We start from the raw sequence: 144,179 nt of genomic DNA, 5'->3' as shown, positions 1-144,179 counted from the left end.
CAAAGGTACAAGACAGCTTTTCCTTGCCAATATCTCTCTTTTGCAAAGAGCTACGCATTAGAAAATTCAGGGCTATGCCGTGTAGCTGAAGCACTAACAGGAGGCTTTAAAATTTTCATTCTAGTGTCCTTCGTTTGGGAGAAAAATGCAAAGGTACAAGACAGCTTTTCCTTGCCAATATCTCTCTTTTGCAAAGAGCTGCGCATTGGAAAATTCAGGGCTATACCGTGTAGATGAAGCACTAACAGGAGGCTTTAACATTTTCTTTCTAGTGTCCTTCGTTTGGGAGAAAAATGCAATGGTACAAGACAGCTTTTCCTTGCCAATATCTCTCTTTTGCAAAGAGCTACGCATTGGAAAATTCAGGGCTATGTCGTGTAGATGATGGCCTAACAGGAGGCTTTAACATTTTCTTTCTAGTGTCCTTCGTTTGGGAGAAAAATGCAAAGGTACAAGACAGCTTTTCCTTGCCAATATCTCTCTTTTGCAAAGAGCTGCGCATTGGAAAATTCAGGGCTATGTCGTGTAGATGATGGCCTAACAGGAGGCTTTAAAATTTTCTTTCTAGTGACCTTCGTTTGGGAGAAAAATGCAAAGGTACAAGACAGCTTTTCCTTGCCAATGTCTCTCTTTTGCAAAGAGCTGCGCATTGGAAAATTCAGGGCTATGTCGTGTAGATGATGGCCTAACAGGAGGCTTTAAAATTTTCTTTCTAGTGACCTTCGTTTGGGAGAAAAATGCAAAGGTACAAGACAGCTTTTCCTTGCCAATATCTCTCTTTTGCAAAGAGCTGCGCATTGGAAAATTCAGGGCTATGTCGTGCAGATGATGGCCTAACAGGAGGCTTTAAAATTTTCTTTCTAGTGTCCTTCGTTTGGGAGAAAAATGCAATGGTACAAGACAGCTTTTCCTTGCCAATATCTCTCTTTTGCAAAGAGCTGCGCATTGGAAAATTCAGGGCTATGTCGTGTAGATGATGGCCTAACAGGAGGCTTTAAAATTTTCTTTCTAGTGTCCTTCGTTTGGGAGAAAAATGCAAAGGTACAAGACAGCTTTTCCTTGCCAATATCTCTCTTTTGCAAAGAGCTGCGCATTGGAAAATTCAGGGCTATGTCGTGTAGATGATGGCCTAACAGGAGGCTTTAAAATTTTAATTCTAGTGTCCTTCGTTTGGGAGAAAAATGCAAAGGTACAAGACAGCTTTTCCTTGCCAATATCTCTCTATTGCAAAGAGCTACGCATTGGAAAATTCAGGGCTATGCCGTTTAGATGAAGCACTAATAGGAGGCTTTAAAATTTTAATTCTAGTGTCCTTCGTTTGGGAGAAAAATGCAAAGGTACAAGACAGCTTTTCCTTGCCAATATCTCTCTTTTGCAAAGAGCTGCGCATTGGAAAATTCAGGGCCATGTCGTGTAGATGATGGCCTAACAGGAGGCTTTAAAATTATCTTTCTAGTGTCCTTCGTTTGGGAGAAAAATGCAAAGGTACAAGACAGCTTTTCCTTGCCAATATCTCTCTTTTGCAAAGAGCTGCGCATTGGAAAATTCAGGGCTATGTCGTGTAGATGATGGCCTAACAGGAGGCTTTAAAATTTTAATTCTAGTGTCCTTCGTTTGGGAAAAAAATGCAAAGGTACAAGACAGCTTTACCTTGCCAATATCTCTATTTTGCAAAGAGCTGCGCATTGGAAAATTCAGGGCTATGTCGTGTAGATGATGGCCTAACAGGAGGCTTTAAAATTTTCTTTCTAGTGTCCTTCGTTTGGGAGAAAAATGCAAAGGTACAAGACAGCTTTTCCTTGCCAATATCTCTCTTTTGCAAAGAGCTACGCATTGGAAAATTCAGGGCTATGTCGTGTAGATGATGGCCTAACAGGAGGCTTTAAAAATTTCTTTCTAGTGACCTTCGTTTGGGAGAAAAATGCAAAGGTACAAGACAGCTTTTCCTTGCCAATATCTCTCTTTTGCAAAGAGCTGCGCATTGGAAAATTCAGGGCTATGTCGTGTAGATGATGGCCTAACAGGAGGCTTTAAAATTTTCTTTCTAGTGACCTTCGTTTGGGAGAAAAATGCAAAGGTACAAGACAGATTTTCCTTGCCAATATCTCTCTTTTGCAAAGAGCTGCGCATTGGAAAATTCAGGGCTATGTCGTGTAGATGATGGCCTAACAGGAGGCTTTAAAATTTTCTTTCTAGTGTCCTTCGTTTGGGAGAAAAATGCAATGGTACAAGACAGCTTTTCCTTGCCAATATCTCTCTTTTGCAAAGAGCTGCGCATTGGAAAATTCAGGGCTATGTCGTGTAGATGATGGCCTAACAGGAGGCTTTAAAATTTTCTTTCTAGTGTCCTTCGTTTGGGAGAAAAATGCAATGGTACAAGACAGCTTTTCCTTGCCAATATCTCTCTTTTGCAAAGAGCTGCGCATTGGAAAATTCAGGGCTATGTCGTGTAGATGATGGCCTAACAGGGGGCTTTAAAATTTTCTTTCTAGTGTCCTTCGTTTGGGAGAAAAATGCAAAGGTACAAGACAGCTTTTCCTTGCCAATATCTCTCTTTTGCAAAGAGCTGCGCATTGGAAAATTCAGGGCTATGTCGTGTAGATGATGGCCTAACAGGAGGCTTTAAAATTTTCTTTCTAGTGTCCTTCGTTTGGGAGAAAAATGCAAAGGTACAAGACAGCTTTTCCTTGCCAATATCTCTCTTTTGCAAAGAGCTACGCATTGGAAAATTCAGGGCTATGTCGTGTAGATGATGGCCTAACAGGAGGCTTTAAAATTTTCTTTCTAGTGACCTTCGTTTGGGAGAAAAATGCAAAGGTACAAGACAGCTTTTCCTTGCCAATATCTCTCTTTTGCAAAGAGCTGCGCATTGGAAAATTCAGGGCTATGTCGTGTAGATGATGGCCTAACAGGAGGCTTTAAAATTTTTATTCTAGTGTCCTTCGTTTGGGAGAAAAATGCAAAGGTACAAGACAGCTTTTCCTTGCCAATATCTCTCTTTTGCAAAGAGCTGCGCATTGGAAAATTCAGGGCTATGTCGTGTAGATGATGGCCTAACAGGAGGCTTTAAAATTTTCTTTCTAGTGTCCTTCGTTTGGGAGAAAAATGCAAAGGTACAAGACAGCTTTTCCTTGCCAATATCTCTCTTTTGCAAAGAGCTACGTATTGGAAAATTCAGGGCTATGTCGTGTAGATGATGGCCTAACAGGAGGCTTTAAAAATTTCTTTCTAGTGACCTTCGTTTGGGAGAAAAATGCAAAGGTACAAGACAGCTTTTCCTTGCCAATATCTCTCTTTTGCAAAGAGCTGCGCATTGGAAAATTCAGGGCTATGTCGTGTAGATGATGGCCTAACAGGAGGCTTTAAAATTTTCTTTCTAGTGACCTTCGTTTGGGAGAAAAATGCAAAGGTACAAGACAGCTTTTCCTTGCCAATATCTCTCTTTTGCAAAGAGCTGCGCATTGGAAAATTCAGGGCTATGTCGTGTAGATGATGGCGTAACAGGAGGCTTTAAAATTTTCTTTCTAGTGTCCTTCGTTTGGGAGAAAAATGCAATGGTACAAGACAGCTTTTCCTTGCCAATATCTCTCTTTTGCAAAGAGCTGCGCATTGGAAAATTCAGGGCTATGTCGTGTAGATGATGGCCTAACAGGAGGCTTTAAAATTTTCTTTCTAGTGTCCTTCGTTTGGGAGAAAAATGCAAAGGTACAAGACAGCTTTTCCTTGCCAATATCTCTCTTTTGCAAAGAGCTGCGCATTGGAAAATTCAGGGCTATGTCGTGTAGATGATGGCCTAACAGGAGGCTTTAAAATTTTAATTCTAGTGCTACTCCGATCAACAACTGTTCCTTGGACCTCGCCTTTATCTGGAGATCGTCCAAGTACGGGATAATTATAACTCCCTTTTTTCGCAGGAGTATCATCATCTCGGCCATTACCTTGGTAAACACCCTCGGTGCCGTGGACAGACCAAACGGCAGCGTCTGGAATTGGTAATGACAGTCCTGTACCACAAATCTGAGGTACTCCTGGTGAGGAGAGTAAATGGGGACATGCAGGTAAGCATCCTTGATGTCCAGTGATACCATGTAATCCCCTTCCTCCAGGCTTGAGATAACCGCCCTGAGCGATTCCATCTTGAACTTGAACCGTTTTATATACGTGTTCAAAGATTTAAAATTTAAAATGGGTCTCACCGAACCGTCCGGTTTCGGTACCACAAACCTTATTATTTCAAAACTTGTAACCATGCCAATCACAGACAGAAGGTTTCCATTAGACACAGATCTGAGAATATACTTAACTGAACATTATGTCCCACACACAAAACCATAACACACAAATTTAAATACAGTTTGCAAACTTCAATTTCTTGCAGATTTCAACAGTTTTGCCGATTTCAAAATACGCTTAGTATTGGTTGATCAGGCCAATATTATACAGCATGATTTAAATGCAAAACATATACTGTACCCTTTGTCACAGTACTATACAAAATTTGTGCTTCTATGGAATATTTCTTCCATACATGATATGCACACTTAGGGTTAATCCTCCCTGCCCTTCCCATACGCTGGAAAAATTCGCAATCCCTGCAATTTTTCACACACGCGACACGTCTGTCAACTGGGAAGCTGCAGTAGATCCTCTTATCACAACTACAATCACAAAGCAACATGCTTAGGTTATGCTTAAAACAACCAGCAGCTCTTAGCAGCTCAGTATTGCAATATATACTTACACTCAGTTACATATAATCCCTATAACCTCGGGTTGTTCACTCTATTTTTTTCTAATGTACCCTTCTTATACACGTGTAGCTGACTAACAAGTGGAGGTGATCTATGTGCTTTTTACTTTATTTGGCTCTTGGTCCAAAGCACTTATTCATGCAATCATTCATAGAGTGAAAAACACAGGTCACTGTTTCTTTGCTCAAATCTTTGAATTAATTTTGGTATTCTTATTTACATGCAACAGCATCTGTCAATCATCATTTCCGAGTTACTTGGTCCTTCAACCGATTTGGACATAATTTTGGTATTCATTTTACAAACAAGCAACAACAAACAGGTCCCTGAGTTATTTTACTAGTTTTTTTTCAATCTCTCCACTTCTCATTCTCATATTATAAAAAATACAATCACACAGACAGCTGGCAGGTATAGAAACAGCATGTACTGGAATACAGCACATACCATGGTATTCTATACTTACCAGTGCTGTTATGACTTGGGATGTTCCTTCCATCATCAGCTGCTGGCTGGCTGGCACACCCCTTTGAGAATTTGATGAAGAGATCGAGATCTATAGTTCCAAGGACATAGCCCCCATCTGTTGAATTCTCTTGGATTAACTAAATTAACCATCTTGTTGCTGTTTGGGTTGTTAGGTAAAAGAATGAATTGAAAATGGATTTATAAAAATCAATTATTATTTATTCAAAGGGCCACGCCCGTATACAGGGGAGAAGTAGCATTCTCTCGTCCTGTGTCAAATCATTTAACAACAACATACACGTATCAACAATGAGTTTTATATAATACACAGTTACACCCCTTTTGTATATTCCTCCCATATGATTTCATACCCCAGGAATACAATGTTAGGCAATAGAGTTATGCAATATTGGGACAATTGTCAAGAATACTAAAAAGATACTCGTGAGCTTCAACTGTGTCCATATTAGGAATTACATCTGGTCTCTATGAGCTTTTAGAAAGTGCGTATGTGGAAACAATACTTAGCCAACAAAGTTGTTTTTCTCTCAGGGTGTGTAAAAAGTTCAAGATGAATTTGCTATATCATCTAGCTAGAATCAAAATGGATTCTGTTATGCTTTCATATTATACTAGTGAATATGAGAACCCTTTGCTTATTGGATGTATACATAATATACGTACTATCCCGTAGTGCACACACATAACTGTTAGGCCTTCAGCAGGTTGCCTCTGTCACAGTATTCAACACATCTTATAAAACTCTCCAGATTATTGACTTTTTAAAGTTTTTCTAGGAAACGTTTTAGATGAATGCTTATTAGCCTTTGTCAGTATGCACTTTCGCAAAGTGTCTCTGTGGCGCAATCAGTTAGTGTGTACGGCTGTTAACTAAAAGGTTGGTGGTTCAATCCCACCCAGGGATGTAATTGATCTTGTTATCAGATTTTGGTGATCTTTAAGTAGACAAGTCAAAATTTCAAACCGCCTCTTATGGTGTAGGGTACCTGGCCTTCTCTGATGTAATCAGAGTTAGATTTGATTCATTGATTTTATAAAAACAGCTAGGAAGCACAATTTAGCAGTGGTTTGCAGAGAAAAAAAATATGCTGGCAGAAAAATCCAATTGAGTGATTAAACAGCTCTTCATTTTCTGGCTTTATTTTTATGCTAACAAATTTGTTCTCTGAAAAGTGTCCACAAAGCCAAGTCTCTGATTAACACCTTTGTAAGGATGGTTTTTCACCTATTACTAAATTATACTTGCTTCATTGGAAAGGCAGCAAGATGCATCCTCATTTCAATGTCTACTGAAATAATACAGGTTGACACCAGGAAACATTAACGCCACTGCATCCTTGCTGCTTTCTCATGTGGAAGTCTGTTTAATGTGAAAACAAGGTGATATCTAATTAGCACACAGGTAAGGAATTCTGAAAATCTTTATTTAAGGGTGAAGATGTTTCTCACAAAATTGTTGCCCCAATGCATCATTGAAATTCAAGCTGGAAAGATGATTTTAATATATCACTTGTACATTTTGTATTGCTCTTCTGGTGACAATGTAGTTTTTTTTTCAATTACCATTTTAATAACAGGGTAAAGAAAATTAAGTGGATTTTTGAAAGAAAACTATACTGTCAATATACTATTAAAACAAATTAAAATGGTAAAAGTTATTGTACTTTAAGTAAAAATAAAAGAGCAAAAATATCAATCCCAGTTTTGATTACTTAAATTAACAAAAAAAATGCATATAGCAAAGGATAGTTTCAATCTGCCTACCTCTGGGTTATGGGTCCAGCATGCTTCCATTGCAGTACTCTGCTGCACATGTAAGTGCAAGAGATCCTGAAGCACTCACTCATCATGGGAAAGTACCAATGTGTTTATTCGTTGGTTGATGGAAGAAACATCTTACAAAAACTCTCCAGATTATTGATTTTTTAATGTTTTTCTAGGAAACGTTCTAGATTTATGCTTATTAGCCTTTGTCAGTATGCACTTTTTGCAAAGTGTCTCTGTGGCGCAATCGGTTAGTGTGTTCGGCTATTAACCGAAAGGTTGGTGGTTCAATCCCACCCAGGGATGTAATTAAACTTGTGATCAGATTTTGGTGATATTTAAGTAGACAAGTCAAAATTTCAAACCCCCTCTTATGGTGTAGGGTACATGGCCTTCTCTGATGTAATCAGAGTTAGATTTGATTCAGTTATTTTATAAAAAAACAGCTAGGAAGCACAATTTAGCAGTGGGTTGCAGAGAAAAAAAAATATGCTGGCAGAAAAATCCAATCGAGTGATTAAACAGCTCTTCATTTTCTGGCTTTATTTTTATGCTAACAAATTTGTTCTCTGAAAAGTGTCCACAAAGCCAAGTCTCTGATTAACACCTTTGTAAGGATGGTTTTTCACCTATTACTAAATTAAACTTGCTTCATTGGAAAGGCAGCAAGATGCATCCTCATTTCAATGTCTACTGAAATAATACAAGTTGACACCAGGAAACATTAACGCCACTGCTTCCTTGCTGCTTTCTCATGTGGAAGTCTGTTTAATGTGAAAACAAGGTGATATCTAATTAGCACACAGGTAAGGAATTAAGAAAATCTTTATTTAAGGGTGAAGATGTTTCTCACAAATTTGTTGACCCAATGCATCATTGAAATTCAAGCTGGAAAGATGATTTTAATATATCACTTGTACATTTTATATTGCTCTTCTGATGACAATGTAGTTTGTTTTTGTCAATTACCATTTTAATAATAGGGTAAAGAAAATGAAGTGGATTTTTGAAAGAAAACAATACTGTCAATATACTATTAAAACAAATTAAAATGGTAAAAGTTATTGTACTTTAAGTAAAAATAAAAGAGCCAAAATATCAATCCCAGTTTTGGATTACTTAAATTAAAAAAAAAAAGCATACAGCAGAGGATAGTTTCAATCTGCCTACCTCTGGGTTATGAGCCCAGCATGCTTCCATTGCTGTACTCTGCTGCACATGTAAGTGCAAGAGATCCTGAAGCACTCACTCATCATGGGAAAGTACCAATGTGTTTCTTCGTTGGTTGATGGAAGAAACATCTTACAAAAACTCTCCAGATTATTGACTTTTTAAAGTTTTTCTAGGAAACGTTTTAGATGAATGCTTATTAGCCTTTGTCAGTATGTACTTTTGCAAAGTGTCTCTGTGGCGCAATCAGTTAGTATGTACGGCTATTAACCAAAAGGTTGGTGGTTCAATCCCACCCAGGGACCTAATTGACCTTGTTATCAGATTTTGGTGATCTTTAAGTAGACAAGTCAAAATTTCAAACCCCCTGTTATGGTGTAGGGTACCTGGCCTTCTCTGATGTAATCAGAGTTAGATTTGATTCAGTGATTTTATAAAAACATCTAGGAAGCACAATTTAGCAGTGGGTTGCAGAGAAAAAGAAATATGCTGGCAAAAAAATCAAATTGCGTGATTAAACAGCTCTTCATTTTCTGGCTTTATTTTTATGCTAACAAATTTGTTCTCTGAAAAGTGTCCACAAAGCCAAGTCTCTGATTAACACCTTTGTAGGGATGGTTTTTCACCTATTACTAAATTAAACTTGCTTCATTGGAAAGGCAGCAAGATGTATCCTCATTTCAATGTCTACTGAAATAATACAGGTTGACACCAGGAAACATTAACGCCACTGCATCCTTGCTGCTTTCTCATGTGGAAGTCTGTTTAATGTTAAAACAAGGTGATATCTAATTAGCACACAGGTAAGGAATTAAGAAAATCTTTATTTAAGGGTGAAGATGTTTCTCACAAAATTGTTGACCCAATGCATCATTGAAATTCAAGCTGGAAAGATGATTTTAATATATCACTTGTACATTTTGTATTGCTCTTCTGGTGACAATGTAGTTTGTTTTTGTCAATTACCATTTTAATAATAGGGTAAAGAAAATGAAGTGGATTTTTGAAAGAAAACAATACTGTCAATATACTATTAAAACAAATTAAAATGGTAAAAGTTATTGTACTTTAAGTAAAAATAAAAGAGACAAATTATCAATCCCAGTTTTGGATTACTTTAATTAACAAAAAAAAATGCATATAGCAGAGGATAGTTTCAATCTGCCTACCTCTGGGTTATGGGCCCAGCATGCTTCCATTGCAGTACTCTGCTGCACATGTAAGTGCAAGAGATCCTGAAGCACTCACTCATCATGGGAAAGTACCAATGTGTTTCTTCGTTGGTTGATGGAAGAAACATCTTACAAAAACTCTCCAGATTATTGACTTTTTAAAGTTTTTCTAGGAAACGTTTTAGATGAATGCTTATTAGCCTTTGTCAGTATGGACTTTTGCAAAGTGTCTCTGTGGCGCAATCAGTTAGTATGTACGGCTATTAACCATAAGGTTGGTGGTTCAATCCCACCCAGGGACCTAATTGACCTTGTTATCAGATTTTGGTGATCTTTAAGTAGACAAGTCAAAATTTCAAACCCCCTGTTATGGTGTAGGGTACCTGGCCTTCTCTGATGTAATCAGAGTTAGATTTGATTCAGTGATTTTATAAAAACAGCTAGAAAGCACAATTTAGCAGTGGGTTGCAGAGAAAAAAAATATGCTGGCAGAAAAATCCAATTGAGTGATTAAACAGCTCTTCATTTTCTGGCTTTATTTTTATGCTAACAAATTTGTTCTCTGAAAAGTGTCCACAAAGCCAAGTCTCTGATTAACACCTTTGTAAGGATGGTTTTTCACCTATTACTAAATTAAACTTGCTTCATTGGAAAGGCAGCAAGATGCATCCTCATTTCAATGGTAAGTCAACCTTCTTGCCCTATGTTCCCTGTCAACGGATGAAGACGCATCATTATCTACCGCAGTCATTTTGGCCCAATAGATATGCAAGAAGTTTAGATTCCCCTTTCTTTGCAGGTAAAGGAAGGAAAAGGAAGAGGTCTGTAGCCTCTTCAAGATCGCAGGACCAGAGATTGTCCTCTGCTTCTGCCAAATCCACTGCATGACACTGGGGCTTTCTTGCAGGAGCCCACACCAGTGGGGGCACGTCTAAAACTCTTCAGTCAGTTCTGGATTCATTCGGACCTGGACTCGTGGGTTTTACAAATAGTGTCCCAAGGGTACAAACTGGGGTTTCAAGACGTTCCCCCTCACCGATTGTTCAAATTGGCCTTAGTCAGCAGGGAGAAGGTTTTTATTCAAGCCTCTTCGTGGTCCCGAAGCCGGACGGCTCAGTCAGACCAATCTTAAATCTGAAATCCCTCAATTTCTTCCTAAAGAAATTCAATTTCAAGATGGAATTTCTCAGGGCAGTGATCTCCAGTCCGGAGGACGGAGATTTCATGGTTTTGGTAGACATAAAGGATGCCTACTTACATGTTCCCATTTAGCCACTGCCTCAAGCTACCTAAGGTTTGCAATTCAGGATTGTCATTACCAATTTCAGACATTGCCGTTTGGTCTGTCCACGGCTCCGAGGATTTTCACCAGGGTGATGGCGGAAATTATGGTTCTCCTTCGCAAGCAAGAAGTCACAATTATCCCGTACTTGGATGATCTCCTGATAAAGGCGAGATCCAGGGACCAGTTGGTGCAAAACATTGCACTCTCCCTGACAGTTCTTCAACAACATGGTTGGCTCCTAAACTTGCCAAAATCGCAGTTGGTCCCAATGACGCGGTTGTTGTTTTTGGGAGTCATACTGTTAGGCGCCGGGGTCCGCTTGATGGTCTGCGCGGCCCGGCGCCTAGCAACTAGAGACGCCGTGCACGTACAGCCGCCGGCTCCCTAGCAACGCTAGACGCCGGGCGCGCTGAGCCGCACGGACCCTAGCAACGGGGACGCCACTGGCGGACCGCGTTCCCCATTGCTAGGCTTTAGGAAATTAAGATATTCACCTGCTCTCTGGCCGTGCAGCAAGGCAGCTGCACGGCATTTATTCTAATCAGCCTTTAGCAGCTGATTGGAGGACTCCTTGTTAAATACACTCCCAGGGCTTCTCACAGACGCCGGTAATAGCTTCCTGCATGCTGCCTTTGTTTGCTGAGAGTCTGTTTCCAGTCCTGCTGTATCCGGTCATTCCAGTCCGCAGAAGTCCGGTATTCGGGAGTTATCATCTCATCCCAAGAGGTCGTTTGGTTCCCTGGAGTCCTGACTGATCACCGTTTTATATCCAGTGGTGTTCGTGAGTTGCGGCTCTGCCGTGTGTTGCGGCTCAGCTGCTTTACCTTTTATATTTTGTGTTTGGAGCACTTGCGGAGGGTTCCGCTTCCACAAGTCCTCTCTGGTACTTGGCGGTGCCGGGTAGGAGAATTGGACAAGTGGATATTTTGGTTGTCCTTTTTCCTGGCGGTTTCTCCGCACATATTATAGTTTTGAGTTTGCTTAGCCCCTGGCCTGGTTGTTTAGTTAGAGGGCCTCTTGTTATCACCCTGTCTCAGGTTTCCCTTTGTCTCTCATTAAGACCGGGGGGCATCGAAGTTGGGCAGACATAATCCGCCCTTCAAACGCGGCTGCCAAGGGCTCAAGAAACCATAGTCTCGCAGGGGATTTCTGACAACACGGGTGAGACAACAGAGTTAGGGCGCCAGGGGCTATTTTCCTGTCCTGCTCCCTTCCCCAGCATTCCGTTCCAGTGCTCCAGTCTTTGCCATAAGATCTTCTCTGACCAGAGTGCTGGAATCATAACATTATTACCGGCCATACCAAAACTTAAAATTAAACAGGGTTTAATTTTTTCTCATTCAGTTTTGTGAGAGTTTATCGGCCTCATGAATCCAACAGGTTTAGGGCCAAATCCTGGTCAGCTCTTAGTCAGCCAGATTCTAGAACTTACTCAGATGGTTCAGGATCTTTCTCTTCGGGTGAAGTCGCAGGAAGATCTTTTGCGAGCTTCCCCAAGGGTAGTCCCTGAACCAAAGATGCATTTGCCTGACCGTTTTTCTGGTGATAGAAAAGAGTTTTTTTAATTTTAAAGAATCCTGTAAACTTTATTTTCGTTTAAGACCGACTTCCTCGGGTACTGAATCTCAGCGGGTCGGGTTTATTATTTCTTTGCTCCAGGGGGATCCTCAGACCTGGGCATTTGGTTTAAGAGCAGAGGATCCGGCATTGTTGTCAATTGACGCTTTTTTTGAGTCTTTAGGGCTCTTGTATGATGACCCTGATAGAGAGGCGTCCGCTGAAAGTCAGTTGCGCGCTCTCAGACAGGGTAGAAATCCTGCAGAGGTTTATTGTACGGAGTTTCGCCGTTGGTCGAACGACTGTGGCTGGAATGACCCAGCCCTGCGCAGTCAGTTTCGCCTCGGCTTATCAGAGTCTATAAAAGACAGTCTCCTTCAGTACCCCGCTCCTGAGACTCTCGATAAACTCATGGAGCTTTCTATTAAGATTGATCGTCGTCTCAGAGAGCGGAGGGCTGAAAAGGGAGCACCTGTAAGGTCAAGTCCGTGTGTATATTCCATTCCTGAAGACGTAGAGGAGACCATGCAGATGGGTCTCTTCCGGCTGTCTCCTGAAGAAAGAGCCAGAAGGCAAAATTCTGGTCTTTGTCTGTACTGTGGGGGTAAGGGACATTTTGCTCGTAATTGTCCGAACAAGTCGGGAAACGCTTTGACCAGGTGAATTGTGAGGGGGTTCACCTAGGTCTGCAGCTTATCTCCTCGAATAACTCCCTTTTAGTCCCAGTTAAAGTTTCCTTTGGCAGCCTCAGTTCTTTGGTGTCGGCTTTTGTTGACAGTGGAGCTGCAGGAAACTTTATGGATTTAACTTGGGCTAAGGCCTTAGGCATTCCTCAGTTACCTTTGGGTAGGTGTGTCACCATGCATGGCTTAGATGGGAGTCCGCTGTCTAATGGGATTATTTCTCTCTGTACACCCCCTGTACTACTTACAGTAGGAGCTCTACATTCCGAGAAAATCGAGTTCTTTCTTACACATTGCCCAGCAGTTCCAGTTGTTCTGGGTCACCCTTGGCTGGCCTTTCATAATCCCACCATTGATTGGCGGTCGGGGGAGATTTCACATTGGGGTACTTTTTGTGATAAGGAATGTATCACGTTTCCAGTCAGAGTAGCAGCTATCATTCCAGAACTCATTCCGGTGGAATACCAGGAGTTTGCTGATGTTTTCTCCAAAGGCAATGCGGACATTCTGCCTCCCCATCGGCCTTATGATTGTGCTATTGAGTTAATTCCTGGTGCCGCATTGCCAAAGGGAAGATTATATGCATTATCCGGGCCAGAAACTGCGGCTATGAATGATTATGTAAAGGAGAGCCTTGAGAAAGGATTTATTAGACCATCAAAATATCCTTTAAGTGCAGGCTTCTTCTTTGTGGAGAAAAAGGATGGCTCGCTTAGACCTTGCATTGATTTTAGAGCCCTGAATAAGATCTCAGTTAAAAACACCTATCCTTTGCCGTTGATTTCTGTACTCTTTGATCAGTTACGTTCTGCTGTGATTTTTTCTAAAATTGACCTTAGAGGAGCGTACAACCTCATCCGAATTAAATCTGGAGATGAGTGGAAAACGGCCTTCAGTACTCAGTCGGGTCACTACGAATACCTAGTGATGCCGTTCGGCCTGTCCAATGCTCCGGCAGTTTTTCAAGACCTCATTAACGATGTGCTCCGTGACTTCCTAGGGAAATTCGTGGTCGTTTACTTAGACGACATCCTGATTTTTTCTAAATCAATGGAACAACATGTTACCCAGGTGCGTCTGGTTCTTCAAAAGTTATGTGAGAATCATTTATATGCCAAGCTGGAGAAGTGTGAGTTTCATGTCACGGAAGTATCTTTTTTAGGGTACATAATTTCCCCTCAGGGATTTTCCATGGAACCAAAGAAACTCCAGGCCATCCTTAGTTGGGCGCAACCCACCAATTTAAAAGCAATTAAGCGTTTTTTAGGGTTTGCGAATTATTATAGGAGGTTCATTCATTCTTTTTCTGACCTGGTTGCTCCCATTGTAGCTCTGACAAAGAAAGGAGCGGATCCTACCAACTGGTCGCGTGAAGCTGAGTTGTCCTTCCGGGCCTAGAAACAAGCCTTTGTCTCGGCTCCAGTCCTCAGACATCCTAATCCGGAATTGCCCTTTGTGGTGGAGGTTGATGCCTCGGAGGTTGGAGTGGGGGCTATCCTTTCTCAAAAGGATCCGGAGTCTCTGGAGTTATATCCTTGTGCCTTTATGTCCAGGAAATTCTCCTCCGCTGAATCCAACTATGACGTTGGTAATCGGGAGTTACTGGCGGTAAAATGGGCTTTCGAGGAGTGGAGGCATTGGCTGGAGGGAGCAAAACATACTATTTCGGTATTGACTGACCATAAGAACCTGCAATAGATTGAATCGGCTAAGCGGCTTAATGCCCGGCAGGCACGTTGGGCATTATTTTTTACGCGTTTCAAATTTATAATCACTTTCAGGCCTGGTTCCAAGAATACTAAGGCTGATGCCCTGTCACATAGCTTTCTTCTGGTTCACAATAACAATCCTGTTACCCCCATACTTCCATCTTCGGTCATCTGGGCGGGCCTCACACAAGATTTATTTACCCAGTTAAAACAGCTTCAACACCAAGCTCCTAGAATTACTCCTGCTGGTCGTCTTTACGTCCCTGAGTTTTTGAGAGTTACTGTTTTAACGGAATTCCATGATAACAAAGTTTCAGGGCATCCAGGAGTCTCTAAGACATTGGAGTTAGTCTCTCGCTCAGTATGGTGGCCTGGTCTTTCTAAAGACGTCAAGGAATTTGTTTATTCATGTCAGGTTTGTGCACAGCATAAGGTTCCCCGTTCCTTGCCCATCGGGCAACTTATGCCCTTAAATGTTCCTCTCAGGCCGTGGTCTCATATTTCCATGGATTTTGTGGTTGACCTTCCCCTTTCAGCCGGATTCCGAGTCATATGGGTGGTAGTGGACCGTTTTAGTAAAATGGCTCATTTTATTGCTCTTCCCCGATTGCCTTCTGCCCAAGGGTTGGCAGTTTTGTTTCTCCGCCATGTATTCAGGCTTCATGGGTTACCTACTGATATTGTTTCTGATCGGGGTCCACAATTCATCGCACAATTCTGGAAATGTTTTTGTGCCTCATTGAAGATGAAATTGTCGTTAACATCCGGTTACCACCCACAATCCAACGGGCAAACCGAACGAGTTAACCAATCATTGAAACAATATTTGCGCTTGTATTCAGCCAAACTCCAGAATGATTGGTCCGAGTTTCTTCCGTTGGCTGAATTTGCTTACAATAATTCTTGTCATTCCTCCACTAAAGAGTCTCCATTCTTTTCAGTTTTTGGTTTTCACCCCAGAGCTAATTCTTTTTTTCATCATTCCTCAGTCTCCTCGCTTACCTTAACCTCCCATCTCAGAGCCATTTGGAAAAAGGTGCACCTTGCTCTCAGAAAAGCGGCCTTTCGAGAGAAGAAATTTTCTGACAGGCTCCGACGTCCTTGCACTTTTAAGGTGGGAGATAGGGTGTGGTTGTCGACTCGCAACATCAGGCTTCGACAATCCTCAGCTAGACTGGGACCCAAATTTATTGGGCCATTTCTTATTATTAAAAGAGTCAACCCAGTTGCCTTTCGGTTACGTTTACCAAGATCTCTCAGGATTGGAAATACGTTTCATTGTTCCCTGTTGAAACAATACGTTTCTTCCAGTAGATTTCCTCGGAAGATCTCTCAGGGTAGATCTCCAGTGGATGTACAGGGACAACAGGAGTTCTTGGTAGAGAAGGTTCTCGATTCCAAATTGTCCCGGGATCGGCTGTATTTTCTGGTTCACTGGAAAGGCTATGGTCCGGAGGAAAGGTCTTGGGTCCTGGATAAGGATCTTCATGCCCCGAGGCTCAAGAGGGCATTTTTTCGGGAATTTCCTCAGAAACCTGGCTTTAGGGGTTCCTTGACCCCTCCTCAAGGGGGGGGTACTGTTAGGCGCCGGGGTCCGCTTGATGGTCTGCGCGGCCCGGCGCCTAGCAACTAGAGATGCCATGCACGTACAGCCGCCGGCTCCCAAGCAATGCTAGACGCCGGGCGCGCTGAGCCGCACGGACCCTAGCAACGGGGACGCCACTGGTGGACCGCGTTCCCCGTTGCTAGGCTTTAGGAAATTAAGATATTCACCTGCTCTCTGGCCGTGCAGCAAGGCAGCTGCACGGCATTTATTCTAATCAGCCTTTAGCAGCTGATTGGAGGACTCCTTGTTAAATACACTCCCAGGGCTTCTCACAGATGCCGGTAATAGCTTCCTGCATGCTGCCTTTGTTTGCTGAGAGTCTGTTTCCAGTCCTGCTGTATCCGGTCATTCCAGTCCACAGAAGTCCGGTATTCGGGAGTTGTCATCTCATCCCAAGAGGTCGTTTGGTTCCCTGGAGTCCTGACTGATCACCGTTTTATATCCAGTGGTGTTCGTGAGTTGCGGCTCTGCCATGTGTTGCGGCTCAGCCGCTTTACCTTTTATATTTTGTGTTTGGAGCATTTGCGGAGGGTTCCGCTTCCACAAGTCCTCTCTGGTACTCGGCGGTGCCGGGTAGGAGAATTGGACAAGTGGATATTTTGGTTGTCCTTTTTCCTGGCGGTTTCTCCGCACATATTATAGTTTTGAGTTTGCTTAGCCCCTGGCCTGGTTGTTTAGTTAGAGGGCCTCTTGTTATCACCCTGTCTCGGGTTTCCCTTTGTCTCTCATTAAGACCGGGGGGCATCGAAGTTGGGCAGACATAATCCGCCCTTCAAACGCGGCTGCCAAGGGCTCAAGAAACCATAGTCTCGCAGGGGATTTCTGACAACACGGGTGAGACAACAGAGTTAGGGCGCCAGGGGCTATTTTCCTGTCCTGCTCCCTTCCCCAGCATTCCGTTCCAGTGCTCCGGTCCTTGCCATAAGATCTTCTCTGACCAGAGTGCTGGAATCATAACACATACTGGACACAGAAGAGGTTTTCTTCCAGTGGAAAGGCTATGGAGATCCAGAGTCTGGTCAAACAAATTCTGAAACCAGCAAGAGTGTTAATCCATCAATGCATTCAGTTGCTGGGGAAGATGGTTGTGGCCTACGAGGCCATTCAGTTTGGCAGGTTCCATGCCAGAGTGTTCCAGTGGGACCTGTTGGACAATTGGTCCGGATCCCACCTACACATGCACCGGAGGATAATCCTGTCTTCCAAGACCAGAATCTCACTCCATTGGTGGCTGCACAGTTCTCACCTCCTAGAGGGGCGATGGTTCGGGATCCAGGACTGGATCCTAGGGACCACAGATGCAACCCTCCGAGGCTGGGGAAAACGTCCAAGGAAGATGGTCAAGTCAGGAAAGTTGTCTCCACATAAATGTTCTGGAGTTAAGGGCCATTTAATAACTGCAGACACAGTACACACTGGGACGGGTGCCCAGCATCCTCAACAGACTAAGAGAAAAGGATTTACCGGTAGGTATTAAAATCCTAGTTTCTCTAACGTCCTAGAGGATGCTGGGGACTCCGTAAGGACCATGGGGATAGACGGGCTCCACAGAGTTCATGATCTTCACTGAGGTAGCGCACAGCACTGCAGCTGTGCGCCATTGCTCCCATACACCTCACATACTCCGGTCACTGTAAGGGTGCAGGGCGCAGGGGGGGCGCCCTGGGCAGCAATATAAACCTCTTTTTGGCAAAAATATAACATATATACAGCTGGGCACTGTATATATGTATGAGCCCCCACCAATTTTACAGTTTAAGCGGGACAGAAGCCCGCCGCCGAGGGGGCGGGGCTTCTCCATCAGCACTCACCAGCGCCATTTTTTCTCCACAGCACCGCTGAGAGGAAGCTCCCCGGACTCTCCCCTGCTTATACCACGGTAGAGAAGAGGGTTGAAAAGAGAGGGGGGGCACATAATTCGGCCCAAATTACATACAGCAGCGCTACTGGACAAACATTAAGTTACTGTGTTATTCCTGGGTTATATAGCGCTGGGGAGTGCGCTGGCATACTCTCTCTCTGTCTCTCCAAAGGGCCTTGTGGGGAAACTGTCTTCAGAAAAAGTATTCCCTGTGTGTGTGGTGTGTCGGTACACGTGTGTCGACATGTCTGAGGAAGAAGGCTATATTAGAGAGGAGCGGGAGCAAATTAATGTGGTGTCTCCGCTGACACCTGATTGGATGGATATGTGGAATGTTTTAAATGCTAGTGTAAACTCATTGTACAAAAGATTAGACAAGGCTGAAGCTTTGGGACAGTCAGGGACTCAACCCATGCCTGATCCTATGTTGCAGGGACTGTCAGGGTCTCATAAGCGCCCACTATCCCAGATTGTTGACACAGATACCGACACGGATTCTGACTCCAGTGTCGATTACGATGATGCAAAGTTACAGCCAAAATTGGCAAAATCCATTCGATATATGATTATGGCAATAAAAGATGTTTTGCACATCACAGAGGAACCCCCTGTCCCTGACAAGAGGGTACATATGTACAAGGGAAAGAAGCCTGAGGTAACCTTTGAGGGGGTCACACGAGCTGAACGAGTTATGTGAAAAAGCTTTGGAATCTCCAGATAAAAGACTGCAGATTTCCAAAAGGATTCTTATGGCGTATCCTTTTCCATCAACGGATAGGTTACGATGGAAATCCTCCCGTAGGATGGACAAAGCATTAACACGCACAGCTACAGTTGGAAAATCAAATTTTTTACCTTATGTTCCCTCACAGCATAAGAAAGCTCCGCATTATCAAATGCAGTCCTTTCGGTCACAAAGAAACAAGAAAGTGCGAGGTGCGTCCTTTCTTGCCAGAGGTAGGTGCAGAGGAATAAAGCTGCACAACACAGCTAGTTCCCAGGAACAGAAGTCCTCCCCGGCCTCTACAAAATCTACCTCATGACGCTGGGGCTCCACTGGCAGAGTCCGGCCCATGTGATGTCATGCAGCTGCTCTGACCACGCCTCCTGTTTCTCCGTTGCTGACCCCATTTTGAAACCGTGCCCCGCACCGCTCCATCTCTGACTTGGAAATGGAGTGTTGTTGACCCCCCTCCCCCCCCCCCCTTCACCGATTCACAGGCAGAGGTGATCGCATTATCTGCGGGGTGCCGCAGAAAATGCAGGTGGATGCGTATGCTCTTAGCAGTTTTTGCAGTTGGATTGCGATCCAACCTGAATCAGGCCCCATTACCTATCACAATGCACTGCGGGTAGTACAAAATGGGGTTAATATAGGAGAAAAAACCCCAGAGCTGTGCTCCTTAACTGTCCCTGGTGGCTAGTGGAGCGGCTGCCCAGTAATCAGTGTCCACGCCAGTGCGCACACGGCCCGCCCCCATCAGCGGCCTCGTGATCCCGGAGGGCGGTGTGTGTGTGACTGACCTTAGGAAGAAACCGGAGCCTCCGCTGCAGTGACCCAGCAACCGGGGCACGGGAGTATACTGCGCCACTGGGAGTGATGGAGCTGCAGTAAAGAGGTCTATTAGACCTAGCCTGCTGCAGCCCTTGTAGATTCTTATAAAAAAAGTTCTTCTTTTCTTGCCAAAATTAATAGCTAAGAATAGGCTGCCTGAGGCAGCCCCCTGTTAAGTGGCCTGCTACTGAAGGCACCAACTACAAACTGAGCTCCCTGTTCATGGAAGCGAGGTTATAGAGGAGGGGGCGCTGAGCATCTTGGGAACAGTCAAAAGCTTTGAGCCTGTTGGTGCCTCAGATCAAGATCCTACTCTGGTGTACATATACAATGTGAATCCTTGTGGAGTCCAGTGTACCCCACAGAAGAAATGAATGCGTCACACCCATTGGCAGCAACATTAGAATAGCTGCCGATGGGCACAATTGAGAAAGGAAGGGGGGAAAACATTTGAATCCAGCACATATATGTAATTTGAATATGTAATTTGTACCTTCCTACTTTAAAATGTAATGGATGAACCTCACCCTGTGAGAACTATCTTCATGATCAAGAGATCTCATATGCAAGATAAGTATGTGTTGGGATAGGGCTGTGGAGGGCGGCTGCTCGGGCACACCCCTGTCAAGTTAAGGAGATTCAACTGAGGAAGCACAAGGGAACTCTCATCTGGGAACAACAACTGCAGGGAGAACACATTTTCAGACGAATGTGGGAGGGCAGAAGGCTGCCTAATACTGAAGCACCCCCAAACAACAAACCAAATGCAACAACTACTGCAAGCATTCCTGGGGGAAGGCCTGCAGCAGATGGATTTGCATATAGTGATGTCATCCAAGCAGTGGGCATAGTTGGCTGCAACCCTCGTCTGCATATGAAAAGAGAAAAGGGTCACGCAGGGCATGGCGGCCTTTGTGGGGTTGCGCTTTCGAGAGTTCCCTTGTGCTGCCTCAGTTGGATCTCCTTCACTTGACAGGGGGGTGCCCGAGCAGCGACCCTCCCCAGCTCTAGCCCAACTCCTACTTACCTGCCAGGTGAGATACTATGATCAGGAAGGTGCAAAACCAGTGCTGTTGGCTGGCAATCATAACATATGTGCACAAGCAGAAGCAAATCCTGTCCCCTACCAAAGGGCCAGTGCTAGGGTGTTTGGCGCCTCCCTGCAAACTATTAATTTGGGCCCTCTCTCCAATACTTAATAAAGGGACAGTGCGCTCCTTAAAAAAAGAAGGTGTGGTATCACAAGGAAGGGGCATGGCCACACAATAGCACCCCAAATCAAAATACGCCACACAGTAGCACTATCTTATTGTCATTACACCACATGTAATAATAATAATAATAATAATAATAATAATACCCACAGTCGCAGTGCCCTTTATACACATAACCACCATATCAGTGCAGCTTACACACATAATGCCAACAGTAGCAGTGCCCCTTCTACACATGCCCACGGTGGCAATCCTTTACATGGCAAATATCAACCTGGTTTTGCCATGTAAAGGATTGCCACTTTAAAAAACAAACAATAAAAAAAAAAAAAACAACAGGAAAAAACACAAAATCTCTCACTTTCTGATTCTCACACCCTATTACATTCCTCCCTATATATTTAAATGTTTCTATTACTGTATGTTCCCTCTTCCCTTCTCCAAACTATACACATAATCTTTTAGTATTTCCAGGTAAGTTTTGTGATGTAGGCCATGCACAATTTTAGTTGCCCTAATGTATTTACAGCCTTCTGGAGATATGGCTTCGGGAACTGAACACAGGATTCTAAATGTGGCTGTACCAAGGACCTATACAGTGGCATTACAGGTTGAGTATCCCTTATCCAAAATGCTTGGGACCAGAGGAATTTTGGATATCGGATTTTTCTGTATTTTGGAATAATTGCATACCATAACGAGATATCATGGTGATGGGACCTAAATCTAAGCACATAATGCATTTATGTTTCATATACACCTTATACACACAGCCTGAAGGTCATTTTAGCCAATATTTTTTATAACTTTGTGCATTAAACAAAGTGTGTGTACATTCACAGAATTCATTCATGTGTCATATACACCTTATACACACAGTCTGAAGTTCATTTAATACAATATTTTTAATAACTTTGAGTATTAAACAAAGTTTGTGTACACTGAGCCATCAAAAAACAAAGGTTTCACTAGATAGTGGTTGGTGGAGCAACAGAGTCAAGAGCAGAAGTAAGGGAAGCATTGTATGTGGAAGTGGCTTGTTCAGGGCATGAGAGAGAGAGAATAGGAGAGAGAAGTGAGTCAAACAGGGAGGAAAGGAATGTGGTGTCAATAGCTTCAATGTTACGCTTAGTGATGGTAGCCTTAGGAGGTAGAGATGGGGAAGTCGAGAGAGATAGGTTGAAGGAGAGCAGGTGGTGGTCAGAGAGGGGAAATGGGGAGTTGGAAAAATCAGAAATATCACAGCGGTGAGTGAAGACCAGATCCAGTGAGCTCCCATTCACATGGGAGGGTGAGGAGGTCCACTGGGAGAGACCAAGTGAAGAGGTGAGGTTAAGGAGTTTAGAGGCAGGGGATTGTGTGGGGATGTCAATAGGGATGTTGAAATCGCCTAGGATAATGGTGGGAATGTCAGAAGAGAGGAAGTGAGGAAGCCAGGAAGCAAAGTTGTCGATGAATTTGGAAGCAGTGCCAGGGGGGCGGTAAATGACAGCTACTCTAAGATGGACTGGTTGGAAGAGGCATATGGCGTGGTCCTCAAATGTAGAGAATATAAGGGATGGTTCTGGTGGTATGAGTTGGTAGGAGTAACTAGAAGGTAAAAGGATCCCAACACCACCCCCATGGCGACCCCCAGGTCGGGGTGTGTGTGTGAATGTAAGGCCCCCAGCAGAGAGAGCAGCAGCAGAAGTAGTGTCAGAGGGCGTAATCCAAGTTTCAGTAATGGCTAGTAGGTGTAGGGAGTTGGAAATGAAAAGGTCATGAGTGGGGACCAGTTTGTTACAAACAGATCTGGCATTCCAGAGGGCACAGGATAGGGGGTATGAGTTTGTGGGAGAGATGTGAATTAGATTTTCAGGGTAGCTGTAGCGATGAGGTGGGATTAACTTTGAGGGCAGGGATGATGAGAGAGTAGTGATGGTACGGGTGCCTGAGCTAGGAGTGGAAACTGCAGGAGGTGGGCAGGGAGGGAGGTCAGTGTGATGTGGATGGGGGTGTGGGGAGGTGACAGGGAAGGGAGAGAGGGAGCAGGGCTGAGTTGTGGGGTAGCAGGACCATGGGGCAGAGGTGAATGAAAGTGGGGTAACAGGAAAGGTGGGGGAAGGAAACAGAGGGATGGAGGGGAGACAGAGGAGGGGAGAGAGGAGGAGGTGGAGGAGACTAGTGGGGAAGGATAAAGATACATTATTAGGTAGACACTGAGTGATGTGGGGAGTATAAGAAAACCTTGACATAGTGTTAAGTAGGTAAATAGGTTGAAGTAGTGGAAGTAGGAGAGGAGACTGTAAGGCAATCCGAGCAGAAGAATTGCAGAAATGCAGGTGAGAAAAGCAGTGTAGGCTCAAGGGGTGTAGATTTAGTATGAAATGAGTCAAAAGCGTAGATAAAGTGGGTGCAGAAATGTATTTGGAGTGTAAGAAATGAAAGGATTGTGAGAGGTTTAAGAAGCAATGGTAATTATGTTAGATGTTTTAAGTGTTTGCAGGCAAAATTGCATTGGTGCAGCTGTGCTTAAAAAACAAAATTACAATAATACAGATACAGGCATTTGTAGGTGAAATGGATGGTTTATGAAATGTCCAAGTAAGGTAGTTCTGTGCTATGTAATCAGATGCAACAATCAGGAGGTGAGTGATCTGAGGAGTAAGTGACTCACATTTGTTATTAGTTCTTCAGTTTTCTTTGTTTTGTTAGATTGGTGTGCTTCTGTTTTCCTTCTTTTTCACTTCGATTGAACGCTGATTGAACACTGCTGTTATGTGTCAATTTTATCACGCTTTGATAAAAATGCACGCTTAGATCAATAAATGCACAGCCAAATGGCTTTGCACAGCCTACACCATTGGACTTAAGTAGAAGACTATTACAAGTGAAACCAATAATTGAAATCTGTAACCACACCCCACCCCCTCAAATGCCAGGCAATAAATTACCTTAAAAACAACAACCAGGCATTCCACAAAGATTAAACTGGGTCTATATCATTCAAAACTTTAAAAAAGTACTTCAAAATCACATACTATGCAATAATGTTTCAATTTGCATTACCCAGCAGAATTAGCTTTGCATATATAGATATAGTGCAGCAGAATATATTGGTGGTTGTAGTCAATTGTAATTACCTGGAGGTGACAAGAAGAGAAGAAACGTCAATTCACAATCGATATCAGCTGAAGATAAATTAATGCTGATTGAACACTGCTGTTATGTGTCAATTTTATCACGCTTTGATAAAAATGCATGCTTAGATCAATAAATGCACAGCCTACACCATTGGACTTAAGTAGAAGACTATTACAAGTGAAACCAATAATTGAAATCTGTAACCACACCCCACCCCCTCAAATGCCAGGCAATAAATTACCATAAAAACAACAACCAGGCATTCCACAAATATTAAACTGGGTCTATATCATTCAAAACTTTAAAAAAGTACTTCAAAATCACTTACTATGCAATAATGTTTCAATTTGCATTACCCAGCAGAATTAGCTTTGCATATATAGATATAGTGCAGCAGAATATATTGGTGGTTGTAGTCAATTGTAATTACCTGTAGGTGACAAGAAGAGAAGAAATGTCAATTCACAATCGATATCAGCTGAAGATAAATTAACGCTGATTGAACGCTGCTGTTATGTGTCAATTTTATCACGCTTTGATAAAAATGCACGCTTAGATCAATAAATGCACAGCCAAACGGCTTTGCACAGCCTACACCATTGGACTTAAGTAGAAGACTATTACAAGTGAAACCAATAATTGAAATCTGTAACCACACCCCACCCCCTCAAATGCCAGGCAATAAATTACCTTAAAAACAACAACCAGGCATTCCACAAAGATTAAACTGGGTCTATATCATTCAAAACTTTAAAAAAGTACTTCAAAATCACATACTATGCAATAATGTTTCAATTTGCATTACCCAGCAGAATTAGCTTTGCATATATAGATATAGTGCAGCAGAATATATTGGTGGTTGTAGTCAATTGTAATTAACTGTAGGTGACAAGAAGAGAAGAAACGTCAATTCACAATCGATATCAGCTGAAGATAAATTAACGCTGATTGAACGCTGCTGTTATGTGTCAATTTTATCACGCTTTGATAAAAATGCACGCTTGGATCAATAAATGCACAGCCAAACGGCTTTGCACAGCCTACACCATTGGACTTAAGTAGAAGACTATTACAAGTAAAATCAATAATTGAAATCTGTAACCAAACCCCCCCCCACCTCAAATGCCAGGCAATAAATTACCTTAAAAACAACAACCAGGCATTCCACAAAGATTAAACTGGGTCTTTATCATTCAAAACTTTAAAAAAGTACTTAAAAATCACATACTATGCAATAATGTTTCAATTTGCATTACCCAGCAGAATTAGCTTTGCATATATAGATATAGTGCAGCAGAATATATTGGTGGTTGTAGTCAATTGTAATTACTCAGCAGAATTAGCTTTGCATATATAGATAGAGTGCAGCAGAATATATTGGTGGTTGTAGTCAATTGTAATTACCCAGCAGAATTAGCTTTGCAAATATAGATATAGTGCAGCAGAATATATTGGTGGTTGTAGTCAATTGTAATTACCCAGCAGAATTAGATCTTCATATATATAGTGCAGCAGAATATATTGGTGGTTGAAGTAAATTGTAATTACCCAGCAGCAGCTCTACTGCACTCAACATCACCAGTGCTCACAATATATATAATGCTATATACTATGCCATAGTGGTGCTTACTATATAACACCTCCTACTGCGTTCCCCCTGGCAATGAGCATGACACCCAGAGAGTGAAACCCCTGGCAATGAGCATGACACCCAGCACGTGAAACTCTTGGCGTTGAGCAGTTTTTGTAAAAGTAATTAGAAGCTTTACTGTAGGGCATAGTGTATCACAGATATTGTGGTGTGTGACATAATATGTTCCAAAGGGCATTAATGTGTGGGGCTTAACATGGTGGAAATTACTGTACTTTTTTCCCTGTGGTGGCCGAGGTCTGTTGGTGCAGGGTCAAGAACTAGGGTGTAAGGTAGTCTTTGCCTGCAAGGCTACGCTCATTTTATGGAGACCATACCCATACATTTAAGTGTGGCATATACCTGCGCTTGCTCGCGGGGTGAGAACATCTCCCTAATTGAATTCAGCGATATGAATAGAGGTTGTGCAGCAGCCACAGAAAGGGTTAATCTCTGCAGCTTGTCACTAAATTACATTGTTGCAATTTTAGCTGGGAGCTGCAATAATTACTCTAATACATAACACAGCCAACACTTCTATATTCACACAATATACTGCATGGTGAATATAGAAGTGGTGCTTGCTAAACAGCACCTCCTACTGCATTCCACATCACCGCTGGTCACACTCATATCAGGCCCATAATGCTGTATACTATGCCATAGTGGTGCTTACTATATAACACCAGGTGCTGTGCAGTGGTCAAAACACACTAACTGGTCCCATGCTGTTGTTGAACTAAAGGCCTATACACACGATGAGATTCGGTCTATGCTAATAGGTTTAAAAAGGTTACATAAAAGCTACTTTATGTATTTATTCATTAAAGTTTTTAAGTTGTATTTTACAACCATACAATGATATGATATATAATGTATCGTATAATCATTACATAATGTTGATGGCATTGAATTGTCTCTGCCTTGACTAGTGGCAGCAGCTTCAGCACTAGGTGGAAGTGGATCTTGATCTTTCCCTATTTTACCCTCCACCTTTTTGTTCTCCATTTTTTAATGTGTGGAATTATATGCCAGTAATATATCTGGAATTAGACGGTGGTAATGTCTGGAATTAGATACCACTAGATAGATACCAGATATCACTGTGACTGGAATGATGACATATGCACAGTGACAGGACACTACCACAGCACCCTACAGCAGCCATATGCGGCACAAGACACTGGAGTATTAGTAATGTACTGTAGTATACTGAGCACCACAAGACAATGAGCAGTGATACGGAGCACTGATGAGATTACTAGAACTGACACTGAGCAGCCAGATGCAGCACTGGACTATTAGTAATGTTCTGTAGTATACTGAGCACCACAATGCAGCACAAGACAATGAGCAGTGATACTGAGCACTGATGAGGATACTAGAACTGACACTGAGCAGCAAGATGCAGCACTGGACTATTAGTAATGTACTCTAGTATACTGAGCACCACATTGCAGCACAAGACAATGAGCAGTGATACTGAGCACTGATGAGGATACTACTGAGAACTGACACTGAGCAGGAGAGACACACTGCAATTTCATCTTGCGCCTCTTTTTTTATTTATCTTTGCATCATGTGCTGTTTGGGGCTATTTTTTTAAGTGCCATCCTGTCTGACACTGCAGTGCCACTCCTAGATGGGCCAGGTGTTTGTGCTGCCCACTTGGGTCGCTTAGCTTAGTCATCCAGGGACCTTGGTGCAAATTTTAGGACTAAAAATAATATTGGGAGGTGTGAGGTGTTCAGAATAGACTGGAAAGGAGTAGAAATTATGGTTATTGAGCTTAATACTATAGGATCAAAATTACCCCCAAATTCTATGATTTTAGCTGTTTGAGGTTTTAAAAAAAAATCACCCGAATACAAAACCCGAAAGGGTGGTTTTGCCAAAACGCGTCCGTATCCAAAACACAACTGCGGATCCGAAACCAAAACCAAAACATGAAACACGAAAAATGCCCGCTGCACATCTCTAGTTAGGGGAGAAGCATGTAGCCTTGTAGACTATGCACAGCTATATCTAGAAAAATATACGATCTAATCTTTAACCAACCAATGCAAGAAAGTATTTAATGTGAAAATACGAAACACTAAACTAATTGGAGGTGCGCCCTAAAGCAAATTACAATGTTAGGATTAGGGGGTTCGGAAAGACCTCTAGTGTAAACACTACTATATACATTTTAAGATAGGAAGGTACAAATTACATATTCACATTGCATCTATGGGCTGGATTCAAATGTCCCTTTCCTCCCTCAATCGTGCCCGTCAGCAGCTATTCTAATGTTGCTGCCAACGGGTGCGACATGTTTATTTCAGCTAGCTACCCCCAGGGGAAACAAGCTGAAATGTGTGCAAAGAGACCCATTTGGGCAACCAAACGGTGTCTTTTCATGATCGCGCCCATTACTTTATTCAGGTTTAGGTGCTTTGTGCACCTAAACCAGAGTGTAATGGGCGCAATAATTGAGGGCATTTGAATTTCCCTTATATGTGTGTGTGTGTGATATACACACAGACACACATACTGTATTTCTTTATATAATGGACACCTCAGTTTCTATTCATTCATGTCCTGCCCCCTACTCTGTCAGACCCCTTCCCCTCTACTTTTCTGACCCCAAACGCCACTCATTCTTGTTGAGTGCTGGTGGGCCCATTCAGAATTTTGCTATGGGGCCCACAAAGGTCTAGTTACGCCACTGGGCAGGGTTGTAGAGGAGGCGGTGCAAGGCATCCTGGGAACAGTCAAAGCTTTAGCCTGTTGGTGCCTTGGATCAAGATCCAACTCTACACCCCGATGTTAGTGTAGTGCCTTTTGGGGTTAAGGTTTTACAGAAAGTTACAGGTTTTTTTAATTTAGTAAAATATGCCCCATTTTAAAGATAGGGCATTTACATTTGTTGCACCTGTGCAGTACATAGCAGCCTGCAGGGCATGTACAGTGGCTTCATTTGGGTGCACATACATTGCCGGCTCCTGGTCGCAAACTGAAATTATTGTGTGTAAGTGGAATTAGCGGTGTTTATGTCATACAGGGGGTGGGGGAGGTTTGTGATTGGTGGGGGGCACGCTGTGTGATTATTATCCTGCATCTATACATACATGCGCTAACACCTGGACATACACTGATGTACCCACACCTAATATCCATACATACACGCCCTGACACCTGGACATACACCAACATTCCCACACCTGCATCTATACATACACATGCTGACACCTGGACATACACCAACATACAAGCACCTGCATCTATATATACACGCGCTGACAAATGGACATACACCGACGTACCCACACTTGCATCTATACATACATGCACTGACATCTGGACATACAAGCACCTGCATCTATACATACACGCGCTGACACCTGAACCTACACTGACGTTCCCACACCTGCATCTATACATACACGCGTTGACACCTGGACGTACACTGACGTACACACACCTACATCTATATATGCATGGATGCAAATGTGGGTACGTCTGTATACGTCCAGGTGTTAGCATGTGTATGTATAGATGTTAGGTGTGGGTACATCAGTGTATGTCCAGGTGTCAGCACATGTATGTATAGATTCACATGTGGGTAAGCCGGTGTACGTCCACGTGTCAGCATGTGTAGGTATAGATGCAGGTGTGGGTACGTTGGTGTACGTTTAGGGGTCAGCGTGTTTATCTATAGATGTTGGTGTGTGTATGTCAGTGTACGTACAGATATAGGTGTGTGTATGTATGTATGTATGTATGTATGTATGTATGTATGTATATGTATAGAGGAAGGTGTGATACATACATATAACACATACATGATAGATACATACATATATCACACACACGATAGATAGATAGATAGAACACATACATACAAGATAGATACATACATACATACATGATAGATACATATATATACACACACATACGATAGATAGATAGATAGATAGATAGATAGATACATACATATATATTTATATATATATCACAAACATATATGATTCATACATATATCACACACACATACATGATACATACATGAGAAAGACCTGGGATGGTGATGAGGCCAGGGCCCCCTGCTGATGTTGCGTTGAGGAAGGCAGTGTTCCAGGGCGGATGCCAGTCGGGGAGAGCGCCGCGCAGCCCGGGAAAAATACTGCTGAGGAGCTACATCTGGAAGAGCCCCTGGGAGGGAGAGTGCCACATGCCCCATCCTGCGTGGCAGACTCTGCAGGCCTGCACATGGGAAAGGAGGTCTCTGGCCACACATACTCACCCTTCTGCTGAAGCCCCGCTGCTGTCCCCATCAGCGCTCTCCAGCGGGGAGCGGGGCCAGGATGAACCTCAACCTGTGAGAACTATCTTCATGATCAAGAGATCTCATATGCAAGATAAGTATGTGTTGGGATAGGGCTGGGGAGGGCGGCTGCTCGGGCACACCCCCGTCAAGTTAAGGAGATTTAACTGAGGAAGCACAAGGGAACTCTCGTCTGGGGACAACAACTGCAGGGAGACCACATCTTTTCAGATGAACATGGGAGGGCGGAAGGCTGCCTAATACTGAAGCACCCTCAGACATTAAACCATATGCAACAACTATTGCAAGCATTCCTGGGGGAAGGTCTGCAGCAGACGGATTTGCATACGGTGATGTCATCCAAGCAGTGGGCCAAAGTTGGCTGGAACCCTCATCTGTATATGAAAAGAGAAAAGGGGCATGCAGGGCATGGCGGCCTTTTGCGGCGCTTGTATAACCCCAAGTTTGCATTAAACACCCCCACCCTCCTTCGGTGTGGGGCTCATGTTGGCCATGCCCAAGCCCCTGAAGCATTCAAGCTGATTTCTTGCAGCAGCTGGGCACTGTAACAGCTTCAGAGCTGCTCTACAAGACAAGTAAAAGGGTGTGGGCCCTGCAGCACCACCTGTAGTTTGCATACACACATATATAGGACAGCATCTCTTATATGCCCCAGGGTCAATAAAATAGTATCCTTGTCTAGGCTATCCATCCCCTCAGATAAGGTATTTGTCCATGCCGCTACAGCACTACACACCCAGGCCGACGCAATTGCCGGTCTGAGTAAGGTACCTGAATGTGTATAAATGGACTTCAGGGTAATCTCCTGTTTGCGGTCAGCACACTCTTTGAAGGTAGCCGTATCCTGGGACGGGAGGGCTACCTTCTTGGATAAGCGTGTTAATGCTTTGTCCACCCTAGGGGAGCATTCCCATCGTAACCTATCCGTTGATGGGAAAGGATACGCCATAAGAATCCTTTTGGAAATCTGCAGTCTTTTATCTGGAGATTCCCAAGCTTTTTCACATAACTCGTTCAGCTCGTGTGAGGGGGGAAAGGTTACCTCAGGCTTCTTTCCCTTGTACATATGTACCCTCTTGTCAGCGACAGGGGGTTCCTCTGTGATGTGCAAAACATCTTTTATTGCCATAATCATAAATCGAATGGATTTTGCCAATTTTGGCTGTAACTTTGCATCATCGTAATCGACACTGGAGTCAGAATCCGTGTCGGTATCTGTGTCAACAATCTGGATAGTGGGCGCTTATGAGACCCTGACAGTCCCTGCAACATAGGATCAGGCATGGGTTGAAACCCTGACTGTCCCAAAGCTTCTGCCTTGTCTAATCTTTTGTGCAATGAGTTTACACTAGCATTTAAAACATTCCACATATCCATCCAATCAGCTGTCTGGCTATCAGAGGATGATCTCTGCTCCTGCGATCTTGAAGAGGATGCAGACCTCTTCTCTCTTCTCCTTCCTCTACCTGCAAAGAAAGGGGAATCTTAACTTCTTGCATATCTATTGGGCCGAAATGACTGCATCAGATAATGATGCGTCTTCATCCGTTGGGAGGGAACATAGGGCAAGAAGGTTGACTTACCTGCGGGAGCTGCCGAGATCAAATTAACTAGGCAGTCACCAAACAAGGCTTCACCTTCATAGGGAAGAGACTCCCTTTCTTCTTGGAGTCAGCATCAGAATTCTCTTGGTGAATCCACAATGCCCTCCTATCCGACACTGCCATGAAATTGGCCCGTGAACTCAAGAGTCCTATATCCCTTGCAGTCTCACGTAAGTATGCTGCAGTGTCCTTGATATGATACAACGTAAGGAGTATCCCATCTCTCCAGGGTATCTATATCGGATGACAAGGTATTCGACCAATTCTTGAATACTACTACTCACCCATGCACATGTAATGGCAGGTCTAAGTAATGTACCCGTGGTTACATAACTAGAAATAATGTAGCTTCCTGCATACGATCCGCTGGATTTGTGACAGGGCCCCGTGCAGAACAGGGGGTGACTCCCACTTTATTCTGTCCGCGGCGGGAAATGAATAAACAACCAGAATCCTTTTGGGGATTTGAAACCATCTTGTCGAGCTGGCCCAGACTTTCTCAAACAGAGATGGAGGAACGTTACATCAGCTTTCATTATATATCTATATATACATACATATAGACCCCTTTGTCAGGAACAGCAGGGTCTTCAGTGATTTTAATATGTCCTTAATATCCACAATCATGTACTGAATGCTCCTTGCCAATATTGGATCTAATCAGGAAACATTATGGTCGACATAAGTATCAGTATCCGTGTCAGTATCAGTGTGTAGTAACTGGGCAAAATAACATTTTTGCGACCCAGCGGGGCCTGAGGGAAAAGAAACATAGCCATGAATATCACATCTATTCTCTACGTCTGTGTCTGGGACACAGATTTATCCAACCTTACTCTGATATTACTGAAACATTTACCAAGTCAGTTATTGGTGGTGCCAACAGGGCCACCATCATATGTCTGCATTCCTAATATAGTTTCCTCTTGGGAAAAACATTCAGCCACCGACATGTTGACACACATATACCAAGTACCCACAGACACACCGGCTTATGGGGGACAGACCGTCAGTAAATCTGTCAGAGGGACACAGAGGATTTTTCAGCTCACAATCCAGCGCCAAAAGTACACAGTCTGGGAAATAATAAACTCTATAGTGATAGACTTGTAATGCTCTAAAGATGTTCTGGTGAGGTGAGGAAGAAGCCCCGCCGCTGTAATGGCGCGTATCTGTCCCGCTCAGAAATAATTAATTACGCTAGTGGGGTAAGGACAGTGCCCAGGCACTAATGTCCACTTTTTCCAGCCTTTTGTGAGGAATTTATGCTGCCCAGGGTGCCCCCCCCCCCCTGTGCCCTGCACCCTGCAGTGCCTGTGTTTGTGTGTGAGCATGGCGCGCAGCGTTCCGCTCGCTGCTCGGTACCTCAGAATGCCGTCACTGAAGAAGAAGTCTCTGTTCTTCTGCTACTCACCTGTCTTCTGGCTCTGTAAGGGGGTGACGGCAGGCTTCGGGAGTGTGCATCTAGGCGTACCCAGCGATCAGCACCCTCAGGAGCTAATGGTGTCCTGTCAGCCTGAAGCAGAGCCATTGAACTCACTAGAAGTTGGTCATACTTCTCTCCCCTAAGTCCCACGAAGCAGGGAGACTGTTGCCAGCAGCCTCCCTGAAAATAAAAAAAACTAACAAGTCTTTTCAGAGAAACTCAGTAGAGCTCCCCTGTAGTGCATCCAGTATCACTGCGCACAATACTAAAACTGGAGTCTGGAGGAGGGGCATAGAGGGAGGAGACAGTTCACACCCTTTGAAAGTCTTAAAGTGCCCATGTCTCCTGCGGATCCCGTCTATACCCCATGGTTCTTAATGTGACCCCAGCATCCTCTAGGACGTATGAGAAAACAAATAACGCACACACGAGGAGGAGAGAACTAAGGAAGCTATAAGGAGAAGAGGGGAGGGAGGGGGGGTTGAAAGGTAAGGTAGTAAAGGCATATTGGATAAACTACAACCTTATAGATATTCATTAATGTACCAGTAGTTAGAAGTAGAAGAGCTCTAACAGAAACCACAAAGCTTATCTAAAGCCACACCACACTGGATATGCCCAATCTCATTTGATTTTTGAAGCAAAGCAGTATTGGACTTTGTTAATACATGGATGGGAGACTGCTTGGTAGTATCAGATTCTTTAGGTGTTTTTAAACTACCAACACCATTTTCTTGGTACATTTAATTTTTACATGTATTCTTTTATGTACCAGAAGTTAGAAGTAGAAGAGCTGTAACAGAAACCACCAGCTCATCTACAGCCACAGCACACTGGATTTGCCCAATCTCTCCTGATCATGGAAGCTGAGCAGTGTTGGTCCTGGTTTTAGTACTTGGATGGGAGACCACAAGGAAATACCAGGAGCTGTGTGTATTTTTTCAATACTAACTAGAGATGAGCGCCTGAAATTTTTCGGGTTTTGTGTTTTGGTTTTGGGTTCGGTTCCGCGGCCGTGTTTTGGGTTCGAACGCGTTTTGGCAAAACCTCACCGAATTTTTTTTGTCGGATTCGGGTGTGTTTTGGATTCGGGTGTTTTTTTCAAAAAACACTAAAAAACAGCTTAAATCATAGAATTTGGGGGTCATTTTGATCCCAAAGTATTATTAACCTCAAAAACCATAATTTACACTCATTTTCAGTCTATTCTGAATACCTCACACCTCACAATATTATTTTTAGTCCTAAAATTTGCACCGAGGTCGCTGTGTGAGTAAGATAAGCGACCCTAGTGGCCGACACAAACACCGGGCCCATCTTGGAGTGGCACTGCAGTGTCACGCAGGATGTCCCTTCCAAAAAACCCTCCCCAAACAGCACATGACGCAAAGAAAAAAAGAGGCGCAATGAGGTAGCTGTGTGAGTAAGATTAGCGACCCTAGTGGCCGACACAAACACCGGGCCCATCTAGGAGTGGCACTGCAGTGTCACGCAGGATGGCCCTTCCAAAAAACCCTCCCCAAACAGCACATGACGCAAAGAAAAAAAGAGGCGCAATGAGGTAGCTGTGTGAGTAAGATTAGCGACCCTAGTGCAGAAGAAGACACAAACACCGGGCCCATCTAGGAGTGGCACTGCAGTGTCACGCAGGATGTCCCTTCCAAAAAACCCTCCCCAAACAGCACATGACGCAAAGAAAAAAAGAGGCGCAATGAGGTAGCTGTGTGAGTAAGATTAGCGACCCTAGTGGCCGACACAAACACCGGGCCCATCTAGGAGTGGCACTGCAGTGTCACGCAGGATGTCCCTTCCAAAAAACCCTCCCCAAACAGCACATGACGCAAAGAAAAAAAGAGGCGCAATGAGGTAGCTGACTGTGTGAGTAAGATTAGCGACCCTAGTGGCCGACACAAACACCGGGCCCATCTAGGAGTGGCACTGCAGTGTCACGCAGGATGGCCCTTCCAAAAAACCCTCCCCAATCAGCACATGATGCAAAGAAAAAGAAAAGAAAAAAGAGGTGCAAGATGGAATTGTCCTTGGGCCCTCCCACCCACCCTTATGTTGTATAAACAAAACAGGACATGCACACTTTAACCAACCCATCATTTCAGTGACAGGGTCTGCCACACGACTGTGACTGATATGACGGGTTGGTTTGGACCCCCCCCAAAAAAGAAGCAATTAATCTCTCATTGCACAAACTGGCTCTACAGAGGCAAGATGTCCACCTCATCTTCACCCTCCGATATATCACCGTGTACATCCCCCTCCTCACAGATTATCAATTCGTCCCCACTGGAATCCACCATCTCAGCTCCCTGTGTACTTTGTGGAGGCAATTGCTGCTGGTCAATGTCTCCGCGGAGGAATTGATTATAATTCATTTTAATGAACATCATCTTCTCCACATTTTCTGGATGTAACCTCGTACGCCGATTGCTGACAAGGTGAGCGGCGGCACTAAACACTCTTTCGGAGTACACACTTGTGGGAGGGCAACTTAGGTAGAATAAAGCCAGTTTGTGCAAGGGCCTCCAAATTGCCTCTTTTTCCTGCCAGTATAAGTACGGACTGTGTGACGTGCCTACTTGGATGCGGTCACTCATATAATCCTCCACCATTCTATCAATGTTGAGAGAATCATATGCAGTGACAGTAGACGACATGTCCGTAATCGTTGTCAGGTCCTTCAGTCCGGACCAGATGTCAGCATCAGCAGTCGCTCCAGACTGCCCTGCATCACCGCCAGCGGGTGGGCTCGGAATTCTGAGCCTTTTCCTCGCACCCCCAGTTGCGGGAGAATGTGAAGGAGGAGATGTTGACAGGTCGCGTTCCGCTTGACTTGACAATTTTGTCACCAGCAGGTCTTTCAACCCCAGCAGACTTGTGTCTGCCGGAAAGAGAGATCCAAGGTAGGCTTTAAATCTAGGATCGAGCACGGTGGCCAAAATGTAGTGCTCTGATTTCAACAGATTGACCACCCGTGAATCCTTGTTAAGCGAATTAAGGGCTCCATCCACAAGTCCCACATGCCTAGCGGAATCGCTCCGTGTTAGCTCCTCCTTCAATGTCTCCAGCTTCTTCTGCAAAAGCCTGATGAGGGGAATGACCTGACTCAGGCTGGCAGTGTCTGAACTGACTTCACGTGTGGCAAGTTCAAAGGGCATCAGAACCTTGCACAACGTTGAAATCATTCTCCACTGCGCTTGAGACAGGTGCATTCCACCTACTATATCGTGCTCAATTGTATAGGCTTGAATGGCCTTTTGCTGCTCCTCCAACCTCTGAAGCATATAGAGGGTTGAATTCCACCTCGTTACCACTTCTTGCTTCAGATGATGGCAGGGCAGGTTCAGTAGTTTTTGGTGGTGCTCCAGTCTTCTGTACGTGGTGCCTGTACGCCGAAAGTGTCCCGCAATTCTTCTGGCCACCGACAGCATCTCTTGCACGCCCCTGTCGTTTTTTAAAAAATTCTGCACCACCAAATTCAAGGTATGTGCAAAACATGGGACGTGCTGGAATTTGCCCATATTTAATGCACACACAATATTGCTGGCGTTGTCCGATGCCACAAATCCACAGGAGAGTCCAATTGGGGTAAGCCATTCCGCGATGATCTTCCTCAGTTGCCGTAAGAGGTTTTCAGCTGTGTGCGTATTCTGGAAAGCGGTGATACAAAGCGTAGCCTGCCTAGGAAAGAGTTGGCGTTTGCGAGATGCTGCTACTGGTGCCGCCGCTGCTGTTCTTGCGGCGGGAGTCCATACATCTACCCAGTGGGCTGTCACAGTCATATAGTCCTGACCCTGCCCTGCTCCACTTGTCCACATGTCCGTGGTTAAGTGGACATTGGGTACAACTGCATTTTTTAGGACACTGGTGAGTCTTTTTCTGACGTCCGTGTACATTCTCGGTATCGCCTGCCTAGAGAAGTGGAACCTAGATGGTATTTGGTAACGGGGGCACACTGCCTCAATAAATTGTCTAGTTCCCTGTGAACTAACGGCGGATACCGGACGCACGTCTAACACCAACATAGTTGTCAAGGCCTCAGTTATCCGCTTTGCAGTAGGATGACTGCTGTGATATTTCATCTTCCTCGCAAAGGACTGTTGAACAGTCAATTGCTTACTGGAAGTAGTACAAGTGGGCTTACGACTTCCCCTCTGGGATGACCATCGACTCCCAGCGGCAACAACAGCAGCGCCAGCAGCAGTAGGCGTTACACGCAAGGATGCATCGGAGGAATCCCAGGCAGGAGAGGACTCGTCAGAATTGCCAGTGACATGGCCTGCAGGACTATTGGCATTCCTGGGGAAGGAGGAAATTGACACTGAGGGAGTTGGTGGGGTGGTTTGCGTGAGCTTGGTTACAAGAGGAAGGGATTTACTGGTCAGTGGACTGCTTCCGCTGTCACCCAAAGTTTTTGAACTTGTCACTGACTTATTATGAATGCGCTGCAGGTGACGTATAAGGGAGGATGTTCCGAGGTGGTTAACGTCCTTACCCCTACTTATTACAGCTTGACAAAGGGAACACACGGCTTGACACCTGTTGTCCGCATTTCTGGTGAAATACCTCCACACCGAAGAGCTGATTTTTTTGGTATTTTCACCTGGCATGTCAACGGCCATATTCCTCCCACGGACAACAGGTGTCTCCCCGGGTGCCTGACTTAAACAAACCACCTCACCATCAGAATCCTCCTGGTCAATTTCCTCCCCAGCGCCAGCAACACCCATATCCTCCTCATCCTGGTGTACTTCAACACTGACATCTTCAATCTGACTATCAGGAACTGGACTGCGGGTGCTCCTTCCAGCACTTGCAGGGGGCGTGCAAATGGTGGAAGGCGCATGCTCTTCACGTCCAGTGTTGGGAAGGTCAGGCATCGCAACCGACACAATTGGACTCTCCTTGTGGATTTGGGATTTCGAAGAATGCACAGTTCTTTGCTGTGCTGCTTTTGCCAGCTTGAGTCTTTTCATTTTTCTAGCGAGAGGCTGAGTGCTTCCATCCTCATGTGAAGCTGAACCACTAGCCATGAACATAGGCCAGGGCCTCAGCCGTTCCTTGCCACTCCGTGTGGTAAATGGCATATTGGCAAGTTTACGCTTCTCCTCCGACAATTTTATTTTAGGTTTTGGAGTCCTTTTTTTTCTGATATTTGGTGTTTTGGATTTGACATGCTCTGTACTATGACATTGGGCATCGGCCTTGGCAGACGACGTTGCTGGCATTTCATCGTCTCGGCCATGACTAGTGGCAGCAGCTTCAGCACGAGGTGGAAGTGGATCTTGATCTTTCCCTAATTTTGGAACCTCAACATTTTTGTTCTCCATATTTTAATAGGCACAACTAAAAGGCACCTCAGGTAAACAATGGAGATGGATACTAGTATACAATTATGGACTGCCTGCCGACTGCAGACACAGAGGTAGCCACAGCCGTGAACTACCGTACTGTACTGTGTCTGCAGCTAATATAGACTGGTTGATAAAGAGAAGATGTCTATGTAACTATGTATGTATAAAGAAGACTGAAAAAAATCCACGGTTAGGTGGTATACAATTATGGACGGACTGCCTGCCGAGTGCAGACACAGAGGTAGCCACAGCCGTGAACTACCGTACTGTACTGTGTCTGCAGCTAATATAGACTGGTTGATAAAGAGAAGATGTCTATGTAACTATGTATGTATAAAGAAGAATGAAAAAAAACCACGGTTAGGTGGTATACAATTATGGACGGACTGCCTGCCGAGTGCAGACACAGAGGTAGCCACAGCCGTGAACTACCGTACTGTACTGTGTCTGCAGCTAATATAGACTGGTTGATAAAGAGAAGATGTCTATGTAACTATGTATGTATAAAGAAGAATGGAAAAAATCCACGGTTAGGTGGTATTACAATTATGGACGGACTGCCTGCCGAGTGCAGAGACACAGAGGTAGCCACAGCCGTGAACTACCGTACTGTGTCTGCTGCGACTGGATGATAAATGATATAAAAAATATATATATATCACTACTGCAGCCGGACAGGTATATATTATATATTATATAATGACGGACCTGCTGGACACTGTCTGTCAGCAGAATGAGTTTTATTTTTATAGAATAAAAAAAAAAAAACACACAAGTGAAGTCACACGACGAGTGTTTAACTTTTTCAGGCAATCACAATATAAGTATACTACTAACTATACTGGTGGTCAGTGTGGTCAGGTCACTGGTCAGTCACACTGGCAGTGGCACTCCTGCAGCAAAAGTGTGCACTGTTTAATTTTAATATAATATGTACTCCTGGCTCCTGCTATAACCTATAACTGGCACTGCAGTAGTGCTCCCCAGTCTCCCCCACAATTATAAGCTGTGTGAGCTGAGCAGTCAGACAGATATATAATATATATAGATGATGCAGCACACTGGCCTGAGCCTGAGCAGTGCACACAGATATGGTATGTGACTGACTGAGTCACTGTGTGTATCGCTTTTTTCAGGCAGAGAACGGATATATTAAATAAACTGCACTGTGTGTCTGGTGGTCACTCACTATATAATATATTATGTACTCCTGGCTCCTGCTATAACCTATAACTGGCACTGCAGTAGTGCTCCCCAGTCTCCCCCACAATTATAAGCTGTGTGAGCTGAGCAGTCAGACAGATATATATAATATTATATATAGATAATAGATGATGCAGCACACTGGCCTGAGCCTGAGCAGTGCACACAGATATGGTATGTGACTGACTGAGTCACTGTGTGTATCGCTTTTTTCAGGCAGAGAACGGATATATTAAATAAACTGCACTGTGTGTCTGGTGGTCACTCACTATATAATATATTATGTACTCCTGGCTCCTGCTATAACCTATAACTGGCACTGCAGTAGTGCTCCCCAGTCTCCCCCACAATTATAAGCTGTGTGAGCTGAGCAGTCAGACAGATATATATAATATTATATATAGATAATAGATGATGCAGCACACTGGCCTGAGCCTGAGCAGTGCACACAGATATGGTATGTGACTGACTGAGTCACTGTGTGTATCTCTTTTTTCAGGCAGAGAACGGATATATTAAATAAACTGCACTGTGTGTCTGGTGGTCACTCACTATATAATATATTATGTACTCCTGGCTCCTGCTATAACCTATAACTGGCACTGCAGTAGTGCTCCCCAGTCTCCCCCACAATTATAAGCTGTGTGAGCTGAGCAGTCAGACAGATATATATAATATTATATATAGATAATAGATGATGCAGCACACTGGCCTGAGCCTGAGCAGTGCACACAGATATGGTATGTGACTGACTGAGTCACTGTGTGTATCGCTTTTTTCAGGCAGAGAACGGATATATTAAATAAACTGCACTGTGTGTCTGGTGGTCACTCACTATATAATATATTATGTACTCCTGGCTCCTGCTATAACCTATAACTGGCACTGCAGTAGTGCTCCCCAGTCTCCCCCACAATTATAAGCTGTGTGAGCTGAGCAGTCAGACAGATATATATAATATTATATATAGATAATAGATGATGCAGCACACTGGCCTGAGCCTGAGCAGTGCACACAGATATGGTATGTGACTGACTGAGTCACTGTGTGTATCTCTTTTTTCAGGCAGAGAACGGATATATTAAATAAACTGCACTGTGTGTCTGGTGGTCACTCACTATATAATATATTATGTACTCCTGGCTCCTGCTATAACCTATAACTGGCACTGCAGTAGTGCTCCCCAGTCTCCCCCACAATTATAAGCTGTGTGAGCTGAGCAGTCAGACAGATATATATAATATTATATATAGATAATAGATGATGCAGCACACTGGCCTGAGCCTGAGCAGTGCACACAGATATGGTATGTGACTGACTGAGTCACTGTGTGTATCGCTTTTTTCAGGCAGAGAACGGATATATTAAATAAACTGCACTGTGTGTCTGGTGGTCACTCACTATATAATATATTATGTACTCCTGGCTCCTGCTATAACCTATAACTGGCACTGCAGTAGTGCTCCCCAGTCTCCCCCACAATTATAAGCTGTGTGAGCTGAGCAGTCAGACAGATATATATAATATTATATATAGATAATAGATGATGCAGCACACTGGCCTGAGCCTGAGCAGTGCACACAGATATGGTATGTGACTGAGTCACTGTGTGCTGTGTATCGCTTTTTTCAGGCAGAGAACGGATTATAAAGTAAACTGCACTGTCCTCACTAGTAAACTCTCTCCACTCAGTCTCTACACTTCTACAGTAACAGTACTCCTCCTAGTCAGCTCCAGTAAATCTCTCTCAGTCTCTTATAATCTAAATGGAGAGGACGCCAGCCACGTCCTCTCCCTATCAATCTCAATGCACGTGTGAAAATGGCGGCGACGCGCGGCTCCTTATATAGAATCCGAGTCTCGCGATAGAATCCGAGCCTCGCGAGAATCCGACAGCGTCATGATGACGTTCGGGCGCGCTCGGGTTAACCGAGCAAGGCGGGAAGATCCGAGTCTGCTCGGACCCGTGAAAAAAACCATGAAGTTCTGGCGGGTTCGGATTCAGAGAAACCGAACCCGCTCATCTCTAATACTAACACCGTTCTCTTGATGCATTCCATTTTGAAACATTGGGGCAGATCTATTAAGCCTGGTGAACTGATAAAGTGCAAGGTGATAAAGTACCAGCCAGTCAGCTCCTAACTGTCATTTTTCAAACCCAGCCTGTGACATGGCAATTAGGAGCTGATTGGCTGGTACTTTATCACCATGCAAATTATCATTTCACCAGGTTTAATAAATCGGCTGCTTACTCATTTATGTACGAGTAGTTAGAAGTAGAAGAACTCTAACAGAAACCACTAAGCTCATCTACAGCCACACCACACTGTATATGCCCAATATCACCTGATTTTAGGCCTGGTTTGTTCTTGGATGTGAGACCACCTGGGAATACCAGGTGCTGTAGGTAGTTTTATACTACCAACACCGTTCTCTTGATGCATTATATTTTGAAACTTATTCATTGATGTACCAGTAGTTAGAAGTAGAAGTTAGAAACAGCAAAAATCATCTACAGCCGCATCACACTGGATATGTCCAATCTAATCTGATGTTGGAAGCTAAGCAGTGTTGTGCCTGGTTAGTTTTTGGATTTCAGGTCCTGCCTTCTGGTTTGGCCATGGCACCTCGGAAATTCACCAAGGTCATGGCCGTGATGACGACCCTTCACCATCGGTGGACCAGGGAGGAATCTCTCCTCCCGATAAACATTCTGGAATTGCGGGCAGTGTTCAATTCATTGACACTGGCCCTGCCTCTAGTACAGAACAGGCCTGTTCAAGTACAATCGGACAACGACACCACGGTAGTGTACACAAATCATCAAGGCGGCACTCGAAATTGCATGGCAAAGCTGGAAGTATCAAAAATCCTCAGTTGGGTAGAACGTCATCTGCCAGCAATATCGGCAGTGTTCATTCCCGGAGTCCTCAACTGGGAAGCGGATTTCCTCAGTCGTCAGTACGTTCACGCTGGAGAGTGGAGAGGCCGCAGCAGAAATGTCTGCACTGGTGTCAGTAGGTGACTGAGGCAGGGATGACTGGGAGATAGTGGGTGACTGAAGCATGTATGACTGGGAGATAGTGGGTGACTGAGGCCGGGGTGACTGGGAGATAGTCAGTGACTAAGGCAGGGGTGATAGGGATATAGTGGATGACTGTGGCAGGGGTGACAGGGACAGTAGGAGACTGAGGCAGGGGTGACAGGGATAGTGGGTGACTGAGGCAGGGGTGATAGGGTGACAGTGGGTGACTGAGGCAGAGGTGACAGGGATAGTGGGTGACTGAGGTAGGGGTGATATGGAGATAGTGGTTGACTGAGGCAGGGGTGACAGAGATAGTGGGTGACTAAAGCAGGGGTGACTGGTATAGTGGGTGACTGAGGCAGGGGTCGCAGGTATAGTGGTTAACTGAGGCAGCGGTGACTGGGAGATAGTGGGTAACTGGGGCAGGGGTGACAGGGAAAGTGTGTGACTCAGGCAGGGGTGATAGGGAGATAGTGGGCAGCAGATCACTGCCTCGCTGACAGCAGCACATCCCTGCTTCACTGACAGCAGCACATCCCTGCCTCATTGACAGCAGCACATACCTGCCTCACTTATAGCAGCACATCCCTGCCTCACTGGCAGCAGCAGATCCCTGCCTCACTGGCAGCAGCAGATCACTGCTTCACTGACATCAGCACATCCCTGCCTCACTGGCAGCAGCAGATCCCTGCCTTACTGACAGCTGTATTCAGACCTGATCTCTGCTGTGCATATTCACACAACAGGAGATCAGGTCTGAAGTGTGTGTGTGTGTGCTGGTGCCGCACTGCACCTGCACATGCCAGAGATGCGATCAGCATCTCTGCCCAGTGAGCGCCTCTGCCAACACATACTTATCTTGCATATGAGATCTCTTGATCATGAAGATAGTTCTCACAGGGTGAGGTTCATCCATTACATTTTAAAGTAGGAAGGTACAAATTACATATTCAAATTACATATATGTGCTGGATTCAAATGTTTTCCCCCCTTCCTTTCTCAATTGTGCCCATCAGCAGCTATTCTAATGTTGCTGCCAATGGGTGTGACACATTCATTTCTTCTGTGGGGTACACTGGACTCCGCAAGGATTCACATTGTGGTGTAGAGTAGGATCTTGATCTGAGGCACCAACAGGCTCAAAGCTTTTGACTGTTCCCAAGATGCTCAGCGCCCCCTGCTCTATAACCTCGCTTCCATGAACAGGGAGCTCAGTTTGTAGTTGGTGCCTTCAGTAGCAGGACACTTAACAGGGGGCTGCCTCAGGCAGCCTATACTTAGCTATTAATTTTGACAAGAAAAGAAGAACTTTTTTTATAAGAATGTACAAGGGCTGCAGCAGGCTAGGTCTAATAGACATCTTTACTGCAGCTCCGTCACTCCCAGCGGCGCAGTATACTCCCGTGCCCTGGTTGCTGGGTCACTGCAGCGGAGGCTCCGGTTTCTTCCTAAGGTCAGTCACACACACACCGCCCTCCGGGATCACGAGGCCGCTGATGAAAGGGAGGTAAGGGGCTTCTGTGCCCACACTATACCGTGATCCAGCATGGCTGTAGGGGGCGGGCCGTGTGCGCACTGGCGTGGACACTGATTACTGGGCAGCCGCTCCACTAGCCACCAGGGACAGTTAAGGAGCACAGCTCTGGGGGGTTTTCTCCTATATTAACCCCATTTTGTACTACCTGCAGTGCATTGTGATAGGTAATAGAGCCTGATTCAGGTTGGATTGCAATCACAATAAGCAATTCAACTGCAAAAATTGCTAAGAGCATACGCATGCGCCAGCATTTTCTGTGACTGTCAATCGGTGCGGGGGGGGGTCAGCAACACTCCATTTCAAAGTCGGAGATGGAGCGGTGCGGGGGCAGGGCTTCAACGGAGAAACAGGAGGCGTGGTCAGAGCGGCTGCATGACATCACATGCAGCCGTTGCGATCACAAAAATGGTGGCGGCTTCCTGCGCACACGTACAGTCTGCACCAACAGGAGGCTAACCCATTTTTTATGATCACGCTGAACTGCACTGGGACTGCAATTTCAGCGTGGTCAAGAAGGGAGGCGGCATGCTGGGTGGCCATGCCCTGTGATGGGTGGCCCCAGCATGCGAACCAAAGGATTGCAAATTCTGTTACTTAGCAGAATTTGCAATCCTTACTGAATTAGGCCATTGATTACAAAATTGTAAACAATATTTGAAGTTTTTCTTCAGGGACTAACACAAAAGATGCTTGGGGCTACTAACACATGGGTAAGCCACGTAAAGCTTCCCATGGGTCAGTGGCATCACAACGGGGTTGCGGCACACACCCGAGTGTCACCCGCCAAGTGGGGTGACACCAAAGTGCCGGCTCTTCTTCAGTGACAGAATATGGGTGTTTCACTGTGACATTACGTGCAACACCCAGTTTCTGTCACTGTGCAGGAGCCAGCACCACTCACACACTAGTCCCCGGGTACAGCCCCCAACCCCCGGGATACCCGCAGCAACAAAATGGTGATTCAGGCCACGCCCCTACCTATGAGACCATGCCTCCTTTTTACCATTGCGCTGCTTATCTGCGCGCACTGCATTACAATCTCCCTCGCCGCCTCTCTGGGTGTCACCAGTGATAGTGACACCTCTGCCATGCTTGTAGCAGCTGGTCCTAAGATCTACGCCTCCAGCCCTGAGTGTTTTCCCTTGTGACTTGTTGATCATCATAGCGAAGCAGATGCTTACAGAAAACTGCAGGGGTTTAGATTGAAAAGAAAAACATTGACGAACCCATCATTTCAGCGACAGGGTCTGCCACACGACTGACTGAAATGACTGGTTGGTTTGGGCCCCCACCAAAAAAGAATCAATCTCTCCTTGCACAAACTGGCTCTACAGAGGCAAGATGTCCACCTCATCATCCTCCGATTCCTCACCCCTTTCACTGTGTACATCCCCCTCCTCACAGATTATTAATTCGTCCCCACTGGAATCCACCATCTCAGATCCCTGTGTACTTTCTGGAGGCAATTGCTGGTGAATGTCTCCACGGAGGAATTGATTATAATTAATTTTGATGATCATCATCTTCTCGTACGCCGATTGCTGACAAGGTGAGCGGCCGCACTAAACACTCTTTCGGAGTACACACTGGAGGGAGGGCAACTTAGGTAGAATAAAGCCAGTTTGTGCAAGGGCCTCCAAATTGCCTCTTTTTCTCCACCATTCTTTCAAAGGTGACAGAATCATATGCAGTGACAGTAGACGACATGTCAGTAATCGTTGCAAGGTCCTTCAGTCTGGACCAGATGTCAGCACTCACTCCAGACCCCCTACCAAGAACTCCTGTTGTCCCTGTACATCCACTGGAGATCTACCCTGAGAGATCTTCCGAGGAAATCTACTGGAAGAAACGTATTGTTTCAACAGGGAACAATGAAACGTATTTCCAATCCTGAGAGATCTTGGTAAACGTAACCGAAAGGCAACTGGGTTGACTCTTTTAATAATAAGAAATGGCCCAATAAATTTGGGTCCCAGTCTAGCTGAGGATTGTCGAAGCCTGATGTTGCGAGTCGACAACCACACCCTATCTCCCACCTTAAAAGTGCAAGGACGTCGGAGCCTGTCAGAAAATTTCTTCTCTCGAAAGGCCGCTTTTCTGAGAGCAAGGTGCACCTTTTTCCAAATGGCTCTGAGATGGGAGGTTAAGGTAAGCGAGGAGACTGAGGAATGATGAAAAAAAGAATTAGATCTGGGGTGAAAACCAAAAACTGAAAAGAATGGAGACTCTTTAGTGGAGGAATGACAAGAATTATTGTAAGCAAATTCAGCCAACGGAAGAAACTCGGACCAATCATTCTGGAGTTTGGCTGAATACAAGCGCAAATATTGTTTCAATGATTGGTTAACTCGTTCGGTTTGCCCGTTGGATTGTGGGTGGTAACCGGATGTTAACGACAATTTCATCTTCAATGAGGCACAAAAACATTTCCAGAATTGTGCGATGAATTGTGGACCCCGATCAGAAACAATATCAGTAGGCAACCCATGAAGCCTGAATACATGGCGGAGAAACAAAACTGCCAACCCTTGGGCAGAAGGCAATCGGGGAAGAGCAATAAAATGAGCCATTTTACTAAAACGGTCCACTACCACCCATATGACTCGGAATCCGGCTGAAAGGGGAAGGTCAACCACAAAATCCATGGAAATATGAGACCACGGCCGGAGAGGAACATTTACGGGCATAAGTTGCCCGATGGGCAAGGAACGGGGAACCTTATGCTGTGCACAAACCTGACTTGAATAAACAAATTCCTTGACGTCTTTAGAAAGACCAGGCCACCATACTGAGCGAGAGACTAACTCCAATGTCTTAGAGACTCCTGGATGCCCTGAAACTTTGTTATCATGGAATTCCGTTAAAACAGTAACTCTCAAAAACTCAGGGACGTAAAGACGACCAGCAGGAGTAATTCTAGGAGCTTGGTGTTGAAGCTGTTTTAACTGGGTAAATAAATCTTGTGTGAGGCCCGCCCAGATGACCGAAGATGGAAGTATGGGGGTAACAGGATTGTTATTGTGAACCGGAAGAAAGCTATGTGACAGGGCATCAGCCTTAGTATTCTTGGAACCAGGCCTGAAAGTGATTATAAATTTGAAACGCGTAAAAAATAATGCCCAACGTGCCTGCCGGGCATTAAGCCGCTTAGCCGATTCAATCTATTGCAGGTTCTTATGGTCAGTCAATACCGAAATAGTATGTTTTGCTCCCTCCAGCCAATGCCTCCACTCCTCGAAAGCCCATTTTACCGCCAGTAACTCCCGATTACCAATGTCATAGTTGGATTCAGCGGAGGAGAATTTCCTGGACATAAAGGCACAAGGATGTAACTCCAGAGACTCCGGATCCTTTTGAGAAAGGATAGCCCCCACTCCAACCTCCGAGGCATCAACCTCCACCACAAAGGGCAATTCCGGATTAGGATGTCAGAGGACTGGAGCCGAGACAAAGGCTTGTTTCAAGGCCCGGAAGGACAACTCAGCTTCACGCGACCAGTTGGTAGGATCCGCTCCTTTCTTTGTCAGAGCTACAATGGGAGCAACCAGGTCAGAAAAAGAATGAATGAACCTCCTATAATAATTCGCAAACCCTAAAAAACGCTTAATTGCTTTTAAATTGGTGGGTTGCGCCCAACTAAGGATGGCCTGGAGTTTCTTTGGTTCCATGGAAAATTATGTACCCTAAAAAAGATACTTCCGTGACATGAAACTCACACTTCTCCAGCTTGGCATATAAATGATTCTCACATAACTTTTGAAGAACCAGACGCACCTGGGTAACATGTTGTTCCATTGATTTAGAAAAAATCAGGATGTCGTCTAAGTAAACGACCACGAATTTCCCTAGGAAGTCACGGAGCACATCGTTAATGAGGTCTTGAAAAACTGCCGGAGCATTGGACAGGCCGAACGGCATCACCAGGTATTCGTAGTGACCCGACTGAGTACTGAAGGCCGTTTTCCACTCATCTCCAGATTTAATTCGGATGAGGTTGTACGCTCCTCTAAGGTCAATTTTAGAAAAAATCACAGCAGAACGTAACTGATCAAAGAGTACAGAAATCAACGGCAAAGGATAGGTGTTTTTAACTGAGATCTTATTCAGGGCTCTAAAATCAATGCAAGGTCTAAGCGAGCCATCCTTTTTCTCCACAAAGAAGAAGCCTGCACTTAAAGGAGATTTTGATGGTCTAATAAATCCTTTCTCAAGGCTCTCCTTTACATAATCATTCATAGCCGCAGTTTCTGGCCCGGATAATGCATATAATCTTCCCTTTGGCAATGCGGCACCAGGAATTAACTCAATAGCACAATCATAAGGCCGATGGGGAGGCAGAATGTCCGCATTGCCTTTGGAGAAAACATCAGCAAACTCCTGGTATTCCACCGGAATGAGTTCTGGAATGATAGCTGCTACTCTGACTGGAAACGTGATACATTCCTTATCACAAAAAGTACCCCAATGTGAAATCTTCCCCGACCGCCAATCAATGGTGGGATTATGAAAGGCCAGCCAAGGGTGACCCAGAACAACTGGAACTGCTGGGCAATGTGTAAGAAAGAACTCGATTTTCTCGGAATGTAGAGCTCCTACTGTAAGTAGTACAGGGGGTGTACGGAGAGAAATAATCCCATTAGACAGCGGACTCCCATCTAAGCCATGCATGGTGACACACCTACCCTACAAGGTGAAAAAGCCTGAGGTAACCTTTGAGGGGGTCACATGAGCTGAACGAGTTATGTGAAAAAGCTTGGGAATCTCCAGATAAAAGACTGCAGATTTCCAAAAGGATTCTTATGGCGTATCCTTTCCCATCAATGGATAGGTTACGATGGGAATCCTACCCTAGGGTGGACAAAGCATTAACACGCTTATCCAAGAAGGTAGCCCTCCCGTCCCAGTATACGGCTACCCTCAAAGAGTCTGCTGACCGCAAACAGGAGATTACCCTGAAGTCCATTTATACACATTCAGGTACCTTACTCAGACCGGCAATTGCGTCGGCCTGGGTGTGTAGTGCTGTAGCGGCATGGACGGATACCTTATCTGAGGGGATGGATACCCTAGATAAGGATACTATTTTATTGACCCTGGGGCATATAAGAGATGCCGGGCATTAAGCCGCTTAGCCGATTCAATCTATTGCAGGTTCTTATGGTCAGTCAATACCGAAATAGTATGTTTTGCTCCCTCCAGCCAATGCCTCCACTCCTCGAAAGCCCATTTTACCGCCAGTAACTCCCGATTACCAACGTCATAGTTGGATTCAGCGGAGGAGAATTTCCTGGACATAAAGGCACAAGGATGTAACTCCAGAGACTCCGGATCCTTTTGAGAAAGGATAGCCCCCACTCCAACCTCCGAGGCATCAACCTCCACCACAAAGGGCAATTCCGGATTAGGATGTCAGAGGACTGGAGCCGAGACAAAGGCTTGTTTCAAGGCCCGGAAGGACAACTCAGCTTCACGCGACCAGTTGGTAGGATCCGCTCCTTTCTTTGTCAGAGCTACAATGGGAGCAACCAGGTCAGAAAAAGAATGAATGAACCTCCTATAATAATTCGCAAACCCTAAAAAACGCTTAATTGCTTTTAAATTGGTGGGTTGCGCCCAACTAAGGATGGCCTGGAGTTTCTTTGGTTCCATGGAAAATTATGTACCCTAAAAAAGATACTTCCGTGACATGAAACTCACACTTCTCCAGCTTGGCATATAAATGATTCTCACATAACTTTTGAAGAACCAGACGCACCTGGGTAACATGTTGTTCCATTGATTTAGAAAAAATCAGGATGTCGTCTAAGTAAACGACCACGAATTTCCCTAGGAAGTCACGGAGCACATCGTTAATGAGGTCTTGAAAAACTGCCGGAGCATTGGACAGGCCGAACGGCATCACCAGGTATTCGTAGTGACCCGACTGAGAACTGAAGGCCGTTTTCCACTCATCTCCAGATTTAATTCGGATGAGGTTGTACGCTCCTCTAAGGTCAATTTTAGAAAAAATCACAGCAGAACGTAACTGATCAAAGAGTACAGAAATCAACGGCAAAGGATAGGTGTTTTTAACTGAGATCTTATTCAGGGCTCTAAAATCAATGCAAGGTCTAAGCGAGCCATCCTTTTTCTCCACAAAGAAGAAGCCTGCACTTAAAGGAGATTTTGATGGTCTAATAAATCCTTTCTCAAGGCTCTCCTTTACATAATCATTCATAGCCGCAGTTTCTGGCCCGGATAATGCATATAATCTTCCCTTTGGCAATGCGGCACCAGGAATTAACTCAATAGCACAATCATAAGGCCGATGGGGAGGCAGAATGTCCGCATTGCCTTTGGAGAAAACATCAGCAAACTCCTGGTATTCCACCGGAATGAGTTCTGGAATGATAGCTGCTACTCTGACTGGAAACGTGATACATTCCTTATCACAAAAAGTACCCCAATGTGAAATCTTCCCCGACCGCCAATCAATGGTGGGATTATGAAAGGCCAGCCAAGGGTGACCCAGAACAACTGGAACTGCTGGGCAATGTGTAAGAAAGAACTCGATTTTCTCGGAATGTAGAGCTCCTACTGTAAGTAGTACAGGGGGTGTACGGAGAGAAATAATCCCATTAGACAGCGGACTCCCATCTAAGCCATGCATGGTGACACACCTACCCAAAGGTAACTGAGGAATGCCTAAGGCCTTAGCCCAAGTTAAATCCATAAAGTTTCCTGCAGCTCCACTGTCAACAAAAGCCGACACCAAAGAACTGAGGCTGCCAAAGGAAACTTTAACTGGGACTAAAAGGGAGTTATTCGAGGAGATAAGCTGCAGACCTAGGTGAACCCCCTCACAATTCACCTGGTCAAAGCGTTTCCCGACTTGTTCGGACAATTACGAGCAAAATGTCCCTTACCCCCACAGTACAGACAAAGACCAGAATTTTGCCTTCTGGCTCTTTCTTCAGGAGACAGCCGGGAGAGACCCATCTGCATGGTCTCCTCTACGTCTTCAGGAATGGAATATACACACGGACTTGTCCTTACAGGTGCTCCTTTTTCAGCCCTCCGCTCTCTGAGACGACGATCAATCTTAATAGAAAGCTCCATGAGTTTATCGAGAGTCTCAGGAGCAGGGTACTGAAGGAGACTGTCTTTTATAGACTCTGATAAGCCGAGGCGAAACTGACTGCGCAGGGCTGGGTCATTCCAGCCACAGTCGTTCGACCAACGGCGAAACTCCGTACAATAAACCTCTGCAGGATTTCTACCCTGTCTGAGAGGGCGCAACTGACTTTCAGCGGACGCCTCTCTATCAGGGTCATCATACAAGAGCCCTAAAGACTCAAAAAAAGCGTCAATTGACAACAATGCCGGATCCTCTGCTCTTAAACCAAATGCCCAGGTCTGAGGATCCCCCTGGAGCAAAGAAATAATAAACCCGACCCGCTGAGATTCAGTACCCGAGGAAGTCGGTCTTAAACGAAAATAAAGTTTACAGGATTCTTTAAAATTAAAAAACTCTTTTCTATCACCAGAAAAACGGTCAGGCAAATGCATCTTTGGTTCAGGGACTACCCTTGGGGAAGCTCGCAAAAGATCTTCCTGCGACTTCACCCGAAGAGAAAGATCCTGAACCATCTGAGTAAGTTCTTGAATCTGGCTGACTAAGAGCTGACCAGGATTTGGCCCTAAACCTGTTGGATTCATGAGGCCGATAAACTCTCACAAAACTGAATGAGAAAAAATTAAACCCCGTTTAATTTTAAGTTTTGGTATGGCCGGTAATAATGTTATGATTCCAGCACTCTGGTCAGAGAAGATCTTATGGCAAGGACTGGAGCACTGGAACGGAATGCTGGGGAAGGGAGCAGGACAGGAAAATAGCCCCTGGCGCCCTAACTCTGTTGTCTCACCCGTGTTGTCAGAAATCCCCTGCAAGACTATGGTTTCTTGAGCCCTTGGCAGCCGCGTTTGAAGGGCGGATTATGTCTGCCCAACTTCGATGCCCCCCCGGTCTTAATGAGAGACAAAGGGAAACCTGAGACAGGGTGATAACAAGAGGCCCTCTAACTAAACAACCAGGCCAGGGGCTAAGCAAACTCAAAACTATAATATGTGCGGAGAAACCGCCAGGAAACAGGACAACCAAAATATCCACTTGTCCAATTCTCCTACCCGGCACCGCCAAGTACCAGAGAGGACTTGTGGAAGCGGAACCATCCGCAAATGCTCCAAACACAAAATATAAAAGGTAAAGCGGCTGAGCCGCAACACACGGCAGAGCCGCAACTCACGAACACCACTGGATATAAAACGGTGATCAGTCAGGACTCCAGGGAACCAAACGACCTCTTGGGATGAGATGACAACTCCCGAATACCGGACTTCTGCGGACTGGAATGACCGGATACAGCAGGACTGGAAACAGACTCTCAGCAAACAAAGGCAGCATGCAGGAAGCTATTACCGGCGTCTGTGAGAAGCCCTGGGAGTGTATTTAACAAGGAGTCCTCCAATCAGCTGCTAAAGGCTGATTAGAATAAATGCCGTGCAGCTGCCTTGCTGCACGGCCAGAGAGCAGGTGAATATCTTAATTTCCTAAAGCCTAGCAACGGGGAACGTGGTCCGCCAGTGGCGTCCCCGTTGCTAGGGTCCGTGCGGCTCAGCGCGCCCGGCGTCTAGCGTTGCTAGGGAGCCGGCGGCTGTACGTGCACGGCGTCTCTAGTTGCTAGGCGCCGGGCCGCGCAGACCATCAAGCGGACCCCGGCGCCTAACAGTATGACTCCCAAAAACAACAACCGCGTCATTGGGACCAACTGCGATTTTGGCAAGTTTAGGAGCCAACCATGTTGTTGAAGAACTGTCAGGGAGAGTGCAATGTTTTGCACCAACTGGTCCCTGGATCTCACCTTTATCAGGAAATCATCCAAGTACGGGATAATTGTGACTCCTTGCTTGCGAAGGAGAACCATAATTTCCGCCATCACCCTGGTGAAAATCCTCGGAGCCGTGGACAGACCAAACGGCAATGTCTGAAATTGGTAATGACAATCCTGAATTGCAAACCTTAGGTAGCTTGAGGCAGTGGCTAAATGGGAACATGTAAGTAGGCATCCTTTATGTCTACCAAAACCATGAAATCTCCGTCCTCCGGACTGGAGATCACTGCCCTGAGAAATTCCATCTTGAAATTTAATTTCTTTAGGAAGAAATTGAGGGATTTCAGATTTAAGATTGGTCTGACTGAGCCGTCCGGCTTCGGGACCACGAAGAGGCTTGAATAAAAACCTTCTCCCTGCTGACTAAGGCCAATTTGAACAATCGGTGAGGGGGAACGTCTTGAAACCCCAGTTTGTACCCTTGGGACACTATTTGTAAAACCCACGAGTCCAGGTCCGAATGAATCCAGAACTGACTGAAGAGTTTTAGACGTGCCCCCACTGGTGTGGGCTCCTGCAAGAAAGCCCCAGTGTCATGCAGTGGATTTGGCAGAAGCAGAGGACAATCTCTGGTCCTGCGATCTTGAAGAGGCTACAGACCTCTTCCTTTTCCTTCCTCTACCTGCAAAGAAAGGGGAATCTAAACTTCTTGCATATCTATTGGGCCAAAATGACTGCGGTAGATAATGATGCGTCTTCATCCGTTGACAGGGAACATAGGGCAAGAAGGTTGACTTACCATTGAAATGAGGATGCATCTTGCTGCCTTTCCAATGAAGCAAGTTTAATTTAGTAATAGGTGAAAAACCATCCTTACAAAGGTGTTAATCAGAGACTTGGCTTTGTGGACACTTTTCAGAGAACAAATTTGTTAGCATAAAAATAAAGCCAGAAAATGAAGAGCTGTTTAATCACTCAATTGGATTTTTCTGCCAGCATATTTTTTTTCTCTGCAACCCACTGCTAAATTGTGCTTCCTAGCTGTTTTTATAAAATCACTGAATCAAATCTAACTCTGATTACATCAGAGAAGGCCAGGTACCCTACACCATAACAGGGGGTTTGAAATTTTGACTTGTCTACTTAAAGATCACCAAAATCTGATAACAAGGTCAATTAGGTCCCTGGGTGGGATTGAACCACCAACCTTATGGTTAATAGCCGTACATACTAACTGATTGCGCCACAGAGACACTTTGCGAAAGACCATACTGACAAAGGCTAATAAGCATTCATCTAAAACGTTTCCTAGAAAAACTTTAAAAAGTCAATAATCTGGAGAGTTTTTGTAAGATGTTTCTTCCATCAACCAACGAAGAAACACATTGGTACTTTCCCATGATGAGTGAGTGCTTCAGGATCTCTTGCACTTACATGTGCAGCAGAGTACTGCAATGGAAGCATGCTGGGCCCATAACCCAGAGGTAGGCAGATTGAAACTATCCTCTGCTATTTGCATTTTTTTTTGTTAATTAAAGTAATCCAAAACTGGGATTGATATTTTGGCTCTTTTATTTTTACTTAAAGTACAATAACTTTTACCATTTTAATTTGTTTTAATAGTATATTGACAGTATTGTTTTCTTTCAAAAATCCACTTCATTTTCTTTACCCTATTATTAAAATGGTAATTGACAAAAACAAACTACATTGTCACCAGAAGAGCAATACAAAATGTACAAGTGATATATTAAAATCATCTTTCCAGCTTGAATTTCAATGATGCATTGGGGCAACGATTTTGTGAGAAACATCTTCACCCTTAAATAAAGATTTTCTTAATTCCTTACCTGTGTGCTAATTAGATATCACCTTGTTTTCACATTAAACAGACTTCCACATGAGAAAGCAGCAAGGATGCAGTGGCGTTAATGTTTCCTGGTGTCAACCTGTATTATTTCAGTAGACATTGAAATGAGGATGCATCTTGCTGCCTTTCCAATGAAGCAAGTTTAATTTAGTAATAGGTGAAAAACCATCCTTACAAAGGTGTTAATCAGAGACTTGGCTTTGTGGACACTTTTCAGAGAACAAATTTGTTAGCATAAAAATAAAGCCAGAAAATAAAGAGCTGTTTAATCACTCAATTGGATTTTTCTGCCAGCATATTTTTTTTCTCTGCAAACCACTGCTAAATTGTGCTTCCTAGCTGTTTTTATAAAATCACTGAATCAAATCTAACTCTGATTACATCAGAGAAGGCCAGGTACCCTACACCATAACAGGGGGTTTGAAATTTTGACTTGTCTACTTAAAGATCACCAAAATCTGATAACAAGGTCAATTAGGTCCCTGGGTGGGATTGAACCACCAACCTTTTGGTTAATAGCCGTACATACTAACTGATTGCGCCACAGAGACACTTTGCAAAAGTACATACTGACAAAGGCTAATAAGCATTCATCTAAAACGTTTCCTAGAAAAACTTTAAAAAGTCAATAATCTGGAGAGTTTTTGTAAGATGTTTCTTCCATCAACCAACGAAGAAACACATTGGTACTTTCCCATGATGAGTGAGTGCTTCAGGATCTCTTGCACTTACATGTGCAGCAGAGTACAGCAATGGAAGCATGCTGGGCCCATAACCCAGAGGTAGGCAGATTGAAACTATCCTCTGCTATATGCATTTTTTTGTTTGTTAATTAAAGTAATCCAAAACTGGGATTGATATTTTGGCTCTTTTATTTTTACTTAAAGTACAACAACTTTTACCATTTTAATTTATTTTAATAGTATATTGACAGTATTGTTTTCTTTCAAAAATCCACTTCATTTTCTTTACCCTATTATTAAAATGGTAATTGACAAAAACAAACTACATTGTCACCAGAAGAGCAATACAAAATGTACAAGTGATATATTAAAATCATATTTCCAGCTTGAATTTCAATGATGCATTGGGGCAACGATTTTGTGAGAAACATCTTCACCCTTAAATAAAGATTTTCTTAATTCCTTACCCGTGTGCTAATTAGATATCACCTTGTTTTCATATTAAACAGACTTCCACATGAGAAAGCAGCAAGGATGCAGTGGCGTTAATGTTTCCTGGTGTCAACTTGTATTATTTCAGTAGACATTGAAATGAGGATGCATCTTGCTGCCTTTCCAATGAAGCAAGTTTAATTTAGTAATAGGTGAAAAACCATCCTTACAAAGGTGTTAATCAGAGACTTGGCTTTGTGGACACTTTTCAGAGAACAAATTTGTTAGCATAAAAATAAAGCCAGAAAATGAAGAGCTGTTTAATCACTCAATTGGATTTTTCTGCCAGCATATTTTTTTTCTCTGCAACCCACTGCTAAATTGTGCTTCCTAGCTGTTTTTATAAAATCACTGAATCAAATCTAACTCTGATTACATCAGAGAAGGCCAGGTACCCTACACCGTAACAGGGGGTTTGAAATTTTGACTTGTCTACTTAAAGATCACCAAAATCTGATAACAAGGGAAATTAGGTCCCTGGGTGGGATTGAACCACCAACCTTATGGTAAATAGCCGTACATACTAACTGATTGCGCCACAGAGACACTTTGCAAAAGTCCTTACTGACAAAGGCTAATAAGCATTCATCTAAAACGTTTCCTAGAAAAACTTTAAAAAGTCAATAATCTGGAGAGTTTTTGTAAGATGTTTCTTCCATCAACCAATGAAGAAACACATTGGTACTTTCCCATGATGAGTGAGTGCTTCAGGATCTCTTGCACTTACATGTGCAGCAGAGTACTGCAATGGAAGCATGCTGGGCCCATAACCCAGAGGTAGGCAGATTGAAACTATCCTCTGCTATATGCATTTTTTTTTGTTAATTAAAGTAATCCAAAACTGGGACTGATATTTTGTCTTTTATTTTTACTTAAAGTACAATAACTTTTACCATTTTAATTTGTTTTAATAGTATATTGACAGTATTGTTTTCTTTCAAAAATCCACTTCATTTTCTTTACCCTATTATTAAAATGGTAATTGACAAAAACAAACTACATTGTCACCAGAAGAGCAATACAAAATGTACAAGTGATATTTTAAAATCATCTTTCCAGCTTGAATTTCAATGATGCATTGGGGCAACGATTTTGTGAGAAAACATCTTCACCCTTAAATAAAGATTTTCTTAATTCCTTACCTGTGTGCTAATTAGATATCACCTTGTTTTCACATTAAACAGACTTCCACATGAGAAAGCAGCAAGGATGCAGTGGCGTTAATGTTTCCTGGTGTCAACCTGTATTATTTCAGTAGACATTGAAATGAGGATACATCTTGCTGCCTTTCCAATGAAGCAAGTTTAATTTAGTAATAGGTGAAAAACCATCCCTACAAAGGTGTTAATCAGAGACTTGGCTTTGTGGACACTTTTCAGAGAACAAATTTGTTAGCATAAAAATAAAGCCAGAAAATGAAGAGCTGTTGAATCACGCAATTTGATTTTTTTGCCAGCATATTTCTTTTTCTCTGCAACCCACTGCTAAATTGTGCTTCCTAGCTGTTTTTATAAAATCACTGAATCAAATCTAACTCTGATTACATCAGAGAAGGCCAGGTACCCTACACCATAACAGGGGGTATGAAATTTGACTTGTCTACTTAAAGATCACCAAAATCTGATAACAAGGTCAATTACGTCCCTGGGTGGGATTGAACCACCAACCTTTTGGTTAATAGCCGTACACACTAACTGATTGCGCCACAGAGACACTTTTCAAAAGTACATACTGACAAATGCTAATAAGCATTCATCTAAAACGTTTCCTAGAAAAACTTAAAAAAGTCAATAATCTGGAGCGTTTTTGTAAGATGTTTCTTCTATCAACCAACGAAGAAACACATTGGTACTTTCCCATGATGAATGAGTGATTCAGGATCTCTTGCACTTACATGTGCAGCAGAGTACAGCAATGGAAGCATGCTGGGCCCATAACCCAGAGGTAGGCAGATTGAAACTATCCTCTGCTATATGCATTTTTTTTTTGTTAATTAAAGTAATCCAAAACTGGGTTTGATATTTTGGCTCTTTTATTTTTACTTAAAGTACAATAACTTTTACCATTTTAATTTGTTTTAATAGTATATTGACAGTATTGTTTTCTTTCAAAAATCCACTTCATTTTCTTTACCCTATTATTAAAATGGTAATTGACAAAAACAAACTACATTGTCACCAGAAGAGCAATACAAAATGTACAAGTGATATATTAAAATCATCTTTCCAGCTTGAATTTCAATGATGCATTGGGTCAACAAATTTGTGAGAAACATCTTCACCCTTAAATAAAGATTTTCTTAATTCCTTACCTGTGTGCTAATTAGATATCACCTTGTTTTCACATTAAACAGACTTCCACATGAGAAAGCAGCAAGGAAGCAGTGGCGTTAATGTTTCCTGGTATCAACTTGTATTATTTCAGTAGACATTGAAATGAGGATGCATCTTGCTGCCTTTCCAATGAAGCAAGTTTAATTTAGTAATAGGTGAAAAACCATCCTTACAAAGGTGTTAATCAGAGACTTGGCTTTGTGGACACTTTTCAGAGAACAAATTTGTTAGCATAAAAATAAAGCCAGAAAATGAAGAGCTGTTTAATCACTGGATTGGATTTTTCTGCCAGCATATTTTTTTTCTCTGCAACCCACTGCTAAATTGTGCTTCCTAGCTGTTTTTTTATAAAATCACTGAATAAAATCTAACTCTGATTACATCAGAGAAGGCCATGTACCCTACACCATAAGAGGGGGTTTGAAATTTTGACTTGTCTACTTAAATATCACCAAAATCTGATCACAAGTTTAATTACGTCCCTAGGTGGGATTGAACCACCAACCTTTCGGTTAATAGCCAAACACACTAACCGATTGCGCCACAGAGACACTTTGCAAAAAGTGCATACTGACAAAGGCTAATAAGCATACATCTAGAACGTTTCCTAGAAAAACATTAAAAAATCAATAATCTGGAGAGTTTTTGTAAGATGTTTCTTCTATCAACCAACGAAGAAACACATTGGTACTTTCCCATGATGAGTGAGTGCTTCAGGATCTCTTGCACTTACATGTGCAGCAGAGTACAGCAATGGAAGCATGCTGGGCCCATAACCCAGAGGTAGGCAGATTGAAACTATCCTCTGCTATATGCATTTTTTTTGTTAATTAAAGTAATCCAAAACTGGGATTGATATTTTGGCTCTTTTATTTTTACTTAAAGTACAATAACTTTTACCATTTTAATTTGTTTTAATAGTATATTGACAGTATTGTTTTCTTTCAAAAATCCACTTCATTTTCTTTACCCTATTATTAAAATGGTAATTGACAAAAACAAACTACATTGTCACCAGAAGAGCAATACAAAATGTACAAGTGATATATTAAAATCATCTTTCCAGCTTGAATTTCAATGATGCATTGGGGCAACGATTTTGTGAGAAACATCTTCACCCTTAAATAAAGATTTTCTTAATTCCTTACCTGTGTGCTAATTAGATATCACCTTGTTTTCACATTAAACAGACTTCCACATGAGAAAGCAGCAAGGATGCAGTGGCGTTAATGTTTCCTGGTGTCAACCTGTATTATTTCAGTAGACATTGAAATGAGGATGCATCTTGCTGCCTTTCCAATGAAGCAAGTTTAATTTAGTAATAGGTGAAAAACCATCCTTACAAAGGTGTTAATCAGAGACTTGGCTTTGTGGACACTTTTCAGAGAACAAATTTGTTAGCATAAAAATAAAGCCAGAAAATAAAGAGCTGTTTAATCACTCAATTGGATTTTTCTGCCAGCATATTTTTTTTCTCTGCAAACCACTGCTAAATTGTGCTTCCTAGCTGTTTTTATAAAATCACTGAATCAAATCTAACTCTGATTACATCAGAGAAGGCCAGGTACCCTACACCATAACAGGGGATTTGAAATTTTGACTTGTCTACTTAAAGATCACCAAAATCTGATAACAAGGTCAATTAGGTCCCTGGGTGGGATTGAACCACCAACCTTTTGGTTAATAGCCGTACATACTAACTGATTGCGCCACAGAGACACTTTGCAAAAGTACATACTGACAAAGGCTAATAAGCATTCATCTAAAACGTTTCCTAGAAAAACTTTAAAAAGTCAATAATCTGGAGAGTTTTTGTAAGATGTTTCTTCCATCAACCAACGAAGAAACACATTGGTACTTTCCCATGATGAGTGAGTGCTTCAGGATCTCTTGCACTTACATGTGCAGCAGAGTACAGCAATGGAAGCATGCTGGGCCCATAACCCAGAGGTAGGCAGATTGAAACTATCCTCTGCTATATGCATTTTTTTGTTTGTTAATTAAAGTAATCCAAAACTGGGATTGATATTTTGGCTCTTTTATTTTTACTTAAAGTACAACAACTTTTACCATTTTAATTTATTTTAATAGTATATTGACAGTATTGTTTTCTTTCAAAAATCCACTTCATTTTCTTTACCCTATTATTAAAATGGTAATTGACAAAAACAAACTACATTGTCACCAGAAGAGCAATACAAAATGTACAAGTGATATATTAAAATCATATTTCCAGCTTGAATTTCAATGATGCATTGGGGCAACGATTTTGTGAGAAACATCTTCACCCTTAAATAAAGATTTTCTTAATTCCTTACCCGTGTGCTAATTAGATATCACCTTGTTTTCATATTAAACAGACTTCCACATGAGAAAGCAGCAAGGATGCAGTGGCGTTAATGTTTCCTGGTGTCAACTTGTATTATTTCAGTAGACATTGAAATGAGGATGCATCTTGCTGCCTTTCCAATGAAGCAAGTTTAATTTAGTAATAGGTGAAAAACCATCCTTACAAAGGTGTTAATCAGAGACTTGGCTTTGTGGACACTTTTCAGAGAACAAATTTGTTAGCATAAAAATAAAGCCAGAAAATGAAGAGCTGTTTAATCACTCAATTGGATTTTTCTGCCAGCATATTTTTTTTCTCTGCAACCCACTGCTAAATTGTGCTTCCTAGCTGTTTTTATAAAATCACTGAATTAAATCTAACTCTGATTACATCAGAGAAGGCCAGGTACCCTACAACGTAACAGGGGGTTTGAAATTTTGACTTGTCTACTTAAAGATCACCAAAATCTGATAACAAGGGAAATTAGGTCCCTGGGTGGGATTGAACCACCAACCTTATGGTAAATAGCCGTACATACTAACTGATTGCGCCACAGAGACACTTTGCAAAAGTCCTTACTGACAAAGGCTAATAAGCATTCATCTAAAACGTTTCCTAGAAAAACTTTAAAAAGTCAATAATCTGGAGAGTTTTTGTAAGATGTTTCTTCCATCAACCAATGAAGAAACACATTGGTACTTTCCCATGATGAGTGAGTGCTTCAGGATCTCTTGCACTTACATGTGCAGCAGAGTACTGCAATGGAAGCATGCTGGGCCCATAACCCAGAGGTAGGCAGATTGAAACTATCCTCTGCTATATGCATTTTTTTTTGTTAATTAAAGTAATCCAAAACTGGGACTGATATTTTGTCTTTTATTTTTACTTAAAGTACAATAACTTTTACCATTTTAATTTGTTTTAATAGTATATTGACAGTATTGTTTTCTTTCAAAAATCCACTTCATTTTCTTTACCCTATTATTAAAATGGTAATTGACAAAAACAAACTACATTGTCACCAGAAGAGCAATACAAAATGTACAAGTGATATTTTAAAATCATCTTTCCAGCTTGAATTTCAATGATGCATTGGGGCAACGATTTTGTGAGAAAACATCTTCACCCTTAAATAAAGATTTTCTTAATTCCTTACCTGTGTGCTAATTAGATATCACCTTGTTTTCACATTAAACAGACTTCCACATGAGAAAGCAGCAAGGATGCAGTGGCGTTAATGTTTCCTGGTGTCAACCTGTATTATTTCAGTAGACATTGAAATGAGGATACATCTTGCTGCCTTTCCAATGAAGCAAGTTTAATTTAGTAATAGGTGAAAAACCATCCCTACAAAGGTGTTAATCAGAGACTTGGCTTTGTGGACACTTTTCAGAGAACAAATTTGTTAGCATAAAAATAAAGCCAGAAAATGAAGAGCTGTTGAATCACGCAATTTGATTTTTTTGCCAGCATATTTCTTTTTCTCTGCAACCCACTGCTAAATTGTGCTTCCTAGCTGTTTTTATAAAATCACTGAATCAAATCTAACTCTGATTACATCTGAGAAGGCCAGGTACCCTACACAATAACAGGGGGTATGAAATTTGACTTGTCTACTTAAAGATCACCAAAATCTGATAACAAGGTCAATTACGTCCCTGGGTGGGATTGAACCACCAACCTTTTGGTTAATAGCCGTACACACTAACTGATTGCGCCACAGATACACTTTGCAAAAGTACATACTGACAAATGCTAATAAGCATTCATCTAAAACGTTTCCTAGAAAAACTTAAAAAAGTCAATAATCTGGAGAGTTTTTGTAAGATGTTTCTTCTATCAACCAACGAAGAAACACATTGGTACTTTCCCATGATGAGTGAGTGCTTCAGGATCTCTTGCACTTACATGTGCAGCAGAGTACAGCAATGGAAGCATGCTGGGCCCATAACCCAGAGGTAGGCAGATTGAAACTATCCTCTGCTATATGCATTTTTTTGTTTGTTAATTAAAGTAATCCAAAACTGGGATTGATATTTTGGCTCTTTTATTTTTACTTAAAGTACAACAACTTTTACCATTTTAATTTATTTTAATAGTATATTGACAGTATTGTTTTCTTTCAAAAATCCACTTCATTTTCTTTACCCTATTATTAAAATGGTAATTGACAAAAACAAACTACATTGTCACCAGAAGAGCAATACAAAATGTACAAGTGATATATTAAAATCATATTTCCAGCTTGAATTTCAATGATGCATTGGGGCAACGATTTTGTGAGAAACATCTTCACCCTTAAATAAAGATTTTCTTAATTCCTTACCCGTGTGCTAATTAGATATCACCTTGTTTTCATATTAAACAGACTTCCACATGAGAAAGCAGCAAGGATGCAGTGGCGTTAATGTTTCCTGGTGTCAACTTGTATTATTTCAGTAGACATTGAAATGAGGATGCATCTTGCTGCCTTTCCAATGAAGCAAGTTTAATTTAGTAATAGGTGAAAAACCATCCTTACAAAGGTGTTAATCAGAGACTTGGCTTTGTGGACACTTTTCAGAGAACAAATTTGTTAGCATAAAAATAAAGCCAGAAAATGAAGAGCTGTTTAATCACTCAATTGGATTTTTCTGCCAGCATATTTTTTTTCTCTGCAACCCACTGCTAAATTGTGCTTCCTAGCTGTTTTTATAAAATCACTGAATTAAATCTAACTCTGATTACATCAGAGAAGGCCAGGTACCCTACAACGTAACAGGGGGTTTGAAATTTTGACTTGTCTACTTAAAGATCACCAAAATCTGATAACAAGGGAAATTAGGTCCCTGGGTGGGATTGAACCACCAACCTTATGGTAAATAGCCGTACATACTAACTGATTGCGCCACAGAGACACTTTGCAAAAGTCCTTACTGACAAAGGCTAATAAGCATTCATCTAAAACGTTTCCTAGAAAAACTTTAAAAAGTCAATAATCTGGAGAGTTTTTGTAAGATGTTTCTTCCATCAACCAATGAAGAAACACATTGGTACTTTCCCATGATGAGTGAGTGCTTCAGGATCTCTTGCACTTACATGTGCAGCAGAGTACTGCAATGGAAGCATGCTGGGCCCATAACCCAGAGGTAGGCAGATTGAAACTATCCTCTGCTATATGCATTTTTTTTTGTTAATTAAAGTAATCCAAAACTGGGACTGATATTTTGTCTTTTATTTTTACTTAAAGTACAATAACTTTTACCATTTTAATTTGTTTTAATAGTATATTGACAGTATTGTTTTCTTTCAAAAATCCACTTCATTTTCTTTACCCTATTATTAAAATGGTAATTGACAAAAACAAACTACATTGTCACCAGAAGAGCAATACAAAATGTACAAGTGATATTTTAAAATCATCTTTCCAGCTTGAATTTCAATGATGCATTGGGGCAACGATTTTGTGAGAAAACATCTTCACCCTTAAATAAAGATTTTCTTAATTCCTTACCTGTGTGCTAATTAGATATCACCTTGTTTTCACATTAAACAGACTTCCACATGAGAAAGCAGCAAGGATGCAGTGGCGTTAATGTTTCCTGGTGTCAACCTGTATTATTTCAGTAGACATTGAAATGAGGATACATCTTGCTGCCTTTCCAATGAAGCAAGTTTAATTTAGTAATAGGTGAAAAACCATCCCTACAAAGGTGTTAATCAGAGACTTGGCTTTGTGGACACTTTTCAGAGAACAAATTTGTTAGCATAAAAATAAAGCCAGAAAATGAAGAGCTGTTGAATCACGCAATTTGATTTTTTTGCCAGCATATTTCTTTTTCTCTGCAACCCACTGCTAAATTGTGCTTCCTAGCTGTTTTTATAAAATCACTGAATCAAATCTAACTCTGATTACATCAGAGAAGGCCAGGTACCCTACACCATAACAGGGGGTATGAAATTTGACTTGTCTACTTAAAGATCACCAAAATCTGATAACAAGGTCAATTACGTCCCTGGGTGGGATTGAACCACCAACCTTTTGGTTAATAGCCGTACACACTAACTGATTGCGCCACAGAGACACTTTTCAAAAGTACATACTGACAAATGCTAATAAGCATTCATCTAAAACGTTTCCTAGAAAAACTTAAAAAAGTCAATAATCTGGAGCGTTTTTGTAAGATGTTTCTTCTATCAACCAACGAAGAAACACATTGGTACTTTCCCATGATGAATGAGTGATTCAGGATCTCTTGCACTTACATGTGCAGCAGAGTACAGCAATGGAAGCATGCTGGGCCCATAACCCAGAGGTAGGCAGATTGAAACTATCCTCTGCTATATGCATTTTTTTTTTGTTAATTAAAGTAATCCAAAACTGGGATTGATATTTTGGCTCTTTTATTTTTACTTAAAGTACAATAACTTTTACCATTTTAATTTGTTTTAATAGTATATTGACAGTATTGTTTTCTTTCAAAAATCCACTTCATTTTCTTTACCCTATTATTAAAATGGTAATTGACAAAAACAAACTACATTGTCACCAGAAGAGCAATACAAAATGTACAAGTGATATATTAAAATCATCTTTCCAGCTTGAATTTCAATGATGCATTGGGTCAACAAATTTGTGAGAAACATCTTCACCCTTAAATAAAGATTTTCTTAATTCCTTACCTGTGTGCTAATTAGATATCACCTTGTTTTCACATTAAACAGACTTCCACATGAGAAAGCAGCAAGGAAGCAGTGGCGTTAATGTTTCCTGGTATCAACTTGTATTATTTCAGTAGACATTGAAATGAGGATGCATCTTGCTGCCTTTCCAATGAAGCAAGTTTAATTTAGTAATAGGTGAAAAACCATCCTTACAAAGGTGTTAATCAGAGACTTGGCTTTGTGGACACTTTTCAGAGAACAAATTTGTTAGCATAAAAATAAAGCCAGAAAATGAAGAGCTGTTTAATCACTGGATTGGATTTTTCTGCCAGCATATTTTTTTTCTCTGCAACCCACTGCTAAATTGTGCTTCCTAGCTGTTTTTTTATAAAATCACTGAATAAAATCTAACTCTGATTACATCAGAGAAGGCCATGTACCCTACACCATAAGAGGGGGTTTGAAATTTTGACTTGTCTACTTAAATATCACCAAAATCTGATCACAAGTTTAATTACGTCCCTAGGTGGGATTGAACCACCAACCTTTCGGTTAATAGCCAAACACACTAACCGATTGCGCCACAGAGACACTTTGCAAAAAGTGCATACTGACAAAGGCTAATAAGCATACATCTAGAACGTTTCCTAGAAAAACATTAAAAAATCAATAATCTGGAGAGTTTTTGTAAGATGTTTCTTCTATCAACCAACGAAGAAACACATTGGTACTTTCCCATGATGAGTGAGTGCTTCAGGATCTCTTGCACTTACATGTGCAGCAGAGTACAGCAATGGAAGCATGCTGGGCCCATAACCCAGAGGTAGGCAGATTGAAACTATCCTCTGCTATATGCATTTTTTTTGTTAATTAAAGTAATCCAAAACTGGGATTGATATTTTGGCTCTTTTATTTTTACTTAAAGTACAATAACTTTTACCATTTTAATTTGTTTTAATAGTATATTGACAGTATTGTTTTCTTTCAAAAATCCACTTAATTTTCTTTACCCTATTATTAAAATGGTAATTGACAAAAACAAACTACATTGTCACCAGAAGAGCAATACAAAATGTACAAGTGATATATTAAAATCATCTTTCCAGCTTGAATTTCAATGATGCATTGGGGAAACGATTTTGTGAGAAACATCTTCACCCTTAAATAAAGATTTCTTAATTCCTTACCTGTGTGATAATTAGATATCACCTTGTTTTCGCATTAAACAGACTTCCACATGAGAAAGCAGCAAGGATGCAGTGGCGTTAATGTTTCCTGGTGTCAACTTGTATTATTTCAGTAGACATTGAAATGAGGATGCATCTTGCTGCCTTTCCAATGAAGCAAGTTTAATTTAGTAATAGGTGAAAAACCATCCTTACAAAGGTGTTAATCAGAGACTTGGCTTTGTGGACACTTTTCAGAGAACAAATTTGTTAGCATAAAAATAAAGCCAGAAAATGAAGAGCTGTTTAATCACTCAATTGAATTTTTCTGCCAGCATATTTTTTTTCTCTGCAAACCACTGCTAAATTGTGCTTCCTAGCTGTTTTTATAAAATCAATGAATCAAATCTAACTCTGATTACATCAGAGAAGGCCAGGTACCCTACACCATAAGAGGGGGTTTGAAATTTTGACTTGTCAATTTAAAGATCACCAAAATCTGATAACAAGATCAATTACATCCCTGGGTGGGATTTAACCACCAACCTTTTAGTTAATAGCCGTACACACTAACTGATTGTGCCACAGAGACACTTTGCGAAAGTGCATACTGACAAAGGCTAATAAGCATTCATCTAAAACGTTTCCTAGAAAAACTTTAAAAAGTCAATAATCTGGAGAGTTTTTGTAAGATGTTTCTTCCATCAACCAACGAAGAAACACATTGGTACTTTCCCATGATGAGTGAGTGCTTCAGGATCTCTTGCACTTACATGTGCAGCAGAGTACAGCAATGGAAGCATGCTGGGCTCATAACCCAGAGGTAGGCAGATTGAAACTATCCTCTGCTGTATGCTTTTTTTTTTAATTAAAGTAATCCAAAACTGGGATTGATATTTTGGCTCTTTTATTTTTACTTAAAGTACAATAACTTTTACCATTTTAATTTGTTTTAATAGTATATTGACAGTATTGTTTTCTTTCAAAAATACACTTAATTTTCTTTACCCTATTATTAAAATGGTAATTGACAAAAACAAACTACATTGTCACCAGAAGAGCAATACAAAATGTACAAGTGATATATTAAAATCATCTTTCCAGCTTGAATTTCAATGATGCATTGGGGCAACGATTTTGTGAGAAACATCTTCACCCTTAAATAAAGATTTTCTTAATTCCTTACCTGTGTGCTAATTAGATATCACCTTGTTTTCGCATTAAACAGACTTCCACATGAGAAAGCAGCAAGGATGCAGTGGCGTTAATGTTTCCTGGTGTCAACTTGTATTATTTCAGTAGACATTGAAATGAGGATGCATCTTGCTGCCTTTCCAATGAAGCAAGTTTAATTTAGTAATCGATGAAAAACCATCCCTACAAAGGTGTTAATCAGAGACTTGGCTTTGTGGACACTTTTCAGAGAACAAATTTGTTAGCATAAAAATAAAGCCAGAAAATGAAGAGCTGTTTAATCACTCAATTGGATTTGTTTTGCCAGCATATTTTTTTTCTCTGCAACCCACTGCTAAATTGTGCTTCCTAGCTGTTTTTTATAAAATCACTGAATCAAATCTAACTCTGATTACATCAAAGAAGGCCAGGTACCCTACACAATAAGAGGGGGTTTGAAATTTTGACTTGTCTACTTAAATATCACCAAAATCTGATCACAAGGTCAATTACGTTCCTGGGTGGGATTGAACCACCAACCTTTTGGTTATTAGCCTTACACACTAACCAATTGCACCACAGAGACACATTGCAAGAAGTACATACTGACAAAGGCTAATAAGCATTCATCAAGAACGTTTCCTAGAAAAACTTTAAAAAGTCAATAATCTGGAGAGTTTTTGTAAGATGTTTCTTCCATCAACCAACAAAGAAACACATTGGTACTTTCCCATGATAAGTGAGTGCTTCAGGATCTCTTGCACTTACATGTGCAGCAGAGTACTGCAATGGAAGCATGCTGGGCCCATAACCCAGAGATAGGCAGATTGAAACTATCCTCTGCTATATGCATTTTTTTTTTGTTAATTAAAGTAATCCAAAACTGGGATTGATATTTTGTCTCTTTTATTTTTACTTAAAGTACAATAACTTTTACCATTTTAATTTGTTTTAATAGTATATTGACAGTATTGTTTTCTTTCAAAAATCCACTTCATTTTCTTTACCCTATTATTAAAATGGTAATTGACAAAAACAAACTACATTGTCACCAGAAGAGCAATACAAAATGTACAAGTGATATATTAAATTCATCTTTCCAGCATGAATTTCAATGATGCATTGGGTCAACAATTTTGTGAGAAACATCTTCACCCTTAAATAAAGATTTTCTTAATTCCTTACCTGTGTGCTAATTAGATATCACCTTGTTTTCACATTAAACAGACTTCCACATGAGAAAGCAGCAAGGATGCAGTGGCGTTAATGTTTCCTGGTGTCAACTTGTATTATTTCAGTAGACATTGAAATGAGGATGCATCTTGCTGCCTTTCCAATGAAGCAAGTTTAATTTAGTAATAGGTGAAAAACCATCCTTACAAAGGTGTTAATCAGAGACTTGGCTTTGTGGACACTTTTCAGAGAACAAATTTGTTAGCATAAAAATAAAGCCAGAAAATGAAGAGCTGTTTAATCACTCAATTGGATTTTTCTGCCAGCATATTTTTTTTCTCTGCAACCCACTGCTAAATTGTGCTTCCTAGCTGTTTTTATAAAATCACTGAATCAAATCAAACTCTGATTACATCAGAGAAGGCCAGGTACCCTACACAATAAGAGGGGGTTTGAAATTTTGACTTGTCTACTTAAATATCACCAAAATCTGACCACAAGGTCAATTACGTCCCTGGGTGGGATTGAACCACCAACCTTTTGGTTAATAGCCGAACACACTAACCGATTGCGCCACAGAGACACTTTGTGAAAAGTTCATACTGACAAAGGCTAATAAGCATACATCTAGAACGTTTCCTAGAAAAACATTAAAAAATCAATAATCTGGAGAGTTTTTGTAAGATGTTTCTTCCATCAACCAACAAATAAACACATTGGTACTTTCCCATGATGAGTGAGTGCTTCAGGATCTCTTGCACTTACATGTGCAGCAGAGTACTGCAATGGAAGCATGCTGGACCCATAACCCAGAGGTAGGCAGATTGAAACTATTCTTTGCTATATGCATTTTTTTTTGTTAATTTAAGTAATCAAAACTGGGATTGATATTTTTGCTCTTTTATTTTTACTTAAAGTACAATAACTTTTACCATTTTAATTTGTTTTAATAGTATATTGACAGTATAGTTTTCTTTCAAAAATCCACTTAATTTTCTTTACCCTATTATTAAAATGGTAATTGACAAAAAAAACTACATTGTCACCAGAAGAGCAATACAAAATGTACAAGTGATATATTAAAATCATCTTTCCAGCTTGAATTTCAATGATGCATTGGGGCAACAATTTTGTGAGAAACATCTTCACCCTTAAATAAAGATTTTCGTAATTCCTTACCTGTGTGCTAATTAGATATCACCTTGTTTTCACATTAAACAGACTTCCACATGAGAAAGCAGCAAGGATGCAGTGGCGTTAATGTTTCCTGGTTTCAACCTGTATTATTTCAGTAGACATTGAAATGAGGATGCATCTTGCTGCCTTTCCAATGAAGCAAGTTTAATTTAGTAATAGGTGAAAAACCATCCCTACAAAGGTGTTAATCAGAGACTTGGCTTTGTGGACATTTTTCAGAGAACAAATTTGTTAGCATAAAAATAAAGCCAGAAAATGAAGAGCTGTTTAATCACGCAATTTGATTTTTTTGCCAGCATATTTCTTTTTCTCTGCAACCCACTGCTAAATTGTGCTTCCTAGATGTTTTTATAAAATCACTGAATCAAATCTAACTCTGATTACATCTGAGAAGGCCAGGTACCCTACACAATAACAGGGGGTATGAAATTTGACTTGTCTACTTAAAGATCACCAAAATCTGATAACAAGGTCAATTACGTCCCTGGGTGGGATTGAACCACCAACCTTTTGGTTAATAGCCGTACACACTAACTGATTGCGCCACAGATACACTTTGCAAAAGTACATACTGACAAATGCTAATAAGCATTCATCTAAAACGTTTCCTAGAAAAACTTAAAAAAGTCAATAATCTGGAGAGTTTTTGTAAGATGTTTCTTCTATCAACCAACGAAGAAACACATTGGTACTTTCCCATGATGAGTGAGTGCTTCAGGATCTCTTGCACTTACATGTGCAGCAGAGTACAGCAATGGAAGCATGCTGGGCCCATAACCCAGAGGTAGGCAGATTGAAACTATCCTCTGCTATATGCATTTTTTTTTGTTAATTAAAGTAATCCAAAACTGGGATTGATATTTTGGCTCTTTTATTTTTACTTAAAGTACAATAACTTTTACCATTTTAATTTGTTTTAATAGTATATTGACAGTATTGTTTTCTTTCAAAAATCCACTTCATTTTCTTTACCCTATTATTAAAATGGTAATTGACAAAAACAAACTACATTGTCACCAGAAGAGCAATACAAAATGTACAAGTGATATATTAAATTCATCTTTCCAGCATGAATTTCAATGATGCATTGGGTCAACAATTTTGTGAGAAACATCTTCACCCTTAAATAAAGATTTTCTTAATTCCTTACCCGTGTGCTAATTAGATATCACCTTGTTTTCACATTAAACAGACTTCCACATGAGAAAGCAGCAAGGATGCAGTGGCGTTAATGTTTCCTGGTGTCAACTTGTATTATTTCAGTAGACATTGAAATGAGGATGCATCTTGCTGCCTTTCCAATGAAGCAAGTTTAATTTAGTAATAGGTGAAAAACCATCCTTACAAAGGTGTTAATCAGAGACTTGGCTTTGTGCACACTTTTCAGAGAACAAATTTGTTAGCATAAAAATAAAGCCAGAAAATGAAGAGCTGTTTAATCACTCAATTGGATTTTTCTGCCAGCATATTTTTTTTCTCTGCAACCCACTGCTAAATTGTGCTTCCTAGCTGTTTTTTATAAAATCACTGAATCAAATCTAACTCTGATTACATCAGAGAAGGCCAGGTACCCTACACAATAAGAGGGGGTTTGAAATTTGACTTGTCTACTTAAATATCACCAAAATCTGACCACAAGGTCAATTACGTCCCTTGGTGGGATTGAACCACCAACCTTTTGGTTAATAGCCGAACACACTAACCGATTGCGCCACAGAGACACTTTGCGAAAAGTACATACTGACAAAGGCTAATAAGCATACATCTAGAACGTTTCCTAGAAAAACATTAAAAAATCAATAATCTGGAGAGTTTTTGTAAGATGTTTCTTCCATCAACCAACAAATAAACACATTGGTACTTTCCCATGATGAGTGAGTGCTTCAGGATCTCTTGCACTTACATGTGCAGCAGAGTACTGCAATGGAAGCATGCTGGACCCATAACCCAGAGGTAGGCAGATTGAAACTATTCTTTGCTATATGCATTTTTTTTTGTTAATTTAAGTAATCAAAACTGGGATTGATATTTTTGCTCTTTTATTTTTACTTAAAGTACAATAACTTTTACCATTTTAATTTGTTTTAATAGTATATTGACAGTATTGTTTTCTTTCAAAAATCCACTTCATTTTCTTTACCCTATTATTAAAATGGTAATTGACAAAAAAAACTACATTGTCACCAGAAGAGCAATACAAAATGTACAAGTGATATATTAAAATCATCTTTCCAGCTTGAATTTCAATGATGCATTGGGGCAACAATTTTGTGAGAAACATCTTCACCCTTAAATAAAGATTTTCGTAATTCCTTACCTGTGTGCTAATTAGATATCACCTTGTTTTCACATTAAACAGACTTCCACATGAGAAAGCAGCAAGGATGCAGTGGCGTTAATGTTTCCTGGTTTCAACCTGTATTATTTCAGTAGACATTGAAATGAGGATGCATCTTGCTGCCTTTCCAATGAAGCAAGTTTAATTTAGTAATAGGTGAAAAACCATCCATACAAAGGTGTTAATCAGAGACTTGGCTTTGTGGACACTTTTCAGAGAACAAATTTGTTAGCATAAAAATAAAGCCAGAAAATGAAGAGCTGTTTAATCACGCAATTTGATTTTTTTGCCAGCATATTTCTTTTTCTCTGCAACCCACTGCTAAATTGTGCTTCCTAGCTGTTTTTATAAAATCAATGAATCAAATCTAACTCTGATTACATCAGAGAAGGCCAGGTACCCTACACCATAAGAGGGGGTTTGAAATTTTGACTTGTCTACTGAAAGATCACCAAAATCTGATAACAAGATCAATTACATCTCTGGGTGGGATTGAACCACCAACCTTTTAGTTAATAGCCGTACACACTAACTGATTGCGCCACAGAGACACTTTGCGAAAGTGCGTACTGACAAAGGCTAATAAACATTCATCTAAAACGTTTCCTAGAAAAACTTTAAAAAGTCAATAATCTGGAGAGTTTTTGTAAGATGTTTCTTCCATCAACCAACGAAGAAACACATTGGTACTTTCCCATGATGAGTGAGTGCTTCAGGATCTCTTGCACTTACATGTGCAGCAGAGTACAGCAATGGAAGCATGCTGGGCTCATAACCCAGAGGTAGGCAGATTGAAACTATCCTCTGCTGTATGCTTTTTTTTTTTAATTTAAGTAATCCAAAACTGGGATTGATATTTTGGCTCTTTTATTTTTACTTAAAGTACAATAACTTTTACCATTTTAATTTGTTTTAATAGTATATTGACAGTATTGTTTTCTTTCAAAAATCCACTTAATTTTCTTTACCCTATTATTAAAATGGTAATTGACAAAAACAAACTACATTGTCACCAGAAGAGCAATACAAAATGTACAAGTGATATATTAAAATCATCTTTCCAGCTTGAATTTCAATGATGCATTGGGGCAACGATTTTGTGAGAAACATCTTCACCCTTAAATAAAGATTTTCTTAATTCCTTACCTGTGTGCTAATTAGATATCACCTTGTTTTCGCATTAAACAGACTTCCACATGAGAAAGCAGTAAGGATGCAGTGGCGTTAATGTTTCCTGGTGTCAACCTGTATTATTTCAGTAGACATTGAAATGAGGATGCATCTTGCTGCCTTTCCAATGAAGCAAGTTTAATTTAGTAATAGGTGAAAAACCATCCCTACAAAGGTGTTAATCAGAGACTTGGCTTTGTGGACACTTTTCAGAGAACAAATTTGTTAGCATAAAAATAAACCAGAAAATGAAGAGCTGTTTAATCACTCAATTGGATTTTTTTGCCAGCATATTTTTTTCTCTGCAACCCACTGCTAAATTGTGCTTCCTAGCTGTTTTTTATAAAATCACTGAATCAAATCTAACTCTGATAACATCAGAGAAGGCCAGGTACCCTACACAATAAGAGGGGGTTTGAAATTTTGACTTGTCTACTTAAAGATCACCAAAATCTGAACACAAGGTCAATTACGTCCCTGGGTGGGATTGAACCACCAACCTTTTGGTTAATAGCCTTACACACTAACCAATTGCGCCACAGAGACACTTTGCAAAAGTACATACTGACAAAATCTAATAAGCATTCATCTAGAACGTTTCCTAGAAAAACTTTAAAAAGTCAATAATCTGGAGAGTTTTTGTAAGATGTTTCTTCCATCAACCAATGAAGAAACACATTGGTACTTTCCCATGATGAGTGAGTGCTTCAGGATCTTTTGCACTTACATGTGCAGCAGAGTACTGCAATGGAAGCATGCTGGGCCCATAACCCAGAGGTAGGCAGATTGAAACTATCCTTTGCTTAATGCATTTTTTTTGTTAATTAAAGTAATCCAAAACTGGGATTGATATTTTGGCTCTTTTATTTTTACTTAAAGTACAATAACTTTTACCATTTTAATTTGTTTTGATAGTATATTGACAGTATTGTTTTCTTTCAAAAATCCACTTAATTTTCTTTACCCTATTATTAAAATGGTAATTGACAAAAACAAACTACATTGTCACCAGAAGAGCAATACAAAATGTACAAGTGATATATTAAAATCATCTTTCCAGCTTGAATTTCAATGATGCATTAGGGCAACGATTTTGTGAGAAACATCTTCACCCTTAAATAAAGATTTTCTTAATTCCTTACCTGTGTGATAATTAGATATCACCTTGTTTTCGCATTAAACAGACTTCCACATGAGAAAGCAGCAAGGATGCAGTGGCGTTAATGTTTCCTGGTGTCAACCTGTATTATTTCAGTAGACATTGAAATGAGGATGCATCTTGCTGCCTTTCCAATGAAGCAAGTTTAATTTAGTAATAGGTGAAAAACCATCCTTACAAAGGTGTTAATCAGAGACTTGGCTTTGTGGACACTTTTCAGAGAACAAATTTGTTAGCATAAAAATAAAGCCAGAAAATGAAGAGCTGTTTAATCACTCAATTGGATTTTTCTGCCAGCATATTTTTTTTCTCTGCAAACCACTGCTAAATTGTGCTTCCTAGCTGTTTTTATAAAATCAATGAATCAAATCTAACTCTGATTACATCAGAGAAGGCCAGGTACCCTACACAATAAGATGGGGTTTGAAATTTTGACTTGTCTACTTAAATATCACCAAAATCTGATCACAAGGTCAATTACGTCCCTGGGTGGGATTGAAACACCAACCTTTTGGTTAATAGCCTTACACACTAACCAATTGCGCCACAGAGACACTTTGCAAAAGTACATACTGACAAAGGCTAATAAGCATTCATCTAGAACGTTTCCTAGAAAAACTTTAAAAAGTCAATAATCTGGAGAGTTTTTGTAAGATGTTTCTTCCATCAACCAATGAAGAAACACATTGGTACTTTCCCATGATGAGTGAGTGCTTCAGGATCTCTTGCACTTACATGTGCAGCAGAGTACTGCAATAGAAGCATGCTGGGCCCATAACCCAGAGGTAGGCAGATTGAAACTATCCTTTGCTTAATGCATTTTTTTTGTTAATTAAAGTAATCCAAAACTGGGATTGATATTTTGGCTCTTTTATTTTTACTTAAAGTACAATAACTTTTACCATTTTAATTTGTTTTGATAGTATATTGACAGTATTGTTTTCTTTCAAAAATCCACTTAATTTTCTTTACCCTATTATTAAAATGGTAATTGACAAAAACAAACTACATTGTCACCAGAAGAGCAATACAAAATGTACAAGTGATATATTAAAATCATCTTTCCAGCTTGAATTTCAATGATGCATTGGGGCAACGATTTTGTGAGAAACATCTTCACCCTTAAATAAAGATTTTCTTAATTCCTTACCTGTGTGCTAATTAGATATCACCTTGTTTTCACATTAAACAGACTTCCACATGAGAAAGCAGCAAGGATGCAGTGGCGTTAATGTTTCCTGGTGTCAACCTGTATTATATCAGTAGACATTGAAATGAGGATGCATCTTGCTGCCTTTCCAATGAAGCAAGTTTAATTTAGTAATAGGTGAAAAACCATCCCTACAAAGGTGTTAATCAGAGACTTGGCTTTGTGGACACTTTTCAGAGAACAAATTTGTTAGCATAAAAATAAAGCCAGAAAATGAAGAGCTGTTTAATCACTCAATTGTATTTTTTTGCCAGCATATTTTTTTTATCTGCAACCCACTGCTAAATTGTGCTTCCTAGCTGTTTTTTATAAAATCACTGAATCAAATCTAACTCTGATTACATCAGAGAAGGCCAGGTACCCTACACAATAAGAGGGGGTTTGAAATTTTGACTTGTCTACTTAAATATCACCAAAATCTGATCACAAGGTCAATTACATTCCTGGGTGGGATTGAACCACCAACCTTTTGTTAATAGCCTTACACACTAACCAATTGCGCCACAGAGACACTTTGCAAAAGTACATACTGACAAAGGCTAATAAGCATTCATCTAGAACGTTTCCTAGAAAAACTTTAAAAAGTCAATAATCTGGAGAGTTTTTTAAGATGTTTCTTCCATCAACCAACGAAGAAACACATTGGTACTTTCCCATGATGAGTGAGTGCTTCAGGATCTCTTGCACTTACATGTGCAGCAGAGTACTGCAATGGAAGCATGCTGGGCTCATAACCCAGAGGTAGGCAGATTGAAATTATCCTTTGCTATATGCATTTTTTTTTGTTAATTAAAGTAATCCAAAACTGGGATTGATATTTTTGCTCTTTTATTTTTACTTAAAGTACAATAACTTTTACCATTTTAATTTGTTTTAATAGTATATTGACAGTATTGTTTTCTTTCAAAAATCCACTTAATTTTCTTTACCCTATTATTAAAATGGTAATTGACAAAAACAAACTACATTGTCACCAGAAGAGCAATACAAAATGTACAAGTGATATATTAAAATCATCTTTCCAGCTTGAATTTCAGTGATGCATTGGGGCAACGATTTTGTGAGAAACATCTTCACCCTTAAATAAAGATTTTCTTAATTCCTTACCTGTGTGCTAATTAGATATCACCTTGTTTTCACATTAAACAGACTTCCACATGAGAAAGCAGCAAGGATGCAGTGGCGTTAATGTTTCCTGGTGTCAACCTGTATTATTTCAGTAGACATTGAAATGAGGATGCATCTTGCTGCCTTTCCAATGAAGCAAGTTTAATTTAGTAATAGGTGAAAAACCATCCCTACAAAGGTGTTAATCAGAGACTTGGCTTTGTGGACACTTTTCAGAGAACAAATTTGTTAGCATAAAAATAAACCAGAAAATGAAGAGCTGTTTAATCACTCAATTGGATTTTTTTGCCAGCATATTTTTTTTCTCTGCAACCCACTGCTAAATTGTGCTTCCTAGCTGTTTTTTATAAAACCACTGAATCAAATCTAACTCTGATAACATCAGAGAAGGCCAGGTACCCTACACAATAAGATGGGGTTTGAAATTTTGACTTGTCTACTTAAATATCACCAAAATCTGATCACAAGGTCAATTACGTCCCTGGGTGGGATTGAACCACCAACCTTTCGGTTAATAGCCTTACACACTAACCAATTGCGCCACAGAGACACTTTGCAAAAGTCCATACTGACAAAGGCTAATAAGCATTCATCTAGAACGTTTCCTAGAAAAACTTTAAAAAGTCAATAATCTGGAGAGTTTTTGTAAGATGTTTCTTCCATCAACCAATGAAGAAACACATTGGTACTTTCCCATGATGAGTGAGTGCTTCAGGATCTCTTGCACTTACATGTGCAGCAGAGTACTGCAATGGAAGCATGCTGGGCCCATAACCCAGAGGTAGGCAGATTGAAACTATCCTTTGCTATATGCATTTTTTTTTGTTAATTAAAGTAATCCAAAACTGGGATTGATATTTTTGCTCTTTTATTTTTACTTAAAGTACAATAACTTTTACCATTTTAATTTGTTTTAATAGTATATTGACAGTATTGTTTTCTTTCAAAAATCCACTTAATTTTCTTTACCCTATTATTAAAATGGTAATTGACAAAAACAAACTACATTGTCACCAGAAGAGCAATACAAAATGTACAAGTGATATATTAAAATCATCTTTCCAGCTTGAATTTCAATGATGCATTGGGGCAACGATTTTGTGAGAAACATCTTCACCCTTAAATAAAGATTTTCTTAATTCCTTACCTGTGTGCTAATTAGATATCACATTGTTTTCACATTAAACAAACTTCCACATGAGAAAGCAGCAAGGATGCAGTGGCGTTAATGTTTCCTGGTGTCAACCTGTATTATTTCAGTAGACATTGAAATGAGGATGCATCTTGCTGCCTTTCCAATGAAGCAAGTTTAATTTAGTAATAGGTGAAAAACCATCCCTACAAAGGTGTTAATCAGAGACATGGCTTTGTGGACACTTTTCAGAGAACAAATTTGTTAGCATAAAAATAAAGCCAGAAAATGAAGAGCTGTTTAATCACTCAATTGGATTTTTCTGCCAGCATATTTTTTTTATCTGCAACCCACTGCTAAATTGTGCTTCCTAGCTGTTTTTTATAAAATCACTGAATCAAATCTAACTCTGATTACATCAGAGAAGGCCAGGTACCCTACACAATAAGAGGGGGTTTGAAATTTTGACTTGTCTACTTAAATATCACCAAAATCTGATCACAAGGTCAATTACATTCCTGGGTGAGATTGAACCACCAACCTTTTGATTAATAGCCTTACACACTAACTAATTGCGCCACAGAGACACTTTGCAAAAGTACATACTGACAAAGGCTAATAAGCATTCATCTAAAACGTTTCCTAGAAAAACTTTAAAAAGTCAATAATCTGGAGAGTTTTTGTAAGATGTTTCTTCCATCAACCAACGAAGAAACACATTGGTACTTTCCCATGATGAGTGAGTGCTTCAGGATCTCTTGCACTTACATGTGCAGCAGAGTACTGCAATGGAAGCATGCTGGGCCCATAACCCAGAGGTAGGCAGATTGAAACTATCCTTTGCTATATGCATTTTTTTTTGTTAATTAAAGTAATCCAAAACTGGGATTGATATTTTTGCTCTTTTATTTTTACTTAAAGTACAATAACTTTTACCATTTTAATTTGTTTTAATAGTATATTGACAGTATTGTTTTCTTTCAAAAATCCACTTAATTTTCTTTACCCTATTATTAAAATGGTAATTGACAAAAACAAACTACATTGTCACCAGAAGAGCAATACAAAATGTACAAGTGATATATTAAAATCATCTTTCCAGCTTGAATTTCAATGATGCATTGGGGCAACGATTTTGTGAGAAACATCTTCACCCTTAAATAAAGATTTTCTTAATTCCTTACCTGTGTGCTAATTAGATATCACCTTGTTTTCACATTAAACAGACTTCCACATGAGAAAGCAGCAAGGATGCAGTGGCGTTAATGTTTCCTGGTGTCAACTTGTATTATTTCAGTAGACATTGAAATGAGGATGCATCTTGCTGCCTTTCCAATGAAGCAAGTTTAATTTAGTAATACGTGAAAAACCATCCCTACAAAGGTGTTAATCAGAGACTTGGCTTTGTGGACACTTTTCAGAGAACAAATTTGTTAGCATAAAAATAAAGCCAGAAATGAAGAGCTGTTTAATCACTCAATTGGATTTTTTTGCCAGCATATTTCTTTTTCTCTGCAACCCACTGCTAAATTGTGCTTCCTAGCTGTTTTTATAAAATCACTGAATCAAATCTAACTCTGATTACATCAGAGAAGGCTAGGTACCCTACACAATAAGAGGGGGTTTGAAATTTTGACTTGTCTACTTAAATATTACCAAAATCTGATCACAAGGTCAATTACGTCCCTGGGTAGGATTTAACCACCAACCTTTTGGTTAATAGCCGTACACACTAACCAATTGCGCCACAGAGACACTTTGCAAAAAGTACATACTGACAAAGGCTAATAAGCATTCATCTAGAACGTTTCCTAGAAAAACTTTGAAAAGTCAATAATCTGGAGAGTTTTTGTAAGATGTTTCTTCCATCAACCAACAAAGAAACACATTGGTACTTTCCCATGATGAGTGAGTGCTTCAGGATCTCTTGCACTTACATGTGCAGCAGAGTACTGCAATGGAAGCATGCTGGGCCCATAACCCAGAGGTAGGCAGATTGAAACTATCCTTTGCTATATGCATTTTTTTTGTTAATTAAAGTAATCCAAAACTGGGATGGATATTTTTGCTCTTTTATTTTTACTTAAAGTACAATAACTTTTACCATTTTAATTTGTTTTAATAGTATATTGACAGTATTGTTTTCTTTCAAAAATCCACTTAATTTTCTTTACCCTATTATTAAAATGGTAATTGACAAAAACAAACTACATTGTCACCAGAAGAGCAATACAAAATGTACAAGTGATATATTAAAATCATCTTTCCAGGTTGAATTTCAATGATGCATTGGGGCAACGATTTTGTGAGAAACATCTTCACCCTTAAATAAAGATTTTCTTAATTGCTTACCTGTGTGCTAATTAGATATCACCTTGTTTTCACATTAAACAGACTTCCACATGAGAAAGCAGCAAGGATGCAGTGCCGTTAATGTTTCCTGGTGTCAACCTGTATTATTTCAGTAGACATTGAAATGAGGATGCATCTTGCTGCCTTTCCAATGAAGCAAGTTTAATTTAGTAATAGGTGAAAAACCATCCTTACAAAGGTGTTAATCAGAGACTTGGCTTTGTGGACACTTTTCAGAGAACAAATTTGTTAGCATAAAAATAAAGCCAGAAATGAAGAGCTGTTTAATCACTCAATTGGATTTTTTTGCCAGCATATTTCTTTTTCTCTGCAACCCACTGCTAAATTGTGCTTCCTAGCTGTTTTTATAAAATCACTGAATCAAATCTAACTCTGATTACATCAGAGAAGGCTAGGTACCCTACACAATAAGAGGGGGTTTGAAATTTTGACTTGTCTACTTAAATATTACCAAAATCTGATCACAAGGTCAATTACGTCCCTGGGTAGGATTTAACCACCAACCTTTTGGTTAATAGCCGTACACACTAACCAATTGCGCCACAGAGACACTTTGCAAAAAGTACATACTGACAAAGGCTAATAAGCATTCATCTAGAACGTTTCCTAGAAAAACTTTGAAAAGTCAATAATCTGGAGAGTTTTTGTAAGATGTTTCTTCCATCAACCAACAAAGAAACACATTGGTACTTTCCCATGATGAGTGAGTGCTTCAGGATCTCTTGCACTTACATGTGCAGCAGAGTACTGCAATGGAAGCATGCTGGGCCCATAACCCAGAGGTAGGCAGATTGAAACTATCCTTTGCTATATGCATTTTTTTTGTTAATTAAAGTAATCCAAAACTGGGATGGATATTTTTGCTCTTTTATTTTTACTTAAAGTACAATAACTTTTACCATTTTAATTTGTTTTAATAGTATATTGACAGTATTGTTTTCTTTCAAAAATCCACTTAATTTTCTTTACCCTATTATTAAAATGGTAATTGACAAAAACAAACTACATTGTCACCAGAAGAGCAATACAAAATGTACAAGTGATATATTAAAATCATCTTTCCAGGTTGAATTTCAATGATGCATTGGGGCAACGATTTTGTGAGAAACATCTTCACCCTTAAATAAAGATTTTCTTAATTGCTTACCTGTGTGCTAATTAGATATCACCTTGTTTTCACATTAAACAGACTTCCACATGAGAAAGCAGCAAGGATGCAGTGCCGTTAATGTTTCCTGGTGTCAACCTGTATTATTTCAGTAGACATTGAAATGAGGATGCATCTTGCTGCCTTTCCAATGAAGCAAGTTTAATTTAGTAATAGGTGAAAAACCATCCTTACAAAGGTGTTAATCAGAGACTTGGCTTTGTGGACACTTTTCAGAGAACAAATTTGTTAGCATAAAAATAAAGCCAGAAAATGAAGAGCTGTTTATTCACTCAATTGGATTTTTCTGCCAGCATATTTTTTTTTTCTCTGCAACCTACTGCTAAATTGTGCTTCCTAGCTGTTTTTATAAAATCACTGAATCAAATCTAACTCTGATTACATCAGGGAAGGCCAGGTACCCACACCATAACAGGGGGTTTGAAATTTTGACTTGTCTACTTTAAGATCACCAAAATCTGATCACAAGGTAAATTACGTCCCTGGGTGGGATTGAACCACCAACCTTTTAGATAATAACCGAACACGCTAACTGATTGCGCCACAGAGACACTTTGCAAACTTACATTCTGACAAACGCTAATAAGCATTCATCTAGAACGTTTCCTAGAAAAACTTTAAAAAGTCAATAATCTGGAGAGTTTTTGTAAGATGTTTCTTCCATCAATCAACGAAGAACATTCATGCTGATTTCTTGCAGCAGCTGGGCACTGTAACAGCTCCAGAGCTGCTCTGTAAGGCAACTAAAAGGGTGTGGGCCCTGCAGCACTACCTGTAGTTCGCATTGTGCGCTGGAAGGCACAAAGTAAGCAGACGGGAGAAGTCAGGATAGTGCGCAAGGGCATAGAAGGGAGCGGCTCAAGAAAAGAGAAGTGGAAACTGACAGCAAACTAGGCTGGAGAGAGACCTGAGACAAAGAGATCTGAATTATACGAGAGCCGACCAGGGGAAACACAAATTATGCAGTCGAGTTTCCCACATTTGGGGAAATAGCTGGAGCAGCACACACAGAGTGCAATGGGTGAGCCTTGCCCTGGGAGAAGCACCTTCATGATCATAGTATCTCACCTGGCAGGTAAGTAGGAGTTGGGCAAGAGCTGAGGAGGGTCGCTGCTCGGGCACCCCCCTGTCAAGTGAAGGAGATCCAACTGAGGCAGCACAAGAGAACTCTCGAAAGAAGAACAAGGCTAGAGGAAGATCTGAGACACAGAAATCTGGCTTTTACCAGAGCTGACCAGAGGAAAGCACAAACACAGTCCCCCACTACCACAAATAATGCAGTCGAGTTTCCCACATTTGGGGAAATCACAGGGGTCAGCATACCCAGAATGCAATGAATGAACCTCACCCTGGGAGAACAATCTTCATGACCATGGTATCTCCTATGCAAAATAAGTATGATTTGGGATAGGGCTGGGGAGGGCCGCTGCTCAGGCACATCTCTGTCAAGTAAAGGAGATTCAACTGAGGCAGCACAAGGGAACTCTCATCTGGGGACAACAACTGCAGGGAGAACACATATTTTCAGATGAACATGGGAGGGCAGAAGGCTGCCTAATACTGAAGCACCCCCAAACAACAAACCAAATGCAACAACTAGTGCAAGCATTCCTGGGGGAAGGCCTGCAGCAGATGGATTTGCATATGGTGATGTCATCCAAGCAGTGGGTCAAAGTTGGCTTCAACCCTCGTCTGCATATGAAAAGAAAAAAGGGATGTGCAGGGCATGGCGGCCTTTTGCGGCGCTTGCATGACCCCTAATTCGCATTAAACACCTCCACCCTCCTTAGGTGTGGGGCTCATGTTGGCTATGCCCCAGCACCTGAAGCATTCAAGCTGATTTCTTGCAGCAGCTGGGCACTGTAACAGCTCCAGAGCTGCTCTGTAAGGCAAGTAAAAGGGTGTGGGCCCTGCAGCACTACCTGTAGTTCGCATTGTGCGTTGGAAGGCACAAAGTAAGCAGACGGGAGAAGTCAGGATAGTGCGCAAGGGCATAGAAGGGAGCGGCTCAAGAAAAGAGAAGTGGAAACAGACAGCAAACTAGGCTGGAGAGAGACCTGAGACAAAGAGATCTGAATTATACGAGAGCCGACCAGAGGAAACACAAATTATGCAGTCAAGTGTCCCACATTTGGGGAAATCGCAGGAGCAGCACACCCAGAGTGCAATGGGTGAGCCTTGCCCTGGGAGAAGCACCTTCCTGATCATAGTATCTCACCTGGCAGGTAAGTAGGAGTTGGGCTAGAGCTGGGGAGGGTCGCTGCTCGGGCACCCCCCTGTCAAGTGAAGGAGATCCAACTGAGGCAGCACAAGGGAACTCTCGAAAGAAGAACAAGGCTAGAGGAAGATCTGAGACAAAGAAATCTGACTTTTACCAGAGCTGACCAGAGGAAAGCACAAACACAGTCCCCCTCTACCACAAATAATGCAGTCGAGTTTCCCACATTTGGGGAAATCACAGGGGTCATCATACCCAGAATGCAATGAATGAACCTCACCCTGGGAGAACAATCTTCATGACCATGATATCTCCTATGCAAAATAAGTATGATTTGGGATAGGGCTGGGGAGGGCCGCTGCTCAGGCACATCTCTGTCAAGTAAAGGCGATTCAACTGAGGCAGCACAAGGGAACTCTCATCTGGGGACAACAACTGCAGGGAGAACACATATTTTCAGATGAACATGGGAGGGCAGAAGGCTGCCTAATACTGAAGCACCCCCAAACAACAAACCAAATGCAACAACTAGTGCAAGCATTCCTGGGGGAAGGCCTGCAGCAGATGGATTTGCATATGGTGATGTCATCCAAGCAGTGGGTCAAAGTTGGCTTCAACCCTCGTCTGCATATGAAAAGAAAAAAGGGATGTGCAGGGCATGGCGGCCTTTTGCGGCGCTTGCATGACCCCTAATTCGCATTAAACACCTCCACCCTCCTTAGGTGTGGGGCTCATGTTGGCTATGCCCCAGCACCTGAAGCATTCAAGCTGATTTCTTGCAGCAGCTGGGCACTGTAACAGCTCCAGAGCTGCTCTGTAAGGCAACTAAAAGGGTGTGGGCCCTGCAGCACTACCTGTAGTTCGCATTGTGCGTTGGAAGGCACAAAGTAAGCAGACAGGAGAAGTCAGGATAGTGCGCAAGGGCATAGAAGGGAGCGGCTCAAGAAAAGAGAAGTGGAAACAGACAGCAAACTAGGCTGGAGAGAGACCTGAGACAAAGAGATCTGAATTATACGAGAGCCGACCAGAGGAAACACAAATTATGCAGTCAAGTGTCCCACATTTGGGGAAATCGCAGGAGCAGCACACCCAGAGTGCAATGGGTGAGCCTTGCCCTGGGAGAAGCACCTTCCTGATCATAGTATCTCACCTGGCAGATAAGTAGGAGTTGGGCTAGAGCTGGGGAGGGTCGCTGCTCGGGCACCCCCCTGTCAAGTGAAGGAGATCCAACTGAGGCAGCACAAGGGAACTCTCGAAAGAAGAACAAGGCTAGAGGAAGATCTGAGACAAAGAAATCTGACTTTTACCAGAGTTGACCAGAAGAAAGCACAAACACAGTCCCCCACTACCACAAATAATGCAGTCGAGTTTCCCACATTTGGGGAAATCACAGGGGTCAGCATACCCAGAATGCAATGAATGAACCTCACCCTGGGAGAACAATCTTCATGACCATGGTATCTCCTATGCAAAATAAGTATGATTTGGGATAGGGCTGGGGAGGGCCGCTGCTCAGGCACATCTCTGTCAAGTAAAGGAGATTCAACTGAGGCAGCACAAGGGAACTCTCATCTGGGGACAACAACTGCAGGGAGAACACATATTTTCAGATGAACATGGGAGGGCAGAAGGCTGCCTAATACTGAAGCACCCCCAAACAACAAACCAAATGCAACAACTAGTGTAAGCATTCCTGGGGGAAGGCCTGCAGCAGATGGATTTGCATATGGTGATGTCATCCAAGCAATGGGTCAAAGTTGGCTTCAACCCTCGTCTGCATATGAAAAGAAAAAAGGGATGTGCAGGGCATGGCGTCCTTTTGTGGCGCTTGGATGACCCTTAATTCGCATTAAACATCTCCACCCTCCTTCGGTGTGGGGCTCATGTTGGCTATGCCCCAGCCCCTGAAGCATTCAAGATGATTTCTTGCAGCAGCTGGGCACTGTAACAGCTCCAGAGCTGTTCTTTAAAGCATGTAAAAGGGTGTGGGCCCTGCAGCACTACCTGTAGTATGCATTGTGCGTTGGAAGGCACAAAGTAAGCAGACGGGAGAGGTCAGGATAGTGCGCAAGGGCATAGAAGGGAGCGGCTCAAGAAAAGAGAAGTGGAAACAGACAGCAAACTAGGCTGGAGAAAGACCTGAGACAAAGAGATCTGAATTATACGAGAGCCGACCAGAGGAAACACAAATTATGCAGTCAAGTTTCCCACATTTGGGGAAATCGCAGTAGCAGCACACCCAGAGTGCAATGGGTGAGCCTTGCCCTGGGAGAAGCACCTTCCTGATCATAGTATCTCACCTGGCAGGTAAGTAGGAGTTGGGCTAGAGCTGGGGAGGGTCGCTGCTCGGGCACCCCCCTGTCAAGTGAAGGAGATCCAACTGAGGCAGCACAAGGGAACTCTCGAAAGAAGAACAAGGCTAGAGGAAGATCTGAGACAAAGAAATCTGACTTTTACCAGAGCTGAGCAGAGGAAAGCACAAACACAGTCCCCCACTACCACAAATAATGCAGTCGAGTTTCCCACATTTGGGGAAATCACAGGGGTCAGCATACCCAGAATGCAATGAATGAACCTCACCCTGGGAGAACAATCTTCATGACCATGGTATCTCCTATGCAAAATAAGTATGATTTGGGATAGGGCTGGGGAGGGCCGCTGCTCAGGCACATCTCTGTCAAGTAAAGGAGATTCAACTGAGGCAGCACAAGGGAACTCTCATCTGGGGACAACAACTGCAGGGAGAACACATATTTTCAGATGAACATGGGAGGGCAGAAGGCTGCCTAATACCGAAGCACCCCCAAACAACAAACCAAATGCAACAACTAGTGCAAGCATTCCTGGGGGAAGGCCTGCAGCAGATTGATTTGCATATGGTAATGCCATCCAAGCAGTGGGTCAAAGTTGGCTTCAACCCTCGTCTGCATATGAAAAGAGAAAAGGGGCGTGCAGGGCATGGCGGCCTTTTGCGGCGCTTGGGTGACCCTTAGTTCGCATTAAACACCTCCACCCTCCTTCGGTGTGGGGCTCATGTTGGCAATGCCCCAGCCCCTGAAGCATTCAAGCTGATTTCTTGCAGCAGCTGGGTACTGTAACAGCTCCAGAGCTGCTCTGTGAGGCAAGTAAAAGGGTGTGGGCCCTGCAGCACTACCTGTAGTTTGCATTGTGTGTTGGAAGGCACAAAGTAAGCAGACGGGAGAAGTCAGGATAGTGCGCAAGGGCATAGAAGGGAGCGGCTCAAGAAAAGAGAAGTGGAAACAGACAGCAAACTAGGCTGGAGAGAGACCTGAGACAAAGAGATCTGAATTATACGAGAGACGACCAGGGGAAACACAAATTATGCAGTCAAGTTTCCCACATTTGGGGAAATCACAGGGGCAGCACACCCAGAGTGCAATGGGTGAGCCTTGCCCTGGGAGAAGCACCTACATGATCATAGTATCTCACCTGGCAGGTAAGTAGGAGTTGGGCTAGAGCTGGGGAGGGTCGCTGCTCGGGTACCCCCCTGTCAAGTGAAGGAGATCCAACTGAGGCAGCACAAGGGAACTCTCGAAAGAGGAACAAGGCTAGAGGAAGATCTGAGACAAAGAAATCTGATTTTTACCAGAGTTGACCAGAAGAAAGCACAAACACAGTCCCCCACTACCACAAATAATGCAGTCGAGTTTCCCACATTTGGGGAAATCACAGGGGTCATCATACCCAGAATGCAATGAATGAACCTCACCCTGGGAGAACAATCTTCATGACCATGGTATCTCCTATGCAAAATAAGTATGATTTGGGATAGGGCTGGGGAGGGCCGCTGCTCAGGCACATCTCTGTCAAGTAAAGGAGATTCAACTGAGGCAGCACAAGGGAACTCTCATCTGGGGACAACAACTGCAGGGAGAACACATATTTTCAGATGAACATGGGAGGGCAGAAGGCTGCCTAATACTGAAGCACCCCCAAACAACAAACCAAATGCAACAACTAGTGCAAGCATTCCTGGGGGAAGGCCTGCAGCAGATGGATTTGCATATGGTGATGTCATCCAAGCAGTGGGTCAAAGTTGGCTTCAACCCTCGTCTGCATATGAAAAGAAAAAAGGGATGTGCAGGGCATGGCGGCCTTATTCGGCGCTTGCATGACCCCTAATTCGCATTAAACACCTCCACCCTCCTTAGGTGTGGGGCTCATGTTGGCTATGCCCCAGCACCTGAAGCATTCAAGCTGATTTCTTGCAGCAGCTGGGCACTGTAACAGCTCCAGAGCTGCTCTGTAAGGCAACTAAAAGGGTGTGGGCCCTGCAGCACTACCTGTAGTTCGCATTGTGCGTTGGAAGGCACATAGTAAGCAGACGGGAGAAGTCAGGATAGTGCGCAAGGGCATAGAAGGGAGCGGCTCAAGAAAAGAGAAGTGGAAACAGACAGCAAACTAGGCTGGAGAGAGACCTGAGACAAAGAGATCTGAATTATACGAGAGCCGACCAGAGGAAACACAAATTATGCAGTCAAGTGTCCCACATTTGGGGAAATCGCAGGAGCAGCACACCCAGAGTGCAATGGGTGAGCCTTGCCCTGGGAGAAGCACCTTCCTGATCATAGTATCTCACCTGGCAGGTAAGTAGGAGTTGGGCTAGAGCTGGGGAGGGTCGCTGCTCGGGCACCCCCCTGTCAAGTGAAGGAGATCCAACTGAGGCAGCACAAGGGAACTCTCGAAAGAAGAACAAGGCTAGAGGAAGATCTGAGACAAAGAAATCTGACTTTTACCAGAGTTGACCAGAAGAAAGCACAAACACAGTCCCCCACTACCACAAATAATGCAGTCGAGTTTCCCACATTTGGGGAAATCACAGGGGTCAGCATACCCAGAATGCAATGAATGAACCTCACCCTGGGAGAACAATCTTCATGACCATGGTATCTCCTATGCAAAATAAGTATGATTTGGGATAGGGCTGGGGAGGGCCGCTGCTCAGGCACAGCTCTGTCAAGTAAAGGAGATTCAACTGAGGAAGCACAAGGGAACTCTCATCTGGGGACAACAACTGCAGGGAGAACACATATTTTCAGATGAACATGGGAGGGCAGAAGGCTGCCTAATACTGAAGCACCCCCAAACAACAAACCAAATGCAACAACTAGTGTAAGCATTCCTGGGGGAAGGCCTGCAGCAGATGGATTTGCATATGGTGATGTCATCCAAGCAGTGGGTCAAAGTTGGCTTCAACCCTCGTCTGCATATGAAAACAAAAAAGGGATGTGCAGGGCATGGCGTCCTTTTGTGGCGCTTGGATGACCCTTAATTCGCATTAAACATCTCCACCCTCCTTCGGTGTGGGGCTCATGTTGGCTTTGCCCCAGCCCCTGAAGCATTCAAGATGATTTCTTGCAGCAGCTGGGCACTGTAACAGCTCCAGAGCTGTTCTGTAAAGCATGTGAAAGGGTGTGGGCCCTGCAGCACTACCTGTAGTATGCATTGTGCGTTGGAAGGCACAAAGTAAGCAGACGGGAGAGGTCAGGATAGTGCGCAAGGGCATAGAAGGGAGCGGCTCAAGAAAAGAGAAGTGGAAACAGACAGCAAACTAGGCTGGAGAAAGACCTGAGACAAAGAGATCTGAATTATACGAGAGCCGACCAGAGGAAACACAAATTATGCAGTCAAGTTTCCCACATTTGGGGAAATCACAGGAGCAGCACACCCAGAGTGCAATGGGTGAGCCTTGCCCTGGGAGAAGCACCTTCCTGATCATAGTATCTCACCTGGCAGGTAAGTAGGAGTTGGGCTAGAGCTGGGGTGGGTCGCTGCTCGGGCACCCCCCTGTCAAGTGAAGGAGATCCAACTGAGGCAGCACAAGGGAACTCTCGAAAGAAGAACAAGGCTAGAGGAAGATCTGAGACAAAGAAATCTGACTTTTACCAGAGCTGAGCAGAGGAAAGCCCAAACACAGTCCCCCACTACCACAAATAATGCAGTCGAGTTTCCCACATTTGGGGAAATCACAGGGGTCAGCATACCCAGAATGCAATGAATGAACCTCACCCTGGGAGAACAATCTTCATGACCATGGTATCTCCTATGCAAAATAAGTATGATTTGGGATAGGGCTGGGGAGGGCCGCTGCTCAGGCACATCTCTGTCAAGTAAAGGAGATTCAACTGAGGCAGCACAAGGGAACTCTCATCTGGGGACAACAACTGCAGGGAGAACACATATTTTCAGATGAACATGGGAGGGCAGAAGGCTGCCTAATACTGAAGCACCCCCAAACAACAAACCAAATGCAACAACTAGTGTAAGCATTCCTGGGGGAAGGCCTGCAGCAGATGGATTTGCATATGGTGATGTCATCCAAGCAGTGGGTCAAAGTTGGCTTCAACCCTCGTCTGCATATGAAAAGAAAAAAGGGATGTGCAGGGCATGGCGTCCTTTTGTGGCGCTTGGATGACCCTTAATTCGCATTAAACATCTCCACCCTCCTTCGGTGTGGGGCTCATGTTGGCTATGCCCCAGCCCCTGAAGCATTCAAGATGATTTCTTGCAGCAGCTGGGCACTGTAACAGCTCCAGAGCTGTTCTGTAAAGCATGTAAAAGGGTGTGGGCCCTGCAGCACTACCTGTAGTATGCATTGTGCGTTGGAAGGCACAAAGTAAGCAGATGGGAGAAGTCAGGATAGTGCGCAAGGGCATAGAAGGGAGCGGCTCAAGAAAAGAGAAGTGGAAACAGACAGCAAACTAGGCTGGAGAGAGACCTGAGACAAAGAGATCTGAATTATACGAGAGCCGACCAGAGGAATCACAAATTATGCAGTCAAGTGTCCCACATTTGGGGAAATTGCAGGAGCAGCACACCCAGAGTGCAATGGGTGAGCCTTGCCCTGGGAGAAGCACCTTCATGATCATAGTATCTCACCTGGCAGGTAAGTAGGAGTTGGGCTAGAGCTGGGGAGGGTCGCTGCTCGGGAACCCCCCTGTCAAGTGAAGGAGATCCAACTGAGGCAGCACAAGGGAACTCTCGAAAGAGGAACAAGGCTAGAGGAAGATCTGAGACAAAGAAATCTGACTTTTAACAGAGCTGACCAGAGGAAAGCACAAACATAGTCCCCCTCTACCACAAATAATGCAGTCGAGTTTCCCACATTTGGGGAAATCACAGGGGTCAGCATACTCAGAATGCAATGAATGAACCTCACCCTGGGAGAACAATCTTCATGACCATGGTATCTCCTATGCAAAATAAGTATGATTTGGGATAGGGCTGGGGAGGGCCGCTGCTCAGGCACATCTCTGTCAAGTAAAGGAGATTCAACTGAGGCAGCACAAGGGAACTCTCATCTGGGGACAACAACTGCAGGGAGAACACATATTTTCAGATGAACATGGGAGGGCAGAAGGCTGCCTAATACTGAAGCACCCCCAAACAACAAACCAAATGCAACTACTAGTACAAGCATTCCTGGGGGAAGGCCTGCAGCAGATGGATTTGCATATGGTGATGTCATCCAAGCAGTGGGTCAAAGTTGGCTTCAACCCTCATCTGCATATGAAAAGAGAAAAGGGGCGTGCAGGGCATGGCGGCCTTTTGCGGCGCTTGGATGACCCCTAGTTCGCATTAAACACCTCCACCCTCCTTCGGTGTGGGGCTCATGTTGGCTATGCCCCAGCCCCTGAAGCATTCAAGCTGATTTCTTGCAGCAGCTGGGCACTGTAACAGCTCCAGAGCTGCTCTGTAAGGCAAGTAAAAGGGTGTGGGCCCTGCAGCACTACCTGTAGTTCGCATTGTGCGTTGGAAGGCACAAAGTAAGCAGATGGGAGAAGTCAGGATAGTGCGCAAGGGCATAGAAGGGAGCGGCTCAAGAAAAGAGAAGTGGAAACAGACAGCAAACTAGGCTGAAGAGAGACCTGAGACAAAGAGATCTGAATTATATGAGAGCCGACCAGGGGAAACACAAATTATGCAGTCAAGTTTCCCACATTTGGGGAAATCAAAGGGGCAGCACACCCAGAGTGCAATGGGTGAGCCTTGCCCTGGGAGAAGCACCTACATCATCATAGTATCTCACCTGGCAGGTAAGTAGGAGTTGGGCTAGAGCTGGGGAGGGTCGCTGCTCGGGCACCCCCCTGTCAAGTGAAGGAGATCCAACTGAGGCAGCACAAGGGAACTCTCGAAAGAAGAACAAGGCTAGAGGAAGATCTGAGACAAAGAAATCTGACTTTTACCAGAGCTGACCAGAGGAAAGCACAAACACAGTCCCCCACTACCACAAATAATGCAGTCGAGTTTCCCACATTTGGGGAAATCACAGGGGTCATCATACCCAGAATGCAATGAATGAACCTCACCCTGGGAGAACAATCTTCATGACCATGATATCTCCTATGCAAAATAAGTATGATTTGGTATAGGGCTGGGGAGGGCCGCTGCTCAGGCACATCTCTGTCAAGTAAAGGCGATTCAACTGAGGCAGCACAAGGGAACTCTCATCTGGGGACAACAACTGCAGGGAGAACACATATTTTCAGATGAACATGGGAGGGCAGAAGGCTGCCTAATACTGAAGCACCCAAAAAACAACAAACCAAATGCAACAACTAGTGCAAGCATTCCTGGGGGAAGGCCTGCAGCAGATGGATTTGCATATGGTGATGTCATCCAAGCAGTGGGTCAAAGTTGGCTTCAACCCTCGTCTGCATATGAAAAGAAAAAAGGGATGTGCAGGGCATGGCGGCCTTTTGCGGCGCTTGCATGACCCCTAATTCGCATTAAACACCTCCACCCTCCTTCGGTGTGGGGCTCATGTTGGCTATGCCCCAGCACCTGAAGCATTCAAGCTGATTTCTTGCAGCAGCTGGGCACTGTAACAGCTCCAGAGCTGCTCTGTAAGGCAAGTAAAAGGGTGTGGGCCCTGCAGCACTACCTGTAGTTCGCATTGTGCGTTGGAAGGCACAAAGTAAGCAGACGGGAGAAGTCAGGATAGTGCGCAAGGGCATAGAAGGGAGCGGCTCAAGAAAAGAGAAGTGGAAACAGACAGCAAACTAGGCTGGAGAGAGACCTGAGACAAAGAGATCTGAATTATACGAGAGCCGACCAGAGGAAACACAAATTATGCAGTCAAGTGCCCCACATTTGGGGAAATCGCAGGAGCAGCACACCCAGAGTGCAATGGGTGAGCCTTGCCCTGGGAGAAGCACCTTCCTGATCATAATATCTCACCAGGCAGGTAAGTAGGAGTTGGGCTAGAGCTGGGGAGGGTCGCTGCTAGGGCACCCCCCTGTCAAGTGAAGGAGATCCAACTGAGGCAGCACAAGGGAACTCTCGAAAGAAGAACAAGGCTAGAGGAAGATCTGAGACAAAGAAATCTGACTTTTACCAGAGCTGAGCAGAGGAAAGCACAAACACAGTCCCCCACTACCACAAATAATGCAGTCGAGTTTCCCACATTTGGGGAAATCACAGGGGTCAGCATACCCAGAATGCAATGAATGAACCTCACCCTGGGAGAACAATCTTCATGACCATGGTATCTCCTATGCAAAATAAGTATGATTTGGGATAGGGCTGGGGAGGGCCGCTGCTCAGGCATATATCTGTCAAGTAAAGGAGATTCATCTGAGGCAGCACAAGGGAACTCTCATCTGGGGACAACAACTGCAGGGAGAACACATATTTTCAAATGAACATGGGAGGGCAGAAGGCTGCCTAATACTGAAGCACCCCCAAACAACAAACCAAATGCAACAACTAGTACAAGCATTCCTGGGGGAAGGTCTGCAGAAGACGGATTTGCATACAGTGATGTCATCCAAGCAGTGGGCCAAAGTTGGCTGGAACCCTCATCTGCATATGAAAAGAGAAAAGGGGTATGCAGGGCATGGCGGCCTTTTGCGGCGCTTGGATGACCCTCAGTTCGCATTAAACACCCCCACCCTCCTTCGGTGTGGGGCTCATGTTGGCAATGCCCCAGCCCCTGAAGCATTCCAGCTGATTTCTTGCAGCAGCTGGGCACTGTAACAGCTCCAGAGCTGCTCTGTAAGGCAACTAAAAGGGTGTGGGCCCTGCAGCACTACCTGTAGTTCGCATTGTGCGTTGGAAGGCACAAAGTAAGCAGACGGGAGAAGTCAGGATAGTGCGCAAGGGCATAGAAGGGAGCGGCTCAAGAAAAGAGAAGTGGAAACAGACAGCAAACTAGGCTGGAGAGAGACCTGAGACAAAGAGATCTGAATTATACGAGAGCCGACCAGAGGAAACACAAATTATGCAGTCAAGTGTCCCACATTTGGGGAAATCGCAGGAGCAGCACACCCAGAGTGCAATGGGTGAGCCTTGCCCTGGGAGAAGCACCTTCCTGATCATAGTATCTCACCTGGCAGGTAAGTAGGAGTTGGGCTAGAGCTGGGGAGGGTCACTGCTCGGGCACCCCCCTGTCAAGTGAAGGAGATCCAACTGAGGCAGCACAAGGGAACTCTCGAAAGAAGAACAAGGCTAGAGGAAGATCTGAGACAAAGAAATCTGACTTTTACCAGAGCTGACCAGAGGAAAGCACAAACACAGTCCCCCACTACCACAAATAATGCAGTCGAGTTTCCCACATTTGGGGAAATCACAGGGGTCAGCATACCCAGAATGCAATGAATGAACCTCACCCTGGGAGAACAATCTTCATGACCATGGTATCTCCTATGCAAAATAAGTATGATTTGGGATAGGGCTGGGGAGGGCCGCTGCTCAGGCATATCTCTGTCAAGTAAAGGAGATTCAACTGAGGCAGCACAAGGGAACTCTCATCTGGGGACAACAACTGCAGGGAGAACACATATTTTCAAATGAACATGGGAGGGCAGAAGGCTGCCTAATACTGAAGCACCCCCAAACAACAAACCAAATGCAACAACTAGTACAAGCATTCCTGGGGGAAGGTCTGCAGAAGACGGATTTGCATACAGTGATGTCATCCAAGCAGTGGGCCAAAGTTGGCTGGAACCCTCATCTGCATATGAAAAGAGAAAAGGGGTATGCAGGGCATGGCGGCCTTTTGCGGCGCTTGGATGACCCTTAGTTCGCATTAAACACCCCCACCATCCTTCGGTGTGGGGCTCATATTGGCAATGCCCCAGCATTCAAGCTGATTTCTTGCAGCAGCTTGGCACTGTAACAGCTCCAGAGCTGCTCTGTAAGGCAAGTAAAAGGTTGTGGGCCCTGCAGCACTACCTGTAGTTTGCATTGTGCATTGGAAGGCACAAAGTAAGCAGACAGGAGTAGAAGTCAGGATAGTGCACAAGGGTATAGAAGGGAGGGGCTCAAAAAAAAAGAAGTGGAAACAGACAGCAAACTAGGCTGGAGAGAGACCTGAGACAAAGAGATCTGAATTATATGAAAGCCGACCAGTGGAAACACAAATTATGCAGTCAAGTTTCCCACATTTGGGGAAATCACAGGAGCAGCACACCCAGAGTGCAATGGATGAGCCTTGCCCTGGGAGAAGCACCTTCATGATCATAGTATCTCACCTGGCAGGTAAGTAGGAGTTGGGCTAGAGCTGGGGAGGGTCGCTGCTCGGGCACCCCCCTGTCAAGTGAAGGAGATCCAACTGAGGCAGCACAAGGGAACTCTCGAAAGAAGAACAAGGCTAGAGGAAGATCTGAGACAAAGAAATCTGACTTTTACCAGAGCTGACCAGAGGAAAGCACAAACACAGTCCCCCACTACCACAAATAATGCAGTCGAGTTTCCCACATTTGGGGAAATCACAGGGGTCAGCATACCCAGAATGCAATGAATGAACCTCACCCTGGGAGAACAATCTTCATGACCATGGTATCTCCTATGCAAAATAAGTATGATTTGGGATAGGGCTGGGGAGGGCCGCTGCTCAGGCACATCTCTGTCAAGTAAAGGAGATTCAACTGAGGCACCACAAGGGAACTCTCATCTGGGGACAACAACTGCAGGGAGAACACATATTTTCAGATGAACATGGGAGGGCAGAAGGCTGCCTAATACTGAAGCACCCCCAAACAACAAACCAAATGCAACAACTAGTGCAAGCATTCCTGGGGGAAGGCCTGCAGCAGATGGATTTGCATATGGTGATGTCATCCAAGCAGTGGGTCAAAGTTGGCTTCAACCCTCGTCTGCATATGAAAAGAGAAAAGGGGCATGCAGGGCATGGCGGCCTTTTGCGGCGCTTGGATGACCCCTAGTTCGCATTAAACACCTCCACCCTCCTTCGGTGTGGGGCTCATGTTGGCTATGCCCCAGCCCCTGAAGCATTCAAGCTGATTTCTTGCAGCAGCTGGGCACTGTAACAGCTCCAGAGCTGCTCTGTAAGGCAAGTAAAAGGGTGTGGGCCCTGCAGCACTACCTGTAGTTCGCATTGTGCGTTGGAAGGCACAAAGTAAGCAGATGGGAGAAGTCAGGCTAGTGTGCAAGGGCATAGAAGGGAGCGGCTCAAGAAAAGAGAAGTGGAAACAGACAGCAAACTAGGCTGAAGAGAGACCTGAGACAAAGAGATCTGAATTATATGAGAGCCGACCAGGGGAAACACAAATTATGCAGTCAAGTGTCCCACATTTGGGGAAATCAAAGGGGCAGCACACCCAGAGTGCAATGGGTGAGCCTTGCCCTGGGAGAAGCACCTTCCTGATCATAGTATCTCACCTGGCAGGTAAGTAGGAGTTGGGCTAGAGCTGGGGAGGGTCGCTGCTCGGGCACCCCCCTGTCAAGTGAAGGAGATCCAACTGAGGCAGCACAAGGGAACTCTCGAAAGAAGAACAAGGCTAGAGGAAGATCTGAGACAAAGAAATCTGACTTTTACCAGAGCTGACCAGAGGAAAGCACAAACACAGTCCCCCACTACCACAAATAATGCAGTCGAGTTTCCCATATTTGGGGAAATCACAGGGGTCATCATACCCAGAATGCAATGAATGAACCTCACCCTGGGAGAACAATCTTCATGACCATGATATCTCCTATGCAAAATAAGTATGATTTGGGATAGGGCTGGGGAGGGCCGCTGCTCAGGCACATCTCTGTCAAGTAAAGGCGATTCAACTGAGGCAGCACAAGGGAACTCTCATCTGGGGACAACAACTGCAGGGAGAACACATATTTTCAAATGAACATGGGAGGGCAGAAGGCTGCCTAATACTGAAGCACCCCCAAACAACAAACCAAATGCAACAACTAGTACAAGCATTCCTGGGGGAAGGTCTGCAGAAGACGGATTTGCATACAGTGATGCTGGGCCCATAACCCAGAGGTAGGCAGATTGAAACTATCCTCTGCTATATGCATTTTTTTTGTGTTAATTAAAGTAATCCAAAACTGGGATTGATATTTTGTCTCTTTTATTTTTACTTAAAGTACAATAACTTTTACCATTTTAATTTGTTTTAATAGTATATTGACAGTATTGTTTTCTTTCAAAAATCCACTTCATTTTCTTTACCCTATTATTAAAATGGTAATTGACAAAAACAAACTACATTGTCACCAGAAGAGCAATACAAAATGTACAAGTGATATATTAAAATCATCTTTCCAGCTTGAATTTCAATGATGCATTGGGGCAACGATTTTGTGAGAAACATCTTCACCCTTAAATAAAGATTTTCTTAATTCCTTACCTGTGTGCTAATTAGATATCACCTTGTTTTCACATTAAACAGACTTCCACATGAGAAAGCAGCAAGGATGCAGTGGCGTTAATATTTCCTGGTGTCAACCTGTATTATTTCAGTAGACATTGAAATGAGGATGCATCTTGCTGCCTTTCCAATGAAGCAAGTTTAATTTAGTAATAGGTGAAAAACCATCCTTACAAAGGTGTTAATCAGAGACTTGGCTTTGTGGACACTTTTCAGAGAACAAATTTGTTAGCATAAAAATAAAGCCAGAAAATAAAGAGCTGTTTAATCACTCAATTGGATTTTTCTGCCAGCATATTTTTTTTCTCTGCAACCCACTGCTAAATTGTGCTTCCTAGCTGTTTTTATAAAATCACTGAATCAAATCTAACTCTGATTACATCAGAGAAGGCCAGGTACCCTACACCATAAAAGGGGGTATGAAATTTTGACTGTCTACTTAAAGATCACCAAAATCTGATAACAAGGTCAATTAGGTCCCTGGGTGGGATTGAACCACCAACCTTTTGGTTAATAGCCGTACATACTAACTGATTGCGCCACAGAGACACTTTGCAAAAGTCCATACTGACAAAGGCTAATAAGCATTCATCTAAAACGTTTCCTAGAAAAACTTTAAAAAGTCAATAATCTGGAAAGTTTTTGTAAGATGTTTCTTCCATCAACCAACGAAGAAACACATTGGTACTTTCCCATGATGAGTGAGTGCTTCAGGATCTCTTGAACTTACATGTGCAGCAGAGTACTGCAATGGAAGCATGCTGGGCCCATAACCCAGAGGTAGGCAGATTGAAACTATCCTCTGCTATATGCATTTTTTTGTTTGTTAATTAAAGTAATCCAAAACTGGGATTGATATTTTGTCTGTTTTATTTTTACTTAAAGTACAATAACTTTTACCATTTTAATTTGTTTTAATAGTATATTGACAGTATTGTTTTCTTTCAAAAATCCACTTCATTTTCTTTACCCTATTATTAAAATGGTAATTGACAAAAACAAACTACATTGTCACCAGAAGAGCAATACAAAATGTACAAGTGATATATTAAAATCATCTTTCCAGCTTGAATTTCAATGATGCATTGGGTCAACAATTTTGTGAGAAACATCTTCACCCTTAAATAAAGATTTTCTTAATTCCTTACCTGTGTGCTAATTAGATATCACCTTGTTTTCACATTAAACAGACTTCCACATGAGAAAGCAGCAAGGATGCAGTGGCGTTAATGTTTCCTGGTGTCAACCTGTATTATTTCAGTAGACATTGAAATGAGGATACATCTTGCTGCCTTTCCAATGAAGCAAGTTTAATTTAGTAATAGGTGAAAAACCATCCCTACAAAGGTGTTAATCAGAGACTTGGCTTTGTGGACACTTTTCAGAGAACAAATTTGTTAGCATAAAAATAAAGCCAGAAAATGAAGAGCTGTTTAATCACGCAATTTGATTTTTTTGCCAGCATATTTCTTTTTCTCTGCAACCCACTGCTAAATTGTGCTTCCTAGATGTTTTTATAAAATCACTGAATCAAATCTAACTCTGATTACATCAGAGAAGGCCAGGTACCCTACACCATAACAGGGGGTATGAAATTTGACTTGTCTACTTAAAGATCACCAAAATCTGATAACAAGGTCAATTACGTCCCTGGGTGGGATTGAACCACCAACCTTTTGGTTAACAGCCGTACACACTAACTGATTGCGCCACAGAGACACTTTGCAAAAGTACATACTGACAAATGCTAATAAGCATTCATCTAAAACGTTTCCTAGAAAAACTTAAAAAAGTCAATAATCTGGAGAGTTTTTGTAAGATGTTTCTTCTATCAACCAACGAAGAAACACATTGGTACTTTCCCATGATGAGTGAGTGCTTCAGGATCTCTTGCACTTACATGTGCAGCAGAGTACAGCAATGGAAGCATGCTGGGCCCATAACCCAGAGGTAGGCAGATTGAAACTATCCTCTGCTATATGCATTTTTTTGTTTGTTAATTAAAGTAATCCAAAACTGGGATTGATATTTTGGCTCTTTTATTTTTACTTAAAGTACAATAACTTTTACCATTTTAATTTGTTTTAATAGTATATTGACAGTATTGTTTTCTTTCAAAAATCCACTTAATTTTCTTTACCCTATTATTAAAATGGTAATTGACAAAAACAAACTACATTGTCACCAGAAGAGCAATACAAAATGTACAAGTGATATATTAAAATCATCTTTCCAGCTTGAATTTCAATGATGCATTGGGGCAACGATTTTGTGAGAAACATCTTCACCCTTAAATAAAGATTTTCTTAATTCCTTACCTGTGTGCTAATTAGATATCACCTTGTTTTCACATTAAACAGACTTACACAAGAGAAAGCAGCAAGGATGCAGTGGCGTTAATGTTTCCTGGTGTCAACCTGTATTAATTCAGTAGACATTGAAATGAGGATGCATCTTGCTGCCTTTCCAATGAAGCAAGTTTAATTTAGTAATAGGTGAAAAACCATCCTTACAAAGGTGTTAATCAGAGACTTGGCTTTGTGGACACTTTTCAGAGAACAAATTTGTTAGCATAAAAATAAAGCCAGAAAATAAAGAGCTGTTTAATCACTCAATTGGATTTTTCTGCCAGCATATTTTTTTTCTCTGCAACCCACTGCTAAATTGTGCTTCCTAGCTGTTTTTATAAAATCACTGAATCAAATCTAACTCTGATTACATCAGAGAAGGCCAGGTACCCTACACCATAACAGGGGGTTTGAAATTTTGACTTGTCTACTTAAAGATCACAAAAATCTGATAACAAGGTCAATTAGGTCCCTGGGTGGGATTGAACCACCAACCTTATGGTTAATAGCCGTACATACTAACTGATTGCGCCACAGAGACACTTTGCAAAAGTCCATACTGACAAAGGCTAATAAGCATTCATCTAAAACGTTTCCTAGAAAAATTTTCAAAAGTCAATAATCTGGAGAGTTTTTGTAAGATGTTTCTTCCATCAACCAACGAAGAAACACATTGGTACTTTCCCATGATGAGTGAGTGCTTCAGGATCTCTTGAACTTACATGTGCAGCAGAGTACTGCAATGGAAGCATGCTGGGCCCATAACCCAGAGGTAGGCAGATTGAAACTATCCTCTGCTATATGCATTTTTTTTTTTTGTTAATTAAAGTAATCCAAAACTGGGATTGATATTTTGTCTCTTTTATTTTTACTTAAAGTACAATAACTTTTACCATTTTAATTTGTTTTAATAGTATATTGACAGTATTGCTTTCTTTCAAAAATCCACTTCATTTTCTTTACCCTATTATTAAAATGGTAATTGACAAAAACAAACTACATTGTCACCAGAAGAGCAATACAAAATGTACAAGTGATATATTAAAATCATCTTTCCAGCTTGAATTTCAATGTTGCATTGGGTCAACAATTTTGTGAGAAACATCTTCACCCTTAAATAAAGATTTTCTTAATTCCTTACCTGTGTGCTAATTAGATATCACCTTGTTTTCACATTAAACAGACTTCCACATGAGAAAGCAGCAAGGATGCAGTGGCATTAATGTTTCCTGGTGTCAACTTGTATTATTTCAGTAGACATTGAAATGAGGATGCATCTTGCTGCCTTTCCAATGAAGCAAGTTTAATTTAGTAATAGGTGAAAAACCATCCTTACAAAGGTGTTAATCAGAGACTTGGCTTTGTGGACACTTTTCAGAGAACAAATTTGTTAGCATAAAAATAAAGCCAGAAAATGAAGAGCTGTTTAATCACTCGATTGGATTTTTCTGCCAGCATATTTTTTTTCTCTGCAACCCACTGCTAAATTGTGCTTCCTAGCTGTTTTTTATAAAATCACTGAATCAAATCTAACTCTGATTACATCAGAGAAGGCCATGTACCCTACACCATAAGAGGAGGTTTGAAATTTTGACTTGTCTACTTAAATATCACCAAAATCTGATCACAAGGTTAATTACGTCCCTGGGTGGGATTGAACCACCAACCTTTTGGTTAATAGCCAAACACACTAACCGATTGCGCCACAGAGACACTTTGCAAAAGTCCATACTGACAAAGGCTAATAAGCATTCATCTAAAACGTTTCCTAGAAAAACTTTAAAAAGTCAATAATCTGGAGAGTTTTTGTAAGATGTTTCTTCCATCAACCAACGAAGAAACACATTGGTACTTTCCCATGATAAGTGAGTGCTTCAGGATCTCTTGCACTTACATGTGCAGCAGAGTACTGCAATGGAAGCATGCTGGGCCCATAACCCAGAGGTAGGCAGATTGAAACTATCCTCTGCTATATGCATTTTTTTGTTTGTTAATTAAAGTAATCCAAAACTGGGATTGATATTTTGGCTCTTTTATTTTTACTTAAAGTACAATAACTTTTACCATTTTAATTTGTTTTAATAGTATATTGACAGTATTGTTTTCTTTCAAAAATCCACTTAATTTTCTTTACCCTATAATAAAATGGTAATTGACAAAAACAAACTACATTGTCACCAGAAGAGCAATACAAAATGTACAAGTGATATATTAAAATCATCTTTCCAGCTTGAATTTCAATGATGCATGGGGGCAACGATTTTGTGAGAAACATCTTCACCCTTAAATAAAGATTTTCTTAATTCCTTACCTGTGTGCTAATTAGATATCACCTTGTTTTCACATTAAACAGACTTCCACATGAGAAAGCAGCAAGGATGCAGTGGCGTTAATGTTTCCTGGTGTCAACCTGTATTATTTCAGTAGACATTGAAATGAGGATGCATCTTGCTGCCTTTCCAATGAAGCAAGTTTTATTTAGTAATAGGTGAAAAACCATCCTTACAAAGGTGTTAATCAGAGACTTGGCTTTGTGGACACTTTTCAGAGAACAAATTTGTTAGCATAAAAATAAAGCCAGAAAATAAAGAGCTGTTTAATCACTCAATTGGATTTTTCTGCCAGCATATTTTTTTTCTCTGCAACCCACTGCTAAATTGTGCTTCCTAGCTGTTTTTATAAAATCACTGAATCAAATCTAACTCTGATTACATCAGAGAAGGCCAGGTACCCTACACCATAACAGGGGGTTTGAAATTTTGACTTGTCTACTTAAAGATCACCAAAATCTGATAACAAGGTCAATTAGGTCCCTGGGTGGGATTGAACCACCAACCTTTTGGTTAATAGCCGTACATACTAACTGATTGCGCCACAGAGACACTTTGCAAAAGTCCATACTGACAAAGGCTAATAAGCATTCATCTAAAACGTTTCCTAGAAAAACTTTAAAAAGTCAATAATCTGGAGAGTTTTTGTAAGATGTTTCTTCCATCAACCAACGAAGAAACACATTGGTACTTTCCCATGATGAGTGAGTGCTTCAGGATCTCTTGAACTTACATGTGCAGCAGAGTACTGCAATGGAAGCATGCTGGGCCCATAACCCAGAGGTAGGCAGATTGAAACTATCCTCTGCTATATGCATTTTTTTTTTGTTAATTAAAGTAATCCAAAACTGGGATTGATATTTTGTCTCTTTTATTTTTACTTAAAGTACAATAACTTTTACCATTTTAATTTGTTTTAATAGTATATTGACAGTATTGTTTTCTTTCAAAAATCCACTTCATTTTCTTTACCCTATTATTAAAATGGTAATTGACAAAAACAAACTACATTGTCACCAGAAGAGCAATACAAAATGTACAAGTGATATATTAAAATCACATTTCCAGCTTGAATTTCAATGATGCATTGGGGCAACGATTTTGTGAGAAACATCTTCACCCTTAAATAAAGATTTTCTTAATTCCTTACCTGTGTGCTAATTAGATATCACCTTGTTTTCATATTAAACAGACTTCCACATGAGAAAGCAGCAAGGATGCAGTGGCGTTAATGTTTCCTGGTGTCAACTTGTATTATTTTAGTAGACATTGAAATGAGGATGCATCTTGCTGCCTTTCCAATGAAGCAAGTTTAATTTAGTAATAGGTGAAAAACCATCCTTACAAAGGTGTTAATCAGAGACTTGGCTTTGTGGACACTTTTCAGAGAACAAATTTGTTAGCATAAAAATAAAGCCAGAAAATGAAGAGCTGTTTAATCACTCAATTGGATTTTTCTGCCAGCATATTTTTTTTCTCTGCAACCCACTGCTAAATTGTGCTTCCTAGCTGTTTTTATAAAATCACTGAATCAAATCTAACTCTGATTACATCAGAGAAGGCCAGGTACCCTACACCATAACAGGGGGTATGAAATTTGACTTGTCTACTTAAAGATCACCAAAATCTGATAACAAGGTCAATTAGGTCCCTGGGTGGGATTGAACCACCAACCTTTTGGTTAATAGCCGTACACACTAACTGATTGCGCCACAGAGACACTTTTTCAAAAGCACATACTGACAAAGGCTAATAAGCATTCATCTAAAACGTTTCCTAGAAAAACTTTCAAAAGTTAATAATCTGGAGAGTTTTTGTAAGATGTTTCTTCCATCAACCAACGAAGAAACACATTGGTACTTTCCCATGATGAGTGAGTGCTTCAGGATCTCTTGCACTTACATGTGCAGCAGAGTACAGCAATGGAAGCATGCTGGGCCCATAACCCAGAGGTAGGCAGATTGAAACTATCCTCTGCTATATGCATTTTTTTGTTTGTTAATTAAAGTAATCCAAAACTGGGATTGATATTTTGGCTCTTTTATTTTTACTTAAAGTACAATAACTTTTACCATTTTAATTTGTTTTAATAGTATATTGACAGTATTGTTTTCTTTCAAAAATCCACTTAATTTTCTTTACCCTATTATTAAAATGGTAATTGACAAAAACAAACTACATTGTCACCAGAAGAGCAATACAAAATGTACAAGTGATATATTAAAATCATCTTTCCAGCTTGAATTTCAATGATGCATTGGGGCAACGATTTTGTGAGAAACATCTTCACCCTTAAATAAAGATTTTCTTAATTCCTTACCTGTGTGCTAATTAGATATCACCTTGTTTTCACATTAAACAGACTTCCACAAGAGAAAGCAGCAAGGATGCAGTGGCGTTAATGTTTCCTGGTGTCAACCTGTATTAATTCAGTAGACATTGAAATGAGGATGCATCTTGCTGCCTTTCCAATGAAGCAAGTTTAATTTAGTAATAGGTGAAAAACCATCCTTACAAAGGTGTTAATCAGAGACTTGGCTTTGTGGACACTTTTCAGAGAACAAATTTGTTAGCATAAAAATAAAGCCAGAAAATAAAGAGCTGTTTAATCACTCAATTGGATTTTTCTGCCAGCATATTTTTTTTCTCTGCAACCCACTGCTAAATTGTGCTTCCTAGCTGTTTTTATAAAATCACTGAATCAAATCTAACTCTGATTACATCAGAGAAGGCCAGGTACCCTACACCATAACAGGGGGTTTGAAATTTTGACTTGTCTACTTAAAGATCACAAAAATCTGATAACAAGGTCAATTAGGTCCCTGGGTGGGATTGAACCACCAACCTTATGGTTAATAGCCGTACATACTAACTGATTGCGCCACAGAGACACTTTGCAAAAGTCCATACTGACAAAGGCTAATAAGCATTCATCTAAAACGTTTCCTAGAAAAACTTTCAAAAGTCAATAATCTGGAGAGTTTTTGTAAGATGTTTCTTCCATCAACCAACGAAGAAACACATTGGTACTTTCCCATGATGAGTGAGTGCTTCAGGATCTCTTGAACTTACATGTGCAGCAGAGTACTGCAATGGAAGCATGCTGGGCCCATAACCCAGAGGTAGGCAGATTGAAACTATCCTCTGCTATATGCATTTTTTTTTTTGTTAATTAAAGTAATCCAAAACTGGGATTGATATTTTGTCTCTTTTATTTTTACTTAAAGTACAATAACTTTTACCATTTTAATTTGTTTTAATAGTATATTGACAGTATTGCTTTCTTTCAAAAATCCACTTCATTTTCTTTACCCTATTATTAAAATGGTAATTGACAAAAACAAACTACATTGTCACCAGAAGAGCAATACAAAATGTACAAGTGATATATTAAAATCATCTTTCCAGCTTGAATTTCAATGTTGCATTGGGTCAACAATTTTGTGAGAAACATCTTCACCCTTAAATAAAGATTTTCTTAATTCCTTACCTGTGTGCTAATTAGATATCACCTTGTTTTCACATTAAACAGACTTCCACATGAGAAAGCAGCAAGGATGCAGTGGCGTTAATGTTTCCTGGTGTCAACTTGTATTATTTCAGTAGACATTGAAATGAGGATGCATCTTGCTGCCTTTCCAATGAAGCAAGTTTAATTTAGTAATAGGTGAAAAACCATCCTTACAAAGGTGTTAATCAGAGACTTGGCTTTGTGGACACTTTTCAGAGAACAAATTTGTTAGCATAAAAATAAAGCCAGAAAATGAAGAGCTGTTTAATCACTCGATTGGATTTTTCTGCCAGCATATTTTTTTTCTCTGCAACCCACTGCTAAATTGTGCTTCCTAGCTGTTTTTTATAAAATCACTGAATCAAATCTAACTCTGATTACATCAGAGAAGGCCATGTACCCTACACCATAAGAGGAGGTTTGAAATTTTGACTTGTCTACTTAAATATCACCAAAATCTGATCACAAGGTTAACTACGTCCCTGGGTGGGATTGAACCACCAACCTTTTGGTTAATAGCCAAACACACTAACTGATTGCGCCACAGAGACACTTTGCAAAAGTCCATACTGACAAAGGCTAATAAGCATTCATCTAAAACGTTTCCTAGAAAAACTTTAAAAAGTCAATAATCTGGAGAGTTTTTGTAAGATGTTTCTTCCATCAACCAACGAAGAAACACATTGGTACTTTCCCATGATAAGTGAGTGCTTCAGGATCTCTTGCACTTACATGTGCAGCAGAGTACTGCAATGGAAGCATGCTGGGCCCATAACCCAGAGGTAGGCAGATTGAAACTATCCTCTGCTATATGCATTTTTTTGTTTGTTAATTAAAGTAATCCAAAACTGGGATTGATATTTTGGCTCTTTTATTTTTACTTAAAGTACAATAACTTTTACCATTTTAATTTGTTTTAATAGTATATTGACAGTATAGTTTTCTTTCAAAAATCCACTTAATTTTCTTTACCCTGTTATTAAAATGGTAATTGACAAAAAAACTACATTGTCACCAGAAGAGCAATACAAAATGTACAAGTGATATATTAAAATCATCTTTCCAGCTTGAATTTCAATGATGCATTGGGGCAACAATTTTGTGAGAAACATCTTCACCCTTAAATAAAGATTTTCGTAATTCCTTACCTGTGTGCTAATTAGATATCACCTTGTTTTCACATTAAACAGACTTCCACATGAGAAAGCAGCAAGGATGCAGTGGCTTTAATGTTTCCTGGTGTCAACCTGTATTATTTCAGTAGACATTGAAATGAGGATGCATCTTGCTGCCTTTCCAATGAAGCAAGTTTAATTTAGTAATAGGTGAAAAACCATCCTTACAAAGGTGTTAATCAGAGACTTGGCTTTGTGGACACTTTTCAGAGAACAAATTTGTTAGCATAAAAATAAATTCCAGAAAATGAAGAGCTGTTTAATCACTCAATTGGATTTTTCTGCCAGCATATTTTTTTTCTCTGCAACCCACTGCTAAATTGTGCTTCCTAGCTGTTTTTTTATAAAATCACTGAATCAAATCTAACTCTGATTACATCAGAGAAGGCCAGGTACCCTACACAATAAGAGGGGGTTTGAAATTTTGACTTGTCTACTTAAATATCACCAAAATCTGATCACAAGGTCAATTACGTCCCTGGGTGGGATTGAACCACCAACCTTTTGGTTAATAGCCAAACACACTAACCGATTGCGCCACCGAGACACTTTGCAAAAAGTACATACTGACAAAGGCTAATAAGCATACATCTAGAACGTTTCCTAGAAAAATATTAAAAAATCAATAATCTGGAGAGTTTTTGTAAGATGTTTCTTCCATCAACCAATGAATAAACACATTGGTACTTTCCCATGATGAGTGAGTGCTTCAGGATCTCTTGCACTTACATGTGCAGCAGAGTACTGCAATGGAAGCATGCTGGACCCATAACCCAGAGGTAGGCAGATTGAAACTATCCTTTGCTATATGCATTTTTTTTTGTTAATTTAAGTAATCAAAACTGGGATTGATATTTTTGCTCTTTTATTTTTACTTAAAGTACAATAACTTTTACCATTTTAATTTGTTTTAATAGTATATTGACAGTATAGTTTTCATTCAAAAATCCACTTAATTTTCTTTACCCTATTATTAAAATGGTAATTGACAAAAACAAACTACATTGTCACCAGAAGAGCAATACAAAATGTACAAGTGATATATTAAAATCATCTTTCCAGCTTGAATTTCAATGATGCATTGGGGCAACAATTTTGTGAGAAACATCTTCACCCTTAAATAAAGATTTTCGTAATTTCTTACCTGTGTGCTAATTAGATATCACCTTGTTTTCACATTAAACAGACTTCCACATGAGAAAGCAGCAAGGATGCAGTGGCTTTAATGTTTCCTGGTGTCAACCTGTATTATTTCAGTAGACATTGAAATGAGGATGCATCTTGCTGCCTTTCCAATGAAGCAAGTTTAATTTAGTAATAGGTGAAAAACCATCCTTACAAAGGTGTTAATCAGAGACTTGGCTTTGTGGACACTTTTCAGAGAACAAATTTGTTAGCATAAAAATAAATTCCAGAAAATGAAGAGCTGTTTAATCACTCAATTGGATTTTTCTGCCAGCATATTTTTTTTCTCTGCAACCCACTGCTAAATTGTGCTTCCTAGCTGTTTTTTTATAAAATCACTGAATCAAATCTAACTCTGATTACATCAGAGAAGGCCAGGTACCCTACACAATAATAGGGGGTTTGAAATTTTGACTTGTCTACTTAAATATCACCAAAATCTGATCACAAGGTCAATTACATCCCTGGGTGGGATTGAACCACCAACCTTTTGGTTAATAGCCAAACACACTAACCGATTGCGCCACCGAGACACTTTGCAAACAGTACATACTGACAAAGGCTAATAAGCATACATCTAGAACGTTTCCTAGAAAAATATTAAAAAATCAATAATCTGGAGAGTTTTTGTAAGATGTTTCTTCCATCAACCAATGAATAAACACATTGGTACTTTCCCATGATGAGTGAGTGCTTCAGGATCTCTTGCACTTACATGTGCAGCAGAGTACTGCAATGGAAGCATGCTGGACCCATAACCCAGAGGTAGGCAGATTGAAACTATCCTTTGCTATATGCATTTTTTTTTGTTAATTTAAGTAATCAAAACTGGGATTGATATTTTTGCTCTTTTATTTTTACTTAAAGTACAATAACTTTTACCATTTTAATTTGTTTTAATAGTATATTGACAGTATAGTTTTCTTTCAAAAATCCACTTAATTTTCTTTACCCTATTATTAAAATGGTAATTGACAAAAAAAACTACATTGTCACCAGAAGAGCAATACAAAATGTACAAGTGATATATTAAAATCATCTTTCCAGCTTGAATTTCAATGATGCATTGGGGCAACAATTTTGTGAGAAACATCTTCACCCTTAAATAAAGATTTTCGTAATTTCTTACCTGTGTGCTAATTAGATATCACCTTGTTTTCACATTAAACAGACTTCCACATGAGAAAGCAGCAAGGATGCAGTGGCGTTAATGTTTCCTGGTGTCAACCTGTATTATTTCAGTAGACATTGAAATGAGGATGCATCTTGCTGCCTTTCCAATGAAGCAAGTTTAATTTAGTAATAGGTGAAAAACCATCCCTACAAAGGTGTTAATCAGAGACTTGGCTTTGTGGACACTTTTCAGAGAACAAATTTGTTAGCATAAAAATAAAGCCAGAAAATGAAGAGCTGTTTAATCACGCAATTTGATTTTTTTGCCAGCATATTTCTTTTTCTCTGCAACCCACTGCTAAATTGTGCTTCCTAGATGTTTTTATAAAATCACTGAATCAAATCTAACTCTGATTACATCAGAGAAGGCCAGGTACCCTACACCATAACAGGGGGATATGAAATTTGACTTGTCTACTTAAAGATCACCAAAATCTGATAACAAGGTCAATTAGGTCCCTGGGTGGGATTGAACCACCAACCTTTTGGTTAATAGCTGTACATACTAACTGATTGCGCCACAGAGACACTTTGCAAAAGTCCATACTGACAAAGGCTAATAAGCATTCATCTAAAACGTTTCCTAGAAAAACTTTAAAAAGTCAATAATCTGGAGAGTTTTTGTAAGATGTTTCTTCCATCAACCAACGAAGAAACACATTGGTACTTTCCCATGATGAGTGAGTGCTTCAGGATCTCTTGAACTTACATGTGCAGCAGAGTACTGCAATGGAAGCATGCTGGGCCCATAACCCAGAGGTAGGCAGATTGAAACTATCCTCTGCTATATGCATTTTTTTTTTTTGTTAATTAAAGTAATCCAAAACTGGGATTGATATTTTGTCTCTTTTATTTTTACTTAAAGTACAATAACTTTTACCATTTTAATTTGTTTTAATAGTATATTGACAGTATTGTTTTCTTTCAAAAATCCACTTCATTTTCTTTACCCTATTATTAAAATGGTAATTGACAAAAACAAACTACATTGTCACCAGAAGAGCAATACAAAATGTACAAGTGATATATTAAAATCATCTTTCCAGCTTGAATTTCAATGTTGCATTGGGTCAACAATTTTGTGAGAAACATCTTCACCCTTAAATAAAGATTTTCTTAATTCCTTACCTGTGTGCTAATTAGATATCACCTTGTTTTCACATTAAACAGACTTCCACATGAGAAAGCAGCAAGGATGCAGTGGCGTTAATGTTTCCTGGTGTCAACTTGTATTATTTCAGTAGACATTGAAATGAGGATGCATCTTGCTGCCTTTCCAATGAAGCAAGTTTAATTTAGTAATAGGTGAAAAACCATCCTTACAAAGGTGTTAATCAGAGACTTGGCTTTGTGGACACTTTTCAGAGAACAAATTTGTTAGCATAAAAATAAAGCCAGAAAATGAAGAGCTGTTTAATCACTCGATTGGATTTTTCTGCCAGCATATTTTTTTTCTCTGCAACCCACTGCTAAATTGTGCTTCCTAGCTGTTTTTTATAAAATCACTGAATCAAATCTAACTCTGATTACATCAGAGAAGGCCATGTACCCTACACCATAAGATGAGGTTTGAAATTTTGACTTGTCTACTTAAATATCACCAAAATCTGATCACAAGGTTAATTATGTCCCTGGGTGGGATTGAACCACCAACCTTTTGGTTAATAGCCAAACACACTAACCGATTGCACCACAGAGACACTTTGCAAAAGTCCATACTGACAAAGGCTAATAAGCATTCATCTAAAACGTTTCCTAGAAAAACTTTAAAAAGTCAATAATCTGGAGAGTTTTTGTAAGATGTTTCTTCCATCAACCAACGAAGAAACACATTGGTACTTTCCCATGATGAGTGAGTGCTTCAGGATCTCTTGCACTTACATGTGCAGCAGAGTACTGCAATGGAAGTATGCTGGGCCCATAACCCAGAGGTAGGCAGATTGAAACTATCCTCTGCTATATGCATTTTTTTGTTTGTTAATTAAAGTAATCCAAAACTGGGATTGATATTTTGGCTCTTTTATTTTTACTTAAAGTACAATAACTTTTACCATTTTAATTTGTTTTAATAGTATATTGACAGTATAGTTTTCTATCAAAAATCCACTTAATTTTCTTTACCCTGTTATTAAAATGGTAATTGACAAAAAAACTACATTGTCACCAGAAGAGCAATACAAAATGTACAAGTGATATATTAAAATCATCTTTCCAGCTTGAATTTCAATGATGCATTGGGGCAACAATTTTGTGAGAAACATCTTCACCCTTAAATAAAGATTTTCTTAATTCCTTACCTGTGTGCTAATTAGATATCACCTTGTTTTCACATTAAACAGACTTCCACATGAGAAAGCAGCAAGGATGCAGTGGCGTTAATGTTTCCTGGTGTCAACTTGTATTATTTCAGTAGACATTGAAATGAGGATGCATCTTGCTGCCTTTCCAATGAAGCAAGTTTAATTTAGTAATAGGTGAAAAACCATCCTTACAAAGGTGTTAATCAGAGACTTGGCTTTGTGGACACTTTTCAGAGAACAAATTTGTTAGCATAAAAATAAAGCCAGAAAATGAAGAGCTGTTTAATCACTCGATTGGATTTTTCTGCCAGCATATTTTTTTTCTCTGCAACCCACTGCTAAATTGTGCTTCCTAGCTGTTTTTTATAAAATCACTGAATCAAATCTAACTCTGATTACATCAGAGAAGGCCATGTACCCTACATCATAAGATGAGGTTTGAAATTTTGACTTGTCTACTTAAATATCACCAAAATCTGATCACAAGGTTAATTATGTCCCTGGGTGGGATTGAACCACCAACCTTTTGGTTAATAGCCAAACACACTAACCGATTGCACCACAGAGACACTTTGCAAAAGTCCATACTGACAAAGGCTAATAAGCATTCATCTAAAACGTTTCCTAGAAAAACTTTAAAAAGTCAATAATCTGGAGAGTTTTTGTAAGATGTTTCTTCCATCAACCAACGAAGAAACACATTGGTACTTTCCCATGATGAGTGAGTGCTTCAGGATCTCTTGCACTTACATGTGCAGCAGAGTACTGCAATGGAAGTATGCTGGGCCCATAACCCAGAGGTAGGCAGATTGAAACTATCCTCTGCTATATGCATTTTTTTGTTTGTTAATTAAAGTAATCCAAAACTGGGATTGATATTTTGGCTCTTTTATTTTTACTTAAAGTACAATAACTTTTACCATTTTAATTTGTTTTAATAGTATATTGACAGTATAGTTTTCTATCAAAAATCCACTTAATTTTCTTTACCCTGTTATTAAAATGGTAATTGACAAAAAAACTACATTGTCACCAGAAGAGCAATACAAAATGTACAAGTGATATATTAAAATCATCTTTCCAGCTTGAATTTCAATGATGCATTGGGGCAACAATTTTGTGAGAAACATCTTCACCCTTAAATAAAGATTTTCGTAATTCCTTACCTGTGTGCTAATTAGATACCACCTTGTTTTCACATTAAACAGACTTCCACATGAGAAAGCAGCAAGGATGCAGTGGCGTTAATGTTTCCTGGTGTCAACCTGTATTATTTCAGTAGACATTGAAATGAGGATACATCTTGCTGCCTTTCCAATGAAGCAAGTTTAATTTAGTAATAGGTGAAAAACCATCCCTACAAAGGTGTTAATCAGAGACTTGGCTTTGTGGACACTTTTCAGAGAACAAATTTGTTAGCATAAAAATAAAGCCAGAAAATAAAGAGCTGTTTAATCACTCAATTGGATTTTTCTGCCAGCATATTTTTTTTCTCTGCAACCCACTGCTAAATTGTGCTTCCTAGCTGTTTTTATAAAATCACTGAATCAAATCTAACTCTGATTACATCAGAGAAGGCCAGGTACCCTACACCATAACAGGGGGTTTGAAATTTTGACTTGTCTACTTAAAGATCACCAAAATCTGATAACAAGGTCAATTAGGTCCCTGGGTGGGATTGAACCACCAACCTTTTGGTTAATAGCCGTACATACTAACTGATTGCGCCACAGAGACACTTTGCAAAAGTCCATACTGACAAAGGCTAATAAGCATTCATCTAAAACGTTTCCTAGAAAAACTTTAAAAAGTCAATAATCTGGAGAGTTTTTGTAAGATGTTTCTTCCATCAACCAACGAAGAAACACATTGGTACTTTCCCATGATGAGTGAGTGCTTCAGGATCTCTTGAACTTACATGTGCAGCAGAGTACTGCAATGGAAGCATGCTGGGCCCATAACCCAGAGGTAGGCAGATTGAAACTATCCTCTGCTATATGCATTTTTTTTTTGTTAATTAAAGTAATCCAAAACTGGGATTGATATTTTGTCTCTTTTATTTTTACTTAAAGTACAATAACTTTTACCATTTTAATTTGTTTTAATAGTATATTGACAGTATTGTTTTCTTTCAAAAATCCACTTCATTTTCTTTACCCTATTATTAAAATGGTAATTGACAAAAACAAACTACATTGTCACCAGAAGAGCAATACAAAATGTACAAGTGATATATTAAAATCATCTTTCCAGCTTGAATTTCAATGTTGCATTGGGTCAACAATTTTGTGAGAAACATCTTCACCCTTAAATAAAGATTTTCTTAATTCCTTACCTGTGTGCTAATTAGATATCACCTTGTTTTCACATTAAACAGACTTCCACATGAGAAAGCAGCAAGGATGCAGTGGCGTTAATGTTTCCTGGTGTCAACTTGTATTATTTCAGTAGACATTGAAATGAGGATGCATCTTGCTGCCTTTCCAATGAAGCAAGTTTAATTTAGTAATAGGTGAAAAACCATCCTTACAAAGGTGTTAATCAGAGACTTGGCTTTGTGGACACTTTTCAGAGAACAAATTTGTTAGCATAAAAATAAAGCCAGAAAATGAAGAGCTGTTTAATCACTCGATTGGATTTTTCTGCCAGCATATTTTTTTTCTCTGCAACCCACTGCTAAATTGTGCTTCCTAGCTGTTTTTTATAAAATCACTGAATCAAATCTAACTCTGATTACATCAGAGAAGGCCATGTACCCTACACCATAAGATGAGGTTTGAAATTTTGACTTGTCTACTTAAATATCACCAAAATCTGATCACAAGGTTAATTATGTCCCTGGGTGGGATTGAACCACCAACCTTTTGGTTAATAGCCAAACACACTAACCGATTGCACCACAGAGACACTTTGCAAAAGTCCATACTGACAAAGGCTAATAAGCATTCATCTAAAACGTTTCCTAGAAAAACTTTAAAAAGTCAATAATCTGGAGAGTTTTTGTAAGATGTTTCTTCCATCAACCAACGAAGAAACACATTGGTACTTTCCCATGATGAGTGAGTGCTTCAGGATCTCTTGCACTTACATGTGCAGCAGAGTACTGCAATGGAAGTATGCTGGGCCCATAACCCAGAGGTAGGCAGATTGAAACTATCCTCTGCTATATGCATTTTTTTGTTTGTTAATTAAAGTAATCCAAAACTGGGATTGATATTTTGGCTCTTTTATTTTTACTTAAAGTACAATAACTTTTACCATTTTAATTTGTTTTAATAGTATATTGACAGTATAGTTTTCTATCAAAAATCCACTTAATTTTCTTTACCCTGTTATTAAAATGGTAATTGACAAAAAAACTACATTGTCACCAGAAGAGCAATACAAAATGTACAAGTGATATATTAAAATCATCTTTCCAGCTTGAATTTCAATGATGCATTGGGGCAACAATTTTGTGAGAAACATCTTCACCCTTAAATAAAGATTTTCTTAATTCCTTACCTGTGTGCTAATTAGATATCACCTTGTTTTCACATTAAACAGACTTCCACATGAGAAAGCAGCAAGGATGCAGTGGCGTTAATGTTTCCTGGTGTCAACTTGTATTATTTCAGTAGACATTGAAATGAGGATGCATCTTGCTGCCTTTCCAATGAAGCAAGTTTAATTTAGTAATAGGTGAAAAACCATCCTTACAAAGGTGTTAATCAGAGACTTGGCTTTGTGGACACTTTTCAGAGAACAAATTTGTTAGCATAAAAATAAAGCCAGAAAATGAAGAGCTGTTTAATCACTCGATTGGATTTTTCTGCCAGCATATTTTTTTTCTCTGCAACCCACTGCTAAATTGTGCTTCCTAGCTGTTTTTTATAAAATCACTGAATCAAATCTAACTCTGATTACATCAGAGAAGGCCATGTACCCTACACCATAAGATGAGGTTTGAAATTTTGACTTGTCTACTTAAATATCACCAAAATCTGATCACAAGGTTAATTATGTCCCTGGGTGGGATTGAACCACCAACCTTTTGGTTAATAGCCAAACACACTAACCGATTGCACCACAGAGACACTTTGCAAAAGTCCATACTGACAAAGGCTAATAAGCATTCATCTAAAACGTTTCCTAGAAAAACTTTAAAAAGTCAATAATCTGGAGAGTTTTTGTAAGATGTTTCTTCCATCAACCAACGAAGAAACACATTGGTACTTTCCCATGATGAGTGAGTGCTTCAGGATCTCTTGCACTTACATGTGCAGCAGAGTACTGCAATGGAAGTATGCTGGGCCCATAACCCAGAGGTAGGCAGATTGAAACTATCCTCTGCTATATGCATTTTTTTGTTTGTTAATTAAAGTAATCCAAAACTGGGATTGATATTTTGGCTCTTTTATTTTTACTTAAAGTACAATAACTTTTACCATTTTAATTTGTTTTAATAGTATATTGACAGTATAGTTTTCTATCAAAAATCCACTTAATTTTCTTTACCCTGTTATTAAAATGGTAATTGACAAAAAAACTACATTGTCACCAGAAGAGCAATACAAAATGTACAAGTGATATATTAAAATCATCTTTCCAGCTTGAATTTCAATGATGCATTGGGGCAACAATTTTGTGAGAAACATCTTCACCCTTAAATAAAGATTTTCGTAATTCCTTACCTGTGTGCTAATTAGATACCACCTTGTTTTCACATTAAACAGACTTCCACATGAGAAAGCAGCAAGAATGCAGTGGCGTTAATGTTTCCTGGTGTCAACCTGTATTATTTCAGTAGACATTGAAATGAGGATACATCTTGCTGCCTTTCCAATGAAGCAAGTTTAATTTAGTAATAGGTGAAAAACCATCCCTACAAAGGTGTTAATCAGAGACTTGGCTTTGTGGACACTTTTCAGAGAACAAATTTGTTAGCATAAAAATAAAGCCAGAAAATAAAGAGCTGTTTAATCACTCAATTGGATTTTTCTGCCAGCATATTTTTTTTCTCTGCAACCCACTGCTAAATTGTGCTTCCTAGCTGTTTTTATAAAATCACTGAATCAAATCTAACTCTGATTACATCAGAGAAGGCCAGGTACCCTACACCATAACAGGGGGTTTGAAATTTTGACTTGTCTACTTAAAGATCACCAAAATCTGATAACAAGGTCAATTAGGTCCCTGGGTGGGATTGAACCACCAACCTTTTGGTTAATAGCCGTACATACTAACTGATTGCGCCACAGAGACACTTTGCAAAAGTCCATACTGACAAAGGCTAATAAGCATTCATCTAAAACGTTTCCTAGAAAAACTTTAAAAAGTCAATAATCTGGAGAGTTTTTGTAAGATGTTTCTTCCATCAACCAACGAAGAAACACATTGGTACTTTCCCATGATGAGTGAGTGCTTCAGGATCTCTTGAACTTACATGTGCAGCAGAGTACTGCAATGGAAGCATGCTGGGCCCATAACCCAGAGGTAGGCAGATTGAAACTATCCTCTGCTATATGCATTTTTTTGTTTGTTAATTAAAGTAATCCAAAACTGGGATTGATATTTTGTCTCTTTTATTTTTACTTAAAGTACAATAACTTTTACCATTTTAATTTGTTTTAATAGTATATTGACAGTATTGTTTTCTTTCAAAAATCCACTTCATTTTCTTTACCCTATTATTAAAATGGTAATTGACAAAAACAAACTACATTGTCACCAGAAGAGCAATACAAAATGTACAAGTGATATATTAAAATCATCTTTCCAGCTTGAATTTCAATGTTGCATTGGGTCAACAATTTTGTGAGAAACATCTTCACCCTTAAATAAAGATTTTCTTAATTCCTTACCTGTGTGCTAATTAGATATCACCTTGTTTTCACATTAAACAGACTTCCACATGAGAAAGCAGCAAGGATGCAGTGGCGTTAATGTTTCCTGGTGTCAACTTGTATTATTTCAGTAGACATTGAAATGAGGATGCATCTTGCTGCCTTTCCAATGAAGCAAGTTTAATTTAGTAATAGGTGAAAAACCATCCTTACAAAGGTGTTAATCAGAGACTTGGCTTTGTGGACACTTTTCAGAGAACAAATTTGTTAGCATAAAAATAAAGCCAGAAAATGAAGAGCTGTTTAATCACTCGATTGGATTTTTCTGCCAGCATATTTTTTTTCTCTGCAACCCACTGCTAAATTGTGCTTCCTAGCTGTTTTTTATAAAATCACTGAATCAAATCTAACTCTGATTACATCAGAGAAGGCCAGGTACCCTACACAATAAGAGGGGGTTTGAAATTTTGACTTGTCTACTTAAATATCACCAAAATCTGATCACAAGGTCAATTACGTCCCTGGGTGGGATTGAACCACCAACCTTTTGGTTTATAGCCGAACACACTAACCGATTGCGCCACCGAGACACTTTGTAAACAGTACATACTGACAAAGGCTAATAAGCATACATCTAGAACGTTTCCTAGAAAAATATTAAAAAATCAATAATCTGGAGAGTTTTTGTAAGATGTTTCTTCCATCAACCAATGAATAAACACATTGGTACTTTCCCATGATGAGTGAGTGCTTCAGGATCTCTTGCACTTACATGTGCAGCAGAGTACTGCAATGGAAGCATGCTGGACCCATAACCCAGAGGTAGGCAGATTGAAACTATCCTTTGCTATATGCATTTTTTTTGTTAATTTAAGTAATCAAAACTGGGATTGATATTTTTGCTCTTTTATTTTTACTTAAAGTACAATAACTTTTACCATTTTAATTTGTTTTAATAGTATATTGACAGTATAGTTTTCTTTCAAAAATCCACTTAATTTTCTTTACCCTATTATTAAAATGGTAATTGACAAAAAAAACTACATTGTCACCAGAAGAGCAATACAAAATGTACAAGTGATATATTAAAATCATCTTTCCAGCTTGAATTTCAATGATGCATTGGGGCAACGATTTTGTGAGAAACATCTTCACCCTTAAATAAAGATTTTCTTAATTCCTTACCTGTGTGCTAATTAGATATCACCTTGTTTTCATATTAAACAGACTTTTACATGAGAAAGCAGCAAGGATGCAGTGGCGTTAATGTTTCCTGGTGTCAACCTGTATTATTTCAGTAGACATTGAAATGAGGATGCATCTTGCTGCCTTTCCAATGAAGCAAGTTTAATTTAGTAATAGGTGAAAAACCATCCTTACAAAGGTGTTAATCAGAGACTTGGCTTTGTGGACACTTTTCAGAGAACAAATTTGTTAGCATAAAAATAAAGCAAGAAAATAAAGAGCTGTTTAATCACTCAATTGGATTTTTCTGCCAGCATATTTTTTTTCTCTGCAACCCACTGCTAAATTGTGCTTCCTAGCTGTTTTTATAAAATCACTGAATCAAATCTAACTCTGATTACATCAGAGAAGGCCAAGTACCCTACACCATAACAGGGGGTTTGAAATTTTGACTTCTCTACTTAAAGATCACCAAAATCTGATAACAAGGTCAATTAGGTCCCTGGGTGGGATTAAACCACCAACCTTTTGGTTAAAAGCCATACATACTAACTGATTGCGCCACAGAGACACTTTGCAAATTTCCATACTGACAAAGGCTAATAAGCATTCATCTAAAACGTTTCCTAGAAAAACTTTAAAATGTCAATAATCTGGAGAGTTTTTGTAAGATGTTTCTTCCATCAACCAACGAAGAAACACATTGGTACTTTCCCATGATGAGTGAGTGCTTCAGGATCTCTTGCACTTACATGTGCAGCAGAGTACTGCAATGGAAGCATGCTGGGCCCATAACCCAGAGGTAGGCAGATTGAAACTATCCTCTGCTATATGCATTTTTTTTTGTTAATTAAAGTAATCCAAAACTGGGATTGATATTTTGTCTCTTTTATTTTTACTTAAAGTACAATAACTTTTACCATTTTAATTTGTTTTAATAGTATATTGACAGTATTGTTTTCTTTCAAAAATCCACTTCATTTTCTTTACCCTATTATTAAAATGGTAATTGACAAAAACAAACTACATTGTCACCAGAAGAGCAATACAAAATGTACAAGTGATATATTAAAATCATCTTTCCAGCTTGAATTTCAATGATGCATTGGGTCAACAATTTTGTGAGAAACATCTTCACCCTTAAATAAAGATTTTCTTAATTCCTTACCTGTGTGCTAATTAGATATCACCTTGTTTTCACATTAAACAGACTTCCACATGAGAAAGCAGCAAGGATGCAGTGGCGTTAATGTTTCCTGGTGTCAACTTGTATTATTTCAGTAGACATTGAAATGAGGATGCATCTTGCTGCCTTTCCAATGAAGCAAGTTTAATTTAGTAATAGGTGAAAAACCATCCTTACAAAGGTGTTAATCAGAGACTTGGCTTTGTGGACACTTTTCAGAGAACAAATTTGTTAGCATAAAAATAAAGCCAGAAAATGAAGAGCTGTTTAATCACTCGATTGGATTTTTCTGCCAGCATATTTTTTTTCTCTGCAACCCACTGCTAAATTGTGCTTCCTAGCTGTTTTTTATAAAATCACTGAATCAAATCTAACTCTGATTACATCAGAGAAGGCCATGTACCCTACACCATAAGAGGAGGTTTGAAATTTTGACTTGTCTACTTAAATATCACCAAAATCTGATCACAAGGTTAATTACGTCCCTGGGTGGGATTGAACCACCAACCTTTTGGTTAACAGCCAAACACACTAACCGATTGCGCCACAGAGACACTTTGCAAAAAGTACATACTGACAAAGGCTAATAAGCATACATCTAGAACGTTTCCTAGAAAAACATTAAAAAATCAATAATCTGGAGAGTTTTTGTAAGATGTTTCTTCCATCAACCAACGAATAAACACATTGGTACTTTCCCATGATGAGTGAGTGCTTCAGGATCTCTTGCACTTACATGGGCAGCAGAGTACTGCAATGGAAGCATGCTGGACCCATAACCCAGAGGTAGGCAGATTGAAACTATCCTTTGCTATATGCATTTTTTTTGTTAATTTAAGTAATCAAAACTGGGATTGATATTTTTGCTCTTTTATTTTTACTTAAAGTACAATAACTTTTACCATTTTAATTTGTTTTAATAGTATATTGACAGTATAGTTTTCTTTCAAAAATCCACTTAATTTTCTTTACCCTGTTATTAAAATGGTAATTGACAAAAAAACTACATTGTCACCAGAAGAGCAATACAAAATGTACAAGTGATATATTAAAATCATCTTTCCAGCTTGAATTTCAATGATGCATTGGGGCAACAATTTTGTGAGAAACATCTTCACCCTTAAATAAAGATTTTCGTAATTCCTTACCTGTGTGCTAATTAGATATCACCTTGTTTTCACATTAAACAGACTTCCATGTGAGAAAGCAGCAAAGATGCAGTGGCGTTAATGTTTCCTGGTGTCAACCTGTATTATTTCAGTAGACATTGAAATGAGGATGCATCTTGCTGCCTTTCCAATGAAGCAAGTTTAATTTAGTAATAGGTGAAAAACCATCCTTACAAAGGTGTTAATCAGAGACTTGGCTTTGTGGACACTTTTCAGAGAACAAATTTGTTAGCATAAAAATAAATTCCAGAAAATGAAGAGCTGTTTAATCACTCAATTGGATTTTTCTGCCAGCATATTTTTTTTCTCTGCAACCCACTGCTAAATTGTGCTTCCTAGCTGTTTTTTATAAAATCACTGAATCAAATCTAACTCTGATTACATCAGAGAAGGCCAGGTACCCTACACAATAAGAGGGGGTTTGAAATTTTGACTTGTCTACTTAAATATCACCAAAATCTGATCACAAGGTCAATTACGTCCCTGGGTGGGATTGAACCACCGACCTTTTGGTTAATAGCCGAACACACTAACCGATTGCGCCACCAAGACACTTTGCAAACAGTACATACTAACAAAGGCTAATAAGCATACATCTAGAACGTTTCCTAGAAAAATATTAAAAAATCAATAATCTGGAGAGTTTTTGTAAGATGTTTCTTCCATCAACCAATGAATAAACACATTGGTACTTTCCCATGATGAGGGAGTGCTTCAGGATCTCTTGCACTTACATGTGCAGCAGAGTACTGCAATGGAAGCATGCTGGACCCATAACCCAGAGGTAGGCAGATTGAAACTATCCTTTGCTATATGCATTTTTTTTTGTTAATTTAAGTAATCAAAACTGGGATTGATATTTTTGCTCTTTTATTTTTACTTAAAGTACAATAACTTTTACCATTTTAATTTGTTTTAATAGTATATTGACAGTATAGTTTTCTTTCAAAAATCCACTTAATTTTCTTTACCCTATTATTAAAATGGTAATTGACAAAAAAAACTACATTGTCACCAGAAGAGCAATACAAAATGTACAAGTGATATATTAAAATCATCTTTCCAGCTTGAATTTCAATGATGCATTGGGGCAACAATTTTGTGAGAAACATATTCACCCTTAAATAAAGATTTTCGTAATTTCTTACCTGTGTGCTAATTAGATATCACCTTGTTTTCACATTAAACAGACTTCCACATGAGAAAGCAGCAAGGATGCAGTGGCGTTAATGTTTCCTGGTGTCAACCTGTATTATTTCAGTAGACATTGAAATGAGGATGCATCTTGCTGCCTTTCCAATGAAGCAAGTTTAATTTAGTAATAGGTGAAAAACCATCCCTACAAAGGTGTTAATCAGAGACTTGGCTTTGTGGACACTTTTCAGAGAACAAATTTGTTAGCATAAAAATAAAGCCAGAAAATGAAGAGCTGTTTAATCACGCAATTTGATTTTTTTGCCAGCATATTTCTTTTTCTCTGCAACCCACTGCTAAATTGTGCTTCCTAGATGTTTTTATAAAATCACTGAATCAAATCTAACTCTGATTACATCAGAGAAGGCCAGGTACCCTACACCATAACAGGGGGTATGAAATTTGACTTGTCTACTTAAAGATCACCAAAATCTGATAACAAGGTCAATTAGGTCCCTGGGTGGGATTGAACCACCAACCTTTTGGTTAATAGCCGTACATACTAACTGATTGCGCCACAGAGACACTTTGCAAAAGTTCATACTGACAAAGGCTAATAAGCATTCATCTAAAACGTTTCCTAGAAAAACTTTAAAAAGTCAATAATCTGGAGAGTTTTTGTAAGATGTTTCTTCCATCAACCAACGAAGAAACACATTGGTACTTTCCCATGATGAGTGAGTGCTTCAGGATCTCTTGCACTTACATGTGCAGCAGAGTACTGCAATGGAAGCATGCTGGGCCCATAACCCAGAGGTAGGCAGATTGAAACTATCCTCTGCTATATGCATTTTTTTTTGTTAATTAAAGTAATCCAAAACTGGGATTGATATTTTGGCTCTTTTATTTTTACTTAAAGTACAATAACTTTTACCATTTTAATTTGTTTTAATAGTATATTGACAGTATTGTTTTCTTTCAAAAATCCACTTCATTTTCTTTACCCTATTATTAAAATGGTAATTGACAAAAACAAACTACATTGTCACCAGAAGAGCAATACAAAATGTACAAGTGATATATTAAAATCATCTTTCCAGCTTGAATTTCAATGATGCATTGGGGCAACGATTTTGTGAGAAACATCTTCACCCTTAAATAAAGATTTTCTTAATTCCTTACCTGTGTGCTAATTAGATATCACCTTGTTTTCATATTAAACAGACTTTTACATGAGAAAGCAGCAAGGATGCAGTGGCGTTAATGTTTCCTGGTGTCAACCTGTATTATTTCAGTAGACATTGAAATGAGGATGCATCTTGCTGCCTTTCCAATGAAGCAAGTTTAATTTAGTAATAGGTGAAAAACCATCCTTACAAAGGTGTTAATCAGAGACTTGGCTTTGTGGACACTTTTCAGAGAACAAATTTGTTAGCATAAAAATAAAGCCAGAAAATAAAGAGCTGTTTAATCACTCAATTGGATTTTTCTGCCAGCATATTTTTTTTCTCTGCAACCCACTGCTAAATTGTGCTTCCTAGCTGTTTTTATAAAATCACTGAATCAAATCTAACTCTGATTACATCAGAGAAGGCCAAGTACCCTACACCTTAACAGGGGGTTTGAAATTTTGACTTGTCTACTTAAAGATCACCAAAATCTGATAACAAGGTCAATTAGGTCCCTAGGTGGGATTAAACCACCAACCTTTTGGTTAAAAGCCGTACATACTAACTGATTGCGCCACAGAGACACTTTGCAAATTTCCATACTGACAAAGGCTAATAAGCATTCATCTAAAACGTTTCCTAGCAAAACTTTAAAAAGTCAATAATCTGGAGAGTTTTTGTAAGATGTTTCTTCCATCAACCAACGAAGAAACACATTGGTACTTTCCCATGATGAGTGAGTGCTTCAGGATCTCTTGAACTTACATGTGCAGCAGAGTACTGCAATGGAAGCATGCTGGGCCCATAACCCAGAGGTAGGCAGATTGAAACTATCCTCTGCTATATGCATTTTTTTTTGTTAATTAAAGTAATCCAAAACTGGGATTGATATTTTGTCTCTTTTATTTTTACTTAAAGTACAATAACTTTTACCATTTTAATTTGTTTTAATAGTATATTGACAGTATTGTTTTCTTTCAAAAATCCACTTAATTTTCTTTACCCTATTATTAAAATGGTAATTGACAAAAACAAACTACATTGTCACCAGAAGAGCAATACAAAATGTACAAGTGATATATTAAAATCATCTTTCCAGCTTGAATTTCAATGATGCATTGGGTCAACAATTTTGTGAGAAACATCTTCACCCTTAAATAAAGATTTTCTTAATTCCTTACCTGTGTGCTAATTAGATATCACCTTGTTTTCACATTAAACAGACTTCCACATGAGAAAGCAGCAAGGATGCAGTGGCGTTAATGTTTCCTGGTGTCAACTTGTATTATTTCAGTAGACATTGAAATGAGGATGCATCTTGCTGCCTTTCCAATGAAGCAAGTTTAATTTAGTAATAGGTGAAAAACCATCCTTACAAAGGTGTTAATCAGAGACTTGGCTTTGTGGACACTTTTCAGAGAACAAATTTGTTAGCATAAAAATAAAGCCAGAAAATGAAGAGCTGTTTAATCACTCGATTGGATTTTTCTGCCAGCATATTTTTTTTCTCTGCAACCCACTGCTAAATTGTGCTTCCTAGCTGTTTTTTATAAAATCACTGAATCAAATCTAACTCTGATTACATCAGAGAAGGCCATGTACCCTACACCATAAGAGGAGGTTTGAAATTTTGACTTGTCTACTTAAATATCACCAAAATCTGATCACAAGGTTAATTACGTCACTGGGTGGGATTGAACCACCAACCTTTTGGTTAATAGCCGAACACACTAACCGATTGCGCCACAGAGACACTTTGCAAACAGTACATACTGACAAAGGCTAATAAGCATACATCTAGAACGTTTCCTAGAAAAACATTAAAAAATCAATAATCTGGAGAGTTTTTGTAAGATGTTTCTTCCATCAACCAATGAATAAACACATTGGTACTTTCCCATGATGAGTGAGTGCTTCAGGATCTCTTGCACTTACATGTGCAGCAGAGTACTGCAATGGAAGCATGCTGGACCCATAACCCAGAGGTAGGCAGATTGAAACTATCCTTTGTTATATGCATTTTTTTTTGTTAATTTAAGTAATCAAAACTGGGATTGATATTTTTGCTCTTTTATTTTTACTTAAAGTACAATAACTTTTACCATTTTAATTTGTTTTAATAGTATATTGACAGTATAGTTTTCTTTCAAAAATCCGCTTAATTTTCTTTACCCTATTATTAAAATGGTAATTGACAAAAAAAACTACATTGTCACCAGAAGAGCAATACAAAATGTACAAGTGATATATTAAAATCATCTTTCCAGCTTGAATTTCAAAGATGCATTGGGGCAACAATTTTGTGAGAAACATCTTCACCCTTAAATAAAGATTTTCGGAATTTCTTACCTGTGTGCTAATTAGATATCACCTTGTTTTCACATTAAACAGACTTCCACATGAGAAAGCAGCAAGGATGCAGTGGCGTTAATGTTTCCTGGTGTCAACTTGTATTATTTCAGTAGACATTGAAATGAGGATGCATCTTGCTGCCTTTCCAATGAAGCAAGTTTAATTTAGTAATAGGTGAAAAACCATCCCTACAAAGGTGTTAATCAGAGACTTGGCTTTGTGGACACTTTTCAGAGAACAAATTTGTTAGCATAAAAATAAAGCCAGAAAATGAAGAGCTGTTTAATCACGCAATTTGATTTTTTTGCCAGCATATTTCTTTTTCTCTGCAACCCACTGCTAAATTGTGCTTCCTAGATGTTTTTATAAAATCACTGAATCAAATCTAACTCTGATTACATCAGAGAAGGCCAGGTACCCTACACCATAACAGGGGGTATGAAATTTGACTTGTCTACTTAAATATCACCAAAATCTGATAACAAGGTCAATTGGTGGGATTGAACCACCAACCTTTTGGTTAATAGCCGTACATACTAACTGATTGCGCCACAGAGACACTTTGCAAAAGTTCATACTGACAAAGGCTAATAAGCATTCATCTAAAACGTTTCCTAGAAAAACTTTAAAATGTCAATTATCTGGAGAGTTTTTGTAAGATGTTTCTTCCATCAACCAACGAAGAAACACATTGGTACTTTCCCATGATGAGTGAGTGCTTCAGGATCTCTTGCACTTACATGTGCAGCAGAGTACTGCAATGGAAGCATGCTGGGCCCATAACCCAGAGGTAGGCAGATTGAAACTATCCTCTGCTATATGCATTTTTTTTTGTTAATTAAAGTAATCCAAAACTCGGATTGATATTTTGTCTCTTTTATTTTTACTTAAAGTACAATAACTTTTACCATTTTAATTTGTTTTAATAGTATATTGACAGTATTGTTTTCTTTCAAAAATCCACTTCATTTTCTTTACCCTATTATTAAAATGGTAATTGACAAAAACAAACTACATTGTCACCAGAAGAGCAATACAAAATGTACAAGTGATATATTAAAATCATCTTTCCAGCTTGAATTTCAATGATGCATTGGGTCAACAATTTTGTGAGAAACATCTTCACCCTTAAATAAAGATTTTCTTAATTCCTTACCTGTGTGCTAATTAGATATCACCTTGTTTTCACATTAAACAGACTTCCACATGAGAAAGCAGCAAGGATGCAGTGGCGTTAATGTTTCCTGGTGTCAACTTGTATTATTTCAGTAGACATTGAAATGAGGATGCATCTTGCTGCCTTTCCAATGAAGCAAGTTTAATTTAGTAATAGGTGAAAAACCATCCTTACAAAGGTGTTAATCAGAGACTTGGCTTTGTGGACACTTTTCAGAGAACAAATTTGTTAGCATAAAAATAAAGCCAGAAAATGAAGAGCTGTTTAATCACTCGATTGGATTTTTCTGCCAGCAAATTTTTTTTCTCTGCAACCCACTGCTAAATTGTGCTTCCTAGCTGTTTTTTATAAAATCACTGAATCAAATCTAACTCTGATTACATCAGAGAAGGCCATGTACCCTACACCATAAGAGGAGGTTTGAAATTTTGACTTGTCTACTTAAATATCACCAAAATCTGATCACAAGGTTAATTACATCCCTGGGTGGGATTGAACCACCAACCTTTTGGTTAACAGCCAAACACACTAACCGATTGCGCCACAGAGACACTTTGCAAAAAGTACATACTGACAAAGGCTAATAAGCATACATCTAGAACGTTTCCTAGAAAAACATTAAAAAATCAATAATCTGGAGAGTTTTTGTAAGATGTTTCTTCCATCAACCAACGAATAAACACATTGGTACTTTCCCATGATGAGTGAGTGCTTCAGGATCTCTTGCACTTACATGGGCAGCAGAGTACTGCAATGGAAGCATGCTGGACCCATAACCCAGAGGTAGGCAGATTGAAACTATCCTTTGCTATATGCATTTTTTTTGTTAATTTAAGTAATCAAAACTGGGATTGATATTTTTGCTCTTTTATTTTTACTTAAAGTACAATAACTTTTACCATTTTAATTTGTTTTAATAGTATATTGACAGTATAGTTTTCTTTCAAAAATCCACTTAATTTTCTTTACCCTGTTATTAAAATGGTAATTGACAAAAAAACTACATTGTCACCAGAAGAGCAATACAAAATGTACAAGTGATATATTAAAATCATCTTTCCAGCTTGAATTTCAATGATGCATTGGGGCAACAATTTTGTGAGAAACATCTTCACCCTTAAATAAAGATTTTCGTAATTCCTTACCTGTGTGCTAATTAGATATCACCTTGTTTTCACATTAAACAGACTTCCATGTGAGAAAGCAGCAAAGATGCAGTGGCGTTAATGTTTCCTGGTGTCAACCTGTATTATTTCAGTAGACATTGAAATGAGGATGCATCTTGCTGCCTTTCCAATGAAGCAAGTTTAATTTAGTAATAGGTGAAAAACCATCCTTACAAAGGTGTTAATCAGAGACTTGGCTTTGTGGACACTTTTCAGAGAACAAATTTGTTAGCATAAAAATAAATTCCAGAAAATGAAGAGCTGTTTAATCACTCAATTGGATTTTTCTGCCAGCATATTTTTTTTCTCTGCAACCCACTGCTAAATTGTGCTTCCTAGCTGTTTTTTATAAAATCACTGAATCAAATCTAACTCTGATTACATCAGAGAAGGCCAGGTACCCTACACAATAAGAGGGGGTTTGAAATTTTGACTTGTCTACTTAAATATCACCAAAATCTGATCACAAGGTCAATTACGTCCCTGGGTGGGATTGAACCACCAACCTTTTGGTTAATAGCCGAACACACTAACCGATTGCGCCACCGAGACACTTTGCAAACAGTACATACTGACAAAGGCTAATAAGCATACATCTAGAACGTTTCCTAGAAAAATATTAAAAAATCAATAATCTGGAGAGTTTTTGTAAGATGTTTCTTCCATCAACCAATGAATAAACACATTGGTACTTTCCCATGATGAGGGAGTGCTTCAGGATCTCTTGCACTTACATGTGCAGCAGAGTACTGCAATGGAAGCATGCTGGACCCATAACCCAGAGGTAGGCAGATTGAAACTATCCTTTGCTATATGCATTTTTTTTGGTTAATTTAAGTAATCAAAACTGGGATTGATATTTTTGCTCTTTTATTTTTACTTAAAGTACAATAACTTTTACCATTTTAATTTGTTTTAATAGTATATTGACAGTATAGTTTTCTTTCAAAAATCCACTTAATTTTCTTTACCCTATTATTAAAATGGTAATTGACAAAAAAAACTACATTGTCACCAGAAGAGCAATACAAAATGTACAAGTGATATATTAAAATCATCTTTCCAGCTTGAATTTCAATGATGCATTGGGGCAACAATTTTGTGAGAAACATCTTCACCCTTAAATAAAGATTTTCGTAATTTCTTACCTGTGTGCTAATTAGATATCACCTTGTTTTCACATTAAACAGACTTCCACATGAGAAAGCAGCAAGGATGCAGTGGCGTTAATGTTTCCTGGTGTCAACCTGTATTATTTCAGTAGACATTGAAATGAGGATGCATCTTGCTGCCTTTCCAATGAAGCAAGTTTAATTTAGTAATAGGTGAAAAACCATCCCTACAAAGGTGTTAATCAGAGACTTGGCTTTGTGGACACTTTTCAGAGAACAAATTTGTTAGCATAAAAATAAAGCCAGAAAATGAAGAGCTGTTTAATCACGCAATTTGATTTTTTTGCCAGCATATTTCTTTTTCTCTGCAACCCACTGCTAAATTGTGCTTCCTAGATGTTTTTATAAAATCACTGAATCAAATCTAACTCTGATTACATCAGAGAAGGCCAGGTACCCTACACCATAACAGGGGGTATGAAATTTGACTTGTCTACTTAAAGATCACCAAAATCTGATAACAAGGTCAATTAGGTCCCTGGGTGGGATTGAACCAACAACCTTTTGGTTAATAGCCGTACATACTAACTGATTGCGCCACAGAGACACTTTGCAAAAGTTCATACTGACAAAGGCTAATAAGCATTCATCTAAAACGTTTCCTAGAAAAACTTTAAAAAGTCAATAATCTGGAGAGTTTTTGTAAGATGTTTCTTCCATCAACCAACGAAGAAACACATTGGTACTTTCCCATGATGAGTGAGTGCTTCAGGATCTCTTGCACTTACATGTGCAGCAGAGTACTGCAATGGAAGCATGCTGGGCCCATAACCCAGAGGTAGGCAGATTGAAACTATCCTCTGCTATATGCATTTTTTTGTTTGTTAATTAAAGTAATCCAAAACTGGGATTGATATTTTGTCTCTTTTATTTTTACTTAAAGTACAATAACTTTTACCATTTTAATTTGTTTTAATAGTATATTGACAGTATTGTTTTCTTTCAAAAATCCACTTCATTTTCTTTACCCTATTATTAAAATGGTAATTGACAAAAACAAACTACATTGTCACCAGAAGAGCAATACAAAATGTACAAGTGATATATTAAAATCATCTTTCCAGCTATAATTTCAATGATGCATTGGGGCAACGATTTTGTGAGAAACATCTTCACCCTTAAATAAAGATTTTCTTAATTCCTTACCTGTGTGCTAATTAGATATCACCTTGTTTTCACATTAAACAGACTTCCACATGAGAAAGCAGCAAGGATGCAGTGGCGTTAATGTTTCCTGGTGTCAACCTGTATTATTTCAGTAGACATTGAAATGAGGATGCATCTTGCTGCCTTTCCAATGAAGCAAGTTTAATTTAGTAATAGGTGAAAAACCATCCTTACAAAGGTGTTAATCAGAGACTTGGCTTTGTGGACACTTTTCAGAGAACAAATTTGTTAGCATAAAAATAAAGCCAGAAAATAAAAAACTGTTTAATCACTCAATTGGATTTTTCTGCCAGCATATTTTTTTTCTCTGCAACCCACTGCTAAATTGTGCTTCCAAGCTGTTTTTATAAAATCACTGAATCAAATCTAACTCTGATTACATCAGAGAAGGCCAAGTACCCTACACCATAACAGGGGGTTTGAAATTTTGACTTGTCTACTTAAAGATCACCAAAATCTGATAACAAGGTCAATTAGGTCCCTGGGTGGGATTGAACCACCAACCTTTTGGTTAATAGCCGTACATACTAACTGATTGCGCCACAGAGACACTTTGCAAAAGTCCATACTGACAAAGGCTAATAAGCATTCATCTAAAACGTTTCCTAGCAAAACTTTAAAAAGTCAATAATCTGGAGAGTTTTTGTAAGATGTTTCTTCCATCAACCAACGAAGAAACACATTGGTACTTTCCCATGATGAGTGAGTGCTTCAGGATCTCTTGCACTTACATGTGCAGCAGAGTACTGCAATGGAAGCATGCTGGACCCATAACCCAGAGGTAGGCAGATTGAAACTATCCTCTGCTGTATGCTTTTTTTTTTTGTTAATTAAAGTAATCCAAAACTGGGATTGATATTTTGTCTCTTTTATTTTTACTTAAAGTACAATAACTTTTACCATTTTAATTTGTTTTAATAGTATATTGACAGTATTGTTTTCTTTCAAAAATCCACTTCATTTTCTTTACCCTATTATTAAAATGGTAATTGACAAAAAAAACTACATTGTCACCAGAAGAGCAATACAAAATGTACAAGTGATATATTAAAATCATCTTTCCAGCTTGAATTTCAATGATGCATTGGGGCAACAATTTTGTGAGAAACATCTTCACCCTTAAATAAAGATTTTCGTAATTTCTTACCTGTGTGCTAATTAGATATCACCTTGTTTTCACATTAAACAGACTTCCACATGAGAAAGCAGCAAGGATGCAGTGGCGTTAATGTTTCCTGGTGTCAACCTGTATTATTTCAGTAGACATTGAAATGAGGATGCATCTTGCTGCCTTTCCAATGAAGCAAGTTTAATTTAGTAATAGGTGAAAAACCATCCTTACAAAGGTGTTAATCAGAGACTTGGCTTTGTGGACACTTTTCAGAGAACAAATTTGTTAGCATAAAAATAAAGCCAGAAAATGAAGAGCTGTTTAATCACGCAATTTGATTTTTTTGCCAGCATATTTCTTTTTCTCTGCAACCCACTGCTAAATTGTGCTTCCTAGATGTTTTTATAAAATCACTGAATCAAATCTAACTCTGATTACATCAGAGAAGGCCAGGTACCCTACACCATAACAGGGGGTATGAAATTTGACTTGTCTACTTAAAGATCACCAAAATCTGATAACAAGGTCAATTAGGTCCCTGGGTGGGATTGAACCACCAACCTTTTGGTTAATAGCCGTACATACTAACTGATTGCGCCACAGAGACACTTTGCAAAAGTTCATACTGACAAAGGCTAATAAGCATTCATCTAAAACGTTTCCTAGAAAAACTTTAAAAAGTCAATAATCAGGAGAGTTTTTGTAAGATGTTTCTTCCATCAACCAACGAAGAAACACATTGGTACTTTCCCATGATGAGTGAGTGCTTCAGGATCTCTTGCACTTACATGTGCAGCAGAGTACTGCAATGGAAGCATGCTGGGCCCATAACCCAGAGGTAGGCAGATTGAAACTATCCTCTGCTATATGCATTTTTTTGTTTGTTAATTAAAGTAATCCAAAACTGGGATTGATATTTTGTCTCTTTTATTTTTACTTAAAGTACAATAACTTTTACCATTTTAATTTGTTTTAATAGTATATTGACAGTATTGTTTTCTTTCAAAAATCCACTTCATTTTCTTTACCCTATTATTAAAATGGTAATTGACAAAAACAAACTACATTGTCACCAGAAGAGCAATACAAAATGTACAAGTGATATATTAAAATCATCTTTCCAGCTATAATTTCAATGATGCATTGGGGCAACGATTTTGTGAGAAACATCTTCACCCTTAAATAAAGATTTTCTTAATTCCTTACCTGTGTGCTAATTAGATATCACCTTGTTTTCACATTAAACAGACTTCCACATGAGAAAGCAGCAAGGATGCAGTGGCGTTAATGTTTCCTGGTGTCAACCTGTATTATTTCAGTAGACATTGAAATGAGGATGCATCTTGCTGCCTTTCCAATGAAGCAAGTTTAATTTAGTAATAGGTGAAAAACCATCCTTACAAAGGTGTTAATCAGAGACTTGGCTTTGTGGACACTTTTCAGAGAACAAATTTGTTAGCATAAAAATAAAGCCAGAAAATAAAAAACTGTTTAATCACTCAATTGGATTTTTCTGCCAGCATATTTTTTTTCTCTGCAACCCACTGCTAAATTGTGCTTCCTAGCTGTTTTTATAAAATCACTGAATCAAATCTAACTCTGATTACATCAGAGAAGGCCAAGTACCCTACACCATAACAGGGGGTTTGAAATTTTGACTAGTCTACTTAAAGATCACCAAAATCTGATAACAAGGTCAATTAGGTCCCTGGGTGGGATTGAACCACCAACCTTTTGGTTAATAGCCGTACATACTAACTGATTGCGCCACAGAGACACTTTGCAAAAGTCCATACTGACAAAGGCTAATAAGCATTCATCTAAAACGTTTCCTAGCAAAACTTTAAAAAGTCAATAATCTGGAGAGTTTTTGTAAGATGTTTCTTCCATCAACCAACGAAGAAACACATTGGTACTTTCCCATGATGAGTGAGTGCTTCAGGATCTCTTGCACTTACATGTGCAGCAGAGTACTGCAATGGAAGCATGCTGGACCCATAACCCAGAGGTAGGCAGATTGAAACTATCCTCTGCTGTATGCTTTTTTTTTTGTTAATTAAAGTAATCCAAAACTGGGATTGATATTTTGGCTCTTTTATTTTTACTTAAAGTACAATAACTTTTACCATTTTAATTTGTTTTAATAGTATATTGACAGTATTGTTTTCTTTCAAAAATCCACTTAATTTTATTTACCCTATTATTAAAATGGTAATTGACAAAAACAAACTACATTGTCACCAGAAGAGCAATACAAAATGTACAAGTGATATATTAAAATCATCTTTCCAGCTTGAATTTCAATGATGCATTGGGGCAACGATTTTGTGAGAAACATCTTCACCCTTAAATAAAGATTTTCTTAATTCCTTACCTGTGTGCTAATTAGATAATTAGATATCACCTTGTTTTCACATTAAACAGACTTCCACATGAGAAAGCAGCAAGGATGCAGTGGCGTTAATGTTTCCTGGTGTCAACCTGAATTATTTCAGTAGACATTGAAATGAGGATGCATCTTGCTGACAGCCAACATCCCGAAGGCGAGTATTGGAGGGAGGGTTAGGACCGGGGGAGGGGGTGTTAGGGAAGGCACTAGGGGGGGGGGGTTAGTCCTAGCTGCCACCCCCTGAGGGTTAGCCCTATCCGCCACCCCCCCAGAGGGTTAGGATTAGGTATCATATGACTGCTGGAATCCCGAGCGCCGGATGCCATACCCAAACCCCTTTACTTTTTCAGGCATTTCTATCTCTCCTCTCTCTATGGTGTTCCGATTGCCCACTTTCCCTTGTGCTTTTCTCTCTCTCTCTCTCTCCTTTGTTTAGAGCATCAGTTTCTGTAGTCCACTTTATCCTTATTTTTTCCAGTGTTTCACTATCTCTCTGATGTAATGAGGATGTATGGTCTAGAGGGATCAGTAATGCATTGTACTGTATAGAGGCGTCAGGGATGTAGCGTAGGGTATAGAGGCGTCAGGGATGTAGCGTAGGTTATAGAGGCATCAGGAATGTAGCGTAGGGAATAGAGGCATCAGGGATGTAGCGTAGGGTATAGAGGCGTCAGGGATGTAGCATAGGGAATAGAGGCGTCAGGGATGTAGCGTAGGGAATAGAGGCGTCAGGGATTTAGCTTAGGAAATATAGGCATCAGGGATGTACTAGCAGGTATATAGAGGTCAGTGTACTGTATAGAGGGTAGAGATGAGCGGGTTCGGTTCCTCGGAATCCGAACCCGCCCGAACTTCAGGTTTTTTTACACGGGGCCGAGCGACTCGGATCTTCCCGCCTTGCTCGGTTAACCCGAGCGCGCCCGAACGTCATCATCCCGCTGTCGGATTCTCGCGAGGCTCGTATTCTATCGCGAGACTCGGATTCTATATAAGGAGCCGCGCGTCGCCGCCATTTTCACACGTGCATTGAGATTGATAGGGAGAGGACGTGGCTGGCGTCCTCTCCGTTTAGACTAGAGTACTAGAGAGAGACACAAATTTTGGGGAGCATATTATTAGGAGGAGTACTACTTGCTGCTGATAGTGTGACCAGTGACCACCAGTTTAATTAATCCGTTCTCTGCCTGAAAAAAAACGATACACAGTGTGACACAGTCACATACCATATCTGTGCTCAGCCCAGTGTGCTGCATTATATGTAATACTGTATATCATTATCTGACTGTGCTGAGTGCTCACTGCTCACACAGCTTAATTGTGGGGGAGACTGGGGAGCAGTTATAGCAGGAGTACATATTTTAAGTACAGTGCACACTTTTGCTGCCAGAGTGCCACTGCCAGTGTGACTGACCAGTGACCACTGACCACCAGTATTGTGATTGTCTGCTGACCACCAGTATATTGTGATTGTCTGCCTGAAAAAGTTAAACACTCGTCGTGTGGTGTTTTTATAAACGCATTCTGCAGACAGTGTCCAGCAGGTCCGTCATTACATAATATATACCTGTCCGGCTGCAGTACTAGTGTGATATATATATATATTTTAATTTTATCTCACTATCATCCAGTCTATATTAGCAGCAGACACAGTACGGTAGTCCACGGCTGTAGCTACCTCTGTGTCGGCAGTCGCTCGTCCATCCATAATTGTATACCACCTACCCGTGGTTTTTTTTTTCTATCTTCTTGATACTAGTAGCTTACTTTAGGAGTCTGCAGTGCTGAGTCTGACAGACAGTGTCCAGCAGGTCCGTCATTACATAATATATACCTGTCCGGCTGCAGTACTAGTGTGATATATAATATATATATATTTTAATTTTATCTCATTATCATCCAGTCTATATTAGCAGCAGACACAGTACGGTAGTCCACGGCTGTAGCTACCTCTGTGTCGGCAGTCGCTCGTCCATCCATAATTGTATACCACCTACCCGTGTTTTTTCTTTTCTTCTATCTTCTTGATACTAGTAGCTTACTTTAGGAGTCTGCAGTGCTGACAGACAGTGTCCAGCAGGTCCGTCATTACATAATATATACCTGTCCGGCGCCAGTACTAGTGTGATATATATATATATATATATATATATTTTAATTTTATCTCATTATCATCCAGTCTATATTAGCAGCAGACACAGTACGGTAGTCCACGGCTGTAGTAGCTACCTCTGTGTCGGCAGTCGCTCGTCCATCCATAATTGTATACCACCTACCCGTGTTTTTTTTTTTTTCTATCTTCTTGATACTAGTAGCTTACTTTAGGAGTCTGCAGTGCTGACAGACAGTGTCCAGCAGGTCCGTCATTACATAATATATACCTGTCCGGCTGCAGTACTAGTGTGATATATATATATATTTTAATTTTATCTCATTATCATCCAGTCTATATTAGCAGCAGACACAGTACGGTAGTCCACGGCTGTAGCTACCTCTGTGTCGGCAGTCGCTCGTCCATCCATAATTGTATACCACCTACCCGTGTTTTTTTTTTTTCTATCTTCTTGATACTAGTAGCTTACTTTAGGAGTCTGCAGTGCTGACAGACAGTGTCCAGCAGGTCCGTCATTACATAATATATACCTGTCCGGCTGCAGTACTAGTGTGATATATATATATATATATTTTAATTTTATCTCATTATCATCCAGTCTATATTAGCAGCAGACACAGTACGGTAGTCCACGGCTGTAGTTACCTCTGTGTCGGCAGTCGCTCGTCCATCCATAATTGTATACCACCTACCCGTGGTTTTTTTTTTTCTATCTTCTTGATACTAGTAGCTTACTTTAGGAGTCTGCAGTGCTGACAGACAGTGTCCAGAAGGTCCGTCATTACATAATATATACCTGTCCGGCTGCAGTACTAGTGTGATATATATATATATATTTTAATTTTATCTCATTATCATCCAGTCTATATTAGCAGCAGACACAGTACGGTAGTCCACGGCTGTAGCTACCTCTGTGTCGGCAGTCGCTCGTCATCCATAAGTATACTAGTATCCATCCATCTCCATTGTTTACCTGAGGTGCCTTTTAGTTGTGCCTATTAAAATATGGAGAACAAAAATGTTGAGGTTCCAAAAATAGGGAAAGATCAAGATCGACTTCCACCTCGTGCTGAAGCTGCTGCCACTAGTCATGGCCGAGACGATGAAATGCCAGCAACGTTGTCTGCCAAGGCCGATGCCCAATGTCATAGTACAGAGCATGTAAAATCCAAAACACCAAATATCAGTAAAAAAAGGACTCAAAAATCTAAAATAAAATTGTCGGAGGAGAAGCGTAAACTTGCCAATATGCCATTTACCACACGGAGTGGCAAGGAACGGCTGAGGCCCTGGCCTATGTTCATGGCTAGTGGTTCAGCTTCACATGAGGATGGAAGCACTCAGCCTCTCGCTAGAAAAATGAAAAGACTCAAGCTGGCAAAAGCACAGCAAAGAACTGTGCGTTCTTTGAAATCCCAAATCCACAAGGAGAGTCCAATTGTGTCGGTTGCGATGCCTGACCTTCCCAACACTGGACGTGAAGAGCATGCGCCTTCCACCATTTGCACGCCCCCTGCAAGTGCTGGAAGGAGCACCCGCAGTCCAGTTCCTGATAGTCAGATTGAAGATGTCAGTGTTGAAGTACACCAGGATGAGGAGGATATGGGTGTTGCTGGCGCTGGGGAGGAAATTGACCAGGAGGATTCTGATGGTGAGGTGGTTTGTTTAAGTCAGGCACCCGGGGAGACACCTGTTGTCCGTGGGAGGAATATGGCCATTGACATGCCTGGTGAAAATACCCCAAAAATCAGCTCTTCGGTGTGGAAGTATTTCAACAGAAATGCGGACAACAGGTGTCAAGCCGTGTGTTGCCTTTGTCAAGCTGTAATAAGTAGGGGTAAGGACGTTAACCACCTCGGAACATCCTCCCTTATACGTCACCTGCAGCGCATTCATAATAAGTCAGTGACAAGTTCAAAAACTTTGGGCGACAGCGGAAGCAGTCCACTGACCAGTAAATCCCTTCCTCTTGTAACCAAGCTCACGCAAACCACCCCACCAACTCCCTCAGTGTCAATTTCCTCCTTCCCCAGGAATGCCAATAGTCCTGCAGGCCATGTCACTGGCAATTCTGACGAGTCCTCTCCTGCCTGGGATTCCTCCGATGCATCCTTGCGTGTAACGCCTACTGCTGCTGGCGCTGCTGTTGTTGCTGCTGGGAGTCGATGGTCATCCCAGAGGGGAAGTCGTAAGCCCACTTTTACTACTTCCACCAAGCAATTGACTGTCCAACAGTCCTTTGCGAGGAAGATGAAATATCACAGCAGTCATCCTGTTGCAAAGCGGATAACTGAGGCCTTGACAACTATGTTGGTGTTAGACGTGCGTCCGGTATCCGCCGTTAGTTCACAGGGAACTAGACAATTTCTTGAGGTAGTGTGCCCCCGTTACCAAATACCATCTAGGTTCCACTTCTCTAGGCAGGCGATACCGAGAATGTACACGGACGTCAGAAAAAGACTCACCAGTGTCCTAAAAAATGCAGTTGTACCCAATGTCCATTTAACCACGGACATGTGGACAAGTGGAGCAGGGCAGGGTCAGGACTATATGACTGTGACAGCCCACTGGGTAGATGTATGGACTCCCGCCGCAAGAACAGCAGCGGCGGCACCAGTAGCAGCATCTCGCAAACGCCAACTCTTTCCTAGGCAGGCTACGCTTTGTATCACCGGTTTCCAGAATACGCACACAGCTGAAAACCTCTTACGGCAACTGAGGAAGATCATCGCGGAATGGCTTACCCCAATTGGACTCTCCTGTGGATTTGTGGCATCGGACAACGCCAGCAATATTGTGTGTGCATTAAATATGGGCAAATTCCAGCACGTCCAATGTTTTGCACATACCTTGAATTAGAGATGAGCGGGTTCGGTTCCTCGGAATCCGAACCCGCCCGAACTTCAGCTTTTTTTACACGGATCCGAGCGACTCGGATCTTCCCGCCTTGCTCGGTTAACCCGAGCGCGCCCGAACGTCATCATGACGCTGTCGGATTCTCGCGAGGCTCGGATTCTATCGCGAGACTCGGATTCTATATAAGGAGCCGCGCGTCGCCGCCATTTTCACACGTGCATTGAGATTGATAGGGAGAGGACGTGGCTGGCGTCCTCTCCATTTAGATTAGGGTTGAGAGAGAGAGAGAGAGATTGACCTGAGGCTGTGATACTGTAGAAGAGAGTGCAGAGTTTAGTGACTGACGACCACAGTGACCACCAGACAGTGCAGTTGTTTGTTTTATTTAATATATCCGTTCTCTGCCTGAAAAAAACGATACACACAGTGACTCAGTCACATACCATATCTGTGTGCACTGCTCAGCCCAGTGTGCTGCATCAATGTATATATATATCTGACTGTGCTCAGCTCACACAGCTTATAATTGTGGGGGAGACTGGGGAGCACTGCAGTGCCAGTTATAGGTTATAGCAGGAGCCAGGAGTACATAATATTATATTAAAATTAAACAGTGCACACTTTTGCTGCAGGAGTGCCACTGCCAGTGTGACTAGTGACCAGTGACCTGACCACCAGTATATATAATATTAGTAGTATACTATCTCTTTATCAACCAGTCTATATTAGCAGCAGACACAGTACAGTGCGGTAGTTCACGGCTGTGGCTACCTCTGTGTCGGCACTCGGCAGCCCGTCCATAATTGTATATACCACCTAACCGTGGTTTTTTTTTCTTTCTTTATAGTCATACTAGTTACGAGTATACTATCTCTTTATCAACCAGTCTATATTAGCAGCAGACACAGTACAGTGCGGTAGTTCACGGCTGTGGCTACCACTGTGTCGGCACTCGGCAGCCCGTCCATAATTGTATATACCACCTAACCGTGGTTTTTTTTTCTTTCTTTATACATACATACTAGTTACGAGTATACTATCTCTTTATCAACCAGTCTATATTAGCAGCAGACACAGTACAGTGCGGTAGTTCACGGCTGTGGCTACCTCTGTGTCGGCACTCGGCAGCCCGTCCATAATTGTATATACCACCTAACCGTGGTTTTTTTTTCTTTCTTTATACATACATACTAGTTACGAGTATACTATCTCTTTATCAACCAGTCTATATATTAGCAGCAGACACAGTACAGTGCGGTAGTTCACGGCTGTGGCTACCTCTGTGTCGGCACTCGGCAGCCCGTCCATAATTGTATATACCACCTAACCGTGGTTTTTTTTTCTTTCTTTATACATACATACTAGTTACGAGTATACTATCTCTTTATCAACCAGTCTATATTAGCAGCAGACACAGTACAGTGCGGTAGTTCACGGCTGTGGCTACCTCTGTGTCGGCACTCGGCAGCCCGTCCATAATTGTATATACCACCTAACCGTGGTTTTTTTTTCTTTCTTTATACATACATACTAGTTACGAGTATACTATCTCTTTATCAACCAGTCTATATATTAGCAGCAGACACAGTACAGTGCGGTAGTTCACGGCTGTGGCTACCTCTGTGTCGGCACTCGGCAGCCCGTCCATAATTGTATATACCACCTAACCGTGGTTTTTTTTTCTTTCTTTATACATACATACTAGTTACGAGTATACTATCTCTTTATCAACCAGTCTATATTAGCAGCAGACACAGTACAGTGCGGTAGTTCACGGCTGTGGCTACCTCTGTGTCGGCACTCGGCAGCTCGTCCATAATTGTATATACCACCTAACCGTGGTTTTTTTTTCTTTCTTTATACATACATACTAGTTACGAGTATACTATCTCTTTATCAACCAGTCTATATATTAGCAGCAGACACAGTACAGTGCGGTAGTTCACGGCTGTGGCTACCTCTGTGTCGGCACTCGGCAGCCCGTCCATAATTGTATATACCACCTAACCGTGGTTTTTTTTTCTTTCTTTATAGTCATACTAGTTACGAGTATACTATCTCTTTATCAACCAGTCTATATTAGCAGCAGACACAGTACAGTGCGGTAGTTCACGGCTGTGGCTACCTCTGTGTCGGCACTCGGCAGCCCGTCCATAATTGTATATACCACCTAACCGTGGTTTTTTTTTCTTTCTTTATACATACATACTAGTTACGAGTATACTATCTCTTTATCAACCAGTCTATATATTAGCAGCAGACACAGTACAGTGCGGTAGTTCACGGCTGTGGCTACCTCTGTGTCGGCACTCGGCAGCCCGTCCATAATTGTATATACCACCTAACCGTGGTTTTTTTTTCTTTCTTTATACATACATACTAGTTACGAGTATACTATCTCTTTATCAACCAGTCTATATTAGCAGCAGACACAGTACAGTACGGTAGTTCACGGCTGTGGCTACCTCTGTGTCTGCACTCGGCAGGCAGTCCATAATTGTATACTAGTATCCATCTCCATTGTTTACCTGAGGTGCCTTTTAGTTGTGCCTATTAAAATATGGAGAACAAAAATGTTGAGGTTCCAAAATTAGGGAAAGATCAAGATCCACTTCCACCTCGTGCTGAAGCTGCTGCCACTAGTCATGGCCGAGACGATGAAATGCCAGCAACGTCGTCTGCCAAGGCCGATGCCCAATGTCATAGTACAGAGCATGTCAAATCCAAAACACCAAATATCAGAAAAAAAAGGACTCCAAAACCTAAAATAAAATTGTCGGAGGAGAAGCGTAAACTTGCCAATATGCCATTTACGACACAGAGTGGCAAGGAACGGCTGAGGCCCTGGCCTATGTTCATGGCTAGTGGTTCAGCTTCACATGAGGATGGAAGCACTCAGCCTCTCGCTAGAAAAATGAAAAGACTCAAGCTGGCAAAAGCAGCACAGCAAAGAACTGTGCATTCTTCGAAATCCCAAATCCACAAGGAGAGTCCAATTGTGTCGGTTGCGATGCCTGACCTTCCCAACACTGGACGTGAAGAGCATGCGCCTTCCACCATTTGCACGCCCCCTGCAAGTGCTGGAAGGAGCACCCGCAGTCCAGTTCCTGATAGTCAGATTGAAGATGTCAGTGTTGAAGTACACCAGGATGAGGAGGATATGGGTGTTGCTGGCGCTGGGGAGGAAATTGACCAGGAGGATTCTGATGGTGAGGTGGTTTGTTTAAGTCAGGCACCCGGGGAGACACCTGTTGTCCGTGGGAGGAATATGGCCGTTGACATGCCAGGTGAAAATACCAAAAAAATCAGCTCTTCGGTGTGGAGGTATTTCACCAGCAATGCGGACAACAGGTGTCAAGCCGTGTGTTCCCTTTGTCAAGCTGTAATAAGTAGGGGTAAGGACGTTAACCACCTCGGAACATCCTCCCTTATACGTCACCTGCAGCGCATTCATAATAAGTCAGTGACAAGTTCAAAAACTTTGGGTGACAGCGGAAGCAGTCCACTGACCAGTAAATCCCTTCCTCTTGTAACCAAGCTCACGCAAACCACCCCACCAACTCCCTCAGTGTCAATTTCCTCCTTCCCCAGGAATGCCAATAGTCCTGCAGGCCATGTCACTGGCAATTCTGACGAGTCCTCTCCTGCCTGGGATTCCTCCGATGCATCCTTGCGTGTAACGCCTACTGCTGCTGGCGCTGCTGTTGTTGCCGCTGGGAGTCGATGGTCATCCCAGAGGGGAAGTCGTAAGCCCACTTGTACTACTTCCAGTAAGCAATTGACTGTTCAACAGTCCTTTGCGAGGAAGATGAAATATCACAGCAGTCATCCTGCTGCAAAGCGGATAACTGAGGCCTTGACAACTATGTTGGTGTTAGACGTGCGTCCGGTATCCGCCGTTAGTTCACAGGGAACTAGACAATTTATTGAGGCAGTGTGCCCCCGTTACCAAATACCATCTAGGTTCCACTTCTCTAGGCAGGCGATACCGAGAATGTACACGGACGTCAGAAAAAGACTCACCAGTGTCCTAAAAAATGCAGTTGTACCCAATGTCCACTTAACCACGGACATGTGGACAAGTGGAGCAGGGCAGGGTCAGGACTATATGACTGTGACAGCCCACTGGGTAGATGTATGGACTCCCGCCGCAAGAACAGCAGCGGCGGCACCAGTAGCAGCATCTCGCAAACGCCAACTCTTTCCTAGGCAGGCTACGCTTTGTATCACCGCTTTCCAGAATACGCACACAGCTGAAAACCTCTTACGGCAACTGAGGAAGATCATCGCGGAATGGCTTACCCCAATTGGACTCTCCTGTGGATTTGTGGCATCGGACAACGCCAGCAATATTGTGTGTGCATTAAATATGGGCAAATTCCAGCACGTCCCATGTTTTGCACATACCTTGAATTTGGTGGTGCAGAATTTTTTAAAAAACGACAGGGGCGTGCAAGAGATGCTGTCGGTGGCCAGAAGAATTGCGGGACACTTTCGGCGTACAGGCACCACGTACAGAAGACTGGAGCACCACCAAAAACTACTGAACCTGCCCTGCCATCATCTGAAGCAAGAAGTGGTAACGAGGTGGAATTCAACCCTCTATATGCTTCAGAGGTTGGAGGAGCAGCAAAAGGCCATTCAAGCCTATACAATTGAGCACGATATAGTAGGTGGAATGCACCTGTCTCAAGCGCAGTGGAGAATGATTTCAACGTTGTGCAAGGTTCTGATGCCCTTTGAACTTGCCACACGTGAAGTCAGTTCAGACACTGCCAGCCTGAGTCAGGTCATTCCCCTCATCAGGCTTTTGCAGAAGAAGCTGGAGACATTGAAGGAGGAGCTAACACGGAGCGATTCCGCTAGGCATGTGGGACTTGTGGATGGAGCCCTTAATTCGCTTAACAAGGATTCACGGGTGGTCAATCTGTTGAAATCAGAGCACTACATTTTGGCCACCGTGCTCGATCCTAGATTTAAAGCCTACCTTGGATCTCTCTTTCCGGCAGACACAAGTCTGCTGGGGTTGAAAGACCTGCTGGTGAGAAAATTGTCAAGTCAAGCGGAACGCGACCTGTCAACATCTCCTCCTTCACATTCTCCCGCAACTGGGGGTGCGAGGAAAAGGCTCAGAATTCCGAGCCCACCCGCTGGCGGTGATGCAGGGCAGTCTGGAGCGACTGCTGATGCTGACATCTGGTCCGGACTGAAGGACCTGACAACGATTACGGACATGTCGTCTACTGTCACTGCATATGATTCTCTCAACATTGATAGAATGGTGGAGGATTATATGAGTGACCGCATCCAAGTAGGCACGTCACACAGTCCGTACTTATACTGGCAGGAAAAAGAGGCAATTTGGAGGCCCTTGCACAAACTGGCTTTATTCTACCTAAGTTGCCCTCCCACAAGTGTGTACTCCGAAAGAGTGTTTAGTGCCGCCGCTCACCTTGTCAGCAATCGGCG

At 40.9% G+C, this 144,179-nt stretch overlaps 32 non-coding genes and 2 pseudogenes across 32 annotated transcripts; 1 reads left to right on the top strand and 33 right to left on the bottom strand.

Annotated features, from left to right (window-relative positions):
• The first annotated feature begins 7,236 nt into the window (after nucleotides 1-7,236).
• On the top strand, nucleotides 7,237-7,310 carry TRNAN-AUU (transfer RNA asparagine (anticodon AUU)). Its single transcript has one exon. It is a non-coding gene; the product is annotated as a tRNA-Asn (tRNA).
• Nucleotides 7,311-82,585: 75,275 nt separating this feature from the next.
• On the bottom strand, nucleotides 82,586-82,748 carry LOC135040046 (U1 spliceosomal RNA). The gene has a single exon (XR_010234006.1). It is a non-coding gene; the product is annotated as a U1 spliceosomal RNA (small nuclear RNA).
• Nucleotides 82,749-82,900: 152 nt separating this feature from the next.
• LOC135040018 (U1 spliceosomal RNA) lies at nucleotides 82,901-83,064 on the bottom strand. The gene has a single exon (XR_010233980.1). It is a non-coding gene; the product is annotated as a U1 spliceosomal RNA (small nuclear RNA).
• A 671-nt stretch (nucleotides 83,065-83,735) lies between these two features.
• LOC135040034 (U1 spliceosomal RNA) lies at nucleotides 83,736-83,898 on the bottom strand. The gene has a single exon (XR_010233995.1). It is a non-coding gene; the product is annotated as a U1 spliceosomal RNA (small nuclear RNA).
• A 152-nt stretch (nucleotides 83,899-84,050) lies between these two features.
• Nucleotides 84,051-84,214, bottom strand: LOC135040028 (U1 spliceosomal RNA). Its single transcript, XR_010233989.1, has one exon. It is a non-coding gene; the product is annotated as a U1 spliceosomal RNA (small nuclear RNA).
• Nucleotides 84,215-84,885: 671 nt separating this feature from the next.
• On the bottom strand, nucleotides 84,886-85,048 carry LOC135040038 (U1 spliceosomal RNA). Its single transcript, XR_010233999.1, has one exon. It is a non-coding gene; the product is annotated as a U1 spliceosomal RNA (small nuclear RNA).
• Nucleotides 85,049-85,200: 152 nt separating this feature from the next.
• Nucleotides 85,201-85,364, bottom strand: LOC135040023 (U1 spliceosomal RNA). The gene has a single exon (XR_010233984.1). It is a non-coding gene; the product is annotated as a U1 spliceosomal RNA (small nuclear RNA).
• Nucleotides 85,365-86,035: 671 nt separating this feature from the next.
• Nucleotides 86,036-86,198, bottom strand: LOC135040037 (U1 spliceosomal RNA). Its single transcript, XR_010233998.1, has one exon. It is a non-coding gene; the product is annotated as a U1 spliceosomal RNA (small nuclear RNA).
• Nucleotides 86,199-86,350: 152 nt separating this feature from the next.
• Nucleotides 86,351-86,514, bottom strand: LOC135040017 (U1 spliceosomal RNA). Its single transcript, XR_010233979.1, has one exon. It is a non-coding gene; the product is annotated as a U1 spliceosomal RNA (small nuclear RNA).
• Nucleotides 86,515-87,185: 671 nt separating this feature from the next.
• Nucleotides 87,186-87,348, bottom strand: LOC135040041 (U1 spliceosomal RNA). The gene has a single exon (XR_010234002.1). It is a non-coding gene; the product is annotated as a U1 spliceosomal RNA (small nuclear RNA).
• Nucleotides 87,349-87,500: 152 nt separating this feature from the next.
• LOC135040029 (U1 spliceosomal RNA) lies at nucleotides 87,501-87,664 on the bottom strand. The gene has a single exon (XR_010233990.1). It is a non-coding gene; the product is annotated as a U1 spliceosomal RNA (small nuclear RNA).
• A 671-nt stretch (nucleotides 87,665-88,335) lies between these two features.
• LOC135040033 (U1 spliceosomal RNA) lies at nucleotides 88,336-88,498 on the bottom strand. The gene has a single exon (XR_010233994.1). It is a non-coding gene; the product is annotated as a U1 spliceosomal RNA (small nuclear RNA).
• Nucleotides 88,499-88,650: 152 nt separating this feature from the next.
• Nucleotides 88,651-88,814, bottom strand: LOC135040022 (U1 spliceosomal RNA). The gene has a single exon (XR_010233983.1). It is a non-coding gene; the product is annotated as a U1 spliceosomal RNA (small nuclear RNA).
• A 671-nt stretch (nucleotides 88,815-89,485) lies between these two features.
• On the bottom strand, nucleotides 89,486-89,648 carry LOC135040035 (U1 spliceosomal RNA). Its single transcript, XR_010233996.1, has one exon. It is a non-coding gene; the product is annotated as a U1 spliceosomal RNA (small nuclear RNA).
• A 152-nt stretch (nucleotides 89,649-89,800) lies between these two features.
• Nucleotides 89,801-89,964, bottom strand: LOC135040024 (U1 spliceosomal RNA). The gene has a single exon (XR_010233985.1). It is a non-coding gene; the product is annotated as a U1 spliceosomal RNA (small nuclear RNA).
• Nucleotides 89,965-90,635: 671 nt separating this feature from the next.
• LOC135040031 (U1 spliceosomal RNA) lies at nucleotides 90,636-90,798 on the bottom strand. The gene has a single exon (XR_010233992.1). It is a non-coding gene; the product is annotated as a U1 spliceosomal RNA (small nuclear RNA).
• A 152-nt stretch (nucleotides 90,799-90,950) lies between these two features.
• LOC135040025 (U1 spliceosomal RNA) lies at nucleotides 90,951-91,114 on the bottom strand. The gene has a single exon (XR_010233986.1). It is a non-coding gene; the product is annotated as a U1 spliceosomal RNA (small nuclear RNA).
• Nucleotides 91,115-91,806: 692 nt separating this feature from the next.
• On the bottom strand, nucleotides 91,807-91,948 carry LOC135040047 (U1 spliceosomal RNA; annotated as a pseudogene).
• Nucleotides 91,949-92,100: 152 nt separating this feature from the next.
• LOC135040027 (U1 spliceosomal RNA) lies at nucleotides 92,101-92,264 on the bottom strand. The gene has a single exon (XR_010233988.1). It is a non-coding gene; the product is annotated as a U1 spliceosomal RNA (small nuclear RNA).
• Nucleotides 92,265-92,936: 672 nt separating this feature from the next.
• LOC135040040 (U1 spliceosomal RNA) lies at nucleotides 92,937-93,099 on the bottom strand. The gene has a single exon (XR_010234001.1). It is a non-coding gene; the product is annotated as a U1 spliceosomal RNA (small nuclear RNA).
• Nucleotides 93,100-93,251: 152 nt separating this feature from the next.
• LOC135040016 (U1 spliceosomal RNA) lies at nucleotides 93,252-93,415 on the bottom strand. Its single transcript, XR_010233978.1, has one exon. It is a non-coding gene; the product is annotated as a U1 spliceosomal RNA (small nuclear RNA).
• Nucleotides 93,416-94,086: 671 nt separating this feature from the next.
• Nucleotides 94,087-94,249, bottom strand: LOC135040032 (U1 spliceosomal RNA). The gene has a single exon (XR_010233993.1). It is a non-coding gene; the product is annotated as a U1 spliceosomal RNA (small nuclear RNA).
• Nucleotides 94,250-94,401: 152 nt separating this feature from the next.
• Nucleotides 94,402-94,565, bottom strand: LOC135040015 (U1 spliceosomal RNA). The gene has a single exon (XR_010233977.1). It is a non-coding gene; the product is annotated as a U1 spliceosomal RNA (small nuclear RNA).
• Nucleotides 94,566-95,230: 665 nt separating this feature from the next.
• On the bottom strand, nucleotides 95,231-95,393 carry LOC135040039 (U1 spliceosomal RNA). Its single transcript, XR_010234000.1, has one exon. It is a non-coding gene; the product is annotated as a U1 spliceosomal RNA (small nuclear RNA).
• Nucleotides 95,394-95,545: 152 nt separating this feature from the next.
• LOC135040014 (U1 spliceosomal RNA) lies at nucleotides 95,546-95,709 on the bottom strand. The gene has a single exon (XR_010233976.1). It is a non-coding gene; the product is annotated as a U1 spliceosomal RNA (small nuclear RNA).
• A 692-nt stretch (nucleotides 95,710-96,401) lies between these two features.
• LOC135040042 (U1 spliceosomal RNA) lies at nucleotides 96,402-96,543 on the bottom strand (annotated as a pseudogene).
• Nucleotides 96,544-96,695: 152 nt separating this feature from the next.
• LOC135040030 (U1 spliceosomal RNA) lies at nucleotides 96,696-96,859 on the bottom strand. The gene has a single exon (XR_010233991.1). It is a non-coding gene; the product is annotated as a U1 spliceosomal RNA (small nuclear RNA).
• A 4,648-nt stretch (nucleotides 96,860-101,507) lies between these two features.
• On the bottom strand, nucleotides 101,508-101,581 carry TRNAN-AUU (transfer RNA asparagine (anticodon AUU)). The gene has a single exon. It is a non-coding gene; the product is annotated as a tRNA-Asn (tRNA).
• A 9,287-nt stretch (nucleotides 101,582-110,868) lies between these two features.
• Nucleotides 110,869-110,942, bottom strand: TRNAN-AUU (transfer RNA asparagine (anticodon AUU)). Its single transcript has one exon. It is a non-coding gene; the product is annotated as a tRNA-Asn (tRNA).
• A 1,095-nt stretch (nucleotides 110,943-112,037) lies between these two features.
• On the bottom strand, nucleotides 112,038-112,111 carry TRNAN-AUU (transfer RNA asparagine (anticodon AUU)). The gene has a single exon. It is a non-coding gene; the product is annotated as a tRNA-Asn (tRNA).
• Nucleotides 112,112-114,375: 2,264 nt separating this feature from the next.
• TRNAN-AUU (transfer RNA asparagine (anticodon AUU)) lies at nucleotides 114,376-114,449 on the bottom strand. Its single transcript has one exon. It is a non-coding gene; the product is annotated as a tRNA-Asn (tRNA).
• A 1,095-nt stretch (nucleotides 114,450-115,544) lies between these two features.
• Nucleotides 115,545-115,618, bottom strand: TRNAN-AUU (transfer RNA asparagine (anticodon AUU)). Its single transcript has one exon. It is a non-coding gene; the product is annotated as a tRNA-Asn (tRNA).
• Nucleotides 115,619-117,883: 2,265 nt separating this feature from the next.
• TRNAY-AUA (transfer RNA tyrosine (anticodon AUA)) lies at nucleotides 117,884-117,957 on the bottom strand. Its single transcript has one exon. It is a non-coding gene; the product is annotated as a tRNA-Tyr (tRNA).
• A 2,261-nt stretch (nucleotides 117,958-120,218) lies between these two features.
• On the bottom strand, nucleotides 120,219-120,292 carry TRNAN-GUU (transfer RNA asparagine (anticodon GUU)). Its single transcript has one exon. It is a non-coding gene; the product is annotated as a tRNA-Asn (tRNA).
• Between the last annotated feature and the right edge of the window lie 23,887 nt (nucleotides 120,293-144,179).

Source organism: Pseudophryne corroboree, unplaced genomic scaffold (genome assembly GCF_028390025.1).
Source record: "Pseudophryne corroboree isolate aPseCor3 unplaced genomic scaffold, aPseCor3.hap2 scaffold_724, whole genome shotgun sequence".
NCBI classification, from domain to species: Eukaryota; Metazoa; Chordata; class Amphibia; order Anura; family Myobatrachidae; genus Pseudophryne; species Pseudophryne corroboree.
This window is presented reverse-complemented; position numbering and strand designations above follow the sequence as displayed.